A 110227-nucleotide genomic window follows, 5' to 3' on the forward strand; every position below is an offset into this window, starting at 1 on the left:
TAGTTGTCATGTCCCACACATGACTGGCACAATGTTACTGATTTCATTTCAAAACATAGGGATATAAATGACAATGAGTATAGAAATTATGACTATAATAAAATTGAAATAATAACAGCAATAAAAGTAACCATAATAATAACAATAGTAATAGTAGTCTGTCAGAGCCACACAGTGAATGATTTTACCATATTTAAATGGGGAGAAAATGAATCATCTCTACTATGTTAGTGAAACACCCGGTAACTGTGTGTACTTCCCTTTTCTTCTGCTGTTCCACTCTGAACACCCACTTTCTCTGAGCTATTGTCCAAGCATGTGCTACCTCTTTTCCCCCTTCTTCCAATGTTCCTGACTATCTCAGCCCAGTTGCTTCAGGTTGGTTGCTCAGCCCAGCACCACATTGCCCAAGCCCCCAGTAACCTGCCTGCTCCTGAGCAGCACCCGTGCTGCCAGTGAGAGTTCACTGGGGCTCTCAGGACGCTGGCTTCAGGGGCCTAAGAAAAATGAACACCAATCTGATTATTTAGGCAAGCTTATTTCTTGTGCAGAGGTAAGATATGGATGAGTTCTAAGAGGTAGCTAGCTCTACAATATCTTTGGAAATCCAGACTGCCTTAGCTCTGAATGTATGAGAGCCTTACCAGTGAGTGATGTTCAATCTTGTCTATAAATGATAATTGGGCCGTGCCAGGATTGTCCTAGTGCCTCCTGGTAAAGTTATCTCTGCAATATTTTGGCAGCAACTTCAAATTGCAGACAAATCACAGTGCAAAGGTCTCTACCTCCATAAAAGTTGATTCCTAAATTCCAAAGAACTCTTTATTTTGGGAGGTCTTTTCCAAATTACCATAAAGCTAATTTATCTCTCCTTGGAGGCTAAATGGCTGAATCAAACCTGCAGTGATTGGTACCCAGATGTGTTCAGTGCAGGAGTAAGTAAACAGAGTTTTATCAAGAAGTCTGTCTTGCAAATGATTTAATCAAGTAAATTCTACAATGAGTAATAACATTATATTCTACCAAAACCTCCTTCTGCCTTTATTCAAGTAAGTTAATTCCTTTGATCAATGCTGTGGATAAGTAAAAAGAAAATAAAATTGCAAAGGAAAGTCTTATATTTAGGAATGTGCAACTCCAAAAAGACTTATGATCTTAAACTGGATCAGGCTAATCTCTAGTTTAGAAATAATTATGTTTGCAAATAGTAACGTCATGTGCTGGTGATAAATCATCTAAATTTTAACCTCTCAACAGAAGGAATGTTGTTAACAGTTACTTAACTTAAGAGGAGAAACAATCTGCCCCCTCCACCTCCATTAGCTAAAATGAATTAGCCCTCAATATTTCAAAGTATTAACTAAGTATGTGCCTTTAGTTTCTCAGGAAGAACTCACTTTTCTAAGTGTCTGGGGAGAACAGTTTTGGCCTTGTCTTTCTTTTGCATCTAGAAATTTTGCATAACTGGTTATTTGGTGCTTTGAAGGTAGTTTATGGCTGCAAGCCAACCTAACAGCTTGCTGCTGCCACAGGAGAAGGTCTTACTCCCTTCTCTTCCCCACTCTGAGCCTTCCTTTCTTGCTCCATCTTCTCAGAGTCCTGTCCCCACTGCTTTGGCTCACCCTTTGCCTCTTTTCTTGAGTCAATTCAACCAGTTAACTCAGAGAATTATCCCCTTTCTGGTTATTTTCTTCCAAGTCAGGGAGGTGAATTGAGTGACAGTGGCATCTGAAGGCCACTGTGGTCAGCAAAGAGTAGAGAGGCAGTACCACATAGGCAGGAACATACATGGAACACAAATGTGGGAGGAGGTGTGATCTACACTTTCTTTGGCAATGATCTGTTAGATCCATCTACCACATCTTGTAGAAGTCAACCATGGATTGTTTGCTGCCAGTGAAATGTATGCGGTTGTACAAAACCGTGGAAAAGTGCCAAGAAGTTATGGCAACAATGTTTTACTCTCTTCCATTTGGATTCCCTCTATCTCCTTATACAAGCAATGGAAAGTCAGACCAGCTCTTCTGGACAGTTAACTCCGTTTGAGAATCTTAGGTGGTGCTTGAAGGGATAAGTAATTTCAGAAGAGGACTAAAAGTTATAAATATACCAGCAATTATTACTGTCCAAGGTCTGGGGTATTTTTAAGTTTGGAGACACACACACCCACCCCTAAAGTACAACAAATAACTGTAACCCATCATCAGTGGAAGGGATAAACACCTCAGACAGATGTGTCAAAGATGTTCACCATATATGAGTATATATAACTGAATCGTCTATATGTTTTACACCAGAAGTAGACAATCTTCTTTGTCCTTGATTATGTTACATGTCTCTGCTTTCTCAGAACAGTAAAATGGCTAGAAAGAATTACAAAGTGTAGGGCAAGACAAAGAAAGACTGAGTAAATACAACATTTGTGGATGATGAGTGATTAAAAAGAGCCAATGTATGATAATCACTGAATATTTTTCCACATGAAGGTTATCCAAAACATTTTCTATGTTATTTTTTTTACATCGTCTTGTTTTCCTGTTTCCCCGTTAAAGTTTTCTTCCTTATTTTTGTTCAGTTTTGAGTTCTTTTAAGTACATCCTCAAGTATAGAGAGAGCTGAGTATCTTTCTTGAGCTCTTTAATGTCATTATAGGAAAATTTTCCTCTGAGTATGGACCCCAATTTCCTGATAAATGTCCATGGGTCTGTAAAGGCCTTTGGAAAATAGTTTGTATTGTATTTGAAGGGTGTGGGGGGGGGGGGGGGGGGGAGGGGGATTGGGGAAGTAAGATCTCTGATTCTGAGCTACTCTCTTTGGTGCCCCTCAGTCTGAGATGGATTGAAACCACCAAGAATGCCTTTACTGTCCCAACGTTTGATGACAGAAATAAGCTTGAAAAGGAAAGACTAGATTTGGTGCTGAAGAATTAAAAATATATTCTATGTACAGTTTATTGTATAGTGCTTATTTTAAGGATGCTTTTGAACTCAATTCTGTTAACATAAAGTCTACAGAGTTAAGTCCATGCATAAAGTGTAACAGAAAAAAAAATCAAGGTTCTTAATATCTATCTTGCTCTGCAATTTTCAGATATTTTTGTAATATTGCCTGACCAGAGGACATCTGAGGAAATTAAATGATTATTCTCTCTGTTTTCCGTACTATAATTTATTTTCCCACTGTTAATTCATTGAGGAAAAAAAAATATGGCTTTTTATAGTGTCTTTTGGAAGAAATCAGAAAATGGTTTTTAAATATCATACAAAACTGAATTGTGTATCAGCCATTGTTAATTCCTAAAATAGACTGCAGCAGCTTCATGAAATGATTTAAAAACACTACTAACCAATTTAAATTTAGCAATCATAGCCATAATTCTTTGGAAGCTAAGTGAACATCTAATTAGGTATTTTATAATTACCTTATTTGGAACCTGGCCAGGACACCATGGCTGATATTACACCTCTTATGAAAAACTCCAAGACATCTGTTTTTGTCACAAGTGAAAAAGACTGCTTCTTCCTAAGATTAAAATTTCTGTTTGTCTATGTTTTTAAAGCCTGTTCAAACTGCTGCTTAACCATAAACCTGCTGCTTTGAACAAACATCAAAGGACACTTCCTTTCTCCCAGGACATATGTCCTGAAATGTTCTATCATAGGCCAGTGTCCAGGCAGCCCTTGTGAAATCCCTTTCAATTTGGAGGAAGGCTGGAAAACAGTACATAATGGGGAAAAATACAGCATGTGTCGTTATCTTTGAAACAATGACTTCAAAACCATCCTCCTTCAGTATTTTTCACTCTACCTAGTATGCACGTGTCCAAGTTCAAACTCAAGAGAGATTGAAGAGGCCTTTTTAAAAAAATTAAAGGCACTGTATATGACGGAAACCTGTTTCCACTCTTCTCCAGGACAGAATTCTGCCTTTTTTGCTTCATAGTCTTATGTTTGTTTTGCCAGTTCTGGAAACTCTGGTTGTAAAATGGAGCCCACTCTTGGCAGTACAACTGGATTAGCCACAAGGAAGAGTGCATAAAAGTCTTGGCTATATCACCAGCCCATGCAACTGGGAAGAGGGAAGATCTTCTTTCAACACAAAACACTGCTTTCTTTTTCTGAGGGAATATTTGCCAGCCTCATCAGTCTGGCAAAAAGTCATACCCTGCACAGAATCTCACATCCCCATAACAAAGAGATGGTTAATTCCAGCTTCTGTCTGGAGCCATAGTGTCATCATTGTTTTCAGGGGTGCCATAGCTGGCACAGGGATCTCTGTGGATGATGCTTTGGCTGAGTTGGCTGCTCTAACCTTTATTTTCCTGGAAGAAGCCTCAAGCCCTGATGAAAATGGAAAGAAAAGAAGGAAAAAGGAGACCCTGGACCTGTTTTTTTGTCTTTTATGTAATGGCCATACTAAGCTTGATGGAACAGAATGAACTGACTTCCTGATTCATGAAGCAGAATTACCCATGGGTAACGCTCTGCTTGTCCTACCACAGACTGTGTGATGCACAGCCCATACCATTTTAACCACTGCTGTTTCAAAGCTGTGCCAGGGTTTTAGAGAGATCTACTCACCTTCTCTGACAAAGCTGAAGTATTAGGTATATTCTTAGAAATGCATTAATGTATGCTTTTAATAATCTGCTTTTTGTCTTTGTTCAGTGGCTTTTCTCACAAGTAGAATAGAGTTGACCTTATTCTGTGCAGATGAAATATTGAAACCTACACTGTAAAAAAGCACAGAGGGTTTCACTGGAAACTGCAGAATTACCATTTGTAGTGTATGACAGCAGCAGAGATTTTGTCCAGTGCTACTTATTTTACCAGGGAAACAATGCAGGGAAAGGTCAAAATGCTTCTTGGCACTTTCACAAAAATGTCCTGTGAATTTCTCTTTTTTGAATTTTCCACCTCTTGCATTCTGTGCGTTCTTCTGGATAGTTAGGTCTGAAAGCCGATGGTCTTTGTCACCCTTACTATTTAGTATTCGGTCCTCTCACTAACGCTTTCATGCTCGGGCTATTAGATCAACTGGAGCTGGTTCTAAGAATTCTCTGTCCACCCTACAATGAACAGTTTGTTTCCATTCAAACTAGTAGAAATAAGTATCTGAGGACATGGGAAGATTTTTCACTGGACAAAGCTTTAATTAACTATTGCATACATATAGACAGGCTTTAGGAGAAAAATACACTTAGCCAAGAGGAGATGTATTTAAAAAGAAAAGTAACAGACTTTGGCTACATGATACTGCCTATCTGTAATACAAAGTTAAAGAGAGCTACATTTGAGTCGCGTTTGCTAAGAATTTTAGGTATCTCTTCTACTATTGACAGGCTTCTGTTCTCTTACTGATGGGAAACTGTCTGCCAGCTTTTTCTACTATTTTATTGTTGAAAACACACCAGGAACTTCTCTGATGAAATAAACTAAAATGAAAAATATGGTATTTCTGTAGGTTTCTTTTCCTGTAAAAAAGAGTGTTTAGCCACCTCTATGCTAGTCAACAAACCAGTTAGGCTCTGATCGATTTCAAAGTCAATTGGCTTGACACATTTCAAATCACCATAGATAGTCACTCCCCAATCCCCAAAACAGGGTGATTGAATTCCAACTGCCTGTTGGGAATGTCCTGGCCTGTGTTACCTCCTGCTTCTCTACAAAGAGTGACCTGAGAGTTTTGCAGTTGACTCTGATCAAAACTGTGGTCAGGCATTATACTAGTGATTTAAAAGCTCCTGTAGTAGTGGTTGGCCTGTGTCCTGGCGATGCTTGGTTAGCTAGTAGAGATGCAGCCCAGGGTTTTTGTTTCCTCAGTCATGTACTGTCAAATGTATCCTCAGACACAGAGCCAGAACTACTGTGACTTTCAGCAAAGACTGAAAGCAAGCAGACAAATTTTCTTTTTGTGGCCACTGTCTTGTAGAGTTTGTTTAATTGTAGATGCCCTGGCTGATAAGAAGCATGAGCATACATGTCATACACAGTCTGCCTGAACAACCCTCTATTTTCATGGTAAATATAACTAAAGACCATCCTATTCTCTTAAAAAATGTTCAAAACTTTTTCAAAGGATATGAAAATTTAGGTCATTTTTATGACTGCTCTAAGCATCCATATTGAATACTTTTTAAGGAAATAGAAAGAGATTCACTCCTGCAAGAAAGTGTTAATATTTGCAATTATTTTCATTTAAAAAAACAAACCAAAACTGAAGCAATGCTTCTGTGAAAACACTCCTCTACTTCCATTTTGGACTATGATTGTTGTTTTGATAGTGAGATGTGCCTTTTGATTGTCCATAAAAGAAATTTACACAAAAAAGCCCCATGTGTGAAAAGAAGTATTTTTGTAATGGGAGTCTTGTGAAATTCAGCTGCAAGTGTTAGTCGGTCAAAATACTTTCCAGAAGGGCTGGCTGCCGCAGTGGGCTGAGGTGTAGCAACAAGTGTGGGTCATAGGTGTTTCCCCCAACCCATTTGCAATCTGTCACCTTCTCCCAGGTGATAGGGAGAGGCAGTCTCCAGCTTCTGGGCCTAGACTGTACTTCAGAAGGGGTGTGCCAGCTGCTGATGCTCCTCAGCTGCCCAACTCCACATAGACGTGGCCACCATAAAACTAGAAAAATTCCTGCCTCTGTTATGGATCTTGCCTTGTTTTATTAGGGACTTTTAAAATGCAGACACATCTCTTTATATTAACTTCTTTGGTCACAGGAGTGTTAAACTCAGGTACATAAAATCTTTTTCTGCTCAGGCTGACATACCAAATCCACTTGATTTTCATAAAAGTCCACTATGGCTAAGTGTTGAAAGGTCTTTCTTTCGTTTGAACCCATTAATACCTAATACTAAAGTAAAATATCTCAGATAGCAGCAGAATTTGACAACAGTAATCACTTTCTCATTGTTTTCTTCTTATCTCTCACTACCATAAGACATTGATTTTTGCCCATGATGTAACCTTATTGACTGGTGATGAGATGATGAGAATGTGTGCCAAGTGAACTTTGTAACTAATCATGCCTTTTCTTTAGAAACATTCTTCTGGGGAAAAAAAAAAAATTGGTTTTGCTCACCATAGTCTGAATTTGCTTCACATTATCATTTCCAAAAGTTTGCTTTTCTTCATTAAAAAAGCGTGAAGAATTTCCTCTAATTAGTTTCTAACAGCAAACAACATCTTGACCTCATTTGTCAGAAAATGCAGAGCTGAACTGTATCATTTAACAAGGGAACACCACAAATTTATGATTAATGTATGGCACTTTCCATGACCCTATTTGACTCCCTTTGTGAATATTTAATGTATTTAGCATTGTATTTTCAATCTCAGATGACAAAAATTCAAGAGCTCATAGCATGCGGTGCTTTATCTTATCAAATGAGCAATAATAAATTAAAAGCAGAGCTTTGAGGTATTTTTATAATAATTACAAAACATAAAACACAATCAAGGGCTGCATAAAAGACGTTTTCCATTCCTTTCTGCTCTTCTTAAATGTAAACAGAAATACCCTGAGGCAAAGGGAAGGTGGGGATGCAGAGAGACATGCATGTAAAAAAGCTGACAGGCTATCCAGACTGGGAAGCTAAGGCATAGAACACATCAAAATCCCACCAGCTGGCAGACTGAGATGGCCTATTACACCAGCAGCAATAGAAAGGTTGGCTTGACTGGGCTCAGTGTAATTTATGTTCTCAAATCTATTACTAATTTTTCTGCAGATAGAGGATGGGAGCAGCCTCTCCAGAACACAAATCCTGCTGGTGGAAAAACATGGTTACCGTAAGATCTGAATATAAACCCTTCTGTCTTCCGCAGAATCCATCATTCTGCAGAAGGGTGATATCACTTCATAGTCTTCACCTTTGTGCTCCCCGTCCTTCTTGGAACAATGCTGTGCACTCCAGTCAGACAAAACTCCCATTGAAAGCCTGGGAATTTTGTTTGAGTCTAACATTAAGAAACAGCTCTTGTTTTGTCTCAAGGACAAAAGGACAAGGAGGATTCCCACTGGTTTTTATTTAACTTGGGGCCACATTATAATGTTCAGAACTATCCATGTCCTTCTCTATGAAGCAGGAGGACTATGCAGTCTGTGTATATTTTTTGGGGTTCACTCCTCCCTCACTGTGAGCCAGTGTTTTCCAAATGGCATACACACCTTTATAATAAAATAAATAATAATAAGGCTGGTGTAGATTTTGTATGAGCAAAGAGGGGTCCATGTTGTAACTTCAGATTTGCTTTGGAATTTTCTTATCTGCTCCCTTCATTTGCTTGGGTGGGTCACACCTTCACACAGTATGATTTTCTTCCATCTTAATTCATCATGGTTCAAATATGTGAGTTCACAATATTCAAACCCAGGTGTGGCTGAAGATTATACTGTGTCAGTGTAATTTGCTGCTAATCAGTAATCTGTGGCTGCATCAGTATAATTTGTCACTTTGTATTCATATAAATTGACCCAAAATTAGCAGTTAATGATATGTAGTAAGTACAGTGCTTTGTTTGTTTTGTTGTCTGGTTTTGGTGAATACCATGGCAGAAGCAAACACAATATTAGGAAGAGGATTTGTGGTTTTGTAGGTGTCAATGATGAAATTCTCAACAATAAGAAAAATTCTTTTCCTTAAATATAAATTTAATAAGAATATCTGTTTGTGACAATAATGTTACTTGTCTACAGATGTGTCTACTTTTTTTTTTTTATTATTATTTTTATCATTCCCATCCGATACTACTCATTTTCAGGATATGTATTACTCATTTTCAGGCTATCTTCCCAAAATGCAGGTTTATTTAAATTAAGTAGAATAGAAACACATGGATCAGAAACAAACCAATCAGCTAATGTAAGTCAAATGGTTTGAGAAGGCCACATAATAGCCATAGATTAAATTAATGGTCATTTTAACAATGTGGTGTGCTCCTGGCATAACATGTCCTTAATCACAGAGAAGAAAAACTAGCTGCATGCTGACATGGAGAAATGTGAAAGTGCTATTGCAGACTCATTTTCAGCAGCAGTTTGTTACATTTCCACACTTGATTTTGCATGACTCGTGTTCTGTATTCTGAGGTGTGAAATGTGGATTACAGATGCACTGAGAGACTGAATGATCCGTGAGCAAGCCCTGTGCAACTGGATCCTCACGGCCTTCAGCTGGATTCAGGGGACAGAGCCTCTGGAGGGTAGTGTGGAACACTGGGATCAGGTTACATGACAACTTTTACTATAAAGTATATTTTTGGGGGGGTCATGATGGTCCTATAGACTCTAGTTCTGGACAGATATAATACAATCCTTGTTAGAAAATGTGTGACACAAACATTTTATTTTTTTTAAAGACACAGACACAGTGAGCTTTCAAGGTGATATTGGCAGCTATGTTTTTTGAGCCAGCTGTTGAAAAGTGATGCCTTTTACTCTATCTGCACTTATCATGCAGAGCCATTCACAAAAGTTTTTCTTAGCCCTTCACAGTGACTTACAGCTGTTTATAGGTAGCAATACTGCTGCCTCAGAGTTTGTATTGTAATGTAGTTTGTGTAATATGCTGAATTGCACAATGTAAATTTACAGTAAAGAACTATTGCCATGTAGACTCAACATTTAACTGATATCAACATAACAGAAATGAGTTGGCCCAAAGAATTCCTATTTTTCAAGACTCCTTAGATTGAGTTTAAATGGTTATAAGTCATTTTTGTGTTATGCTGCAGGAGGAATAACTCCACAGACACTTTCCTCTGAAATAATCTTTTTTCATCTTAGGACAATGCTAGCTGACAATTTTTATGATAGACGTGAAGAGAAAAATACCAGATCAATCTTCAGTTTAGGCCAAGGCTTCCTGGGTGATGAATAGACTCTGCAATTATAGTTATACTGGAATGGTTACCCGTGAAGCCCCAGAGTGACAACAGTGTACTGCTGAAGACACGTTGCTCCAGAGTATTACATGACTAACACTTGACACAATATTTATTCACTTGTCCTTCACCATTCCTAAAATTTTTCAGGGAATATCTTGGCATTCAAGCATCTTGCAAGATTTTTAAGAGCTTTCTCACTGAAAGTGATTATTACCTGTTCATGTCTTTTTTTCCAGCTCTCTGAAGGTAATTACATGGGCTACACAAAAGTTCTTTGAGTATTTAAAGAGCTTCATGTTGCCTTTCTGCTCCTGGGATCCCATTAGCTCTCACAGGAGTGTTCTTATTCTGGATGCAGCTTCCATTGACAATAATTGTTGAGCTCAATGGCATGGTGTTACTCCACAATATCATTTAATATGACATGGTCTTCATAAACACTAGTACTAAAGCAACTGAGAATTTCTTGAGGCTAATAGAGTTTTGGATTATTGCTTTGAAGTAGTGCCAGAGGCACTAATAAAAAAGTTTCTCATGCTATTTCTCTGTCTATGTAATGTGGCCTTGGTCCTACTCCTGATTACAATTTTTCTGTACACAAATACCAGCAAGACAGTACAGCATTATTAACCCTCCTTGTCAGATTTTTTTTCCCCTTAGAGAAGCTGCTGAGAGTCTCAAGGGTCTCAGCTTTTTGTGTCTGAGGGCTGTTGTGTAAGGGTACAGTGAGTTTGGGGTTTTTACCTGTCTTATCTCCAAATAGCCTCTCTTAACCAGCAACCATTTGGGCTGGTACAATCACAGGACACAGTTGTCTGGCATTAGTTATAAAACCACCTATAAAGCTGATTTTCTGGTTTTCTTTTACTGTTTTATACTCTTCCTCATCTTCTTCATCTTCTTAACATAATTGAATTTCAATACTAACATATCTGTCTTATTTCAAATTATCAAGGCTTCTCTAAATACTGATGTAAAACCACAGTAGCATAGTACAGAAGTACTAACCACAGAAAGCTGGTTCTGGAATGGAGAAGAAGGTGTAGGAGTGCAAAATAGATAGCAAAATGCACACAGACTGATCTTCCTGAAAAGCAGCCCAGATATTCACAGCCCTTGGCTTTTTAGCATGCTGTGAGACTTGACTCAACTTTGGATTTTGTGTTCTGTGATAGTGTTATCATGAAACTGCACTGTTTGATACCAGTAGGACACCAAAAAAAGGTTTTGGAAGAACGCAAAATGAGGACTTGCTTCAACAGACATGTCTCACCATACAAATAGCCTCAAGAGAATAACAGCATCAGCTGTGCTGGGATTCCTTAGTGGGTTCCACTAGCATGACCATGATGGATTATAGCATTGGTATTGTAACACTGTGTATAATAACTTCTTAGCACAGGATTTAGGATACCTGCCATGAGTAAAATAACTTGATTGTTCTGAAGTTTAAGGACAACATGAAAGCAAAACTTTCTTATCAGAGTTGCGGTGTTTGTTAATATGTTAATCACTGCAGGATTTTCAAATTGAAGATGTGTTAAGATAGTTAACAGCCACTTCCATTTCACTAGAGCATTTTAATAGGGAGCAGTGAGCTAAAGAGATGCCCTAAGGATTGTCATGTGTCACTACTGGGTATCTGGAAGAAAATAATGAAGTCTGAACACAGACAGATATTTTTGTGAAGAATGTTAGATTTTGTCAACCCATATTTTCAGACAAATTTTGTTTGAATGTAATTGTGTGAGTTCTTACCCTTTCTTAATTGTACTTTCGGTTGCGGATAAAAGTGAGGTCAGAATCTCCAGGCCAAATGACATTTTTGTTTAATTTAATTTGCATAGAATTCATTAATCATTACTGTTCATGTTTTTGCTGAGGAGCTTCAGTGCGATTTTGGATTTAGAACTGAACTGGAAGTCAAGTGAGTTTCATTTGCGGATTTAATGAGAGTATGCTCAAGCCTCTTTAAAAATCCCTGTTCTGGTACAATGTCACATACATAATGTAACATCTTAACATGATGCAATACCAGCTGCATGTTGTCATCTTTTGGATCAAATGTAATGTAAACACTATTATGTAAATGTGATAGAAACACTGAATGCTAGCAATAAGGAAAATACCTCAGGGCACTTTTTTAATCAGAGCAGAATCATCCTGTTTTAACTCTAGTAGTTAAACACATGTTGCACTTTTTCAGGTTTTTTTCCTCAAAAGGTAAAATTGATGGTGGAACTAGACCCCACTGGTAGAGCTATATTTGCATTGAAAGCACATGTCTCTGCTTCTCCAGCTGCAGGGCATCACAGCATGCTGCTTATTGGCACACACTCCCACAGTCCTGTAAGACCACATTCAGGTGGTGCCTTCAGGACATTCCCACAGCCCAGCTCCACTCCATCTTCTGGGCTGGCATTTATACTCCTTTCTCCTTTATTTCACAGACAGTTGAACATACATAAAAGTAGTTACAGCAAAAGATCTGCTCTCATGTTGTCTTCCTTTTGGGCAGTGGCCCATTCCTGTTTCTTGGGGAATGTATGTGGGTATTTTAGCCATCTTTTTCCCCAAATGAATTTCAGTAGATTCTCACATTTATTCCTAAACAGGATGGCAGGTTTACCCACTGTTGTCAACATTTATTAAGTCAAAACATAGCAGTATTAAGCTTGCTTTCTTAAGGGACTGATCTAACAGTTCTTAGATGAGTAACTCTTCCAAAATATCTGTCTGACTCATGAGTTTCTTCCCACATAAACTCTCTTCTAGTTTCATTCGGCTTAGTGGCATTTTTCACTTCCTGTCCCAAACTATCAGACACTGTTTCTGTGAACTGTAAACAGTGGCAGGGTTTCCACCTAAGAAACTTCTGCAATGGGTGATATGTACAGACAGTTTAGGCAAAATGTGCTGGGAGGCTTTGCAGTGTCAGACAAAGAATCCAGGTAGGGGGTCAAGTTAACTTCAAAATCCTGCAAAGTCTTTTTTACAGGAAACATTAAAACAGGCTTGTCACCCATCACAGACAGATGGTCATCCTGATTAAGAAGCATATTTCCCTGTTATTTTTACAATACAGTCAAGGCAGATATTTCATCCCCTTCCGCATTTGATTGCAGCCACTCTTTCTCTCCCTTTGTGCTCTGTTGCCTAGAGAGAGCTCCTCTCCCCGCTCTGCTGTCACACGCTACTAGTCTGTGACAAAGCTCAGTCTCAATCTCCCACAAAGCTGAAAAAGTCACAAAAGAGCCCTTTTTTCTTCCTTTTGGGTTTTGCCTTTTTCCTCACCCTGGCTGCAACAGGGGCTGCACACAGCATGGAGATAGCTTGCAGGAGATGAGAGAGGGAGGCATGTCAGAGGCAGGAGCTGGCAGCAAAGCCCCTGCTCATGATGCACAGGTGGAAGGTCTCACACCAGAGATACTGCTGCTGTCTCTGCCTTTGTCATTTGTCACTTTTGCCTGCATTGCTGCCAGGTCATTTCCTCCTTCACACTTTGAGAATGGTTCTTTCACTAAACTGTCATGTAAGCAAGGCTCAAGTATTTTGGGACAATTCATTCAAATGGAAGTAGCATTCTTGTTCTATTTTTAGAAATATATAAATTAACTGAAATTATGTTTACAGGAATAATTAACAGAATATTACAGAATTTTATGCAGCTATTTGTAGTGGGCTGATAGTTCAAAGGTATGCTGATGTCACCATTAGAGATTAAAGGTGGCTAATGATAATTAATTGTTACTAATGACATAACCTGAATATCACAGAACAGTCTGATAGAGTAGAAAATCCACCTGAGAATCTGATGCTGGGGTTGTAGCTCACACTGATCTTCAAGTTCCTCAGAGAGTATTGCTTAGTGACTGATAGTTTCACTAAGCATACTTAGATTGCTTAACGTACATCTGTTGGTACAGAATTTCACTGCAGTGGGGATACAGTCTAGACAAAGTCAGTTCTATAACCCTAAGAATCAGAGGCTTCCAAGCATTCTCATCTCCTTTCATTTCTCCTATGAAATATCCACTGAGGTTCTTCAATGACAGGGAGGTGGGATTAAATATTAAAGGTTGAATCCAATTGTGAATGAGAATGCCTCAAAGTCTAAGCATCTTTATAACTTTTTTTCTGCAAGTGGATTTGCTGCACTTGCTCAGAACTGCCTCTCTCCCAGGGTGCCTGATTTGTGACACCAGTCTTCTCTTTGCATCTTACCACAGTCTCCTGCTGAGTTTTGCCTTGGAGCTTTTACTGGCAAACATTCACAGAAACCATCCTCAAAAAGGGCAGAGATGATCACGAGCTTCAAATGATGTTTTCACATTTGTACTCCTTTTCTTAATTCAGTAGTATATCGTAGTTAGAGCACACAATAAGGAAGTGGGAAACAGGTAAACTTCCTTCTCTGTTTGATGGTCAGAATAGTATTGACACAAATTCAAATTACAGGATACCTTCTTCAGTTTGGTACTGCTGTTTTTCTCTGCCTTCCATAATCTTCCTGCCAGTCATCTTGAGACTTCTAGGCTAGGAGACCTCAGTGCATTTAAAGGGCTCAGTGTTGAAAATATTCAAGCTGATTTCACCTTCCTGCATAGGCATTTCCTTGTAATCAGAAAGATAGAAATGCTTTATTGCTTCACTCAATGAAGAAGAGAGAAGGCAGAAGGAGAAAAAGACTATTTTTATTCCAAATGATGTATTTGGCTGTGGAAAACTGGAATCTTATTCCCATTGATTTATTTGGCTGGGGAAAGCTGGAGTCTCGAGTTCTATTCCACACACCAACAACCTTCTGCAATGATTGTTTCATTCAAACATCAAGGGCAGCTGGAGACAGACATAAAGTCCATCTGTCTTTATCAAGGATTGATTTTTATTTTACTAGTTTGATTATTACCAATCTAGTTTCCTTATAAGATAGCACTATGATCTAAATAAGATATTTATCTATATGATCCATGTTTAGGAGTTCGATATGCGCAGGAGCTTCATATGTGATTAGTTGTCTTGGTTTTTGTATGCATTCACTTCTGTACTGCAGTTGTGTATGGGAAAATATGATCTGGATACACTGCAGTCTTTACCTAACCAAACAATATGGTTTTTTGGTTAAGTTCCATTATCACTCTATTTCACATAGCAGACAATGAAGCTTCGCTAAGCTTTTTTTTCCTTCATAGTTTTACAGAGTGAGCTGAAGTCAGTCCTGGAGTAGCTCCATTAAATCTAATTACATTTTTCTAGTGGTAGATGTCCCTGCCTGCAGGACAGGAGCTAGGTGAACTTTAAGGCCCCTTTCAAACCAAATCATTATATGATTAAATTAACTCTAGCATTGGTTTGGCCCAGTGCATTTCTATTCCAAAGTGATAAATTGACCATGAAAAGCATAGTCTTTTACTTTGCATGTGGTTAATTTCACAAGAATGACAACTATCATTTCTGAGGCTAAACATCCTTGGAAGTATCTCTGTGAATCATGCTGAGAATGAAAAATATCATATATACATAGCATCAAAGGCACCAACATAAAGCTATAGTTTAAAAAGTCAGCATTCCTGTGGTATTGAAAGGAATTAATCTGAGGAAATGACAGAAATTATTCCTCTGAGAGGAGCAACACTGAGAAAATGCATGCATGTTAAAAATGTGTAAATGCTTTACTGTTTTCTAAAATTGAATTAGGTTCCAAGTGAATGAAGGGAAAATAAGACTGCTTGGAAAAGAGCAGTCAGTCATACCAATTAATGTAAGATCAAAAAGGGAATGAGACAAACTGTGGCCCTCGTTCACCCAAAAATAAGAGGACAAGTGATCATGTTCAAATAAAGTCATCAAAGAAATTTTCTTCAAAATAACATCCAAGACATTTTCACATGTACCAATCATAGAATCCTATGAATCAAAGAATATCTCAAGTTAGAAGGGTTCAGTATGGATCACTGAGTCCAACTCCTGATCCTCATGGGACTACCTACAACTAAACCACATGACCAAGAGCATTGTCCACACACTCCTTGAACTCAGACAGGCTTAGAGCTGTGACTACCTCCCTGGGGAGCCTGTTCCAGTGACTGACTGCCCTGATGCACACCCTGACCAGAGAGATGTGCAAATACATCTTTGACAGGGAATTCTCTTTGCTTTTGTGAGGAGAGTGACATGAATTACCTCACTTCACACTGATCCCTCATGAAGTTTTCTTAGCAGAACAGGAAATTCTGTTTTGAAATCAGGACATACAATGAGATTCCTAATGACTAGATTCAGTTCAGAATTAAAATGCTTTAGTGAGTGCTTCTATGTACTGAATGAGTCATGAATTACATCTCTGTTCTCAACACTATTTCAAATCAAGAAAAAAAGGCAGAGAGCTGTTAAGCCCCTATCTTTCCCATTGAAATAACACAATATAGGCCCTAGAACTTAGATACTGTGATAAACTCATCTTGTAATTACCCTGGTCCAGAGATAGCATTGTTCCACTTTGTAAAATTCTTCAAAATCCAAACAAAAAGTAGCAAATCTAAAAGTAATAAAGTAATACCTGGCTAGTTTATTTTCTGATGCAACACCTGGGTTTCTGTTGTCCAAAATGCACTTATTGAAAGTGGAAAATTAAGAGAAAAGACCGAAATATTCTACAACTTGATGGCCAAGAGTCTTTCCTAAGAGAAAAGTTAATGGATAAGACCCAGATGCCATAAACTGTCTTCTACAGTCTTTCTGACTTGAGACACTTTTTTTTTTCCTTTTTTTTCCCCTTTTTTCCTTTTTTTTTTTTTTAACTGAAATGTGGTGTATTAGCTTCCTTAGTTGGAAAGGTGAATAAAACATGTATTATAGAAACAAACTTTTTTTCTTTATTCTTTCCAAACTGTGTTATTTTCACCTTCAATTTTCTTAAGATCAATGAGTTTAAAATCTCTTCTTTGAAAGTTCCCATTGCTCACAAAATCATTTGATCACAAAATAATTTAGGTCATAATGGACCTCTGGGGGCCATGTAGATTAATATCCCGCATGAAGCAGGACTAACTTCAAAGTTATGTCAGGGAGGTGAGGCCTTATATCATGTCAATATATCTTCTCAAGTTTTTAAAATTTCCAAGAAGAGAATTCTAAGTTAATTGCTAGAAAAGACTATTAACTCATGTTTTCTTTATTCGCATATTTTTGGTTGACATGTAATGAAAAGCTGTAGTAAGAAGACAATCTGACTTAAATGTTAGTCATCAAGGATAATTATCTCTCGAAAAGGCTCACTTCTCTAGACAATGAAGGAATGAGATATGTTTTCTGTCTTGTATTTCAGGACAGCAAACTCCATCAGCTTCTCTGGGTCATCCTCTGAAGGAGGCTCCCTCTGAGGACCTAAAGAACTTTCTTAGGTTTGGGTTATCCTTTGATTTTCCATATTTGGAGACTGTTCTTCAAAAGAAGCTTGCAAGAAAAATCTTGTTTCGTTATTCTGAGATGTTTCAATTGCATTTATTCTTGTATAGGAGTGCTTGTATGAATTCACCACATGGGTTCATTTTATGCTTACTATGTAAATGAAGACTCGTTTTGATTTTGAGCCAGGCAAGTCGCTGTTTATTTGTGTGTCACCATATATTCCTGTGTGCTTCCAGAATTTACACTGTAATCAGTTCTACTGTTTATTTTGAAGTTCATTCTTCCTTCATTTGTTGTATCGCTAAGAAAAAATAAAACCAAAACTGAACAAATCTTACAGACTCCTGTGATCATTTGCAAGAGATAAGTAAGATAGTGGTTTGTCTCTGCCTCGCAACCAGAGCTGTATTCTCCAGTCTCTGTTCTTGGACAGATTGTAATTTTGATCTCTGTTATTTTTGCAGAAGATCATATGGACTCTGCGAGACATTTGCTTTCTTTACAAGACATGATACCCCACAGCCTGATGCCCTTGAGTTGTGACTGCCTCCACATTTATTGTGTTTGCTGTTGCTATCTCTACAGTTTATTTATCCTTGCATTCAGTCTTTCTGACCTTGCACATCCACTTTGTATCAATATATCTCAGTCCTTTGACTGTTTGCAAGCACTATCATTTCTAGTTCCATTTCACTGAAAACATGCACTCATCATGTTAAAAAAATCAGGTAAATTTCAGTTGGTGGCATTTCCTTTGACACTGCTGCTCTCACAAAACTTTTGCCTCTAATTAAGCTCTTTGTTAACCATTTTGTTAACACTGCTTAGTTCAATTGGTTATATTTGCAATTTAATGGCCAACAGTAACAGCTTCCTGCTTTTTGCTTTTAGCAAAGATGTGTCTTTCATTTTTGATCTTCTGTTTCTCCTCTTTCCTGGTACAGGGCACCCTAGATGTGAACTGTCTCTCAAAATTCGCTGTTATCTTTTCTGGCCAAGTGTATACTTAAATCTTCTTGTAGCGCCTGGTTAGAACAGCTGGGTTATGCTCCACATGATTTCTTCATGGTCTCTTGAATCAGTCAAGAAGACTAAATTGCAGGTATAATTTTTCTAGAGATTCCTATTTGGTGTCTGTCTTTTTAACTCAGAGCCCCACCCTAAAGACACTGAGACTTTCAGCTATGCCCTATGTATGATTTCTCATAGATTTCATTTAAATTCTTTTTAGGTTATCTCACATGTTATTTAAGTTCTTTGTGTTCCCACAATAATTTGCTTTTAAATGTATTAATTTTATTCCATGTTATTTTGTGCATTTGTCTTCTAATCTGTGACCAGTTCTCAAGTCTACATAGAATAATATACTTTTATTGTCTGAAATTTTCTATACCTTGGTCTTTCTCAGAGTATGGCTCCTGACAACAAAATCTAGAATTTCTCTTTACCTTCTCTGAATAGTCTGTGCCATCTGTTTCTAGTTTGTTACTTGATTAATGGATTCGACTTATTAAATAAGGTAAACCACCATATTTTTCCAGCTTAGTATTCTTTCATCTTAATGATTTGAATTGACTTGCTGAGTTACCAGATGAATACTGGATCCAGGGAAAAAGAGGAGGTAGAAAACGGCATCAAATTAATTAGTCTGCCTCTGTAATAGTAGGGAATTATTGAGATGGATCAAATGTGCTCATGAAACTGCAAATTTCATAGCTTTTTTAAGTTAGGCACTCTCTCTATGAAAATGTAACAAGCTTTCCTGCTCTTTCCTGCACCTTAATATCTTACTTCAAAAAAGTTATTATGTATTATCTAAGATTTCTTGATAGTCCCACTCATAATAGGTTGATATCTATGATGAGCATTTCATAGGTCTTCAAATTCCATATAAACCTGTGCATTTTATTTTATACACATTCTGCAAAATCTTTATTTCTTGACACAGTGCTAGTGAACTTATGTTAAGTCTACAGCAGATCATTTTTTGTAGGTTACAGTCATTTGATATTTGACAATCCTCTTCTCTCTGGAGTTTTTCCAGATCTCTTTTTCCTCCTGTAATTTAGTTTCTCAAGTCTTTGTGCTAGCTCATTCATTGTTTCCTTTCTTTGAATAAATATTCAAGAGCAGCATTAACAGTTCTTGGTATGTTGTTGTTCTTGACCATTTTGACTATATTCCAACTACTGTCATTTTCTGAGTCTTTCACAGATAAAACCTCTATCTGAAGATTGAATGTGCTTTCATTTGTTTGGTTTTTTCCCTGTCTTACTCATTATATCACTCCATAATTATAACCTAAGAAACAAAAAGCTTTATTTTTATCCTTTCTTGCTGTCAATCTGATGCCTTTTTTCCCCACATAGTTGTCTTTCAAAAAAGCATTTTCAACTATTATATCTTTTATCTCCTCTACCATGACACATGAATATTTTTTTTTTAAGAGTCTTTTGGCTCTTTTTTAAATTTTGGGTTGGTTTAGTTTAGTTTAGTTTAGTTTTGTTTTGTTTTGTTTTATCAAGTCTCTCAAGAGAAAATGGACTTAAATTCTGAAGGCATTTGGTCTTTGATGTATCTTCACTCTGGGTCATTTTCCCTATTGATCACATCACATTGTGAATGATATTTATAGTCTCTTCATCAGTTATCCTTATCTTATCTCTGAGAGTTGTCTCTCTGGTTTTAACACAATCTTCTAAAGTTCCAAACTTGTTAATCTGCTACCAGCCTTTATTTTTGCTATCTTTGATATCCCATGTTATAATTGACTCATGCCTCTTTTGTGTGGTTCTTTTATGTTGCAATTCTTGCTTTCTTGCACTTTCTTATTTGCTGTTATGAAAGAGTGGCTGAAGTCACTGTTGGCTTTTGGTAGTCAGATGTTAGCCCTGTCTCTTGAATCAATAAATACACAAGGCTGATTGTAGTACTTTCATTCATTTTCAGTGAATTTGTTTAGCACTTTCAGATCTTCAGTGAGCTTATTGACTCCAGCTTCTGATCAATAAAGTGTGCTTCCAGGAAATTCTGGAAGTGTTACAGACAACTCTATCACTCTCCACCACATTCCTCCCCCATAAAACTGTCAGATTTTTTTGCTATGATTGTTCTCTTTGGATGTTTAATTTTCTTAGGCACCACAGATATGGTGAAAAGGGCTATTGCTAGGAGACTGTTCTGTGTTTCTTGGCCGTGCTAACCTGACTTGTGCCAATAAGATTACCAAATGTCATATTCCCTCATCATATGACAGGACCTGGTATCCACTTGAAACAAATGCTTACTAGCTGAATGTAGCTCTTGGCAGCATTTTATTTTGTAAGTGGAAAACCATTCCTTTTTCTTTTTTTTTTAATTTATTGAAGTAGCATAGAAGATGAAGTGGTTGGTTGTTTTTTTTTTTTTCTTTTGGGATCCGCTGAAGTTTTATGGAAGCCATTGGAATTTAGAATTAATTAATATTCACATATAGCAAAGTGTTGACAATAACTTTCCAAAATTGTAAATTTGACATTTAGCAGCATCATTTAAGAGAGCAAGAGCTTTCCAAACTACAGTTGAAAGTAAATTAACTGTGATATAAATGTTTGTAACTTTAGTCACCTACTGAGCAGCTAAGGAAGTTTGTGTTACGGCTGGAGACTTCCACATGGATGTTATGAGATACTTCCTCCCCAGTTACCTTGCCAGACATTATGTTTTACCTCAGGTATTTCTATTTAAAATGCTCATTATTTTATCTTGCACAATTCAAAGTAAAATTCTGCATGCCAGGACCAGTTTGCTTTAATGATTTCTTATTTCAAATGCTTTAATAACAGGCTACTGCTTTAGTTGATACCCTGTGAAGGGTTCCAAAGCAAGATGTTTGAGGAGACTGGAAATCATACTCAAGCAACAGATACCTGCCTCCACCAGACCTTGTGTTCATTTACTACATCAAAATGACTCAGATGTCATACCCATAATTTACATATTTACCCAGTGAATTAATTAGTTTTTAATGTACTCAGAGAGAACCCTCTAGACTGTTTCCTGAAGAACCTCTTCAAATGTCATTTGCCTGAACTGTGAAGAGCTCTAAAGTTCCTCCAAAGCGTTCCTTTTTTAGAAAAGGGATTTAATCCTTTCTACTGACTGAGGGACAAATGCATTCCAGGGAGACAAGCGTGCATCAGATGTTTGGCTTTTTACACCCCCATTAGTATTTGAAGAGGTATGAGGGAATAGTTGCTCTGTTAAGGCATTCCCTGATGTCAGTAAACAAGAGTCCACAGTTATACTGAGTGATTAAGTGGGAAGCTGCCAACACTTGTTTGATGAAATTCATAAGGCCATTGTTGAGGCAGTATATGTTGTACAGATGAGCAGTCATGAACATCAGCCTGGAAAGTATTGATGCATGTGCTTGCATCCACCACAGAAGGAGTAATTAAAAAATTAACCTTTCTGTTATTTCATTCTGAGCAACAAGAGTGGAGGAATGTTTTATTTACTAAATGACCAGGACATGAACTCTTGAGTTTCCCTGTGCTTTACAAATGTTTGGAGTTTCTATTTTTCTTCCATTTAAGAAGACCACATATATGATATTGCTGTTCTGATGATGATGTTTTGGCATAAAAGGTGTGTTTTCATCAGTACCTGAGCACTGCTAAAAGTGTTATCAATAGACGTTTATGCAAGTCTAATTTGTATTTTAAATAAAGCCTGAAAAAACCCTTTGCATAGGTAGTTACTTAGCCAGTTAGATAATTTCCTTCCTTCCTTCCTTCCTTCCTTCCTTCCTTCCTTCCTTCCTTCCTTCCTTCCCTCATTTAAAAACATTTTCCAAAATATAAAGTAGGAAAAAAAGAACCAGTTAAAAAGAGTAATTTTTATCAGATAGCCTTTTCTGCAGCCCTCTGTCAGTCAACACCCACTCCACCCTGCCCAGAGAAGGGATCATGACAAAAGTGTGTCAGGTACTTCAGATCCTTCACTATGTGGCAGAGTTAATTAGCTGTCTTCTGTGAATTGCTTGTTTGTCCAGGTGTAGGAAAACGACCCCTTATCAACAACTCACAGCCCTTTAGCAGTGGAATGTGCAGGCAGACTCTGCAACAGGGGATTTATCTGGCAGAGCTACTTCCATGGAATGTTTCTTTTCTGCCTATGAAGCAGTCCCTCCCTCCCCACACCCTGCCATCCCTCCACTTGGTACATGTCTCTGTAGTCCCCTGAGTCTGTGATTTACTACCTTTTTTGTAAACAGGATGACTAAATCTATTTTCAAGTATAAAATTATATGCATGTCAGAGTTAGGAAATGAACTTTTTTTTTCCTAGATCCTTTTTTTTTGTTGTTTTGTTTTCCTCTGGTTTATGTGCAGTTTTTTGTAGACTTGCTGTTATAGGTAAGATACCTTCAGAACATATACAATCAAAGTCAAATGACAAAATTTATGCTGGGTTACACAATTCTGGTGTCAAAATCACAACCCTCTCGCTTCATGTCTGTCCAGGTAAGTCTCCAAGCCTCCCTGGTCTCCGTGCCTGTCATTCTGTATCTAACTATTAAGGTATCAGTGGCATGAAAAGAATTTTATCAGCACAATAGTAGATCTTTATATCGCTAGGGATATCTCTAAATGAGTCTGCTCTGGTGGTCATTACACATAAAGCTTATATGCAGAATGTCTCACCAATGATGAATTTGACTGTCCCCTTTGAATGGAGAGGTATTTGTTTGCTTTACAGAGACAATGCCTGATAGACAAATATTTCTGTCTCCTGTCTGTATCAGATGAATTATTAGAACTATTCAAGAATCATTGAATAATCAAGGATAAGAATGCTGAAGGATTAAAGATAAGTTGCTGTGGAAATCAGAGAAGAGATGAACTGTATATGATGGAATGAGTCAAGGCCTTTTTAATGTATACAGTCTTCATTACTGCTAAGAGAAGGGAATTTGTGAGAGACTATCGAGAGGACCATCCTTGAACCTCTCTAGACTTTTTTTTACTCTTTTTCTCTTGCTTTCTGCTACTCTTCTCTTCAAGGAATACGTCATATTGCTTGTGTATGATGTGCACCTCTACCTCCAGCATTTGCAAGCTATGTGTGCTAGCTGCTCAGCAGAATGGGCATTTGCCCAGTGCTCTTGCATCACATTAGCTGTTCCGTATGAGGAAATGAGAGATTTCACTTTGCTTACAAACTGACATTTGACATATGGTCCATTAATGCTTCATCATGGTTTTTCAGACATCTGTAGAGGTGTGCACAGAAGCCATGCTCATGGCATGTCTGAGAGCTTGCAAATGCACACTGTCTGTGCCACAGTCTGGGCTGATCAGTTCCTCTGCCCATGTCCTTTGGGGTGTTTCTCACATGGGGGGCAGGCAGCTCACTCTGGTTGCCAGCTTCTTGTCAGATGCAGTTCAAAACATTGACCATCAGCTGTACACCTTCCTCCTGTATAACAGCTGAAATGCCATTCCCAATAAAAATATGCATTGTTAATTTTTTCAAGAAAAACATAATTGATTTTAACTGTTTAGTTAATTGAATAAGCACTGGTGCCGCATCTGTCTTTGGATGCTGACCTTGTCATGGATTACTCCTGGCCTAAATTTTAAATTATTCCTAACACATTTCTAATCTCAGTCATCCATGTTAAAATGTCGGATTCGGAGAGCAGGAACTTCATTGTCATACATGATTTATGTAGGTGGACACTGATTCTGAGACTCCAAGTTATTGTTGTCCCTTGTCCTTCCTCTGCCCTCACACTCACTGGAAATGGGCAAAATGTCATGACAGAGTATGAGAGATGTGACCTGAATAAAACCAAATGGTACTGAGGGATATTTTGTCCAGTGTAGCTGTCTCAAGTGTGTCATACATGAAATCCCTAATTAGCTTGGTCCTTGCATGTTAAGTGCTTTAATTAGTTAATTCTGAGTTAAATAATTTTTTAATTGAATGTTAAAGTTAACCCATCAGCCCAGGTGCAAAAATCAAGTTCTATTACTAGTGCTTTCACTTGTTCAAAGTAGTTTATCTGCACCAGTCCCAGTTAAAATCCCCCAGTTAAAAGTTTCCCAGTTAAAAATCCCTTTTCAAACTTTAAACCACTTGTACACTATAAGAGTTGTTTCTCCCATGTTCATTGTCTACTTTTACAAATGTTTCAAGATGTATTAGATGTATTTTAATATTTTTTTTAAGGGTTTTACCTTGCACTTTAGACCCAGGACCAACTCTAAAACCCCAGTTTCTAACAGCCAACAGCTATTTTTAGCCCCATCCCAGTTATTCTGCAGGCAAGCTCCATGGCAATCTGAATCTTAATGAGGGCATGTTACCACCCTTGCTTCAGCTGTTACTACCCCCCTGACATCGATGAGCTATTGGTAGACAGAGATGTTCTGTCAAAGGCAAAGCACCAATCACTTTGGACCAAAGGGGTGTGCTGTGGGCGGGCTGTGGGCAGACTGGGGCGGAGCAAAGGCACTATAAAACAACAAGGCAAGCCTCAGAGCAGCGTGGACCTCTGCAAATTAGCTGTAGGGGATGCTGGTGGTGGGTGTTAAAGCCTTACTCCTATTAAGGAGCCTTCAATAATGATTTTTCTTGAGTTTTGGATTAGCTAAAAGTCAGCCCAGCACTGCAAGTTCTTCCACCAGAGGTCCAGTGCTGTCTAAGCCTGAAGATCTCAAATCCCTGCGCTCCTGGGGCATACCAACTCACGAGCCATAGGATCCCAAATTTTTATACTTTTCTAATTTTTGTAATTTTTCAATTTTTCTGTTTAAATAAATTATTTTAATTTTTGCTAAGAGTTTTCTCATTCCTCACAAGTGGAAGTGTCTAAATTCTTGTGGTTGGGAGAAGGAAGAATCATCTGTCCAATACTGTCCTGAATCCAAATAGAAAAGGTTCATATTTCATCATTTCATTAACATCTCTACCATGTGTTACTGTATGCTTATGCCAGATTTCTACACAAGACAGACAAAATGTGACACGAGAATGACATATTTGTCATTCAGCGTGCCAGACCTTTAGCGTATATAGGATAAGAACTATCCAGCACATATGCCTTGTGCCAGGGGGCTTCTGCGGAGCTTCAGACCCACTGTGTGCTTCTTACGGAGTCAATTACTACACACACAGTAGATCTGGTGTGGAGCTCTAAGCTTGTTCTGTGTGCGCTGAAAGCTGATGCATCAGTGTGCAGGGGATGTATCCAGAATCTTTTCTGTATAACCTAGAATTCTAGGCAAATACAGGAAATTCTGCTGGGCAGAATTACTAAACATAAGAAAAAAAAGACAGAAAAAACCAGTGACATAATAGGCCTCATACTCCAAAGGGCTGCCAACTTCATCTCGTAGAAGCATGCCTTTGCTATATTCCTATGAATCTCCATTATGGGTCATTGTTCATCCCTCTGTGGGCAAGGACCATGTCTGTATGTAGAACTAAACTCTGAGCCTGTGTAATTCCATCAGCATCAACATCAGCAGGGGGTATGCTGATTTTCTTCTGCTCCTGATTTGGCCCCGTTCTTTGGCTTTTTATTAACTGATTGTTGGGGTTTTTGGGGGGTTTTTTGCGTTTTTTTTTTGGGGGGGTGGAGGGGGGTTTGCTTGTTTTTTGTCACAGAATAGTAAATGATAATAATAGATTGCTGCAAGGATGGGTGTATCAACATATGTCTGTAGGGGGATGTGAGAGACTGAACCGTGGGACGACCTCCCTGACATTCTCCAAAGCCTTTTTTCTTTTCCCAGGCTTTTTGGGAGGGTGTTTGTCTGAGGGGGGGAATTCATTAGGTATGCTGGAGAAGAGATTTCTTATGTTTGCTTGCAGATCTTTATAGCCTTCATGGAGTGGGATGCACAGTTCCCATAAATACGTGATAATGATCATTTGGAGTGTGAATGTTAATTTGTGTAATGGGTTCCCAAAATATGGGCCATGTGCCTGCTGAGTATGTCTTATTTTAAAATAAATGTGCATACATAATACACACTCAGACACATGCTGCCTGCATATGCATCCATAATTTAAAATCTAAAATTATAATTTGTTTTTGAAGGAGACAAAGCAACAACAGCTCCCCCAGTACACCCGTAACCGTTGAGCAGGAGCCCAGCCGTCAGGACGGTTTTGTGAGCCCTGCCGGAGATCACAGTCCCACACGGACAGCTGCAGCTACAAAGCACCCCAGTGACCTAGATTCAGCTCTAGATTACTGTGTGCTTTGGCCTCTGCCTCCCATCACTGCACCAGGAGCCTGATTTTGTTGCACAAGCTAACTTGCTTACTGCTCTGACCCATTTTACCATGGCAACCTGGTTTGCTGTACCAGAGGCTAGAAAAAGCACACAGGCGACTTTTTCAGGATTCCAAGATTAAGTTCACTCTCTGCTCTTCTTTTTTTTTCTTCACTGCCCTCCTTCTCCCTCAAGAATGTGTTTACCAGACATGATGGAGAAGAACTAATGTTTTCCAACAGCACTGGAAGCCAGGAAAAGATTTAGGTGAGGTATTACTTATGTACTTCTAATACATTGCTTATCCTGATGAATGTTTTTGACTTAATTTTGCTTTCTTTGGCAAAAATACCCAGATGTTTCCCTTGCCCCAAATATCTCATTCCTGATTTTCCCTCATTCATCCCCAACTCCTTCTCCCAAAATCCTTCCCCTTTTGGTTTCATAAGTATATTTCATTTTGTCCTATTATTTTGATTTTTTGATAGCACAGGAGTAAGTGCAATCACATGTGCAGGACTAAAGCTGCTCTCACTACAGCATCCTAGCTGATGTCCATGTGTTTGTATGTTTACATGGGTCTATGTGTTAGAAACAGGAGGAGGTGGTTTAAAGGCAGCTCTTCTCAGACATTAACTTAGTCTTTTACAGATGTGATAATCTGGTGTGCATCAGGCACAGCATTGCCAGCCAGGCAAGGGAGGGCACTGTCCTGCTCTGCTCTGCACTGAAGTGGCTTCACCTCAAGTCCTGTGTGCAGTTTTGGGTGCCACAATATAAAAAAGATATAAATCTATTAGAGAGTATCCAAAGCAGGGCTACAAAGATGGTGAAGGGCCTTGAGGGGAAGCTGTACAAGGAGCAGCTGAGGCCACTTGGTCTGTTCAGCCTGGAGGAGAGGAGACTGAGGGGAGACATCATTGCAGTTACAACTTCCTCGTGAGGGGAAGAGGAGGAGCAGACACCAATCTTTGCGGTGACCAGTGACAGGACCTGAAGTTGTGCCAGGGGAGGTTTAGGTTGGATATTAGAAAAAGATTCTTCACCCAGACCAGTGGCTGGGCACTGGAACAGACTCCCCAGGGACATAGCCACAGCATCAGCCTGACAGAATTTACAAAGCATTTCAGGCACATGGTGTGACTCTTGGGGTGTCCTTCATTGGACTTGATGATCCTTGGGTCTCTTCCAACACAAAATACTCTGTGATTCTGATTATGGCTGACAAAAAAAAGAGAAAAAGATAACCTAGAACACTATGCATGATGGTGGTGAGATTTGAGAAAATCAGATGACTATGATTTTTAAAGATTTTGTCCTATTTTTTAATGCTGTTGATGAAACACTTATGTTTGCTAAGCTTGGACATGCACATAGATATAGGAATATGCAAGGAATAGGCAAATCTACAAGAAAGTCAAAAGGAGACAAGTGTTATGAAAGAAATTGGCTTTCCCCTCCATGTTTCACATGTTTCTGAGATGCTCTTGAAGCACCTGAGCATTTTTGCTAGCCAGCCAAAGAAGCTTTGATCAACACCTTCCAAGCCCATCTGTGATTGTTCCTGTCCTCATGGTGCCCTCATGGGTGCTGGGAATGGTTCAGCCAGGCATCCAGGCTGACAGCCATCAGAAATACATTTCATTTTCCAAAATAATTAGGGAATCTGTTTTGCAAATCTCACAGTGACTCCCAGATATTCACAAATCACAAAATTCTTGAGATTGCTTTTGGCAGTGCTGCTCTGGGTGAGGGTTTAATTTAGGTTTCTTTCTGCTGTAGACACATAACTCCTGGTTTTGTTGTCTCATTTATTTTTAGCTTCAAAAAACAGTTAAGTGTCTTCATCTTTTGCTAATCAGCGCCAGTATTGTAAAAGGCTCAAGTTCCATATCTCTCCCAGCTGGCTAGTAAAACAAGGCACCAAAGTGGTACTATGTAAGGCTCTCAAAAAACAGTGCAAGGTGCCAAAGTGGTTCTGATGAAATTGAAAAGTACGTCTCTCAACATTCCTCCTTCAGAAGAACTGTCCTTATCTCCAGGTACGTAGATATTTGAGCTGTTTGATCTGAGCACTCTTTCAAACATTTTGGCTTTCATACAACGGGAAAGTTTCTGAGACAGCTGATGGCCAATGGCTTGAACTGCATCTGGCAATAAGCTAGTAACCAGTGATCCTTCTAATCCCACATGTAAGAAGCATCTCTAAGGACATGGTCAGAAGAGCAAATCAGCACAAAGGGATATAGCATGTTCATGGGGTCTTGGATATGCCATGAATACTGCTTGTGTGCATGCCTCCACTCCACAGTGAGTGGGAAGATTTCTAGCAGTCCTGTCCATATAGTTCTCCTTGCCAGTGTGTTGTTACACCATATCTGGGCTTACCTCAGAGTTGTATGTTGTACCATATCCTCAGTAGGGGACAGAAATTGTATTCTGTGTAAATGTATTTCCTAAGAGGTTTCAAACTGTAATTGCAAGATTGTACATGGACAGACCACTCTGGAGAGGGGAGAGGGACAAAGAGGAATGCATCAAGGTCTGTTACATTCAGAAAGTTTCAGACTCCTTGTCAAAAGATTTTTAACAAATCACATCACTGGTGTCTTTTAACCCTGCAAAAACATCCAACCACGTCAGACCTTGTACCTTATTGTCAACACCTCCCCAAAGAAAATAAAAAATTAAGGTGAAAAAAACCCATAATAGCTACTAATTACTCACCTCAGCATCTGGTTATCTGACATGATTTCTGCTCACTAGGACTGAAAGTCCTTTACTAGTCCTTATGCAGAGGTTGTAGATCTGGCTTTTGGTGCAGACAGGTCTGACAGGTGCCCAGGCCAGGACACTGCTCTTGGTGGGCAGCTGTTGCAGTGGGGATCCTGCAACATGCATATACCAAACCAGGAGTCCCGTGGAAAGGAAATATATATGGACAGACAGATTCTTGATAGCTGTTTCAGAGATGTTTATTTCTCCAGCCGCATGGCCGGAGCTCTCCCGAGGAACTGTTCCAGTCACGGGACCAAGGGTCCTTCTGCCCGCGCAGGGAACACAAACCAACCAATGGGAACGAGGCTGAGCAGGGGCAGGGAAACCCCGTGTCTGTGCCCTCTCCCAGGGCTACACGGCGGGGGAGGGACCCCAACAGGCAGCACTCCCATCACTTATGCCTAGACTGGCTGTACACCTTCTTCCTCTCCCATGCCCTTTGACAGACCTAATTGTGACTAGCCCTGTCACAATAGTGTAGTGCTTAGCTTTGAGGCAAGTAAATGTCTCTCTTCCTTTATTAGTGGAAAAAACCTTGAAATTCTCCAAATATAGCCTTAACTAAGTCAAATTAATGAAGTCAAATTGCAGCAGGGCTTCAATATAAGTGGAAAAGATGCTGTGCTGACAGCCATTGCTGTGTTCACAGTACTGTAATTCTAAGTTTTCCCTTGTCCTCCAGGCTGGCCTAACCTGTATGGTGAACATGGAAGTCAACAAGGAAGTAATTATAATGCACAAGGCATGACAACTTCAAAGACAAAACTACCCTTTCTCAAAGGTTTCAGAGGCCAACAAACCCATAGTTTTCCTGATGAATTCTTTATTTTAAACATTGGTACTGAGCATCATTTTCTGGGCTTCCGGAAGAATTTAAAAACTGTTATCTGTAAAGGGAGAGAGAATCACTCTCACACATCCACTGCTATGTGCCCTTCAGTTATTTCATAGACTGCGTGGGATTCATTAATTTGTCTTGTGGATGGACTCACCTTAGTGAACTGATCATTTCTTACTGCTTCCTGAGGCTCTAATGTTCTTAATCATGGGGACTATTAGACTGCTTGCAAGATGAAGAACCATCAAAGGTGCAATTTGCCAAATGTGGGGTTTAAAGAAAGAAATGGTATGTAGCCTGGAGAAAAATTACAGTGGTCCTTAGCACTGTACAGAACCTTGAAAACCACCCAAAAATTAGATTTTTTCAGGCCTAAGTGTTATCTTTTCTGTCATTTCTCATCTAACACAGTTACCAACTGACTGAAGGGATATTCCAGACCATATGACCTCATGCTCTGTATACAAAGTAGGGGGAAGAAGGGAGGAATATTTGGAGTGACGGTGTTTGTCTTCCCAAGGCACTGTTATGCATGATGGGGCCCTGCTCTCCTGCACCGGCACATGGGAAGCAGTGAAGCAATTCCTTGGTTTGCTTTGCTTGTGTGTGCAGCTTTTGCTTTCCCTGTTAAACTGCCTTCATCTCAACCCATGACTTGAGATGAAAGTTTTACCCTTCTGATTCTGTCCCCAGTCCTGCTGGTGGGACAGTGAATGCCTCTGTGGGGCTTGGCTGTTGACTGGGGTGAAACCATGGTAATCATAAACTGCAGGTGCTGTTTTGCAGATCCGAATTTTAGTGTTCTCACACACCACAGACAACAACTGCAATCTGCATTCACGAGTAAACATCACCTTTGATCTGGCAGAGTCTTTTAAATAACCTGCTTTATTCCTACTCATCATTTGAACTTATCTTTAGAAACCATTGTGTTTAATTTACTATTTTGCATGCTGCCAAAGCACCTAGAGGTTCTAGCTAAGGTTCAAGATATACAAATGCAGTTTTCCATTTCTCTGTCATATATGTGAAACATAGGCAGTTCTTTTGTTTTTGTTTTTTTCCTAAATGCATAGCTACAGATAAGTTAAATGGTAGCTAGAAACTGAATGGAAACTGTTTAGTTAGAAAAATTCAGAAAGTACTAGAGGGCTGTGGAAAGAGATGGAAACATGTAAACAAGAATATAGCAACAGAAGTAATTAAACTGGCACTAGAGAACTTGCAAGAGAGGTGGGAGGGGATGGAAATACAGATCTCAAGAGCATGGGTCGGAAGTTCCTCAGCTGGGAATAGTGAAGCCAGATTTGGAAAACAGTGCTGGTGTCCAGTGTTTATGAAGACATGCAGCTGCTTCTGCTTTGGATGAACCTTTTATGCAGCTGCTGGCTCTGCTTAGGAATGTCCTCTGCCTCTGGGGCCATATGATACACATCAGTGTTGGGAAGAGATAGAGCACTAGCAAGCCTTTAATTCCATCCTAAACTGTGCTGTCACACAGGATGAAGAGAAACATTTTGTGTTTGAATAATAATTTAAACTACATATTTTTAATGTTTGTTTAGTTAATTAAAGATTCCTTGTTTTTTCTGTTCATCCCTACTCACTTTTCCAAAAATCTTTTAACAGTAGGTAGGACTGTAAACAGGTACAGTTAAAATCACATAGAAGCAATAGTTTCCTGGGTAAATATTAATCCAGCAGGAACTAAAAAAAAAAAAAAAAAAAAGATTATTAAGGTCATTCTTAAAGCCAGTGCTCTTGGACGGGTGATATAAAATCACTTCATTTTTATGCCAGATATTAGTATTTGGGACCTGGATGGTCCTACCAAAGACGAGAATGTGGTGGAAAAACAAGGGAGTCTGTAACACTGAAACTTAAAGCGCTGGGTTTGCTTTAGTTGCTGCTCCTGAGAGGATGTGAGAGATGGAGGTTGTGACATGCTCTGCTTTCCCCCCAGCTCTGAGTTGCTGATGGCAGTAAGATTGATGCAGCTTTGCTTAGAAGACAGAAGTTCACATCTCTTTTGAGCAGGTTTTGGTCTATGCAGACACCCCAGTAATGTTTGGATTAAATCTCAGTAGCGCTTTTCTGAGTCCCTCTGTTCTTCGTGCAGTAGGTGCAACAGCAACAGGGGTACTTTGAGTGATGCCTCACATTGAATAAAAGAAGGATGGACTGGACTTCGTAAAGGCAAGAGACAGAGGATACAGAAGGCAGGTGAAGTGAAAAGAAGAATGGCAGAAATGAACCAGGCTTTGTGCTCTACAAAGGCAGAAAGGACTTTTATTCGGTTGGAGTCAAGTTGGAGTTGATGAAGGAAATGCAGCTGAATTTAAGAGTTCAAGAATGTCTGCTCACTGATTAGCCCTTTGTGGTGTGCATACTTTTCCAGATTCAACACCACTGAGTGTACTACTAAATGCTGAATACCTGTAAAAAATAAGTCTTGACATCTGTTTAGGAAGAAGATTCCCATTTTCCCAGTGTTGTGTCATATTATTCATAGGGTTGTAAACTATCAGCATAATGGGCTTTACATTTTACCTTTTGTGTTGTAGGAAATTATCTATGGTCAAACAAATGCTTCTGATTTTACAGGTGAAGGATATGATACCATTTAAAGCTTTTCAGATATTGTGATATGAACCTTGTATGCAAATTCTTATAGAGACAAAGCAAAAATAAAGATATTTTTAACTTTTAATGGCTCTGTACATGTAGTGTAATAAACAGTGTAGTCAAACAAGACCAATATTGCAAGTATTAGACTCCTGTAAAGCAGATGGAGCTGTGATACCTGAAAAGTGAAAAAAATGTCAGTTTCATAGTTATAGTTCTGCCCAGTGCTTTCTAGTAGCAGAAATATTTCCAGGAAAAATAAAATATCAATATTTCACAGAAATACAAGAACATAAACATGCAAATTATATTCATATGCCTGCAGCCAAATATGCCAGCATTTTGTGACAATACTATTTAACCACTATGGATATTTTTCCTCATCACACCATCTTTAGAGTTTTCAAACTCAAGCATATACAATTGTGATGCTTAAAACTTCATGAAGTTGTTCACCAATAAGTAGACATTTAGTTTTTATTAAAACTTATGTCCCCATTAGCAAGTGTGCAGTCCTGGCAAAAAGGGTGTGTGGAATGAACAGAGAGCTGAACACCAGGTGTCTGTGCCACACATTTTTGTAGTGGGAGTTACTTAGAATTAGCTGTGTCTAACCCTGTGGATCAATTTGCATTGTAATTTAAAAAGAAGGAGAGGAAATCCTGAAGAAAACATTTTGTCCTGGCTTCATCCAACCCCAAATTTAGTTCAGCTACTCTGAGTCTGCTGTGATACAAAAAAAAATTATTCATTGTAGCTCAGGATGGACAAGCTATGCCTTAAAAAATGCACTAACATGCTAATGTAGATTCATCCTGTTTTACTGAGCATTTGAAAATTTGTTTCACATGACACAAGAGGCAAAGTTTAATTTCTGTCAGTTAAATCCTTAAAGCTCAGATAAGAAAATTCCATCCCACTGCAGGTATAACAAAGCTGTCATGCATACAGGGCATGTAAGACAAGTTCCAGATAATAGTATTGATGGCTGCAGTCCCAAGAAAGCTAGGCATGCCTTCTAAAGGTGAAGATGTGCCATGCTCTGAATAATCTGGTCTCATTTACAGTGTTCTGGTTTGTTCTTCATGGTAATTACTCTGAGGTTAGAGGTCTGGTCTCTAGAGATGACTGCAGTTTAATGATGTTTGGTTGCCAGTGAGTTATCTTCTAAAACTCAGCACAGAAAAGAATACAAAAATATGACTTTTTTTCCACTTCATGGGAAAGAAATCATAGAATAATTTATGTTTGAATGGATCTCAGAAGGTCATCTGGACTAAACTTTTTCGAAGCAGGGCTAACTTCAGCTGTCTTCAATGAGAACTAGCACATGTAATCACAGGGCTTCCTCCAGTAGTTTAAAGAAGTATTTTCCCATTTACTTGTCTTTACTGAGCACTCTATAGCAGATGCCTACCCTCATATCCACTTGTTGACCTTGCCTCTGATCCGAGGTCATAAGCTTGCCCTCTGTCTCTCAGCCATTCCATAGTTTTGCCTTTTCAAATTACTTCTCTGTTCGTGTTTCATGGTTTTCACTGTGTCATTTTACGTTTCTTATAAAACATTTTGTCTCCAGCTCTTTACTACTGCAGGCAAAAGCAATGAGAGTTGGAGCAAAGAGCTTCTGACTTTGTGTGCTGGAGATGCACAGAGGCCAAGTCATTACCCTCTTTTTCTGCCATGCTCAGAGAGCAATAAACAGGCAAGACATTGAAATTATCAGCAGAGAAGAAAAATAGTAATCAGAGACTACAAAATCTTGATGTGTATGTGATTGGAATGCAATGGAACTTTCCATTTTTAGCCAGAAAGTAAAGTTTGTTTGTTGCTCTATACTTGTGGAATTATTTGAAGTAGTGTGAAAGGAATGAAACAAAGACATAAAATATAGCTTCAAGAGAAGAAAAGGATATTTAATGAAGTTTAGGGAACAAGATTATGTATTTTGGGTGCTTCTCTAAAGATAATTCCAGGGAGATTTATATATATATATATATATATATATGGAATATCTACATTTGTGTATTATTAAATAGCTGTTCATCAGAGAAGTTCTGTCAGAAAAGTGTGAATTTTCTTAACAATTTTTCCTTATTCCCAATTTTCATCACCATTCCCTGGGTAGACAATAGGGAAGAGGGTGCAAAAGTATTCTTGCATCCATGCTGTATACACATGACAGTATCGTATATGCTCAAAACAAGTTGCAGGGATATGGGGAACCATTCCATTTTCCTTATGAAAAATCCTGATCTTCCTGAAGTTAGTAGAATTCAAGGAATTAGAAATTCACTCATTTACATGATGATGCAGTGAGGTGTTTATATTATGTTGCCTTATCAGTTTTTGGAGGTATTCTTATAAATATACATCATGTGTGGTCTTTCAAAACAAAGCTTCTCTTTTTTATCAAAACCCCAAGATTAAAAAATTTCTTCTCTTTACATCTTTTATGATGAAGTAAACAAGGAAACAGCAGAAATTATTTTGTAGCTCCATTAATTGGAGTGTGATTTCTCCAGCACATTGCCTTCATAAATGGGGTTGGGGTTCATTGTTTAAATGACTATATGGAAAAATACGTCTTTTTCCAGGGCATCTCATCCCCAATAACAAATACTTCCTCTATTTACAGCAAATTAACAGTTCTGTAATAAAAAAGAAGTTTGTATACCAAGGACTATGTGTTTATTTTTCAGTTTTCAGTAGTTCTTCATGTCTGTTTTGAAGCCAGACTCTGGGAATTGGACACTGAAATCTTCAAGTCAAATGCATGCTAAAACAGGACAGCCTGCATAACAAATTAGGCAAGAAAAATACATGGCTATCCCTTGGCTTAAGAGGCAATTAAAACCACTTTCGTGGATAAATAGCCTGTAATTGTTATGGCAGTCAGGAAGATCCAGTAAGGAGTTTATGTAGCTAAAAGTTAAACAGGAATCAAGTCATCTCTAAGGAGAAAGACAGGAGGAGAGCTGAAGAAAACTTCTGTCTCAGAGACCATTTCACTTCCAGACAATTTTTCCTTTTACGTGAAAATTAAAAAGTGTTCATGGCTTTAGCAACAGGCTTTTGGTTGTTTTGTGTGTGTGTGTGTGTCTGTGTGTGTGTCTTTTCATATGATAATGCAGAGATTCTATGGCAACCATTGAAAATGAAGGCCTGGAAACAAAAGCTGCAGCAGCAGAGGATCAGTACATATTCACTGTGCCTGCAGGAATAACAGCAGAGACTCCCTCTTCAGAAAGGTACCTGATGGCAGCCTGCAAAAGGGATGGCTTTGTTTTAACTCAGGCACAGTTAACTCGCTCTACAGTTAGTGCCAGGACTCCATTACTCCCAAGTTTCACTATAGGTTTCTGGGGTTTTTTTCCACACAAAACCATATCTACAGTAGATGTGCAGTTAATAAGGGGTTAATCTCATCATACTTTGGGTGTGAACAACAGAAATGGGAGACAGAAAAGAAGAGGCTTAGCAGCCAAATGCTGCTAAATTCCTCATGACTGGTTACAATCTCAAAAAGAATTCACATATAAATAATGTAAGGAGGATTAAGCCTATATAGGACTGTTGCCGTGTGAAATAAATGCTTAATTGCAGGTTATGAGTAATCACTCATCTGTTGGTCCAAAAAAGGGTTTGTCATCTGAGAAAATGGAGATATGAAATATCAAGCCTAGTTTTTTGCAGAACAGCAAATTACTGTTTTGGTGATTGTGCTTTCCAGCAAAGATGAAGCAGCAATCTATGTCGTGTCGCATAAAGTGATAATGCAGACATGAAAGAGCTTGTAGGACAAGCTACTATAAGTATTCCTGTTATTGACTGCAGGAAGAAATGTAAGTTCATTCAAGCCTGACTTTGGAATAAAGCAAACCAGAAGTTTTTAAAATGAGAACATAAAAAGTAAAAAATAAGTTTAAGAGCAAATGAAAAAAACAACCTTTCTATTTGCTCTGTAATGTCACCATTTTTGTACTACTTAGTTTAGAAACCATCAAAATGAAGTGATACACTGAACTGGTGATCACAGGTGGTCTTGTTATTCTTGTTTCAAACATTTTCTTTTTCCCTAACAATATTACAGTTTTTTAGTAAATTATTTTATTTAAGAAGTCTAGTAAATTTTTTTTTAAATTATGGCAAGGAAAAATTTTGCTAAAGAACATGATAATATATTCTCTGTTGGAAGTAATACTGTGACATCATTAGTATGAGTTTCCAACAGAATGCTGTATTACCAGATCTATGAGATTTAGAATTATATGCCAGTTGTTGAAAAGTATTGGTGTAGATAATTTTCCTGTCACTGTTTTGCAAAACTACTGTATTTACAAATAAGTGAATAAACTCCCAGTGGATGAGGCCCAGGCTTCCAAATCAAAGCCAGTGTAGGATTAGGTACAGATTCATGGATAAATTCTCTAGAAAACTTCAGGCCCACTTACATAGAATCCAGGTGAAAAGAGACAAGAAAGAGTTGAAGGCTGAAATTGTAAAGAACGGTTGTGTAAATAACAAGGTTCCATTATCAAGGAAGGATGGTTCACACATGCAGATTTATTCCTCAAATCTTACCAGTTTATCTAAATATTTATTTTGCTCATACTGATATGCTCTTAGACTTTCATGTGAGTCCTGTAAATGGGTACAACATACACTCTTTTGCTCTTGTTTGTGTGATTGTGTTTTTTGTTCTGGATGCAAGTTTGCTCCAGCCTGTTATCCCTTCACAGAAAGTTGATCACATAGCACTCTAAAAGCACAAGGGCTCCAACAACCCAGGTTTCTTTGCATGCCTCAATAACCTGAGCTCACCCTCTCCAAATACCTCCTTTCCACTCAAAATGTCTTTTGCTTTGCAAAGAATTGGAAACAAGCAAACAAACATGTATGTTTTATAAAGTTTCCAGAATAATTTCTAATTCTATTTTTAACAACAACAACAAAAAAATGTAGACTTAGTAAAACCATAAAACTTCCCATATTTCCCTGAGTAATTTTTCTGCTCACTCTCAATCTGTCTTTGAACTTAGGGAAAGTCTCTAGCTGTTTGATCTTCCTCTTCCCACAAACTGGCCTTCAGACCCTGAAGACACTCCCTTTTCCTGACCCTTCCTAATGACAGGGGATCAGAAGGTGTTGAAGAATTCAATATAAAAGAATTGCGCCAGACCGAAACTCAAGGTGCAAAAAACATTGAGACTGATGACTAGCTGTAAAATATTGTATGTTTTTCCTTCAAAGAAGTCAAGGTTTGAATAGCAGCTTGTGGAAATTCCACTTTTTCCCTCTTCCTTTTCTCATGTCAGATACTGGATTTCCCCAAATAACTTTCTGAAACACAAAAGCAGAAATGATGAGTGGGGATTTGTGAAGAATTCTGACACAAATATAAAAAAATATTGTTGCTCATTTATTAGCAAAGAGTATATTGTGTATTCCCCTGCCTGTGATTCCCCAACAGACTTGGACTTAAAACACTTAGTTAAACTGCTAAGTTAAAATAGAATGTCCAAAATATTTCACTGCAATTTAATAGAAGATTACTGCTCCTTTACCAGTAACAGCAGATATGAACACTGTCATGTCACAAAACATTTTAATTTCAGTCTTGCTCTTTATTCCATTGGAGTAGATTACATGTCTGCTGAGTTAAATGGACCTTATGAGGCAATGTGGACTTGATATAATTTTCATGTAAATGTGATGAATATGGTAAAACCAGTCATGCCATGTCTGGTCTGTGGTAACTGGATATGAGCATAAAAGCCTCAGCTCAAGTCCCTGGACAGAGAAAGGTACCTACTGTCACTGGGGCTGCTCAAGGATGCATGGAATTATATTCTTCTTAGGTGCTATTTCTTGGCCCAAAAGCATATGTTTTCTCTGGTCGTTGTGGGCAACTTGTGCCAGTCCACCTTTGAAATGGCATAGTGTGTCTCAGAGAGAACTAGATTACTTACTTTTCAGTACCTTATAATAAAACAGATCAAAGACCATCAGAGAACATTCCTGGGCACTGTAACTCAGTCCTCTACTGCTAAAATCTTGCCACAGCAAAAGACATAGTTTGGGCTCACAACCATTAATATACCCAAAATAAAACTTGGGCATAATTTGGCAATTATTAGCAGCTGAAAGCAATTCCAACAAGTGTTTGGACATCACCACTTTATTTTGGTGGGTAATAGGGTTTAATTTAATTTTAAAAGGCATTTTGCTGGGCTAAGGGGAAGAGACAATATATGAAGCAGCTTATTGAATCCTGTGTTTAGTTTTGGGCCCCTCATTACAAGGAAGATATTGAGGTACTGCAGTGTGTCCAGAGAAGGGCAATGGAACTGGGGAAGAGTTAGGAGCATGTCTTATGTGAAGCGCATTGTATGTCTGGAGAAAAAGCAGCTCTGGAGGAACTTCATTGCTCTCTCCCAGGTACCTGAGAAAAGGCTGTAGTGAGATGGGGATCAGTGTCTTTTCCCTCATAACAAGAGATATGACAAGAACAAACAGAGTCAAATTGTGCCAAAGAAGGTTTAGATTGGATATTAGGAAAAATTTCTTCATGGAAAGGGTTGCCAAGAATTGAAACAGGCTGCCCAGAGAAGTGATGGAGTCATCATCCCCGTAAGTATTTAAAAGATGCAAAGCTGTGGCACTTAGGGACTTGGGAATGATGGGCTTGTCAGTGCTGGGTTAATGCTTGGACTCAGTGTTCTTAAAGGTCTTTTCCAACCTCAGTGGTTCTATGATTCTACGAAGAGGAGAGAGAAGGGAAAATCCACTATACATGGAAACAACAAAGCTGAGAAGCACTTCTATTTAGCAAAAAGTGACGAAAGAATAATGAAGAGAAAGGGAGAAGTAAAACTACCCTATTCAAGTGTTACAATGGTTAGTCTCCACTTTATGTGAGATATCGCCATCAGGCATTCTGTCATATGAGGAAATTAAGACACTAACATTAAAGAAACAGGACCTGATACTCTTTAAGAGAGCAACATCCCTATTCAGAAGAGAAAATCCACTCTGTTCACATCAGAAGTTGAGAGGCCAACAGTTGATTCAAAGGGATGGTGTTCATGATGATAAAAATTATAAAAATATTTGATGATACATAAAAGTATTTTTTTCATGAAACAGTGCAAACAATACAAACCAACCACCATAAAAACAAGGAAAAAAATTGCTGAAAACCACACCCCTATTACACAAATGTGGCATAACATGCTTTATGCTTTGTTTTTAAAACAGCAAAACAATACCTCTTGGACCAGATGAAAGATAAGGAGTGAAAGAGGTACTCGTGGTGCTCTGGCATGACTGAGGAAGGTTGAAAACATTTTGGCTTTGACCCCGTCTGTATGAGTCATTTGAGACTCTCTGTATCACTGCACCTTGGATACCAGGGCAAAGAGGCAGAAGGTCATAAAAATGCATTGTGACCTTTTTTACAGGCAGTGTGGTTGGAGACACTATCCTGATCCATTACTGAATGAAAGCTTTCTAGCCAAAACTTGTCTATTGACCTAGAAATGTTAGTTTGAAAGACTTTAAAAAAACCCTTTTAGATAATTATATCTTCTGGCTAATAGAAATAAAAACATACTCACTTTTCCCCCTTAAGCTGTGTATTTTTGTTTAATGTATTAAATGTGCCATGGCTGTAGGCATCTTGGACTAGTATTCAAAATTCCCATCAGTTAAAGCAACATCTTTGGGAGGATTTATTGCTCAGGTAAATTAACCTGTTGTTTTGGGCTTTTCCCCCCCAATATTCAGAGGGATATACAGGCTGAAAACAATGTGCTGATGTCCATTTTGTGTGTATATCTAACTTTCATTGACACTGTATTCTGTGAAACTGTATTCTTTTATAAAAAGAAAAAAAAAAAAAAAAAGAGGGGTAAATGGCAAAAACCCTGTGCCCAAAGGTACAGGCTCAGATTTGTGTTTTCACAGGACTGGATGTTCTCTTCACATGATACTTCATTTGATAAAAATGTGTGCATGTGCTTAACTTTAGGAATGAACATATTTCTCTTCAGGTAGGAATTTTCAGCCACTCAATGTTAAGCATGTGTTTAAATGCTCTACTGCATGAGGTCCATCATGATGTTTTCTTGAAAGCACCTTTTGGCACAGATGTAATTCTAGATGTCTTATTCTAGAACCGGAATGGGGACATTTTCTCCTACAGTCAAATGGCACTGACTTTCTCATGATGAATCCCTGGCCTATTGAAAATTGCAGCTGATTCTACAAACTAAGTTGCTTCAGCTTTTCACTTCATATTTTAAGGACCAAAATGGGTGAAAAGGCAAAGTAGAGAAAATAGAAATCTCATGGCTCTGTTTTAGCCCAGTTCTCTGTGCCTGTGAATTTAAGTTAATTCTGTAATGGAAAGAAATAGAATTTGCATGGTAAATATTTGCAAGGTCTAAGTATGTTTCACTATTTCATTGGTTTTTCATTGGCTTCCCATCAGTAAGTAAAAACAATTGTCAAGTTACCTCGTGTACCTTCTTGACAAAAATCACATTACATTAATATCAGTATTAGGAGACGTTCACGAAAATGTGTAGGGAACACACCGGCAAGTGTGTCGCAGTTAGAGGTGATAACAGTAAGTATCAGAAAAAAAACAGGTTGAGTCTCACGTCCCTTCTTGAGTTTGCTGTTCTGGTGGATAAAAAGTTCTTTGCCAGCAAATGTGGTGTGGCTGTTGCTGAGAATAAAATACAAATCTATGAAAGTAGCTGTGACTCCTCACAGCAATATTGTAACTCTGACACTGTCCACAGAGCATATGAGAGAAAACTCGTTCCCTGTGAATGCTCATACAAGCAGAGTGTTTGGAAAAAGAGGCATGAGCATAAATGAGCCAATTAATTGTTTAAATTCAAATTAATACTTTGCAGACCCTTTTTCTTCCAGAGTTTTCACAGCTCTGAATAGCACTGTTCTAATGACAAGGTTTCCCATTTTTATGCTCTTGTAATTAATCTCTCCAGTACACATGTCATGACAGAAAAGATCCCTGTGGATTATTTTTTTATCTCTTATGTCTATTTCTGGAACCTGAAAAAAATGTACCAGCCATTACATATCTCTTTTAGAAATGGAAGCTTTGAATTTTGTCACTACCTTTTAATGATCAGCCCTTTGGTGAAAGAGGTTTTGGAAGAGAACCATTATAAAATATAGTACAAAATACAATTCTAGCTTGCTCTATAGATTGGAATGGGGGGTATTCTGTTAGAAGAAACATGTTGCCAGATTTTACTGATCATCTCTTTTAATGTATATTCACATCTTTTCATATTCCCTGGCACTGAAAATGTTATGCAGAGAATGCAGGAGAAATTTTAGATTTGACGTGATCCATTATTCTGATTGCCGGTAAGTGGGGAGACACTGTGGAGACTGAAAACTCCTTTCTAGCAGAAAGCTGGAGACTCATATAAAGTAAAACAAAAACAAATATGTGCTAGTTTTGTCTGGGGTAGAGTTAATTTTCTTTGTAGTAACTGGTATGAGTTTATGTTTTGGATTTGTGCTGAAAACACTGTTGATAATACAGAGATGTTTCTATTATTGCTGAGCAGGGCTTACACAGAGCCAAGGCCTTTTCAGACACCACCCCACCAGCGAGGGGGCTGGTGGTGTACAAGGAGTTGGGATAGACACAGCGGGGACAGGTGACCCCAACTGACCACAGGGACATTTCATTCCATATGGCATCATGCTGATCATTTAAAGCTGGGGGAAGAACAAGGAAGGGGGATGTGCAGAGTTATGGTGTTTGTCTTCCTAAGTCATGGTTACACATGATAGAGCCCTGCTTTCCTGGGGATGGCTGAACACCTGCCTGCCCATGGGAAGTGGTGAATGAATTCTTTGTTTTGTTTTGCGCGTGTGTGTGTGGCTTTTACTTCACCTGTTAAACTGCCTTTATCTCAACACACAAATATTTTTCACTTTTACTATTCCAGTTCTCTCCCTGATTCCACTGCTGAGGGTGTGAGTGAGCAGCTGTGTGGTGCTTAGTTGCCAGCTGGGGTTAAACCACAACAAAATACAGTAACCGAACGTGGAAAGAAAGAAAGAAACCCTAAAGAACATGAAGAGAACTGTGAGAATATGGCCTTAACTAACTCAGTCTCCACTAACATCAGCGGCTTTCGGTGTTTTTAAATTTATTTTAATGAGATTTGGACTGGATGGCAGAGGGTAAATACACTGAACTATGAATTAAGTTGATACACAGTTGTGTTAATAGGTAATTGTATGTAGAGGTTGACTCTGTGTCTAGAAGACAGAGAGGGACCAGTTACCAGACTAGCAGAAGTAGAAGCAAAACTTCAACTGCAAAGTATTTGCAGGGGTTTATTGAAAGTTTGCCTGGATAGAACAGGAGGTTTTTGAGAGGTTCCACTTTACCTGCACACCAACCAATTATAGAAAGCTGTTACTCAAAGTGGACAAATCCTGGTTTTGTACATCATGTTAATAAGCAGCATTTGATACTGAATATGTCCTTATGAGATTTACCCAGCTTATATCAAAGTGACTCCATTACCAGGCATTTCTAATATTCAGGAAAATTGTTCCTTGATAAGAAAGTATTGATTGCTGTGTCTTTTGTTACCTAGAGTCCTCCCTAAAATACAAAGTAATAGTGAGCAGAAAATGTAAATATAGTACTAGCTCTATTTTAACAAGGTGCATATTTGGCCTGTTTAGCTCTCATGAATTGGAAGGCAGGTCTTTAAGAAATACCTTTTAAATTATTCTTTGAAACTTTTCCAAAATATTTTGTCTTATCTTGCAGTGACTTAATTTCTTTGGTTTACCTGGACGTCAAGGATTGCTATAATCTGCTAGTTATAATCCACTGATTGCAACATAGAGTTTTGAGGTAAATTTTATGTTATTTTTCATTAGTCACTTCCCAGGTACTATTAAATCATTTTATACTGGTAGTGAGGATATACAGAAAAACAACTTCAATCTTCCAGAAGGATTTTTATTATGAATGTTTTTTAATGGAAGATGTCATATTAGGAAATTTTTATTGACAGAATTCAGTCAACTAGTATTAGCCTAATTAATGTCTGCTGGTGCATGTCTGAGTATGTATGTGTACTTCGACTAACCTTTGCATGTCCAGGGAAGTTCCCATGAAGTCTAGACATGCTCACATTTCTGCAAAAGAGAGAAGTCTGGCAAAGAAGCCCTCATATTTGTCTTTTCAGCACTCCCTGGTCCCAATGCTAACCTTCACGGGCAGCTTATAAGAAGCCCATCCTCTTCACTGGGGAACTGGGATGACCATTTGCCCCTATCCCTCACAGGTGTAGTAACTCATAGGTGCTCTTTCAGCGCTCTTCCTTTGCCCATGAGAGGCACTGGACCTGTCAGAAGCGTAAAATGTCTTGACATTTGTTCCTTAATATAGCTCAGCCTCATAGAAGCCTGGCATGTGGCTTGCTGTGCTAAACAGACCACATTTCCTTCAAACACTTTCATTTCTGTAATCCTGGGTGTGTGATGTGCTGCCCTGAAGGAAGCTTACCACTGCTGCCTTGCTTCCAGTCGATCTGCAGTGGCAAAACACCTTCCACAAGAGAGGCTTCAAGGGAGGGTTAGGTTAAAGGCGTGGGTTAGTGAAAGAGCCACTTTTTAAAGGATGTGCAGTCAGGCTGTTCAGACATTGCTTCAAAGCTGGGGAACTTTCTCAATAATGGGGAGATGGGAATACCATGCAGGAAAATTTGGGTGACCTGGATAGCAGGTGAGATGGAAATTTGCATTATGGTAGACAAAGTCACGCACTGAAGAATTACCAAGGCTCTGGTGTGTCAGCAGTGGTAAATTAGGGAAGAAGAGAAAATGGGTGCTTGAGTCAGCTGCAGGATGGCTATAAAACAGCCCTGGAAAGAGTCAATGGCAATCCTAGAAAGAAAGTTGGAGAAAGCTTTTCCAGTCAAGGTAAGAAAGTATGACTGTACTGTGCAGGACCCCAAGGAAGTAATAACCTAATATTCTACATGGTTTTAGTCAGCCAAGCTCCAGCAGGATAAGCTGAAATGGGAATGTGTGTAAAGAGGAGATAATTTATCTGGCAAGTGGAATACCCATGTTACAATCAAAGTCTAAAATAACATGGTCTCACCAAGTGAAAGCTTCCCATCAGTAGGTTCAAAGTGGGTAAAACACAGTGGGAAAAAAAGAACAATTTAAGGTAAATGACAGTGCTGGCACAATACCAAATAATTATAAATGTGCAAGAATTCCTTTCATTGTAGTAGAGAAGCAGCTGAACTGACTCCAGCAGTGCTGCACACCAAAATGAGCTCAAACCAAACAACTTGAGCATTTCTTCACAACACATCAACAGGGTCTGTGGGAATCCTTCCCATATTCTGCTCTGAAGAAACAGTTTTCATGAGCTCAAAAATCAGTTAAATTTATACATGGGAGAAAAAAATCCCAATGAGTTCTATAAAACAGCTTTTAATGGAGGAGATCACCAAGCTGGGAACAAACTAGGGAGTCCTTGATCTAAGAAGCTGTGAAAGTTTCAGGGGTTGTTGTTTCATGCTTATCCCATTGTCATTTTCTTCCATGGACATTCATTTCTGATTGCAGTTTTCAGTGTGTTTTCAGTAGTTTCTCATAAAGCAAAAACTAATCAAAGAAAGAAACAATGGACCCAACACAACCCCTCTGTCAATCTTCCAAAAAAAAAAAAAAAAACCCAAAAAGTCCATAACCCCCTGGGCTGTTTTCTTTGTACTAAATATAAATGCATGGGATTTTTGGCATGATCTTTCCTGCCTGTAGCCTCGAGAAAACAGAAATATCCATCAACATGGTAGACAGTGACTTCAGTGTGAAAGGACAGGCTGTTTTAAAACATGTGATAAGAAGAGCAGAAAGCAGTAGGCTTTGTCATCTGAGAAAGTGTAGTTCAGAGGGCATCTGAGATGCAGTGGAATAAGACAAGATGAAGCAGTATATCATGAAATTGCCAGCTTTCAAGGACTGAAAATTGAGAGCTGTAGCAGAAATTGTTTTGGTACCTTTGCTGCAGAAGTGACCACCACAACACCACAATTGAGTGTGCTCATGGATGGGATTTGTGCATGTGAAAGGGTAGCTGGAAGTCTGTTCGGTAACATGAGCAGGTGATAAGTCTCTGTAACAAATGTCCCTTGTCCCTAGGGGATACCTATCCATTTCTGTATAACCTGTAGTTCTTGTTCAAGAACAGAGTACAAAATTGAATCTTTCAGGAGTTTTTGGGGTGTTGGTTTTTTTTTTCCCTTCTCTATTTCCTTTTTTTTTTCCCTCTGGTAAGGGGGGCTAATTATTTCTGTACTACATCAAAGTGGGATACTCATATTTCTGTCTCCCAAGTACTCTGCCTCCAGCAGTGATTGGCTATTATTATCAGCACCCCAAAAAAATAAAGAGAAAAGAAATTTTACATGAACAATTGGAGAATAACTTGCTTCTGGAAAAATGTTCCTCTTTTCTCTCTGTAGTTGGAAAAATCTCTTGTGCAATTTATATATTTCTGTTCTCTACTGTAATTTTAGATATTCTAGTTATTTATGCAATAAATATTCTTTCTTATTGGAAACTATTTGCTTTAACATTAGACAAAAATGTAGCAAGAGTATCCATGCTTGGCTCACTACTTACTAGTTATGAATGTTTTTCACTGCTCGTTGCAAGGACATATTCCACTGTATGAGTTGAGAAGAAAATTCTGATTGCCTCTCTGGTCTCCACTGCCTCAGCCTCTGTCCACTCTCATGAGGCTTTATCTTTTTATTTCTTCTCAGAGAGTCCTGACCTTCATGTCTTTGTTAATTTTTTTATACCTAAGCACTGATCATGTCTTGTCTACAGCTGCAGTAATTTCTGGAGTGAGTTACAGAGTCAAGTCCAAGTGAAGTAGCACCACTTCCTTAATGCAGCAGCATCTGTTTTTCTCTTTGTTTTTGTCCTTTCTGTGCTTTGCAATACTTAAAGCTCTACATGTTAAGCTGACTTTCACTACTGATAGAGAAAAAAATCTTCACTGAACTGCCTATTGTCAAGCCCAAGTCCATTTTAATAGCTCGAGGCAGCAGATGTGAAATTTTTGCCCACAATTAAACTGTGAGAACAAGGAGCATGCTGGCTGCATCCTGACTTCATGCCAGGATCCCTGTCCTCCCTAAAAAGGGAACCTGGAAGCCATGAAGCCAGGTCTGAGGCTGGAAGGAAAGGGGGCCTCAGGGAGTACACAACTCTTCCCAGCCTATAAGGTGTTCAAGCAGCACGAATGGTTTCAGCACTGGCATCAGGTGCCCTCTTCCCTTATGCTGAAAACTAAAACTGCCTGGGCTCCAACTGCCTCTAGAATGTTTCTTGTCATAGGACTTTGCAAGACTGAGGGGGAGAATAAGAAAGGAAAATGGAAACAGGAGGATATAAGTGTTAGCAGCAGAGCTGGCTGAAGAGTGCTGCGGCTGTCAGAGGAGATTTTGATCCCAATGATTGCATAAGGCTTGCAGCAGAATTTCTTGTCTTTGCTGTGGATGCCATCACTTGTTCCTCATGTCATTATCACAGGAATCATAAGATACATTTGAAAATGTACATTAACATATGTTGTTACATGGCTTTGGTTTTGAAAATTAACTCCTTTTAACTTTGCTTGTTTCATTCTGTTTGGAGATTTTTTCATATGTAAACTTTAAGTAACATATGTTCTTCAGATAGCATACTTTTTTATCAAGCTACTATGGTTACTGACTATTCTGATAATGACAGCATCCTGAGTGGGTAAACCTATTATTATTCTAAAAATTTCAAGGTACCATATTTTTTCTTAATTATAATGCAGATATATTTATTTATGAGTAAGTGCTTAAAATTTTAAGTTTTTAAATTATGGTATTTGTTCTCTTAATAAATATTTTTAATAAAACTGCCCAGATTTCAGTAAATATTGGAGCTTTCATTTAAAGATATTCTCTGCTCCTGAGTTCTTTATTAAAAAGTAATGTCCTTTTTTACAATTACTTTTGAATAAAAATATACTGCATGCAGGTCCCATCCCATGTTTTCTGACCCATGTTTGTGTCTGCAAATCACAAAGTGGAAGGTCTTATGGATTTTTTTTCTTCTTTTTTGTTTTTCAACATTTACAGTGATTTCCACTCACAGAGTATTGTGTATTCTCTCTGGAGTGCAATACAGGATGTTGTCTTTTACATCATTTGCAATATCATTCATTATTAGACTCATATTCAATTAGCAGTTATTTTGCTTATGTAGGAATTATTTATATTAAGTAATTATGCACGGTGTTCATAAATAGCAAAATATTCTGAAAAGTCACACTATGTTTTTTTCTTCTACAAATTTATTTCACCTGTGAAAAGCTAATCTCAGATTCAAATGTTTCTTTTTCCTTTGTTTGTTTTATATCTATTAATGTCTTCTTCCTCCTTTTACTTTTTTATAACAACATTGGCTCAAGAATGACTACTGAAATTTAATATAAATATGAAAAACATGCCTATTAGATTTAAACATAAATTACCTCATTCTATCCCTGGCCTGTGGTCCCTTTTCCTTTAGCCTGCTGTGTTTCTCTGAATGTATTCATTTTTGGAACAGCTAATTACCATACCAGATTCTCATTTAAAATGTAAGAGCTTTCAAACAAAATGAGTTCCATATTCAGACATGAACAGCAAAGCGCATCTGGATGGCAGAGCCAAATGAGAGATGTGCAACAGCACAAGTCTAGACCACAGGTTTTTGAGAAAAACTAATTGATTCTTCTCTCCTGTCTCCAATCTGAGCATGGCAGCTGTATTGTGCCCTGCACTGCGGATGTGTGACACAGTGCAAAGGTTGACACAATGCTGGGAAAGCAGAAGAAAAGTGAATGGGACTGTAAAACTCCCTCTTTTGGCTCAGTGGGGAGTCTTCAGAGTTTACTTCAGCAGAGAGGAACTCATTTTGAGTTTTCCTTAAACAAAGCGACGCAGTAAGAGGAGCAAAACTGCCTCCTCTCTCTTTGTGTGCATCTGTTTTTACTTTAATCACTCTTAGCATGAATATTGTAAGGTTTCTCATCCCATGAATATAAACAAATCTGGTACTCTCCTTTCTTCCTACAGGATTTTGAGCAGTTCTCCAATATTTTTGTATTAATGTCTGCATGTGTCAATCCATTATTCAATTGCTCCCACAAACCACCCGTGTACACAGGCACACATACACTTTCAGCAGATAATCACAGAAGTAATTAAAAGCTACAGGAAACTCAGTTACTCTGTCCAAATAGCTGTAGGCACTTTCATAATTTTCACTTACAGCCTTTTATGCCAATGACATTTTATTTCACCATCACATCTCTAGTATCTATGGCCCTACATTGCCCTTCTACTAATCTGCAGTCCCCATTATCACAGATAAAAGATCTTTTGTGTCTTGAGAAACATATAGCAGTCAGTCTCAAAGGATACCTATTATTTCAGTAGGACTTTTTATTAGTGTGCCTTTTTGTTAGTTTTTTAAAGCATGATGAGCAATTATAAAACAAATCTCTCATCTCTGGAAAATGTAGGTTTATCTTGGAAAACTATACTGAAAACAGTATACGAACGGTCATGTGTGTACTTTTTCAATGCAAAGAGCTACACATTATTTTTAGAATCCCTAGTCCAGTTTGCTAAGTCTTGTTAGATTAGCCAGGTGAAAGAATCATGTTGTCACTACAGAAGGTGTTGATTTGTTGACCCATTCAGTATTACCCAGCATCCTAGCCCCAGAAGCACAGAAATTCAGGTGAGAAGTAGTGTAGGCCCCCCAAAGCTTTAAGTTGCTCCTCAGTAAGCAAGGAAGTCACTACGTGTCTGCCACAGATCATTATTAGCCCTCAAACATGATTTCATTATCTACCTACAGTGTAACTGCTAAGCTCACCACAAGTTGGAAGTCACCCAAAGAGCAATGATTCTAATAGGAATGAACTAAATTATAATCACCAGTTAATGTGACAGTGATCTACAGAGATTATTTTGCTGTTACAAAAATAAAAACCAAACCAAAACAAAAAAAGCCCAACCAACCAACCAAAAAAACCCCAAACAAATAAAACTCCCAAAGCAACAAAACAGACAAACAAAAAAAAATACCAGGCAAAAAAGCCCCACCACATTTGTGAGAAATCAAATGCATGCACCAGGTATCTCTCAGGACTCCTCTTGCCCACTGTTACCCACATGCTCAAGTGCTTGGGTGTCTCAGCGCAAATGGTGACAAATCTTGCTACTGAAGTATCACTGAAAGACTTAGGGTAAAGCAAGAACCTCTTTGACAATTTTTGACATCAAAGAAATGTTTTTTCTCACCAAAGTATTCCTCAGATTGTTTCTCTTTGTCTCTGAATAGCATCAGCTGTGGACTTTGTGGGGGCACAAATGATGTAAAGATACAGGGCTAAGGGCTTGATTGCCTGTGGTGTTTAATTGTTAGCACCCTCCCCTGCAGTTTTGATCTGCATCAAGCAGCACTCTCACAGGCAGTGGTCAGGCATGAACAGGAAATAAATCAAGGGATATTTCCAATGGACAGTGGGATGCAGAGGAGACCAGGGCAACCGTACCCTGGCACCAAACCTATGGGCCAGCAGACAGTACCCCAATCTCTTTTTTTGACAGTATAATTGCAGACAAAGCATACTCTGAGGGTGCAGATTTTAGTGTGAGCTAACCATCGGGTCATTTGAAGAGATTACCTTTTGTCCATCAAAGCAGCTGGGACATAGTGAAGCTGAAAGCCTTGGCATGGATCTGACTCTACTACTGCCCTTGGCGCCCTACTCCCCACCTGCCCGGGCTCCCTGTCACTCTCAGCTCCTCTTCTCCACTCTGCAACTGGGCAGGAGACTAATTTGGCTGAAACTGGAGAGGCACAGATGGTACCAGGGTACTGTCTCCAAACATACCAGCTGTTGTAAACCTTGGAGTTTTTGTCAGCATCTCCAAAATGGCTCTGTTAATCGTCTGTGCAGTGGGAAGGGAAAGAGAGGTGAGAGACTCTGATTTCTCAAGTTCTTAGTATTACATCAGTGAAACTTTTTTCCCCCTTAGTATTTAAAAAATAGGTATTCAGTAGACTCCCAAGTTCCCAGCAGTTTTCCACTGAGCTACAGCAGCATGTTAAAAGGAACTTACTGAAAGGTAACCTTAGAATAAAAAAAGAACTGGCATTTTCTTGGTGTTAAAATGGGTGGAATGATTCATCAAGAAAGAAAATATGTGGCAAAAAGTGAGGTCTTTCTAAGACATCTGGTGTTTGTAAACAATGAGATAGAGTAATCAGAAAGCAAAGACAAAGCTTTTCCCAGCTTTGAAAGCCCATTTATTCCACTGGGTATGGTTACTGCTCCCTCCCCTATTCCTTGTATCCTCTGTTTTTGAGGAACAATAGTTTATATAACATTCAGAGTTCAGTCTGAGTAATGAAAAAATTAATTTTGTCCAAAATTAATACTGATTTAAGAAGAAAACAAATTAAAAAGCATATACGTTTCGATTTTGACTCAATTAAGTAAAAATTTTTTAATATTTTTACAGTTACGCCTCACATTAAATATATAATAGAAGATCAGATTAAGGATTGTAGGTGTCTCAAGGCAAGGAAGTTTTATTTTTCATCTCATACTGTCCAAGACTTTGCTCTTGTCTACATTCCTGAGGTATATCATGGGTCATAGATCCAAAAGTTGTTTCTACTGTTATTATAAGTAGATTACAAAACCTCATCTAGAAAGTAAAGAATGTATGACATGCATTGTTAACTCCTACTACACATGCATCTAATCAGCTAAGCATATATTTCTATATATCCTGGTGTATACACAGTTAAAATGTAACTTTATTGTAACAGAAAAAACCAAACAAACAGTAAAATTAATTCTCCATCCTGGATGAGCATATTTTACTTTCTTTCTGTGAAAATAATAAGCAATAGGAAAAGGTAGCATTTTAATATCTCATTTTTGTCATACTTGAATAGCAGAAATATTACTTTCCTCTCCCCTACTAATGATGGATCAGTCACTCATCTCATAAGTATGCAAAATTCCAAGAAATTCAGTATGTTCTCTGTAATAATTGATTTGCCAGTCCTTTTAAATACAAACTACTTTATCTGTCTAACCATGCATGCATCCATCCATCTTTTTGTTATGTTTTATTCCTTAGTTGCTATATTTTGTGTAGCTTCTAAAAACATAGAAGATGCAAAAGAACAAATTTGTTTACAAATCATCTCCAGGAAAACCTTCTACTAGGATTTCATATCAAGTGCCAATAAGAATCTGTAAAAGTCAGAAGTTCACAGGCATTAGAATCTTTGTTATTGATGGGTGCTTGGGGTCAGGTTCAGCTAATGCTAAGGGATCCTTCTCCTGGGAATGAACTTCTTCAGTTGTTTGGCCTTCTTCCCCAGCTAACAGATAGTTTTACGAGCAAATATTGTTGCATTATCTATCTCTGAAATTACACCCTGACAATGTTAGAAGGATATGGTGATCTCAGGCCCTGTAAATCCCAGTGCTAACCTGCTACACTCACTGGTTGGCCTGGGACTGCTGTAGGATATAAAGAAAGCTGGCAGTTGGACTAAAAGGCAACTGGTAGGGCCTGAGCAGACTGAGAAATTTTGGCCTTGATTATCTGTTTTCTTGCCAATCTTCAATGAGCATAATGCTGTTGCTGTGTCCCAGAAACTTTTCTTTAGCCTTTTGTGAGAACAGTCAAGCAACTTTTTAGCCTCCTTTGAGGAAAACTGGAGGAGTGGATAAAGTGTATGGAAAAACAATGCTCAGACACTTTCAGAGAATATCAGGAGTGCTGTTAAAAATGCCTGTTTCCTGGAATCAGTATGTTTTATTTGGTAGATGCAGGAACACAGCAGTATAAATACTCACATTTTCCTCTGGGTAGATACCATCAGGAAAGCAAAATGTAAGTGGAAAAAAGTGAAAGTAAAATTTATTTCTGAAACAGGTATCCTTGTCTTTGGTGGTCTGCCTGCATGTTGCAACTCCTGGCACGGAAAATTGAAAATTAACTAAACCATTCTATATGCACAAATAAATTCCATGGATGTTCACTTAGGTTTAAAAACCCCAAATTTTATATGTACTCCTAATTCTGATGGGGATGTATGGTAGAAAATGATACCAAGTTACATAAACCCCAAACTGAATGGCCTCTACACTCCCCAGAGATAAATAACCAAAGACCAAAACACAAAACAGCAAAAGCCAAAAGAAAACACAGGACAGTAATCACAAAATGTTTTGTAGAGGTTTTTATTTATTACACAGAAGTTGGAAGCACAGGACATTCCACTAGAAACTCTTTCTAAGAGATTTCTAGTGTGATTTCCTAAATCCATGAAGTATGGCTAAAATTCTACATGCCATAGGGCTTTCCTGTCTTATGGTTTACATGAGTAGGTATTCTAACAGTCTGTGATAAGTACATGCTAACCACAGGGATGAGTCACACAGAGGAAATTAATTCGTCATTAATGAATATGAATTCACTCGAGAGGCATCTTAGCCATTGAGATGGATTAAAATGTGTCTGTGTTGCCAACGAGGAAATACACAAGAAGTAGGCATGGGAATATTGCCCATATTTTTCTGGCTCTAGAAACTTCTTCCAGAAGACCTACACTTACTTCTGTGTTAAACATTTCAGATGCAGCCAGTTGGGAATGACAACAACACTTCAAACCTTTCCTCACTGTTGAAAGGTAAAATCCAAACAGAATTAATATCTGTAAATCCCCGGGCTTTTTAATGGGGCTTTCTATCTTTGATTTGAAATGCATTTTGTGCAGTTGATATAGAATGAAGGGGCCAGGATAGCTAGGCTATAAAAGCATTCATTAGTATGCCATAAAGATGAAGTTCAGCATTAGTCTCTAGCATTAAGCTGCACCATCCGTTGGGTTTTTTTTTGCTCACAAGGCTGTGAAGTATACATTTCTGATTATGTCCTGAAACATTTTAAATAATTATATTCCTTGAAGCATTAAAGCATACAAATCTTATGTAAAGCAAGACCCTTCATAGCTCTACCCACAAGGAGAATTTAATTTTGGCAGAAAACATTGAAATATTTGTTGTAAGGAAAAAGAAAAAAAAAATTACATGAACTACTTTAAGCTAAGCAAAACACTGTACTGTTCCCAAATGAAAACATGACTTTAGATTAGTCTGTTAATTGCTGCTCAGTTTAGGTAAATGTGAATGGAGATGAGAGATCGTGGTGGAGAATGGAAAGTGAAGTTGGGGAGGATGTTATGATCACCAGTCAGGAAAGGGCCAACTGGGTCCACAATTCTGGTGACTCTAACAACTCTTTTCTTTTTCTTTAACTTAATTTTCAGTTTAGCTTTGTTCATAGCTAATGTAGATCCATTTGATCTTGGGTCAACTTCATCTCTTGGTTTAAAAAAATATTTGTTTCTAGGCCAGCTATTTGTCTAATCATAGATGTAACAGAAGAAAAATTTTCACTCAATAGGGCTTCCCATTTTATGACATGAGCTAAACCTTGCTACCTTCTTCACTTCTCATAACAAAGGTTTTTCCCTCACCTGATGGTATCCCAGGTCTACATCTGCTCCACTCTTGAACACAGATGGACAGAAACAGTAAGATTTTTTTCTTCCTTTATATCCCAATGTTTATCCCCTCCATACAAGGTTCTTGTGGTTCAACCAGCATAGCAGAGGAGAACATTTTGCACCATTAAATGGTATAATTTATTATTTTTTAATGCTCCTTAAAATTGGTATAGACCCTGAGCTGAACTCGCTGTATCACTGCAATTTCAAACTGATCTCAAAGACTGGGGCTTGGAGCCACAGCTGAGTTGTAAGTGCGCTGTTCTCCACAAGGCTAAGTTTGACCAACAGAAGTTATGCACTCAGCCTTACATCTTCTGGATACCACACACAAAGAATAACCCATTTGGTCTTTTCGTTGTCTAATAGCATTTTTTAACCAATTTTTTTGAGCCAACACTCAGACTGGAGTGACAACTAATTGTCAACGAGTTACTTTAAGCACTTTTTAAAAAATTACTTTCTTATTGCTTCATGGTGTGTGGGTTCACAATAGAGTGAATTTTATGTGTGCAAGTGTAGCCTGAATTTGGTGGTTAACCAGAGAGTGCTGGGCTTCGTGTTCCTGTTTAGATTTCCTATGATGCCCAAGCTGACCAGCTAACACAGCAGCCTCTGAATTATCCTGAAGTAATTTCTGTGATCGTGGTGGTGTCATGTCCAGCATTGTAAGGTCAAGGGCTTGGGACAACTTAAACAGAAAAGAGAGATCAGTACATTCCAGTTGCCTGCTTCCCAATAATTTTTTACCTACTAAACAGCATAGGGTGGTGCTCTAAACACCAAAAAGCACCTTAAACTGCCTTGTTTTGAGATATCAATGTTTCTAGATGTGTGAAAGTCAGACTTCACATCATGAATTTCGGTGCAGTGCTCTGTGCTTCTTTACTGTGTGAAGAATATAGGTAAGAAAGGAGCTGTCGCTCAAGATCGGAGCAAGTCTGAGACTTGGTTATCCTCTGCACAGAGAAATACAAAAAACCACTGCTGTGCAGGTGCCTGCAGGCAGTGGCTTTTCAGGTACTTGAATATCTCAGATTCACAGAAAGTATCTGGATTTGTCTGGGTGGTGACATTCAGTTTCCACAGAGAATTTTATAGAGAAAGACATTTTTCTTTTTTAATTCAAGAAAGGTACACTTAGACTTTTATGTAAACCTGGAGTGAAAGAACACACTGGCTCACGTGTTTAGAACTACAGCAAGGAGAAATCCACAGTCAGCCTGAAGAAGTCCAGGAACCCTCTGCTGCTCCCACACATAGGGGACAATAAGGTGAACCTGGTAGGAAATATAACAAGAGAGAAGTTGCACTACAGCAATTCTTCGCCTCTTCTTTACCTAGAGACTTCTACATTAAGGTCCAAAATATATCTGAGTTTTTGTATACAGTAGAGAGCTCCTCACAGAAAAAGCTATTCACAGTTGAGCTCTGATGAGGAGGGAATAGCAATTAGAGATGTCACTTATTTCAGAATACTCCAAAAGAATATTTCATATTTATTTGTAGCCAAACCAATGACATAGGACTTAATGGAATGTGGAAAAGAAACTTTATTATTTCCTTTTTAATTTCATTGTAGTCCATTGTGAGAATTTCTATGGCCAAATATACCCCCGTATGGAAGATTAGTCCAGAATGTTATCCAGACTTTAGTGGGGCACGTGTACTGTGCCTATAGTTGGGCACTTCCTACAGCACCTGCCTACAGCAGCTCTGTTGAGCAATGTTAAATGTTAAGAAGGCTGTACAACACATTGATGTCTCTCCTCTAACTGCCAATACCCAAACACAGGCAGAAAAGACAGCCGAATTACCTTCTTCATAAAAGGACGTGAAATAAATAATTCATAATTTTAGAAAGTCCCTTAATTAAAAAAGAAAGGGCTACCCAAAAGAAATTGTGCCTAATCTTCATGAAGAGAGATTCTTACATTTCTTCCCCTTCAATAAGATTGAGGAATGTGGGTGTATAAACAGAGATGGAAGAGAGACATTAATTCTATCAATATTTGTAGCAATATCTTTATTTGATCTTTCTGTGATGAGAAGACTGCCTTGAATACCTTCGACTATGTTGCCTATGAAAAGACATCTACTGAGATTTTTGTGGCCACGCAGAGTCTAAGCTCCCAGGGCAGACAGTTGTGCTGCTGCTCTGGGAGCATGCTGAGGGATGGCTTGTTACCACCTCTTGTCCCGAAGGACAACATGGAAGAGATGATTTGGGGAAAGTCTGGATTGATGTACAGCCTCTTTGCTGTGATTTGCAGAGCCAGCATACAAAGACAGATGGATGAGGGAAGAAGTGAAAATAAAAGCTCCATAAAAAAGGGAAAGTGGAGGGAAGGGATGTGTAGTACAGTCTTTATAATGGGCCAGCACAGCTTCATAACAAGCAGAGATGTAATGCTAAACAAACCACAAAGCACTTACTTTTTTTCCTTCTTCTTTTTACCCATTTTTAAAAGAGATGGAAAGAATTTCAGGCTTTAACAGTGATCTCTGAAAACACCTTGCTTCTCATGAGAGTCTGTCACAGCCCTCCCACACCCTTTGCTGTCCAAATAAACTTTGCAAGGGAATGTTCTTTACATTCCCCGTTGAGCATGTATAGAAAAGATTGCTCTGGCACAGCCTGCTCTCTGTTGACAACAGTGTTTCCTGTTATTGTGAAGGAGTCACAGGCCTGCCTCCAGTCCAGATCTGGGGAGCAGTGGTGTCACAGATGTTTTTTCAGGTGTAAAATTCCTGTTGGCCACACAGGCTGTTCACACAGGATAAAATGGGTGTCTTCAGCTTGGTTCAGTGTGCCTGTTTGCTCAATGCTGAGGTGAACCAGCTCCTCTTTTAGCAGCAGTGATGAAACGAGGGAATGTGGAAGGGAGTTTAAAACCCTTCCTGTTGCATATAGGAAATGTTCTGAAAACCTGAGATTTCACTTTTTGTGTTTATTGTGGGTCAACTAGGGCAGGGGGGAGAAGAACAGGGAATTGTGAGTTCAAGGACTGCATGATAGGAAAGACTTTCTTTTTGTTGGAAGAATGTGGTTGAACTTTCTCCCTGAAGAAGATTTATCCTGTTGTGATTTCAAGGACCCTTAAAAAAGCCAGCCTTAGAGAGCCACCCACACAAGACAGCAGCATAGCAGCTGCATAACAACGCTATCATGGTTAATGGCTGCAAATACAGTGCAGTATTATGAAAAGGTCACTGTGAGAGGGTATCCTGCTGTGCTAGAGCTTATGCAGGTGCTGTGGGTGTATCCATAATAGTATCATATCACTGGTGGCAGGGAATTGTTAGATACCAACCTTCTCTGTATTAACCTGGAGAGGACTCTGCATTCCATAAACTTATTTAACCCCAACATGAGTGGTTTTACAGTGCAGAAGTTACTTCACTGAGTAGAAAACTCATTTCACTGTCACTTTGATATGCTGTCAGATTGTGTTTTTCCTATTCTTTCCAGTACAAAATCATTCTTTGTAAACACTTTGTTTGTGCTAGATACGTAAGAATACTCCTCCTTAAAATGATTGTTTTGATGAAATGTAGACTTGCCTATTACTTTTCCAGTAAAATGTGGAAAGGAAAACTGTGGTCTTCTGTAAAAGTGAAAAACCATTGCTGAACTGTGTTTGTTTAAAAAGAAAGCTGCAAGGCCTGGGACCTGCTATTGCAATGAGGGCAGTCTGAGTTCAAATGATCCATTTCTTCATTCTTTCACTCAATTGTTTTTTCACAATGGTTCTTCAGTTTGTTGGAGAGATTCCTGAAGCTGACAGAACAGCCAATACTTTGTATTAAAAAGCAGTTTTTAAATATTGCACATGGGAAAATAAATGGTTATTTGGCATGTTTCTAAAATGTCATCAACTCTTCCTTGCTATTCAACATATTTGCATCATTCTTTGGTGAATTCATATGGGCAGAGGCCTAAAATCAGTGAGAAAACCAAGAAAAAATATGAAGCAGTGCTGAATAGAATTATAATATTTTCCAAATATTCCCCATGTTTATCTCTCATTTTGAATTTTCACCACATTCTAAGAAATACTATAGCTTTGGAAAAGAGGTAATGATAACAGTGCAGTGGCACTTTTACCTTCTTTTTATTTTTTTGTTTTCACCCCAGAGAAAAGACAACTTTCACCCCAGAGAAGGAATAAATCTTTATCTGATGCATCAGGAAAGCCACCAATAAGTTATTCAGATAAAATATTTCTCAGCTCACACCTATGCACACATAGATACACACAAATGTATGTGAGTGTGTGTATATTTATTTATGAACAACTGCCACTAGTAGGAGGCTTTTGTCTACTCCAGTGATAACAAGTGAAAATACTAGATCTGATTGAGTTGGTCAGACAATGAAACACTTTATTTTTATGCACCATCTTTCATGCAAGCATATAATGAAATTCTTCAAAGCCAGTTTATCTACACATTCCTGAATGGTGCAACTAAAGTCCTCAGCTTTACAGGAAGCATCTGTACATGTTGCAGGGCAAGGGTGAAGATGGAAACAATGGCCAAGTTTCAGGAGAATGATTGAGTGCTGGAAGACTGGGAAGTTCATGCAATGGGATGAACACTTTTTTTAGGCAGCTGGAGAGGCTCTGCCCACTGAGCAGATGACTCCTGGAAGGAATTTGAAGAGAATTAGTGGGAATGGCTATTTCAGATGGCAGAAAGAATCAAAATAGAAAGCCAGTTCCTTAGGCCTGGACTGTCTCCTTTCAAGTCTGAAACATATTTCCTTTCTGTCTTGGATCTTTTGTATCCAAGAGCTCTTTATCCTGCTCTGGTAATCACAGCCCAGAAGGAAGGCTCTAGGGGGAAGAAACTGGGGTGATCTCTGCTTGTGACCCCTTCATCACTCAGGCTGAGGTAGACAGGACTTGCAAACTTTCTGGCTATTGTGGATTCATATTGTTTGGATATTTCCTCAGCATACCCCAGCTTGGCCCCCAAACTCCCTGCCTGCTCTCTGGCAGCAGTATTCAACCTGGTAGAGGATCCTCCAGCTTGTAAACAGGCCCTGGCTGAGTACTGGCTATTAGCAACAAAAAAAACATGTGACAAACCTAAGATGATAGATTTTAGAGGTAGATCGGAGTGGACCTTGGACACTGACAAATTGATATTATGTCTATTTTTGGCACAAGAAGACACATTCACATAATAAATATCAGAAAAATTGGCTTGATTTGACAAGATCATGATGTGGAACAGAATAAATTTAAATTATAGAAGTTTGTACTTCAGTTCTTTTCCTTATAAGGTCTCTTGCTATTAATAGGCAAAACTACATACACAGTGTATGTTCATCAGATGTGATTTTAAGAAATTATAAAAATCTCTAGTTTCCGCTTGAAAATAATAGCTACAGCAAGAGTTTGAACTACAGATTTTAATAATGCTCTGAGAAGTTTAATCATTCCATATAAAACTCAACTGTGAATTATATGGTGGAAATCCCTTTGGTTTCACTCAGGCAAAATTCTTATAACAATCTTGCTCTTTCTTAATTTTTTTCTCTCTTTTAGCCTGTGATGCCCCTTGTTTTCTTGTCTCTTTTGTATAGTTTTTCTTCATCTTCAGCTTATTTTCTAATCCGTAGTAATGTGTTATTGTTAGTAATTCTTTTAGAGGATATGGGGCATAGCTGCTCCATTTGTAGTAAAAAACCACCCCAACACTTCGGTATACATGTAAAAAGAGGAATTTTCTGTTTTCACAAACAGAAGTTATGATACGAATCTTATAATAAGATATGAATCTTATAATAAGATTTCAGCACCAACAAAAATGAACATCTGTAATTAAGAACTTAAACACAGAAACATATCTCAGCTTGGATCACCAGTGGTCTTCACATCTTGCTGTGGGTCAAAAATTAAAGACAAGGGAAGTTGAGTGAAGTTGGTATAGGGGCCTTCGGTCTGCTGTGCTTCCTTCTTGCTGGGTTAGGTGTTTAGGAACCCAGGTGGTAGCTGGGACATTCTTTCACTCTCAGAAGTTGTGCTTAGCTGCAGGCAAAAAACAGGGGACCTGACTGTATATAGCTTTATGATCTTAGAACAGGCAAGTAATGACTTACTGGTGCTTAATAAGTCAAGGAACTTGGGGCATGATAGATTGAATTTCCAGTTATCTATTCAAAAACAGATGGTCACATTTCAAAACACTTTGTTGCCAGCATGCTAACTTGAAAGGTCACACAGTGCTCTCAGCTGAGTTTTTCTATTGTTTGAGGTTTCTGCTTGCAGGCTGAGAGCAATATCCTGCACATTGTTTTAGCCTGTGGTGATACTAGTCACTTTAATCTGACATAAGTATGGACCACCACCCCCAACTGGATGCTTTCCTTACTCCTTTGGGTAGGCCTGAGATTTGTGCAGCTGCTTGGTGATCTGACTCATCCTACAAATACTAGTTCTGGTACAGCTGATGATGGTGGGAATAGGCAAGCTGGGTGAACACGGGACCATCCTTTCTGTCAGCAGGCAACATATACATCAGATCACAATGTCTGATAGAGAGCATTAAAATAAAATCATCTTCAGCTTCATGGATAAATTTGAAAGATTCTGTAGCTTGGGTGCAACTCCTGTGCATTTTTTTGTATTACTGCCAAGTACAATTAAATCTGTAGAAGAAATTTCACAGCGTGAAATGCTAAGTCAGACAAATTAAGCTGTGACATCCCCAACAAAACTATACCTGGGTCTCATGGCAAAGGCTCTTTACACTAGCAAATAATCACATGCTAAATGGAAGAATTTGGAGAAGCTTCAAGTTTATTGTTTGCCTTGGTTTGTCTGCCAAGACAGCAATGCAAGTAATTAACTGTTCAGTCACATCTAAACCCAAGTAGTAGGGAAGAAAGGATAATAGAGGGTACTAAATCCGTTTCTATGTCCTGTCTGATTGCAGCCCACCACATTTCTAATATCTTAAAATATTTATATAGTAACACGTAAGTTAGAGATGCAGAGACTGTTTTGAAGTCATCTGTTTCAACCACCATTTCTCATAGCTCATTTACTTCACCACATCAGTTTTTACCTCTTAGATTCATCTAGTTTCGTTCTTCTTTCCTCTTTTTTTTTTTATTTTTATATAACTATGCTATCATTTTTTATCACCTGATTTTTCCAGTTCTCTCCGAAAGACCTAGGTTTGCACCACTGGCCAGCTTTTAAGGTTGCTTTTCAGTCTTTTCAGTTAATGAAGGCTGAGGCACACAAAAGGGAAGAAGAGTCTCCTGGTGACACCAAGCTACGATTTCTGAATCTGTCTTTTACCAGCCTTTCTCCACTTCCTCTCCAAGGGATATCCACACAGAGATTGTGAAGGAAAAGGTACTTAAGCTGTAACCTCCAAAGAATTAACTGTCAGACTGTGATCTAAAAGAATTAGCTCATTTCAGCCAAAGGGCATTTTTGTTGCATGATCAGTGACACCTCTTTTCCTCTTTCACACACAGGCTTGCTAGATCATTTTTAGTAGGTACTGCTACATACACCCAAGCGGTAGCAAATACCACAAAAGTATCTGCGGCAACACCAATCACTTCAATTTTCTCCTGGCTCCTAATACAGGGGGTTTTTTCTATTGTTTTTTTGTTTGGTTTGGTTTTGGTTTGTTGTTGTTGTTGCTGTTTTTTGCTGTTGTTATGGTTGGTTATTTTTCTTGTTGTTGTGGTCTTTTGTTTGTTTGTGTGTTTGTTTTTTGTTTGTTTTTTTTTAAATGACCTCTTCCTATAGCAAGCATAGTATTGATTTCTCCTACTTGAGAGAGCATTGCCTATAATCAGCAGTTCTAGGAGTAATTGTTTAGCCATGCTGAGCACTGTTGCAATGCTACTTGTCAACACATTCCTAGAGAGCAGGAGAGGCTTGCACCTCATGCCACCATGTACAAGCCTGCTCAGGCTCTGCAGCACTCTCCAGCACAGGGTTTCTGCTCCCCTCTGTGCTCTGTGACAGCACAGATGAAGCTGGTCTAGTTTTTTTGCAACTAATGGACCTTCTTCATGTGTCTGTCCAGAGCAGATTTGTGTCTGTGCACGCATGTATGATACAGCCTGAACCAGATGGTGTCTAAGAAGCTGCTGAAGAGAGTGACAAAAGCATCCATTTCCCCCCTTTTCTTCCTCACAGAAAACCTCAGAATCTTTGGAATGAACTCAGTGGGATGACATTTTTTCACAAAGAAGTAAGCTGGGTCTCAGAAATTAGTCATCTCTTTATTGTCCACAAGACCGGGGATGAACACAGTGAAACAATTATGTCCACCGAGATACTTCTAACATCTTCCTAATTACTTCAGGGAATATTTCTGTTGTCTGATGATCCCCATATTTTTCCTGGGAAACCTATGCCTCATAGGTTGCTTTTTCCTTTCCTATATATTTCATTGCAATTATTTTTTAAATGTCTTGAACAAATTACTGAAAGTATAGATATGTGTTTCAGATTCCTTTAGAAATCAAATCTTGTAATTATTTTCCTTGTAATATACCTGAATTCTTTTTATGACCAATATTTTTGAAACCATCTTGTCTGTAGGGATAAAAGATAGAAGGAAGTAGCTTAGCTCTCTTGAAGAGGTGTCTTTTTGCATAAATTCTATGGCAATATCTTGTTTTTCTACAACGACTTTTGTGCTGTTTAAGCAAACAAGTTACAATTTGGTAGTCTTTTTTTTCAGGTGTCTACTCATTAATCAGTGGTTAAAAAATACCTGTCAAGGCTGATGTCTGAAGACAGCTGTAGTAAGTAAGGATTTTGATTAACTTCCTTTGTTTTTTAGTTTGAACAATACATTCTCTTATCCCATTTGGGTTTTGCAATGCCTGGGGTTTAAAACTATTATTGAATGGGCTATTATTATCTTGGAAAACACCAGGAGCATGATTACCTCTTGTGAAGTTATTTACATTTGTGTATGGCACATGAAAAATGGAATTCTGATGTAAATGAATAGAGAATTATCATCTATAATGGTAGTATTTTCCATGCTGCCTAGTTTTCACAATTGTGATGTCCTGAGGTGCAAAGGAATGCAAAATCATGCTCTTGATTAGGAATTCTTTGCCTTTGCAAAAGAAATTTCAACTGGTAATTTATTTTTTGTTTCAATTATGGTATTCTCTAGTTGATGCAATTTAGTGTAGCCTGACCTGAGTCAAAAACATTAGAAAATCTTTGTCCTTGGAATTCCGGTTATCAGCTCTTAACACTTTGGCAGTTATTTCCTGGAAGTTTGCTTGCTTTGGTCTGCAGTAAGTAGAGATTACATACGACAAACTGATGGTTGTGGAAATGCATGGTCAAGCTGCATGTTTATTGCAGATTTTGGAAAGGGAATCCTTTTGTGTACTTTGATTTACAGATGTTGTCTCTGAGTAAAGCATTTCTGTCTTCATATTTATTTGTATCAGTATTTTCTACTTTCACCTAATGTGAAGATATTCAGTGGTAGGGAATATGTACTTGTTTAGAGCTAGCAGTATGCTCAGCTTTGTACAATACTCAACAGCAGACCATCACTGCCCTGGAGAGCTTAAAGTCTAAAAATACCTCAGCTAGTGCTTCAGCTTTTTTCAGCCTTCATTCTCAAGATACACTTATTGTTTTGTCTCATCCTAATAAAACTCAATTTTAAACAGCTTGGTTCATCTCTGAAAATAATCTAGTAAAAGGTAAACTACTCATTTTTAGATATGAAAATGTGCATGGGTTCAATCCAGGATTCACTGCAAAGCAGAATCCCATTGTTATGGACCCCTCTAGGTAACCTTAATCTTACCTGCCTGCTCCCAGCAGTGCCAGCAAAGCATTTGCAAGCCCTCTGGCTGTATAACCTGTCTTCTCTCTGGCTGTAGAGAGCAGTTTAGTTGTAGCAAACTGCTGGAGCTCTGATTGCAAATGAGGTCATCTGGGTAAGACATCATGATTCTTTCATGAATATTTGTGAGTATTTTGGAGCAATGAGAGGTATGTTTCTCTAGTGAGTCTCATTTCAAGGCTGTGCTGTGGGTTTTTTTGCCATCAGGACTGTCAGGAGCAAGGTGAAGATAAGTGTGATCTGCTAGTTTAATACTAGGCAAGGAAAGGCTGGTAAGAGATTACATCATGTGCTAATGGAAAAGGACTGAAGAAGAGTGAGAAAAAGAAAACTTTAGCAGAAAGGCTTTGCAGCCCATTGGATACTGCCTCTTTTTGCTGTGTATATTTTTATAAGTGTTTCTGCCTCTGTGGTTTCTCCTAAGAACAACATCAGTCAGCTCTGAACTGCGGTATCTCAGATTCTTTCTAGGGATTAAGCTGCAGGTTTAATTTTTGGGCTGGCATAAGGACCATCTGTTCAGTGTAGTTTGCAGGCAGAGTGGAGATATGTGTGTTGTGAACATACAGAACACACTGTAAGAAAAGAAGGCAGAGAATAGACTTTAACATCTTGTTATTTTCAGTTTTGTTGTTAATTCTGTTGTGCTTGAAAGAGAGTGCTTCAAAAGGATGAAGCCATCAGGTCCTGTTCTATATGTGGTGAGTTAAGGGAGGACAGTTTCAGGTTCTTCTTCAGAGTGGTTGAACTGTGTGATGGCTTACAGGTGAGAGATGGAGATATTATCTGTCTGAAAACTACTACTGTATTCTGGTGGCTACAGTAGCTTAATGCTTTTGAGAAAGGGAGCATTTTAATCTCTACTCACACATTTAAATTTCCCATCTCCTCAGCACATACCTTGTACTGAGTTCTTCCTCTTCAGCTTCATTCTCATCCCATTAAGTCACTGCATATAAATCATTGCTCTTTGCTGTTCAGTCTGGTATGAAAATTATGGCACAAACAACTGCAGGAGCCCTGCACACTTTTGTGTGTTTCAGATTAAGCCCTACACCCATATTACCCCACCTGACCTGGGCTACTTCTGTTTCATAAACCAAAGACAGTTCTCTGTCTTGACATGATCCTGGATTACCAAACTAGTTCTCATGCCTTCTCCTACAGCTCAGCCTCCATCTCCTCCATCATACATAGGGTTGGTCTTCACCTTAATTTATTATTCTTACTGTTTTCAAAGATCTCAAGTTGCTACTTTGAGTTAAAAAATGTATATCGTGTCTCTTTGCAGGAAGAAAGAAAGAACAGGAGAGCTCAAATCCGAGAGAGGATTGAAGAGGTAGAGACATAAGAAGGAGGTATAGAGTCACTAGTTACACAGAGGTAGCCTCTCTTCCCATTCCTGCTCCATCTGATGTTAACACCAAAGATAGGATATTGGAGATTCATAAGAGAGATTCTTCAGAGATTCATACCTTATGGTATACCTCATATTCCTTAGCTACTGACCTTAGTGATCTCCTAGCTGCAGTCCTTCACTCGTCATTTGGAGCCTTATTCTGTTATTTCTGTAAAAGGATTAGTAAATGTTAGGAACTAGCTGAATGAATGTTTATGGCTTGAAACACAGTGGAACTCACTGAGAAAGAAAAATATAGAAGTTTGTAAAAAATTGTCATCTGTTTTCGACATCAATTTGGTATGTTTAGGAGGAGGAGATGATGGAGATCCTTACCGGAAACAGCTATGCATTTGAATCACTAAGAGTCCTTATCCACAACCACAAGAAGGCTAAAATGAGACAACTATAAAACTGTGAAACTTTGCATATCTCTTTGTCACATACTACTTGCATGGCCCTTCCTCTGACTGCGGATTTAGCTTAGCTCATCTTGCTGTATCCCCTCACTCATGAATGATAAACTTTCTTCTGTGTGCCACTGCTGCTCATAAGGACCTGAGCCCTCCCTGTGAAGAGAAGCTGACAAGTGGGCATGGGAAGGCTTCACAGTGATCCCAAGCCATGACCGTGACTCATAAGTCAGAGCCTTGCCTCTAGTGAGCACATCAAAATACAAAGAAGCAGATGGATTTTAGAGCAGTTCAGGTAGAGAGAAATGAGAAAACATTTTGATACCATTTTCTCCCTGCTCCTGACAGCTCTCTGGCCCTGTTAGATCTGCTGTCTGAGCTTCCCCATGAGCAGGCTATAGTGTCTTTCAGTCAAATTAACTTGCTGAACAATCTGTGTTCCTTAATACATTTCACCACACTGTGCATTTTTAATCCAGATCAGGCACGGATGCATTATCCCAACTCTGCAAAGTTAACTGGAGAGTGTGATATACATGCTGGCTTTATTCTTTTAGGCTGGTTTGCACTGGCTTCAAGACAGCAGACCATTTCTAACCCAGTATGAAGACAGAACAGCACATACAGACAGTACCAAGGTAAGAACAGGTCTGCCTGGACAAAATTACCTACTTAGCATGCTTTGTCTGAACCAAGCTGAAGTTGCAGAGTGTTTGTTCTGGTGTAATGCTCTGTGCTATGCAGCCACACAGTCTTGAACTTGATGATAGTTTTCAGATGCTTTTAAAAACTGCTGTATACTTACACACTTGATTTACCATCTCATGGTGCTACAGCACTCAAAAGTACTGAAAGCAGGTATTTGCTAGCACTATCCTTTTTCACTGAAGCAGTGTGAAAGAATTTCTCCTTTGCAATCAGCATAACTGGATTTGCCTATTAAAAATCAGCCTGCAAAGTAAAGGGGTCCAATACTCCTGGATCTTTCTATTTTTTTTCCAGACAAATGTAACTGAGCCTAAGCAAATGCTAAAGAGGCATGAAATATGCTATTCCTTTGCATTTGTGTTAATAAAGTTTCAGATATGCTATGGATGTTTTCTTCTAGTAGTTGTAAGACACAAAGTGTAGGATTTGTTTTCAAATGTAACAATTTACATAAAGGATGACAGAATGAGAAACAAGGGACTGTAATCATGTTCCATTTCTACTTTTTTTGGGAAAATTTTATTTGAAACAGTCCTATTTTCCTCCAAACTCTCAATTTTTGAGGGGTGACAGTCAAGTTATATCCCAGACATAAGAATATTACTACTTTCCACACCTTCTCTGTACTGCTTTTACATGAAAGGAGGGAAATGCAATATCTCAGGATGACAAAAGCCCAATGAACTACATGTGAGAACTTTTTATTTAGAATAATTAATTATAAGCATATTGCAGCCTTTGCCTCTTAACTTTACCATTGCAATAAAAGCATTTGTTATCATGTGTTTTCATATTCATTCACCTTCTACTGTATTTCTCAGCTATACCACCATTTGTTCAATGTAAGAGGTCTCCAGGGTGAATATGGAATAACACATAGGCAAATAAATATCTTGTTCAGTAAAATTTAGGCACCTGAATAAAGGCAAACAATCCAGATTTTATGGAATAAGCCCCCTGGTCTGTAGAAAAAGCTTTTTATGTGCCTTGGGAAGTATTACTCTCTTTTACAAAAAGTAGAGTTGCATTGTCCGGACTAACCATTTAGGACCCTGTTCTTCTGTCCTTGGGGCACCTAGACCTGGACTTACATTTCTACTGCTGAACACAGATGAAATTTTATTTGTATAAGTTAGCACTCAGCCCTGTACCACACGTGGCCCCCATAAACCTGAGGTGTCACGTGTTTGAATTTATTGTATCTGAAATAAAATATGTGGTCTTGCATCCCAGGAAAATGATGTATTTATAGCAAGAAACTGCTGTGCGTCCACTCCCTGTCATGTGGGAGGATATGCTATGTGGGAGTACTGAGGAGAGCAAGCAGGTGAGACGTCCATTGGGTTGGGGTTGCAGCAGAGGAGGATGTCTGGCATGCATACTGGTCTTTCATTCTACAGGACTGGTGGCCCCTGCATTGTACTTGGGCACTATCTGGAAGACCTGTAGCTCACCCCTATGTCATACTACTCTCCCAGTTAGACAGTAACACAACATTTGGGGCTAGTGGTCAAGACTGTGTCAAAACCAGCAGTACTGGTCAAGCCCTGCTTAGTTTTCCAGAGTAGAGTTTATCTCTAGAGATTATGCCTAATCATAAATAGAGAAAGAACTTTATATCTCAACAAGTGAGATAGATATTAGACTAAGTAGGGTCTGGTGCCAGATTTAAGAAAAGCACTTAAGTGCTTCCTTAACGTTTACATCAAAGCTCATGTGTTTGAGAGACCTGGAGACTCACTTTCCCCAAATTTCTGTCTGGGTAGCTAATGCGTAACGCCACTCAGCATGCATTCTGCATAATAGAAATCACATTTTTAGTTATCATTTTGCATCTAAAAAATTCCTTGGTAGTATGACTTTGGTCCATGAAAGCACTTTAATATAGGATGTGAACACCAGCAAATTGTAGCCTATCTTAGAAAGCTTAGGTAGGTTGTCCTAGATTACTCTTCAACCTTATCTCTTTTGGTATTGCAAAGAATGCTTTTAGGAATGTTTTTCTTCTGATGTTTCCATTCACAGCAATTAAAGCATTTCATGCTCTTTAAAGTTGTCTTGCAACTGTCTGTCTCTTGTGGATGTGTGAATGGAAGAAGAGAGAGTCTCAGAAAACTGAAGCTAGCCCTACCGATTAAATTAATTGAATTTTTCAGATATATAGGCTGCAGACAATTTGAATAGCTTTTTATCCAATCTGCCCACCTTATCATATACAGATTTTATATTTCAGTGGCACTGGGGGGGGCATAACTCCCATTTTTTTCCTTAATCCTCTATCACAGTGCAGCAAGGAACAGCAGTGGGAGTAGAAATCTACAGCCACTCAATCCATTTGTACCCAGAGAGAGATGGAGTGATTCTGCTGTTTCATCCAGAGGGGCTTTGTAAAGTCTTCTTTCCCCTAACAAGCCTTTCCATTTGACAACTTCTCACCTATACACTAATGCTTTTGGGAGCTAGGTGTGAAACCAAGAGGAGAAATACACCTGTTTGCATAGTGATTTTTTCTAATGTTAATAGTGAGAAGTATTATGTAACATGACTTTTGCAAACAACTGGAAGTTTAGCTTGGCATATGGCAAGCAGCCCCTGCACAATATTGTTCCCTGCATGTGGAAATTCCCAGTATGACTGAATCAAAAGTTTAACATAGCTGACACCTTGCTGGAAAAAAAGTAGCTCAGACAAACTGAAATGAGTATTTCAAAAACTAGGTGCTCAGACGTGAGTCTAACCATGCTGAGAAATTTAAGTTGCTCATTCAAAAAGAGGAGAATAAAAGAGAAAAAATCTTTCCTTTTCATGTTCCTAGCATCTTCATTTCAGGAGAATGCTGCGGTGGTGGGTTTAACTCCTTTATAAATCAAAGGGTACATGTAGCTGGTTCTGGAAGTGGGTTAAGATGTGATAATTAAGTGATTTTAAATATTAATCATCCTATTTAAAAGTAATATTGGCAAAGAAAGGCATCTCTAATAAGCGATCAAATTACACTATAAACATTATTCCATAAAAAATGGGGCTTTTTCAAGTGTTTCTTTGAAGCCAAATGAGAACCGATCCAGTGTCTGAGTACATTCCCAAGGTGCCACGAGGAAGCCGAATTCTTTTCATAATTGTTTGGCAAACTTCTTCCAAAACACACTGCACACAGACTTAAAATGCATTTTTCCTGTTGTGTGTCTGTGTTTTTGGGTGAATACCATGTGGACTTTGGTCTGAGCTTTGCTCACCTGAAAAGCTCTGGGAGAGGACTCCATGTTTCAGTTACCCGTTTCCTGTTGAGCAGACAAAATATGTTCATCTTAAGGAAGCAAAAATGACAAAGTTATTTTAAGGTAAACAAGCCATTTTGTTTCCTCAGGGTGTGGAGTAATTTTGTTTTTGTTATTCACGTCTGGATAAAAAAGGACAGATTAGGTATCACTACTGTTAGCTTCAGCTTTTCTCAGGGAAATAAAGACAGGATTTGAATAGGAAGTATTTATATTATTTGCAGTCTAAGCTGACCCTGAAGGCAGTGATCAACTTAAAGATTTGTCCTATAGTAGCATGCTGATGTGGATATTGAAATGAGGCAGATGTGCCTGATTGACACAAGTTCAGGCAGAGCTGTGTCCTGAGATGAAATTCTCAAAACTGATAAAACTGATAGAAAGCTATTATAAAATTGCTCTCTTTTACAGTTTAATTTACCAGTGGCTAAGGAAAAAGATGGGAACACTTATGTAGATTGTATTGCATGGATGTGACTCTGTAGAGTGTTCTCTCTCATGCAGAGCAGTGACTGCAAACTTTCCCATAGGAAACTGACATCAGTAATACATTGTTTGGTTAGTGTAGGAAATAGTGAATTCTGTTATTGAGGTTTTTTCAGGTCTTTTTTTTTCTGAAAATGTTGCTTAAGGCCCAATTCTGCTGTTCTTCAGCCAAAAGACATTTAACCAAATGAATGTTGAATTTAGTTCTCTGTCCTTATTCAATTGTTTTTTGAGTTAAATATTCATTGACTTCAACAACAGATTTTCTCTAAGAGCTGAATTAAACTAAGTAGAAACATCGGGACCCAACTAAGATACTGACTTCTCCCACATCCTTAGAGCTGAGTATACTGGAATTCATTAACTCTCATGAAATGCAATGCTAAAAGTTGATGTGTTATTGAGTAATGATAAATGCAGTTACATACATGCATTATGTTACTTGTTTCCGTTTCTACAATGCATAATAGGAGGCTGTTTCCCTGCATGGCTTTTGGACATCACTTATGATTCAAAACTGTGATGGTTAAAAACTATTGGCAGGGAATTTGTAAAACTGTCAGTGCTCTGAGTGTCTTGGTCTGGGCAGGCAGTGAAAGAACACGAAACTGACTGATCAATATGATTCTCAGAGTTGTGCTTTTTGTCTTGATGCAACTTGTAATTCAATGACTAAGTATGAGGAAGGAAATCAGGAAAAGGTTAGAGAGGGTTGTGTTTTAAATTCAGTAGGGAGTGAGTGAAATGGAAGAGAAATTCCAGTGCTAAGATTATCGACCCATTTCTATACTGAGATGGACTTAGCATAAGACTAGCTGTGGTAAAAAACATGAGAAGCAAAATCTGAATGTCAGACTGCTTCAAAGTTTAAAGTAAGGCAATTTCAAGAATATTTTCCTCAGCTCCACATGCACATGTTCCCAGCTGATCAAATGGCCGCTGACAGCAATGAAGTCTGCTGTAGTACCTAACACTTGTAGAAGTGTTGGGGCAGCATTAAAAGCATGGAAAGCAAGTTTTTACATCAAGAAAAGTCTCCTCACATATAGAAATGCTTCACTGGCTTGCAGAATTAGTTCCCCACATTATGCCTCTGTTACATCTTAATTCTGATTGAGAGTAATGTGAAATCTGAGTTTCCTAAGGAGAAGAGTGTTAGAAGATATAGGGCCTCTTTGCCAAATTTTCTGCTGGTCTACATGCCATCTATTTGTTGATGCCTGAGTAGACACTATTTGCACCAACAGAAAAGCATTGTTTCTTCACAATGAAAAAGTCATTTGAATTGCTCTCCACTCCAGTTGAAAAACTCTCAGAGATTTGGTCTCTTTCTGAAAACAGATTGTTAAGGCTACATAATTTGTATGAATATTTGACTTTTTTCCAAGAATGAATTCTAATAATTAAATAAGATTTCTGTTCTTTGTACTTTTTTTCATATGTTTGCGTACCTTTTCTGCTTGTTTTGCTTGAGACTGTTAGCTCATAGAGACCAGAAAAATAAGATTGTATATTGACCTAAGCAGATTCACTCCTAAACAAACTGTTCCTCAAAGATTTCCAGAAGGCACCAGCTTACTACTTTAAGAAGTAACAGCCTACAAAAATGTTATTTTTCACAGTTAAGCAGACTTTGGTCTAAAGCTGTACAAACAAGCCTCTGAATCCTTGTCGCTTCCAGGGACTGTTTTTGGGTGTGTGCTGATCTATAAATCAAAAGGATTTGAAACAATGTAGGAGAAAATGTTTAAAGAAAACAAATACAAAAGGAAACATTTTTCTCTTCTCCCTCCTGCAGATCAGGGTACCTTCCAAAGAAGTCAAACGCATTACAGGGATCCAAAATTTGAGCATGAAAGAGGAAACTGAAGAGTGCCTGGTCCAAATCCCACTGAATTAGTGCCAAACTCATCCTTGACCACAGTGAGTTTTTGTTGAGATCCCATGCTCTGATTTTGGCAGTCAGGTTGGATACCACATCACAGTCCACTTCCTTTTGAAACAGGTAAGACCCAAACTGGAGCAAAAGAAAGTTAAAACTAAAAGAAGGCACCAGATCAATGTGGATCCTGCCAGGCTCTCTTATAAAGAGTATGTGACTCTTTGTGAAACCGTAAGTAACATTGGCATTGTATAAAGACCCCAAATGGCTTAAAGGCTTTGGAGTAGCATTGATGTGAAAGGCCCTGAAACAATGGGACACTTATTAATGCCCTGCCAGTACTGCAAGATCCACAGGTGTTCTAAACCAGGCAGCTTATATTGGGTCTTACTCTGCTGCTGATGTCAGTGGCAAAACCCCTGGAGACCTCAATGGTGAGAGAACCCAGGCAGTGGTGATGAAGGGAATTCATTTGCTCTGATGGGAGCAGAACTGACTCTGAACAGTCTCATTTCCTGATGTTGACTGTCGAAATCCACCCTCATGTTCCTGATGGCTGATATCAGAATGTAGTAGTAAAAGTACTGCTCACCCAAGCAACCTAAACACTAGAGTGCAGCTGGAGGTGAAATCTGTGTATATGAGAATACCTGTAACAAATAAAAGGGTTTTTTTTTTATGCCAGGAGCTACTTAGATAGAGAAATAAATAAGTGGCAAATTTGTTCTCACTGTTCTTTTTAAATAGAATGAAGGTGATCATTTTAGGGGAAAAAAAAAAGAAAACTAATAAAAAAAACCCCAATAGTAATTTAAACAGCTCTAATTTTATTTGGTTTAAACAATAAAAATATAAGAAGAGATAAAAGATTAGGCTGGATCAGGTGGTGTTAATTGCTGATTCTAGATGGGTTTTTTTGGTTTTTTTCCCCTCCATGCGTGTACTGATACTTATAGTATTATCTAAAAGGAATATAAGAAGCATCTTAGTCCATTAGCAGCAGTTAATCATTGAATAGCCTGTCCATGAGGAAACTTGCTTCTATGAAAAATTGGTGCAAGCTTATTCTTTGCATTCAAGTCAATGACAGTGCTGTTCACAGAGAAGCTGTCCCAATGCAGCCATCCAGTATCCCTGAGCTCTGTGACAGAGCAGATTTTGTCCCTAAGGTTTTCCTTTGTAACTTTTTGATTAGCCTGCAAGAGCATAAACAGTACATAGCTTTGATGAGTGTTAAAAATTTCAGCCAGTATCAGGGCTTCAACAAATGTGTGTTTGTGTGCATTACTGCCAGGTGGTTCTTGGGTCTGCAATTTGTTCTCTAGTCCTCATCACTGCCAGCCTGCACTGCACAAATCTTACTCACTCTCGAGCTCCCACTTAGGGTCAGTCAGCTGTATCTCTTCTGAAACAAACCCCAGGTGCATCTCTGGGGGAATCTCACTCCAGGGATGGCTACAAATATGCTCTGTGGCTAAGACTACACAGTCCTGCCTTTGTTGTCTTCTAGGAGACTTTGCACTCGGTCATCTCCAGCACATGCAGGGCATGCAGGGCTTAACAGTATAAAACAGTAATGCTGATATGCTCCATCACAGCCCTCATACTGTTTCAGACCCTTTGAAGTGAATAAAATACACAGAAAAAAATAACTGTCTAATGGCCTGAGGACCCAGGAGAGACCCAGGACCAAGTGCTGTGGAATGTGAATGTAGCCAATGGCCTTCACCTTTGGGTGAAAGAGCCTTTAGCAGGGTAAATATTTACCTACTCCAAGTGTATGTCAGGCGTGGCTAAAAGGAATTTGTGTATGAAAGACGATAATTGACATGATCAAGTCTTCAGTATATTTTTCAGGGCTACTGATTATAGCAACTGATTCAAGCAGTCAGAAGAGTAACAGGCTGTGAGGTTCAGCAGACCTCAATCTCCTGGAAATTCCATATGGTAATGTCCCATTTACTAAGAACAAGGTGCCAGGTCACTGCTAGTTTAGACTGGGGCATTAAGTATGACACACTATCACCATTTCAAAAACTGCATCTCTCTGACAGTTTCTATTTTCATCTCCAAACTACAAGTGTGACACTGTGAATACTGAAAACATAGGAAATACATTTAATTTGGTTTCCCTGTAAGAGAAAAAGAGGCCTTTTGGAATTATGTTTGGAGTGAAAGAGGCCATATGTTTTGTCCATCAGATCTCCTCAGAGGTTTCTTCCCCTGTAATATATTTATCCTGCTGGGTGGGTTATTTTTGGAGTCATATTTTGGTATGATATAATTTTTAAGGCAGGACAGGGAAAGACAGAAATGTCCTGGTTCATTGGAACATTTCCATAGCAAGATGTCTGTAGTCCTGTCAAAATAAGACACTCTCCTAAGTCCCATTCTGCAAGCAAGAGCATGTTCTTATCGTATCCTGAACAGTGAAGTTGATCAGCTCATTGGCTAGTGTTTGTAAATCTTACATCACTGCACTGCAATTCTAATAAATGTTCCCTCATCTTTCTCTCACATCTTATTGCTAAGATCCTGAGGTGCAGGAGAGTGTGTATTTTTTTCATTGGACTGCAGACATGCCCCTATGGAAATGCCTCTGCATAATGATTGGACTAGATGATCTTGAAGATCTTTTCCAACTGAAACAATTCTTTGATTCCAACACCTGCAGAGAAACTGTATATGAGATGTTTTGTCAAGTCATTGATAAACCAAAGGACTCTGATTTCCAGAAGTACTTCTGTGAGACATCTCTAGTCACTGAAAATGTGATTCCACAAAGCAAGGAAATCATCTCAGTCCTTTAATGTGATGGTGGATTTTCATAGGAAACTTTTAGGACCCCCTGAGGGTCTCTTCCACCACATTAATGATGCCATTTAGCTGCACCTGCAATCCATTAAGATTGCTCTTTCTAATCCGGATGGCAGGCCACCAAGGTTAAATCTGATCAAGGTTCCTCACCCCTGCAGAGCTCAATACATTTTAGAAACTGAACAGAACTCACTTTTTCATGGTATATAATGAAAAGGAAGGACAAAGCTAAAAAACTAGCTGTGGGGGATTTTCACCAGCCAGGCATATTCTTAAAAAAATTAAATGCTGATAAATTATTTTTCTGGATTTTAGTATGTCATTTCATGATACACTTTCCCTGTTGTTATATTTACCTTATGAAAAGCTGAAGCAATCAAGAAGTTTTAGGCTGAAATATGTAAGTCTTTTTCAGAGCAGAAAAGGAAACCCAGTGACTTCCTCAGCTGTTTAAACTAAATCTTGTATCTTCAAAAGTTATTTACGTGCTTCATATCTGCAAGCCAGAAAGCATAACCCACAAAGCCAGACTTGTCCCCATGACCCACTGACTTTTTGACATCTTGAGGTCATGCATCCAAAGCATGCACAAGCAGGAAACGCAAGGCTTCTTCCAACCACATCCTGGTGTGTCTGTAGTGTAAATTAGAGCTGTGAGAGCTCTGTGAAAATTCATCTGGCAAGCATGCAATGTTTCTTTTCCTTTTTCTTATAAATTTTGCTAAAGGGTTTGAGCTTAGTCTGAGTCTAATTAAAATTAATGAGAATTAAATGTAAGGGGAAAAAACAGAGATCACCCATAAATAATTGGTGGTAGGGATGGAGAACCTGTATATTGAGAAGTCAATTAGCAGGAACCTCCTGTACCTCAGGACTGATGCAAGTGATAAGATGCAAGAGAAAGATGAAGGAACATTTATTAGAATTACAATGCGGTGATGTAAGAAGGATGCATAGTAACAAATCAGCTGATCATCTTAATCATTCAGGATAAGATACACACACACTTCTGCTTGTGGAATGGAACTTATGAGAGTGTCGGGTGGTTTTTTTTGACAGAACTACAGACTTTTCAATTTCCAGTCCAAAAAGAGACCATGTTCTCTTCTTTTACTTTAGTGATTTACTTATCTAGCAACTGCATTAGTTCTCTGCCAGTCCTGCATATCCCTGTCATGTCAGCCAAAGCTGGAAGGAATTACTCAGATGTCACTGATCCCTGCTGAGAGCCTACTATTGAAGTGTCTCAGATCGCTCTTAAAAATAATCATTTTTTATGAGGCCTATGTGAAGAAGCAAACAAGAAAAATGAGACTTAGAGGAAAAAGCAGAAAATGCAAAGAGATTCTGTCAGCATTTGCCTTCAGCATAGTCAGCTCAGCTTTAAAGAAAGGAAATTATCTTATCCTATATGATTCTTATCCCTGGTTCAGCTTAAAAATTAATAATATTAAGTTTCAAGGTGCTCATGTAAAGATGAGGCTACTGAACATGATGCCACATGGCTGAATGTTGAATAAATAACATGGAAGGACAGGGGCAGTATAATATTTTAAAACAGGGAGATTGCTAGATCCATTCCCACTTAAATGAAACAAAATCAGATAGGACCATATTTCCTGCTCTGGCATCAATGATATGTGATAACATAAATATTTGATGGATATGTAAAAAGTTCTTCTCAAAGTGTACAGTATATCCAGCTGCCTCCCTCCACCAAACCACAAACACTGAGAAATAAATGGTTGCTCTTTTCTGAATGGCACAAAAGAGTTGTTGGTACAGTTGAGATATCAATGAAATGGATTGAAAAAAGAATTATCTTACTTGTACCAAACAGGAAAGGAATTAATACACGGAGGCTGGAAGTTCAAAAATTCCTGCAAGAAACAGCTTGGGAAGAAGGACTTTTGCAACAGCATTTTTAGATTTGTTTACAAAGCAAGAGCAGGTGCAAGTCCAGCTTGACAAAAACAACAAAAATTCTGCATGTTTGCAAGTTCTAAGTACTGCAGTACTGAAGCACCCAACTGCTCAGACCTTGAAGAATTCTGCTGGATAGAACATCACATTTATGATCTATCGATATGGAATGAAGGTTGTCAGCAATACACAAGACTCATACTTACATTCAATGGAGCATGAAATCTCCAACTGACAAGAGCAAGATGCCAAACTGGACAGAAAGAAGTCAGGTTCAGAGAACACAAGTTCAGTAATAATGGATAAGGCTGATGCATGGGGTCAGAAGAATAAAGACGATCTCAGCCTTGGTACATCCCATCACAGCCAGCCTATACTTTCGACCACACAGTAGCATAGCCAAACGTTGCTGGAATCTACTTACCTTTTTCTGACTATTTAGAATGAAGGACTTCCACACGTAACACAATGTTGCAAGCTCACATTCTGAGTTCATTGTCTGATTTGATGCAATACAGAAAAGTTCCATCAGCCGCACATCAGCAATGCCATAACTAGCCCAAGATGTTGCTTTATGGCTTAGTTTTGTTTCATTTTTCAAAAGATTAGTGAGAGTGGTCTGACTGATGTCATTCAATACATGCTGCAAATACTGAAATTTTAATATTAAAATTCTATGATGCAGCTCTGCCCAGATGTTATTTATTAGAAATAGACTGTTGTTTTCTTTATTTGTGTATTTTTATTTGGCAGCTCTTATAAGCATTCCTGTAAGTAAAAAGTAAAAATTCCATACCTTTAAATCATAAATGTCTGGGATTGCTGCACTCAGTGTTGTGCAGAGGGTTTACACAGTACATGAACGGGTGCCTGTAAATGTGAGCTGAGCAAGAAGCCCTCCATGCACCTCCCAGGAGCAAGGCAGCAAGTGTGTCAGTGACAGTATAGAAAAAACTTTTCCATGCCTGTGTCTGGAGCTCTCACAAATCTAACATAACAGTACCAGCAGATTACAGCACTCAAGAAACGTGAAGGCAATAAAGAGGTCATGCAAATGGAAAGATATTTAAAGACTTCTGAATAAGATTTTTGTTTCTCCTTAACAGATGAATTCAAGCAACTTTATAGCAAGGCAGAAAGGCTTTGCCTGCGAGAAAGTTTTGCTTGTGACAGATAAAATGAGGAAGGATTTGTTAGGTGATTTGTTTGATCTGTAGAGGTTATAAAGGGTATATCAAACTAATAATTCAAATTTCTAGTGATCACTGGTTTTATTTCTGTGTTTGTGTTAGAAAATAAGTCAGGAAGCTACTTCTCTAATAGCACATTTGAACTGGTATCAGTCACTGCTTGACTGGCCTGTGTATTTCACAAAAGGTGGCTCTCTGAGGTGCATATTTTTCCTACTCACTGTAAGCACCTGAATATGAGACTTTTTAAAGTGACATTGAAGAGACATAAACATCAAGCATGGTACTGAGGAATGCCAGGAAACAAGAGTTGAAGACTGACTGCCTATAAAACCTAAACAAATGTTTCCACCAGTAAAATGGGTAAAACAGTTTCAGAAACATAATGCAATTAACAGTTGCTTATGAATGTGAAATGGTTTACTACAGTTCTTCTCAAATCAGTGCCTTGAATTTTCTTGCAATTTTGGGAGTCAGGTCACATATCTTCTTGGCAGATAGTGTGTGGGTATCTTAGCAATGATTGCATTTCCTGGAGCATACCATACACTCACTGCAACATAGCACAAGTGTGAAAGAGGGTTATTATCAGGCTTAACTCAGTAACTCCTGTGGGTGGAACCATTATAAAAATGAATCATTTAACACTCTGCAGCATTACTGCACATCCAGCTTCGCTGTCCAGTCAGTTTCACTACTACAATCCACTATTATCGCTGCTTTGGGCAGAAACTCTACTTCCAGTTGTTGAACATCTATGATTATGTGTACATTTTTGTCTTCTATAGTATGTTGCAAAATGCCTAGCCCTTCAGCTGTTACAACTGTTTGCAGTGCTGTCTTATCAGCCAGGTAAGAAATCTTCCCTTCCAAATGATTATTGATTTCAGGACAAAGCAAAATATATTAAAACTCCCTACAATAGCTGCTTTACTGTTTTTTGTTGGATCAGCTGATTTTCTTTAATACTTTGTTTCCATTAGGGTCGAACTTTTATAGTTGGTGTCACTGTTTTCTGTCTCAAATATGATTTTAAAAAAATAAATAAAAGGATTTATATTTCTGTGTCTTCCCACAACTCATTTAGCTTGCATTTTTCTTCCCTGGCCTTTCCCTTTTCCTTTGAAAGTAGAGTTCTTTGTACTCCTGTATTGGCAGTTTTCTCCAGGACCCTCATTCTCAGATTCAATGCCAAAAGTGTGTGTGATGTGTTTAAGGACGTATATGCATCCTTTCGTTGGCTGCACATACTGTCAGAGAAGGCAATCCTTGTAGTTATGGCCACAGGAGTAGTGCTTACCAATTTGTACCCTTGGGCATGCCAGTCTTCCTCCAGCAGCTCAACCCAAATACTGGCATGAGAAGGCTCAGCAGAATTGTCTTACTGCTGGTAAACCTGCTCACCTTGCTGAAAAATCTGTTATTCTCCAAAGGGGATGTTGAGGTGCTTAATTTATTTTGGTCCTCCTTTGTCATGCAAAAGATAAGGTAACAAAGAAAAAGTCTGACAAAAGGGCCAGTTGAGACCTGTGTCAACTACCTACAAAGAAAATTAGGGTGTTTTCATCTTGGAAGTATCACTGTGAAAGGAGTATCTCTATGGAAGAATAGCAGAGATATTTTTCTCCACTTCATTAAGGACATGAAAGAAAGGGATGGGAGACTCTACTTCACAGCAGGACAACTAGTACAGCTGAGGATCTGCATCGGGCCTTGAAGAGGCATCAGGATCAAGAAGAACTAATACTCTTTTATTTTATCAAGTTAAAGCAATTTTTTAAAATCCTTGCTCCTGGATCCATGTGATTACAGATGCCTCAGGAAAGGCTGGGGGAGCTGGCCATGTTTAGCCTTGAGGAGACTGAGAGAGGACATCATCAATGTCTGTCAGTATCTGAATGGAGAGTGTCAACAGGATGGAGCCAGACTTTGCTTGGTGGTATCAAGCATTAGGACATGAGGCAATGGGCAGAAACTGATGCACAGGAAGTTCCACCTGAACATGAGTCAGAACTTCTTTACTGTACAGGTGACCAAGCACTGGAACACATTGACCAAAGTGGTTGTGGAATCTCCCTCACTGGAGATATCCAAGAACTACCTGGACACAGTCCTGTGCCGTGTGCTGTAGGATGACCCTGCTTGACCAGGGGGGTTGGATCAGATGACCCCCTGTTGTTCCTTCCAGACTGACCCATCCTGAGCTCTGTGATTCTCTTGCCAGTGAAATTTCTCTGTTAGTGAGCCACAAGAGCAAGTTTATCTCTCCCACTTCATACCCCCTCAGACACACTTCTGGTCACACAGATCTTAAGGATTAATGTCCTCCTTCACAATGGGGGAAAGGTGTCTGCAGCCACAGCACACCACACCTCTTCAAGATTTGCACTTGAACGGGAAAAGATAATGGTCCAGCAGGATCCTACCTGAGAGGTGTGAGGAACAGTGAAGTGTCCTAGTGGGAGAAGATTCCTGGACTGTGTACCTGCACTCAGCTCTGTGCCAGAGTCACAGTGGGGCTATTCCTGAGTTCAGAATTTCAACCTACATTAGAAACAAAGCATTTCAATTTTACTTTCAGTAAACCCTACCCTTAAATGAGTATGAATGTGACCCTTTTATGGAGAAAAAAGCTTTGACAACAACAGTATGTTGAGCTGACGTTTCAGAGTGATCCAGCTGAACTATTTTTCTAAAAGTAAAAAAGCAAAAACAAAACCAAAGAAAAGCCAAAATTTTGAAAGCAGAAAAGATTCTGCCTTCAGAAATTAAAATGTCTCATAAATATATTTACAGACATTGATAAAGAATGCTCAATAGATGGAAGAGTCTTCTTCAACCTAAAGCTTTTTTTTTTTTTTTTTTAAACTTGATTAATATTTTCTTTAAGTGAATATTCTTTGGGGCCAAAAAAAAAGTTACAAAATTCAGACCCAAAATCAAAAATAAGTTATTTATACTTTTTCATGGTTCCTTTCTTAAGTCTGACTGGCATGATATTTTTCACTCATAACATTACCAGGTGGGACAATATTGCAGTAGTATATATTATCTCTCAGATCATTCCTTCATTTTCTAGTATCCCCTCTTCCCCCACGACCCTTTTGCTCTTTCTTGGCCACCTCCCAAAATAATTCTCTTCTGTTTTCTTTTTTGCTGACAGTTTCCATTTAAAAGACCTTGGTTTCTGCCCCTTTGTATTCATTACAGAATATAAATCAGAAGATCTCTGATTAGCCTACTTCCTTGTTTTTTTCAGCCAGGATGATGTCAGTATAGCTTAGGGAATGAAGTTTACTAGTTACATTGTGGTCTCTCTGCTAGCCAAGTCAAGAGAAGCTCAGAGTTCAGAACAGTGGAAGCTTGATGTAAACAACTATAATTTATATTGCTTGGAATCGTGGTGAGAAAGAAAATTTGCATGCTAGATGTGAATGTGTTTTGTAATCAGGCATGGGTCTAGCCCAAAGGAAGAAGTAAAACTTAGTTAAAATGTCACAGGTCCCCTTTTGTTCTGCAGGAACCAACCTCTGGTGTACATAGTGACTCATTTGTTGAAAGGTGTGTTTGGCAATACTCTCAGAACTATTACTTAAAACATTGACGTGGAAAAGGTTCCGTCTCTTTCCTAATAAAAAAACTTATTTAAGATTCACAAGACTCACAAATCCTCACGAGGGTTCAGTGTTGCCACAAAGACTGGCTCTTTAGTGGAGTGCTTGGTGGCATTCAGGCTCCTACAAAAGATAGCTTGAGAGTATTCTTAATGCTTTTTCTTATCCATCTTGTACAGTTTGTTTTATGCAGCAGATATATTTAACATTAGCCAAAAGAGTGATAGTATTTAAGAGCAAGGCTAACCTTTATCATCTGACAAGTCCGATTTGCTGTTTAGAGTCAAAATCGCATTCCATTAGGAAAAGTCACATCAAGTCATATCCCCACTGCTCTGTTTATTTATTGAGAAAGCATGTTCTCACCTTATTTCTCAAACCATTCTGATCTGTTTATTTTAAAATTAAGTACTCTCGCAATGAAGAAACATAGATTGCATTTCCCCAAATACGAAATAAAATTTCTTTCCTCTCAGAGCAGCGCCAACTATTGGCACTACAAATCAGATTTAAATCAGCGAATCTTAGGCTTGCTTGTATCATTTCAGGCTCTCACCCAAGGTTCTGAGAAAGACAGTTTCTTTTCATGAGTATTTTCCCCAAATCTTGGTGCCAGCACCTCACGCTCAGGGAGGGGTGGTTTTTGCAGGGCTGGGGGCCAGATGGTCATGGTGCCTGAGAAGTGCCTCTGTCTAACCCACCAGATGGGGACCTCTGTGCAGCAGTGGGGTCTCCTCTTTATACTGTCCAGCCACAATGGACTGGTGGAACATCTGTGAACGGCCTTCTCTCTCCAAAAATGTTACTGTGGGCCCCACACCCATTTCCTGGTGAAAAACTAGCAAACTGCACAGACAGGCAAGTAAACCAAAACAAACGTGTGACAGTGAGTTACAGTAAACCTTCTGACACAAAGCAGTTTACTTAACTCACCTTGAAATGATGAGGTGTTGCAGTGAGCTTTCACACCTGCATTCAGAAAGGATCTCAAGCCCCCTTGTCAGGGCTGTGCTCTGTGCAGAGGTTTTATACTAAATGTGTTGGGGTCTGAAGGTGGCTTGCTCATAGCTGAAGGTCTTCAAAGCTGCATTTCATCTCTAAATGGCTGAGATTCTGTGAACATTATGGTAAAGAGCCAACAATAAAATAATATTCAGTAGCCTTTCTCTCTGCTGGTAGATATTAGAACTCTTGTTATTTGGAATCACAATGAAAAGCGATATTATACTATTTTTTCCCCTGTTTGAATAAGGACAAATTGAAAACTGACATTTTTTTTTCCCCCTGAAAACAATCATTCCACTTTGAGACCTAAATCTGAAGATTTGTGAAAATGGCTTATTCTTCTGGGCCATGACAACACTATAAATGGAGTTTAATGTACCTGATGTCTGACTGAGGTTCTTGAAAGTCTGGAAAAAACTTTGGGGCTACAGGAATCTCTGCATGATTCACCTCAGAGAGCCATCAAGTATTTTCTTTTAGTTTAAGAGTACAAGAAATTAGAAGACTACTTTTACCAGAACTAATTACATAATCTGCACTGACTAGCTTCTCATTTTTGAGTCTCAAGTGGGCAGAATATGGCTTGTAGAATGCCACAGTTTTTGTCTGGCTTTTATTTTGTAAAAGCACATTTAGAGTAATTGATCACTTTAATAAAGTTAGATTCTTTTTTCATTGGCCATAGACAAAATTAATGTTGAGGACCCTATTATATGATTAATAAATAGCAAAAGATTAAATTTAGAGAGACATGCATGGTTATTCATGGACATGCATTGTTTGAAAATAGTCATTGTTTTTTGTTCTCTAGTCTTACACACATTTCCAAAACGCCACAAGTCTTTAATTCTTAGCACACAGAAGATAGGACATAGGACATGAACTAAATCCCAACTTACAGTGAGGATTTTGTAATCATTTCCTATCAGGCAACCAAGAATGTTAGCACCGAAGCAGTCAGGCCAAAAGAAAGAGAAACCACCTCTTACTCAAGCTCTGAATTTTAAAGCACATCTGTATAAGTATTCAAGGCCAGATTGCATGAGGCTTTGAGCAAGCTGGTCTAGTGCCCATGGCAGGGGGTTGGAACTAAATGGTCTTTAAGGTCCTTTCCAACTCAAACCATTCTATGGTGTTATAATAATCACTCAAAAAAAAAAAAAAAAAAAAAAAGTCATAAAATCCGTGGAAAATCTCTTAGATCATTGGGTCCAACCATTAGTTTAGCAGCTGACACATTCTGTGTGGTTATTCCTGCCTACAATTCATTTAAGGGCAGGAAAATGGCACTTTTTTTTGTACGAGCTTTCATACAAACTCCTCAAATGATGAATGCAACTGAGAATTTGGGGTGTGAAGGGCTGACGGGTTTCCCAGTTGGAGGATACCAGCTTCTCTAGGCTACTGTTTTGAAATGGCCTTACCTTGGTATGGAAATGGAAATCGCTCACATACAGCTCAAAACCAATCACCTGCGGGAATACGTACATGACTCTGGCAGGGTCATGCTCCTTGCAGGTAAGGAACTGACCAGTCCCTGAAGGGCAAGGACAAGGCGTGCAGGCAGGCCAGAGGAAGGCAAACGTGCTCTGCCTCTGCCTCTGGCAGAAACCTACCCTGAAACCTTTGCTTTCCTCTGCCACCAGGCTGACATCTCCCCTGGGCACATGGACTTGCATGGCGGGAACTGTGTGGTTCTGGACATATAAACAGATACAAGGGCTCTTAAACCCCACCGTTTATAGGTTAGTCTGTTGAAAACATGCTTGTTGGAGGTTAAAGGCTTAAATTACCTATGTTGCCAAAAAAGCTATCATGAGTCTGCCAAATTAAACATAAACATTCACCTTGCTGTAAATACTGTGATCAATTGTGCTAAATCCTTCAAATAGCTTTTCTGTAAACAAATATTTTGTTAGCAAGGTTAGAGGTCGTCACTGCTGATACACGGGGATAGATCATTAGTTCTGATAAACTCAGAACTTAGCCAGAAGTTTCATTCTATCTTATTAAATTTTAAAATTAGAACTTGTGCAAACTGAAGCAACTCTTCTTTAGTAATATCTGGGTTTTCTCAGTCACTAAGATTTCTCCAAATTTTGATGTACCAAGACAAATCACTTAACTTAAGGGATGAGAAGACAATTAATCAAAGGAGAACATGATGCCCCATCAATAAATTAAAAACACATTATGAAAATGCATGATCACAAACTGGAGTGCAACTTTTCTTTCTTTTTCCATCTATATTTCCTTTCATAAAGGAAGTAGAAAAATGGTGGCTGAAAAATGTAATTACAATATTTATTATATATCATCATACCAGCTGCAAAGTCTTACCAACACTGTGGTTTTCTGCCCCAGAGAGCTCAAATATACAGTGAAACACACACAGTAGAAATTACTATCTAGCACAGCGTTGGTCAAAACACTAAATTAAGCTTTGATTTTCAGTTAAATGTTGGAAATTTTTTTAAAATGTTAAACAGGAGGGTTAATTTCTATGGTAACTGTGCAGTTTAGAGAAATTATGAAGCCACTGGTTCTTAAATGAAAGGCTCAAATTTCTGCATTAGGTTTCTCAGACTGGCACTCACTTAAGGATACAACTTTCTTAGTTATCTAACCATCTACTCATCAAATCCACCTCTCTCCAATGTGTAGAGAAGGATGCTGTGGGTGACCATGTCAAAGGCTTTATAGGAGTCCAGATACATAACATCTATAACTCTTATCCGCTGATGGAGTCCCTCCAGCATAGAAAGCCACTAGACTGACCAGGCAGGCCTTGCCTTGGTGAAGCCGTGATGGCTGTCCCAAATCCCTGTCCTTCACATGCCTTAATACAGTTTTTGGGAGAATCTGTTCCATGATCTTTCCAAGCAGAGAGGAGAGGCTGACAAGCTGGTAGTTCCCACGACTTTCCTTTCTGTCCTTTTCAGCAATGGGTGCAATGTTTCCCCTTTTCCAGTCACCTGGGGTTTCCCCTGACTGCCATGACTTTTCAAATATCATGGAGAGTGACTTGGTAACTACATCAGCCAATTCTTTCAGGACTGTGGGATGCATCTCATCAGGCCTCATAGACTTACGCACTGGACAATTTGAATATTGCAGTTGATTCTAAGTGATTTAGGAGTTCCCCAAAAATACCATTGTGTCAGTAGGTCTTTTTGCTAATTGGTGCCAAAAACAGTCTGGAGCCTAAACTGTGCACACCTCAGTCCATCCTCTCAAATGAAATTCTGAAGTAAAACCTTTCTGCCACTTTCTTTCTGGTGGTCCTGGTTTTATTTTTGTTAGGTCCTTGTGCTGTTGTCGTTTGCTACGCTCCATGTTTCCACCTTTGCTGAATCTCTTCCATGTGCAGTATCTGCTGAGGAAAGGATAAGCATTCCAATCTAGTCCAAAGAGCTGGAGCAAATAAAAAAATAGTTAGCATTGTCACTAGCTTCTTGATGATCTTTTGACATGCTTGGAATAGTTTACTTAGGCCATGTAGATAAGCAAATAACCTACCAGGTAGTGCATGGAGTTTGAGTGTGTAACAAACAGAAACAACTGATTGTACTTCTGATTAAAGGCAATGAGACAATATCATTGTGAAACAAGAGTGAGATTCAAAAAGGTAATTTCATGTGAAAAAAAGACCGTGTGTGCATTCCAGCAGAATTTTATATTTTGGATGTGAAAATATTAAATTTGTTTTGTATACTTACTAGATGTTGTCTATGGCTTGTTGTCATTGCTAAACCAAACAGCATAGCAATACGACATCTTTTCCATGCTGGGAGAGGAAGTAGATTAATTTATAAGAAATAAATTGCATGAAACTATAAGAGAAATTTTAAGGATTTCCAGCATGTAACACACTGGAGAGAGCTTGTTTTGTGTAGCTTCTAGGGTACATATGAGTGTACATAATGTGTTTTCTTAAGGATGCACATAATGCATTTTATTTGGTTTTCTCATAAATTGAAAAACAGGTCTCTAGTGCTATATATTGTAATCTTTCAGTTTGGAGTTTATTTGGTTGGGTTTGGTTTTTGTTTTTTTTTTTTAATAATCTTTCAACAGAAATATCTCTGCTCTTATAAAATATTCTAGCCTGTGCCTTCACAGTGCTAATTGTTAATTATGTCTTTATGGGTTGTGTGCAGTTTTCTTCGTAAAGCTTTCTTGTATGGTCCCAGTGAGCCACTTTACATACATTAAAAGAGACATATTAGGGGTGGATATGATATGATTCCAGTTTGCATTTGAAAACCTGTATGTGTGGTAAAATTTGTGTTGGGCTTTGAATGGAAGAGTCTGCTCTTATGAATCTGAGAAACATGGCAGGAGTTAAAAGGAGACTGACAGACATGTAGACTAAGCAATGACCTGAACTACAGTTTAATGACTTTTTTTCATTTAATGTAAGCTGCATAGCCCAAGAGCTATCTGTAATCTGAGCTCAGTGAAAGTTTCTTTCACTTTTTTTTCTTTTTTTTTTTAATTTTGGGTAAAGAGGCAGATTTAGTGAAATCAAAACATTTAAAGAATGTGTTTTGCCAAATCTTTCCTTAACAAATGTAAACATTCCAAAAATTCCCTGTGACTTACTTTGACACATTTTTAAAATTATATGTTGCCAGTTGAGAACTGGAATGATTTCACATTTCAGAAAAACATTTAATTTTATTTATTGTCATTATAGAAAAAATATAGCCTCAAACTCAGACCGAGATGCTCTGATTTTCTGGACTTCAAGGGATTTCACAAGAACTTTTCTTATTTGTTTAATGGAAAAAAAAGGATCCAAACAACAACACTTAAGCTTTTTTATGTGGGAACATCTAGTAAGCCAAAGGAATAATGTTTTCATCCTTCTTGACAACCAATTAACAGTTTCACTTCCCTTTCCTCCACGGGTAGGCATGAAATGTAGGTGTCAGACCAGAAGAGCTCCATCAGAGCTCTCTGCAACATGACCATGGGATAATTGACCTTGAAAGCAAGAGCCTTTGACTAAATGATGACATAGCTGTGGAAATCTCAAGCTGCTGAGACAGTTGCAGGCAAGGACGTGCAGATGTAGCAGCAGCTCCTTTTTTTTTCTGGGAAGCCCTTTACTAATGTGAAAATTGGTGACTGAAGATTGAAATGCTGTATTTTTTTAATTTTTTCTTCCTGTTGTGTTCAGTAACTGCTGCCTCTCCCCTCCACCACCTCCCCTGCCCCCCTCCCCAACCAAAAAAAAAGAGGGTTAAAGTTATGCTAGGATTCTGTGCCATGGATAAAATCCAGGCCCCTCCTCTGCAACTTCAAAGGGGCTATTTGCAGTGGAATGAGTGTCATTTGGTGGTGGAAGCAGGAAGCTATTTGAGCAAGAGGCACGGCATAAATGAGACGAGACGGGGGGAGCAGGACCTGAGGACTTGGCGCAGAAGGATTTCCACCTATGAGAGCACGCAGGTTGTTTCAGCTGCTGGGATACAGGAGGCAACTGCAGGGCACTTGCTGCCATCCTGGGAGGAGAGTTCGCTTCTCTTGGCTCTGTGCCCTCTTGCCCTGCAACCCGCACAAGTGCTGAGCCTGGGCACAAGGGCTGATGTTCCAGTTCAATAGCACACAGAGGACCAGCACACTGAAACTAGGAGTATCCCAAAGTTCCCTTTCTCTTGGGAAAATCTGACTTCACCTCCTGCCCTAGCTCATACAATTCTGAAATAAACCACAAAGCCTCACTTGTGCCCTATATAGTTTAATGAGCTGGAAAGAAAAATGCCTTTCCTTCCCCCTGTGAAGTGGAACTTTACTTTCAAAAAGACAAAGGGACCTAATCCTACCACATTCGTTGCTGTGTACAAAAAACCTCACTATATAACTTTTCTTCATCCTCACTCTTGTGTTCATGTGCAGTTTTTTTGGGTGTAACTTATCAAAGTTTTGTTTGCCTTATATTCCTGCAGGCCTCGTTTGGATACAATGCATACTTGCCTTACTTCAGTTCCTGTAGACACTGATGTATTTGATCTGCTGGCCTGAGATACGCATTTCTTTCAGAAACCCCAATGTAAACACTGGAAGTAGTTTATAGCTGTGAATCAGCATCCAATCACCATGATGATTTAAGGCTATGAAGAAGTGACATAAAAAAAACCCCTTGCTCTCCACTCAAGAGTCTTAAGGTGGTTCTCTGTTCCATTCTTGAAGCTACGTTCGGAAATACTATAAAAAAATAACTTCTGGATTTCTTCTTTTATTTTTCTTCTCTTCTGCTTTCCTTTTTTTTTTCAGTTTCAAGCACAGGGAAGTATTTTTTCTTCTGTGTTTTTTGTCTGCCTAGCATATTTGGAGCTGAAAAAGTGTCTTGCTGACAGGATTTAATATGAGGAAGTTTTGCAATATGCTTTACAGCTGTTGTAAAACTTCTTGGTGAATGTCAGAAGGTAACTGCTGTGATAAACTAGTTAGGTATTTTTGGGCATATTATGTGAACAAGATGCTTTCCCCTCAAACAAACCCTTTATTTGGTACAGGGTTCTCTCAAGACATCCACCCTAATTGTTAAAATCTACCATTTAACTAGCAAAGTTGGTTTACACGCACTTTAAAGAAGTGGCAAAGATAATCCTTGAGAATAACATTCTGTTTCCAGTGGTCACCTGCAAATAAAAGGTAATTAATTGTTTCTTTTTATTTTTCAAATGAATTTGTCCTAAAAGTCTGAAATAGTTAAGAGTGACACTGGGCAATTAGAGAAAAGGGTGTTGTGTTTTGCTTTGTTTTCAAAGGATTTGAAGAGCGCAACCTGCTTTTGAACATCTTGTTAGCACATTTCACTGTAGTTGGCAGTTTGTCAAAGATTAAAAAATATGTTTGTTTTAGCTGGCAAAGCTGCTTAGTGTATTGGCCTGAGCAGAGTTCTGAGCATCTGGATACCTGGAGTTTATTACCAGCTGTGTCACTGCTTTGTTGAGTGACTCTGAGCAAGCACCTCTTTGCCTCTTTGCTGCCTGCTTCTCTCCCATGTAGTTTCTTATGTCTAGTCAGCTGGTGAACACTTGGAGCAGACACTTTCAAGAGATTTTTATCTGTACAGCACCTAGCACAGCTGACTCCTATCTCATTTGGGATCTGCAGGTGCTTCAGTCATGCAAGCAGTAGCAGCAAAATTAATAATGTCTAATAAAGTCTTGTTTCACTGTGTTTATGAGAAGAGAATGAATAAAAGATAAATGGAAATGTTCCTTTTTTCCCTCCTTTTTTTTTTTTTTTTTTTTTTTTTTTTTTTTGGTGTGTGTTCTCAGAGTCTTTCCAAGACTGGAAAAGACAAATCTCTGGTTATCCAGGATGTAGTCAGGGAACATCTTTTCTGTGACTCTCACTGTGTGTCCTTGTAGTCACCAGAGTCAAAACAGAAGAAAGTGTTGTTTTTTCACCCTCTTAGACAGGAGTCGAGCAAAACCAGGGGCAGAACTGCAGAATAATTAGTAATAAGCAGTAAATAGCTAGTGATTGTTTTAGTTTCTCTGTAGCTCTTGGAACTCCTATAGCTGCTCCTGGATGTACATGACTAAGCAGTTCCTTGTGCACTTCTCAGCAGCAAACTGCTACTAGTATGGAAAAGTTAGACAAACCCCCAAACTCATGAGTCACTGCTAATATTATGCACATAATCAATAAGGTCCTTGCATGTTATAGCCAGCACATTATTTTCTTTACTTGCCTATCCTCAAATGGGTTTTGATTTCTTCACATATGCTGTTTTGACAACAGTTTCGCTGCATTGACCGAAGCCAATTTGCTCCTTCACATGGGTATGAAGGAAAGTCAAACCAGGCCAGGAGCTGAGCTTGTGGATGCAATTATAAGTGATCAGCAATGTTTTCCTAATCTGCTTTTTTTTGTTGCTCTTTTGAGTACTACAAGCATTTGAGTCTCACTGCATGGTCAGTGCTGTCAGATGAATGTGTTCAACTCCAGTGTGATGTCCTTGTGGCAGTGCTAAACCCAGGTTAGCACTTCCTACGACACGCTGACTTTGCTGGCCAGCAATTTTATACTTCTGCAGCTCAGAGTGAGGGTGAATGTGAAAAATGGATGGCCCTTCACAAAAATGAAAACTGTTTTATGACCTGAACTAAATCTTGAAAACTTGGAAGATTATTTCCTCAGTTCATTCTGAGCATGTGTTTTTCTGAGCTACAGACTTAATTCAGATACCGAAATAAGCAATTAGTGCTTCAAAAGTGTTATGCTGTTAATGATTCCAACAGGATTTTCTGGTTCACTATTTCAAATTAAACGATAAGGGCTTGGAAAGCTAACTCTAGGCAATTATTCCAGAAAATTTTGGACAACATCCTGTAACAATATGAATTATTCAGAATTAACAATCAACTATTCAGTGCAAATTTGGACTATGTCTAGTAAGTAAGATATGAGATCACACATGGAAAGAGTACCAAAGGATAGTATTTGTAAAAATATTCTTAAATGTTCTTAAATTTATATTAACAGAAGTAAATGTAATCTGGACAGCTAATGTTTTCTTATGTTCGCTCCACTTTATTCTGCAGTTTTAGTATTTTTTCAGTTTCGGCTTTTTACAATAAAATGTACACTGGTCCTTTGTTATACTGCATTATAAATTAAATATTAAATTACAAAGTAGATTTAGAAAAAAAAAGTTAAAATGCAGCAGTCAACCAACTGTAGTCCTCTGTGACATGTTAGCCTTGCTTTTACATGCTTGGTCACTTGCAGCCTATTTTACTAATTCAAAGAATTTACAACATGTTTCTCAGCCATTTCCAGGAATTTGAAAGAGCTTGTTTGTTTATTCTCACTTCCAACAGGCCTCTTCACAAAATTCTTCAAAATATACCAAAGACTTTTTCTCCCCTGAAACAAAACTTTAGGCACCTAAAAATAACAATCTTTTTTAATGGGCTAATTAGTGCATCAAATTATTGCTCAGGCCCTTTATCTGAGAGTTTGGGTAAAATCCAAATGGAAATGAGCTTGGCCAGTGCATTTTAACCTACATTTGTCCGCCTCACAAAGTCACCACGCGATTTAGCCCAGTTGGCAGCTCTGGTGCAGAGACAAGCAGGGCTGGCATAGCTGAGATGCTTCAAGAGGGGAGGACTGCAGCACTCTGACAGGACTGTGAACACACACTCTCTCTGCATTTCCTGCTCTGTGCATGCCTCTAGTCCCTGCTCCCACTTCCACCCTGGCAGCAGCATCTGCTGGGATTTGGTTATTTGAGACTTGCAATAAAGCTGATTTTTAGGAAAACAATAAAAGCATCCTAAACATGGACTTGCTGCAAAATGAGTAACAGCCCACTTCCAAAGCAGAAGAGGGATTCCCGCCTTGGTCCCATTATTTACAGCTTGTGGTGTGCCAAGCCAAGCAGTGCTCAAGCACCTCTCTTGCCAGTGTGGCCACTCCAGGAGGCCATTCCCAGGATGTGCACTCACAGTGTGGCAGTGGTGTGAGCACAGTGACAGATGTGTCCTGTTTGGACTCCTGGTCGTGGCCGTGGGCTCTACTTTGGGCACTGGAGTAAGGGTAGCGATGGTTTGACTGCTTTCGCTGCTTCCCAGGACACCCTGATGAGGAGATACAGTATCTCAAGGAACCATCCTGTTACAAAACCATAAAATAAATAAAACAGGATATTTTAGGTTCTGTAGCTATTGCATCACAAAAATGGCTGGAGAAAAGGTTGTGTCTAGAGCCAGCCGTGAAAGAGGGGACTTACATGAACAAAACAGCCTTTTAAAATTCTGCCCTAAGCCACAATTGCATAAACTCTGTGAAATATCAGAGACATTGTAGAAATTCCTCCTTCAGTTACAAATCACTGTGTTTTGTTCACTTTTTTCTGACACCTGATCTCAAGTTCCCTGGGATGTTGTGTCTCTCGCTGACAGCACAGTCCTTGATAAGCTTGATAACTTGTAACACAATAAAATCAGCGAGAAAAAAATAACTGTCAATCTCTCAAGGCCAGGATAAACATCCCTAAAGAATGAGGGGGTGAGGAGGGTAGACACAGCTTTGCAAAGCAGCAAATAAACTTTTGCAGAGCTTTGAAAACAGCTTTTTTTTTTTTTTTTTGAGGGATGGAGGTGAATAAAATCAAAGCCTAAAGGCATTAATAAATTATGTCTCATTACTCAAGGGAGGAAAACTGGTCTTGTGCAACTATATTTTCTCAGAAAAAAACTGTAGATAAGTATTAGCTCTTTTATGACTTGTAAAATATTTGGTAGAAAAAAATTTTGCCTCATGTTTTTATTTGTCACTGAAGACCCATAAATATATTAGAATACCTTTTTTTTAGTCAAACCCTGCAGAATTTTGTCATGCTCCTAAAAATGTCTTGCAAAACACCCATGGAATATGCAGAAACATTTTCATTGACAAAAATCTAGTCAATCCTTCCTATTTATTTTTAATGGATCCATTTTTCTTCTCACTCTGAAAATGTGCTTCGGGAGGGATATTTAGTCTCATACAAGACAGTGAGAAGACATTCCCAAAAGCAGAATAAGGAGGGAAATATTTTAATTTACTATAATATAAAACCATTAGTGAGAAATTTTCCAAAGTTTCTTCTGTTTTCCATTAAAATCCTTCAAAAGAATTAAGTGTTCTATCTTTATATGATAGAATTTGTCACTTCATACTTAGGGCAAGAATATTTGAATAAAAAGTTTATGCTGAAGTAAAAAAATAATACTGACTGATGTATTTCTTTTAATAGCTACCAAGATCATGTAGGTTTAGCAGATTTGGCATACACATTGGAGATGAAAGAAAATTTTTAAAATTATGATTTTAAAAGAACAAAAGTATTTATACCTTTATTTCAATTCAATGAAGGCATAGGAAAACTAACTTTTGAAGAAAGTATTTTCATTATTGTTTAAATTTTTTATTAAATTATATTTCAAAAAGCACCTGGAAAATGACATTTCTTGTTCATCAAATTACATCTTCTGGTCAGAAGTCTTGAATTTGGAATAAAACATATTTATCTCTCACTTATACCCAGCCCTTATTTTTCCCTCATGCAACACAGCCAAGACAGCTTGAATTGATATCCTTGTTCATTTTTCAGCTTCATTAAAAATGTCAGTGTAGGCATTGCAGGGTTTACTTAGTTAACACCTCCCACCCAGGGAGGTACCTGTCAGCTACCTACCTTGTCAGTAGGGTGCTTGAAAAAGCTGGATTAAGACAAGGTAGATGTCACAGCTGAGGTGCTCAGGGAGCTGTTACATAAAACCAGGTATATTTTTCCAGATCCTTGACTTTTTACAGTATTCCTCATTCCACACTCCTTACATTTTCTTTGCAGTCAGGATTGTGCAGCAGTGCAGGAGTTATCCCGAGGAAGTGGGGGATGCTTTGCTAGGGGCACAACGGGCTCCTTAGGACAACAGCTCTCAGTAAAAAAGGTGCCAGGAAGCTCTCTTTTGGCACCCCTTGCAGCCTTATTTTCTGACATTCTGGGACTGTCTCATTAGTATTGTGAATACCTACAAGCAATCACATGTATCCAACACAATTTTGCCTTGAGTGAGAGAATCGTTTTCAAAGCTGAGTCAAGTTATAGCGTAGGTGCATGCGAGAAGGTTACACATCCAGAGCTGAGAAAGTAGGCAAAGGTCTGCACCAGATTCAAGAAATGCAAATCTCATTAAACTGTGAGATACCTCTGTCTTTTAATAGCTAGGTGGCTGACTAGTGTATGAGCTAAAAGAAGACTTCTTGGTACATCTAGCCAAAAAATGACAGGACTATTCATACAGCCTGCTGTGCTCTATGGAAATCCAGTATTTCCAGGGCTGTGAAAGTACTGAGAAATAGTTTGTGTAATCTGATGAATTATGGACGATGGCAGTTACCTGGATATTGGGAAGAGGTTCAAAAGTAGGTTGCAGAAATCCCATTAAGATAAAACCTGGAAGAAAGGAAGAGAAAGAAGTAAGACAAATTTCACTGTTTTCATGATGTCAGTCTCTAGGAATGTTAAGCTTCAAGCAAAAGTTAATTGTTTAAAAGGCAAACATTTAGAGGAGACAACATAAGAACTGAACAAATAAGAAATTACTGATCTCCTCGTAGTAGCAGCAAGTTTTGTAAGCAGGTTTAATAAGGTTTGAGCAGTTATTTTCTATTTCAAGAATCAGACTTAAGGTAAAATGTACTTGAAGCATTTGCATTTTAGAAATTATAGGACCATTCACAATATTGCAAAGAACAAAACATTCCTGCTATGACTGTAACTATGATTGTGCAAAACTTGCTACATTTTTATTGTCCTTGTTATAATCCACAGAACTTTACTAAGAGTTCTGCCCTATTATACATGTTGTCTGTCAGCAGGGACAGTAAATAACATCTAAGTAGTTGATTAAATACTGCTTTGTTTCCCTTAATAGATGCTTTCTGAAGTGACAGCTGTAATCAAGGAGAAGATTTCTGTCTGGACCTTCACTCTGATAAAATGAGTACTAATAAGGGTGTGGAAATAAGGATGTGATGCCCTTTCACTGGAGCAACAAGGACCAGTTAATGTCACTGCATATCACACAGAATCATAGAATTAGTTAGGTTGGAGAAGACTTCAGACATCTTCAAGTCCACCCTACCACCAAACCTTGTCAGCTAGACATGTCACTAAGTGCCACGTTGAGTGTTTCCATAAACACCACCTGGGATGGTCACTCCATCACCTCCCTGGTCAGCCCATTCCAATATCTAATCACCCTTTCTGTGAAGAAATTCCTCCTGATGTCCAAACTAAACCTTTCTTGATGCAGGTTGTAACAGGCCCTTTCAGTCTGTCACTTGTTGCCTGGGAGAAGAGGCTGAACCCCACTGGCATACAACTTCCTTTTGGGCACTTGCAGAGACTAATAAGGACAACCCATAGCCTCTTTTTCTCCAAGATCCCTCAGACTGGAGAACTCATAGCCCCAATTCCCTCAGTAGCTTCTCATAGGACTTAGCCTCCAGGCCCTTCACCAGATTTGTTGTATATGGTGCTTCATGGTATATGGTACCACTCTCTGCAAAGGCGTCAGCCAATGCAGAAAAGTTGTTAATTGCAGGAGGTACACACAGTGTCAATAGTAGTACCAGAGATTGAAGGGTCAATGGCCATGGTCAAGTATCTAGCAAATACTCGTAGAGAAAATTTCAAAGTTACGGTAAACCTCCACTTTTCATGTCAGACCCACAGTATCTTGTCTATGAGAATATTCCTTGTCTGGTGAGCAAAAAGACTGCAATGTAACCAGCAAATCCTATTTCATAGGATGCATTGGCAACAAATGAATTCTATTTGTGACATCTCTTCTCTGCAAAATTTACATATCATCATTTGTCATTTGTGCTTTAAAAAAAATCAAAACTGATGCCAAACCAGAAAGTTATGGCTCCTTATCACCAGCTCAGTTTTCTCAGTGCTGAGAAAAGTCATTTATGTTTTATCCACTTTAAATAGTGTTCCGTAATCATATTCTTTTAATAAGCCAGTGTTCTTTGTTGTCGTATTGCAAATCCTAATAAAATGGTTTAGCTGGGTTTATTCAAAAATGAATTTGCAATGATGCAAACAAATCTAGTTCACATGCTTCCTTATTATCCTCCTAAGTTCTGTACCTTATGATTTGTACTCCCTAGGGGGCAGATTCTCAGGTGATATACACGGGCAAACTGTTTACTTGAATATGATTTCAGTGACTGATATCAACAGAGGATCCTGCCTATATATCAAGTTGCATTGTCCTTTATTGGTTGCTTACCTGACTCATACTTCCAAGGCAAGGAAGTGATAGCATGTGGCTGAGTTAATTATGCAGCCAGAACAAATGAACTAAAAGTAAATTGATTTAGATTTGATATAAGGTAGAAGTTCTTCACTGTGAGGGTGGTGAGACAGTGTTCAAGGCCAGGTTGGATGGGGGTTTGAGCAGCCTGGTCTGGGGGAAGGTGTCTCTGCCCAAGGCAAGGAGGTTGAACTAGATGAGGCCCTTTTCAATTTAAAACATTCTCTGTTTATATACAATTTAAGCTGTAAAATCTGCACTTTGGAAAAGAGCTGATCACAAAGAGTGCAGCAATGAAGAATGTGTCTGTTGGCAAAGTTCCTTTAGTAAACCAGAAGGGCTGGATTCAAGTCAAGAATTGCTTTTTGGGGGAGGTCCTGTGGTGTCTATTAAGCAGGATACATGACCAAAATGGTCCCTTGTGCCCTCCAAGCCTATTCAACTGTAGTCTGTGAATTAATGATAATTGTGAATAATTTATGTAGAAGTATTCTTGCAAGAAGGAGAAAGCAGTAAGGAATAACTTCTGCAAAACAGACTGTACACTGGGCTTGCCTGCTCTTCGTCAAAATTGATGGGAGTGGTGAAAATTTCCACCTTTTTGCAGGTGACTGTATGAGGCAGTGCCCTGTTAGGATCAGCACTGCAATTAAAAGACCCTGCCATATCCACCTTCAAGATTATTTTCAGTTTTGGTTTCCAGTAGCAATCTAAGCTACTGAGTTAAACTCACTTGAAGAAATCAGAATTCATAGTAGACGTTATGACTTTCTCAGTATATTCGAGTATTATCTTTGACTTTTTGAGTGGCATGGATTTGGGAGGGGTTTTTTTTTCTTTTCCTTCCCCCCCCCCTCCCCGAGTATTTGCTACTTGGCTTTGTTAGGAGATGTGGGAGGTTTAGAGGAAAAAGAGAATATTCCAATGTTTGCTTCCCCTGAAGTGTTAATGAATGCTAGAAAATTTGCTATATTCTGTAAGCTTTATATGTTCTCACCCTACTGAAATATAGCACAGAGGCCTTGATAATATCACTAATGATGAATTTGGTCTCAGATCATTATCTAAATGTGTTATTCTGCTGCTTTCCAGTCTTACTTGAATAGTAAGTAAGCTGGTTTCCCAACCCACCCAACCCTTCCTAAGTGACTTAGGAGAAAACAATCTTGCTGAGTTTGCTGCATTGCTTCAGGGAGGGTAAATTTTATAGAGCAAATTATTTTCTATTGGCCTAGAAAAATCCAGTCTGCAGTATCCAAAAGAGAAAAAACCCAAGCAAACAAGGACATCTAAAAGCCTGTGCAGGCATCTTTAACAATTTATTAAACCCATTCTAACTATATATGAATCTGATTTTAAGTCAAGCTCTACTAATTTGAAAATACAATTTTTTACTTTTAAAAATGATCTGACTCCCATCAATTTGGCATTTGATCTCATTAGCAAGCAATAAGAAGGAAAACTGAAGCTTGTGGGCTATCGTACAATTAAGTTATTTCATTTTATTAAGAATGAAGTTACTTGCATATCACATGTCAGTGTTTTTGTGATGGAAAGCATGGATTTTGGGGGACTGCAACATACAGATCAAGTCAGTTCCCTAAAAGTAGGAACTGAAACTTTTAAGAAAAATGGAAGAAAATCAGAAATTCCTGTGCTATTCAGTGTCATGAAGGCCATATTCTGATTCCTCAAAGTTGCTGGCACCCTTTGGAAGGTTGGGATCCCCTCAGCCTCAACTTACAGTGAATCCAAACAGTGGGGATTGAAAAGAAAGGTGTTTGCAGCACTGTGAGGAGGCCCAGCCTTCTTCCTCTACTGTGGGAAGGAAGATCACTGGGGAGATAGTGCAGAGGATGAAGCAGTTTGTGGGGGAAGATGTGGATTCAGTGCATACCTCAGCAACCTCTTTCAACAGGAAATGAAAGCTACCCAGATAAGGTGTTGATTGCCTCACTGACACTGCCCTGGGCTGCAGTTATTGCAGCTCAGGCTATGTGCAGACTTGAAGAGGACTTAAAACAAATTAACTGGGAAAAAAATCCTACCGCACATGAAAATCAATCCCTCTTGTACCATTCCTGCCACAACTTGAATCTAGAGTTCACTGATTAATCTTAAAATGTTGATAGCATCACAAACAATCCCAACAACTTCAGGAATTCAGCAGCTTCATACTTTTAACTAGAGAACAGTTGTGGCAAAGACATGCAGAAAACCAGCACCAACTAGGTCCACACAGGGGAAAAAAATAAAGCTTAATTGGTCTGTTTTGAAGATGGAGTGTAGGGTTTTTTTACTTTTTATATATACCCCTTGTAATGCAGTACTACACTGACTTCACAAGCAATGCTTGAATACTTCAGTACTTTTGGAATTATGGCCCTAAGGAAAAATAAGGAAAAGAAAATCTGAATTTTACCAGCCCCATAACATGATACAGAGAGAAGAAAACCCCAAATAAGAATCAAAATTATGAAAAATATTCCCAGACAGAGCTGTGGTGGCAAAATATAAGTAAAATATTACAAAGTAAAATAGTGATGGAAAGACAGCTGAGTTCACACAGGCATATTAAACAGTGTTGAGTGATAGCTGATAAAAGATCAAGTTCATGTCTTTTTTATTGCTGCAAGCAGAGAACTTAAGATGATGAATCTGACCAAAAGCATCAAAGAGGGCAAAAAGTCACAGGATAGTGTGAGTCATTTGGAGAGTGAGCTTCAAATGCCTCTCCCTCATCCCCCTTGAGAAAGCCAATTAATAAAACCAAATGAGTTTGTGGAGGTATATACAATATGGAAGATTCTATGCAGGTTGAACAAAATAAAGACAAAATATTTTATGTTGGAAGGAGATAAATTTATTTGTAATAAACTCATCATGAGTATGAGCCCAAGCTGGGAAAAGAATTTTTGTAGGATCACTATGATTATTAGTTTCTGTTATTGCAATGTTATGAAACAGCTCTGAGTCTTCAGTCTATATTCTGGGTATAGTTAGAAAGTAAGAGCAATGGGCACATGTCTACTAATATTTTAGTTCAGAGAACATATGGACCTTGGAAGAGCATATTTTCTTTTTCCTCACCTATTGCACTTTGTCTCTCACCATGGAACTGCCTTGGAGACTGTGAAATGGATTCCTTTGGGGTGAAGTGAAACTAAAAGATGTGCTTCTCTAATTACTTTTATTTCTCATCTGAATTAAAATCCCTGAAGCACCTTTAGCATGGATGTTGGACTCTCAGCAACAAGTGGTACTCTTTCTGGCCCATACCACTTATTGCTATAGGACCCAACGGAGTGTAGCTCTTTTCACCTAGCTTTAAATGTCTTGATGCAGGCAGCTGCAACCATTAGAAGGAAATAATGATTCCAAAGGTGTGATTTATCAATTGGAAAGATACGGTCTCTGCTCAGATGAATCATACTCTAACAGCTACCATTTTCTCTGCACACACAATGAGAAGAGTCTAAATAATGAAGTTCTGGGTAGAGGTTCACTCAGTGAACCCTGGTTAGTTTGAAATGATGGTATTAGCAGAGAATAGGGGACAGATTCACAAAGAAATGGCTTCACATTTCTGAGACCACCTTAACTGACCTGTGCTGGAGATGGTACTTGGCCTCGTTATTTTTAAAAACCTAATCAAATAACCTCTCTTTATCCACAGTAATTATTAGAATTATTTAGTTGGCTGCTGTATTATGGTAGCTTAGTCTTTATTTATGTTATACAAAAAGTTTTTTTCCTTTGAATTGCAGGCCAGAACTATCACTGACACGTCTCTTTATTTTCCATTAAGAGGAATGTCTCAATTTTTCCCAGCATTGTACAATTTTGAAAATACTTGCTCTTTTGCATTCTTTTCATCACTGAACTTATTATGAACATATGTTATTCATTGAATTGCACTATCTGTACTCTATGATATCAATTTTTATTTGTCAAGCAGTATTTAGTGAGGTCTTTTATGAACAAAAAACAATCTAGTGACCTGGATGCAGTATCCTTGTAAATATAAATACAGACCTGAACTAGGAAAATAAAATTACACCTACAGTTTCTGAAATTGTTGATTTTAAGTTAATTAGAAAAAATATGAATGATGCAATTAATGACTTCTTTCTGTTTCCATGTGTCAGAAATACTGTTAAAAAGTACAGAAATATTCATCGTGTGTCACATTAAGTGTGTTTTTTCAAACTATATGGAAACAATAACAGTAACACTTTTAGAGTAGATATCTATTTGTTTGTTTTTTATTTGCAATGAGTCACTGACTGAGGAGTCTCATTTGCATTATATTAGTCATTCATATTTGTATTTTAAATACAAATTTCTGCAAAAGGTATCAAGAATTTTGGCACTTGTTTTGATCAATATTCTGAAGAGGAAATTGAGGCACAGATAAAAGTAAGCAAATCTCATGGACTCTACCTTAAGTCCTTTCTGTCCACATAACTTGATTTTATAGAAAGGAATTGCAATTTACAGTGTGGCAGTAGGTACAATGACTAAATAAAACTGATAAAACAACATTTTCATGCAGAGAGTTTCAAAAAACTGCACTGGGAAATCCAGCTGCCTATGATTTAACCTCTTCAAAGTTAAAGACCTATTTTAGTAAATCCATTTTATTAATATGCATCCCAATGCCTAGGCAACCTTTCTGTGGCACTGCAGAGGCAGAACAAAATTTTAAGAAGTGCAGTCAATGTTTTTTGGAGGAGAATACCTGTAAAGAAACAAGGCATAGCTGGAAGGACATTTTTCAGATTCTGGGCTGAAGAAAGCTAAGAAAACTCACAGCAGATGGCTAAAGAAGATTGTAATCATACTTAGCATTTCTCACTTCACAACTTCAATAGCCGTTTTGTGCCAGGGAACCCGGATGTCCTTTTAATCCTGCTCATCTTTCTCTTTCTCTTTCTCTTTCTCTTTCTCTTTCTCTTTCTCTTTCTCTTTCTCTTTCTTACTCTTCCAGAGATTGCCAGCCTGATTCAGACAGTGTTGCAAAACTACAGTCCCAAACAGACTGTTGCTCTTTCTGGCTATCCCACCACAAAGAAATTGGAGAGACCTGTTTCTTCTGCCACGTCTGTTTCTATGCCACCTGATGTACTTTCCAAGATCTGTTTTAAATTTAGAGCTTTGTAAAGGAACCACGAGTCTTAAAAGCTTCCTTAATGCATGAAAATTTTAGAAAAGAACTTATATTCACTGATGAGTCTTTAAAAAAATGTCTCTTCAGGGATCCAGGTTTTATTTTGAACTAGATCTCAAGCTAACACTTTTATGTCACCTAAAGAAACAAGTCCAGCTTAACATATTTTCCACTTCAACAGTAATTTAATGATGAACAGCACAGTTTGTGTGGACTTTGCAAAGGTGTAGGATCTAGCAATGAGGAAGTAAATTCTTACGGTTAGGACTATGAAACTTAAACCATTATGAATATAACTCCTTGGGGCAGGCAACCAAGGAGGGGAGGGGAAACAGCTGAGAAGAACAATTTTTATGACTGATTCAAAGTCTGTTTTAAAGGGCATTTATTTTGAAAGAGGCATCTTTGAAAAGGTGTGCAAGGAATTCACACATTCCTGGTGCAATGTATTCTGAAAGTATGAGGTGCCAAATGCAAATCCAGATGGTGAAAGCGGTACTATAAATGGAGATTCAATGGGGACACTTGAGCAGTACACAGACAGCATACACAGAAAATAAAGAAATTTATGTTCTAAGAAAAAGGAAGAAAAAGTCTTTCTTCCCCTCTCTCCACCAAAGCAGGAGGTGGCATCCCTAGAACACCAAAATGTGGTCAACATGGGACATGACCCATGGTGTATGGTTCTGTAATGCAAGGTGAAATTCTCTGGCTCTGTCTCCTGTTTACTCCATTCCATGCAGAAAATAAAAAATAAAATAAAATAGATAATAAATAAAATGCATAATATAAACACTAAACTAATATTTGTCTGCCACCAGCTGAGGTACTCAATCTCCAATGTTTCACCTGAAGCCAACTGTGTTTGATTCTGGTTTATTTGCTCCCCAGTCAGAAGTGCTTAATACTGCAGCTTTCTACCTGTGTCAGACCTGTGTAAGAGTGTTCTAAGACTCAGAGTCTTTTCTTCCTGATGTCCTTCAGCACTGCAGCTGCATATTAGTATCTAAAGCAATCTCCACCTGTGCAGTAACAGAGCTCATTCTACAAGCTTTTTAAGTACTTTAATCTAGCACCTTGGTGCTTGGATTTAGAGATACACTTCAGAAGATTGCTAAATTTCCTCAAAACACTCAATCTGAATGAAAGAAATGTCTTGGTCTTGAAGTGGGCTTTATCCTGAGAGTGATGACATTTGCTTTAATGCAAAGCCTACCTTTGGGACTGTGGGTTGCTGCTTAGATGTCACCTAATGCTTTCTTCACTGCACATATTAGAGGACTTGAGGTCTTCTCTTTTGCCTTAAATGTGTCTTTACTGCTGTGCCCATGTGCAATGTCCCAGAAGTACACCAGAAACAGAGAAAGGTGAAAAACATCTTGCAATATTAATTATAGCAACTAACTTTGGTCTGGTCTGTGAATAATTTTCCCTTGGCTTGTGTGGCCCTTTTGCTCATGGGATGTCTGAGAATGTCATTGTTGTCAATGCATAAGGTGTAATAAAAATTAAACATTTAAGATGTCATTTTATTGTAGGTATCCAGAGAAACTGTATTATTTGAAGACTTCACCGTTGCATAAAATTTTGATCTTTATATAAACACTATAAAAAAGAAGCACTTTTAAAAAATGCTTTGTAAAAGATTGACTTTTTTTAGTGATAATCTTGTTCAATAGAGAAGAAGAAAGCTATATAAGCTCTGAATTGCTGGGTAAAATGCTCTGGAAACAAAACGCATTTATCATAGGCAGTAAAATAATTTTGATTTAAATACTGCAGTTATATATAGCAAAATGTGATGTTTGTGTGTCAGATTTCCTCAGCAAAGTAAGAGGATTTCCTCACAAAATTTTAGAAAATTGTTTACTAACCCAGACATCTTTCTTTTATTTCTATTTCTTTTATATCAAATTAAATTTACTTCCTTTATTTTGAGCAAGACAACCTACAAATGAATTAAGAATAAAAGCAAAAATTTATTTTGGTTTTTGGATAATAGATACCAGTTTCTTTGTTAATTTAATGTGTTTACAGGACATATTGTTAAATATGGTTCAACAGAATCAAAACAAATTACCTCAAGAGTATATTTTTTCATATTTTAAAGTACATCTCTTTTGCACAAGCCTTGACACAAATTCTGATACATAAACCACACATTTTGTATCTGCTGAGTTGCATTTATTGTTTAGATTTAAGGGCTTAAGGTCTTCAGTTGTACTACATCCTGATACTCCTCCTACTTTACGGAGCTAATACGGCATGGAGGACTTTAAGTACAAAAATCTCCTGGGTTATGCATGTCAAGACCCACAAATATATACCTCTAATTGACCATAAGTTTACAATCTGTAAGAGAAAAATTACTTAGTTGCATCTGGACATTCTTTTCATAGTTATAAAACCTGACCAATATTGACAAGTTGAAACACATAGAAACGAAGATATTAGATTTATGTATACTGATTTTGTGAAGTTGAAAATTTCTCCTCTCCTCTCCTCTCCTCTCCTCTCCTCTCCTCTCCTCTCCTCTCCTCTCCTCTCCTCTCCTCTCCTCTCCTCTCCTCTCCTCTCCTCTCCTCTCCTCTCCTCTCCTCTCCTCTCCTTTCCTCTCCTCTCCCTCTCACAACAAATAGACCCAGCTCTTCCAAAGATTCCCTTCCCCTTCTCCTGGATCCCAATATCCAAATTCTACTACTTCTTTCCTGCTTGAACTTTTTTCCAGGTCCTGCAATGTTGTCATAGGTCTCTGTGAAGTAGCTTACAATAAAAAAATTAACCCAAAAAATCCTTTCCATACTTCCAGAAACAAGCTTCAGGATATGAATCCCAGTGAGAATTGAATAAAACTGAATTCCCCTTGAGGCTTCTCATTGAGAAAATGGATCGCAGACATCTCAAACCTGCTCACAGCAGAAGGAAGTGGACGGTGAAAGAACCTCTCATTTGTCATTTAAATGATAAAGAACTGGTTTCAAGTGATATTTGGGAAACTGGGAGCCTTATTCATGTTTGTTGAATGCTTGTGAAAGCAGTACTGAGCTCAACAAGTCTGCTTGCTCTGGTGACCCCCCTTTCCCAGCTCTGGTCAGGCAGGACATGCTGAACGCCCACACTGAGATGCCCCCTGCCTGGGTAACCCAGGGCCCAGCCCAGTCAGCATCTGAATTCCTATTTGAGGGGCCTCTGCTTCTCACTCTGAATAAAAAATCTGGCACATCTGTAAAGTTTTTGTCAACACAGATCTTTGTGCTGTTTCCAGGAACCCAAAATACCCAAGACTGGCACTGGCATATCTCATGTGTTGTGTCAGCCAGTTTTGACTATCAAGGGATTGCAAAACAGACATGAAAATTAAACCCGAAACTGCTTCAGTAGGCAACTTGGAGAGAAATTCCTCTGCTGTTCCCTTTTTCATTTCTTTGCTTTGAACAGTTGTTCCAGTTAATGGTAAATTCCCAACCCCCAGCCTCTCCACCAGATATCTAATATTGGGTCTTTTTTCTTACGACAAAAAAGCCTTTATGCTTGTAAAGTTCTGTGTTCAGAGTGCTAAACACAAGACTGATCACTCAAATACATTCTCATATTTAACAACATGACTTTTGTCTTTTAACAATTTCTTTCTGAAACATATGTCTTATGTACCATTTCCCTGTCTTCTCTTATTTATTTCACTTTTTTTTCTTTATTTTCAATTTCTCCTTTCTGATGAGAGTAAAGGGAAGGCAGGAGAGTCTGATCCACCATTTCAGATTCCACTGTGGGACAGAACCTGTCTGTAAACTGAGTCTCCACTATCCTCTTTCCCTTGCAGAGAAAAAGTTGTTGTCTAGTGCTTAAGTCTAGTCCTGTCTGTGGGAAGACCATTGCATTCTTTTCTATGAACCAGAGTCCATTGTGAAAGAGTTCAGGGAATGAAAAAAAAAGGCAGAGAAATATTTTTATTTTGTTATTTGAAATAACTCTAAAAAAACATATCCTAAATCACCAAAAGCATACCCTAGATTTAGAAAGAAAAAAAAAAAGATTCCAAAATAACAATTTATTGAAAATAAAATTTTAGAAACCTTAAGAATTAAAATACAGTGCCTTTTAATTTTTTTCAGCATTCCATTTGATTAAAAAGTGAAACATTATATTGAAAGGGAAATAAATATTTGGTGAAAAAATGGCTGATACAGAAGTTTGTGATGAAAATAAGTGAACATTAGACCCTCTGGTGTGCAAACTGAAACTAGGATTTTAGCAGAATTCATTCATTAATTATCCTCATTTCTGAGAAAACAGCAACCTTCAGCAGTCAGGTTACCTCTGTGAATGATGAGCATGTAGCCTATCCAGAAGTTATCTGAGTTAATTGAGATTAATTTCTCGTGAGCAGAGCATAAGTCTCCTGGGGTCTCATCAGAATGATGGTGCTTCTGATTTATACTCTTGTAGCAGTGTTATTTATAGAAGGAAGTTCCTCAAAACAAAATCAGAATATTCCTTACTTCCCCTGCCTGACAGATGTTCTACTCGGGAATATATGTGTAGTTTCTCTCTTTCTCAGAGCCTTAAAATACTTTACTTTATATGAATTCAGAATTATTAAATGTAATGAATCATCACAGGACAGCTATCAGCAGATGATCTCCAAAAATGGAGTTGAATGCCCCATTTTAAATATGAGATGTGAGTTATTGTTTTGGGGTTTTTTTTAAATTATTTTCCATTTGTTACGGAGTCACACAGAATCCATTAGGTTGGAAAAGACCTCTGAGATGATTGAGTGCAACCTATGACCAAACATCACCATGTCAACCTGACCATGGCACTAAGTGCCACATCCACGCTTAAACACCTCCAAGGATGGTGACTTCACCACCTCCATGAGCAGTTCATTCCAATATTTAATCACCCTTTCTGTGAAGAAATTCTTCCTAATGTCCAACATAAACCTCCTATGGTGCAGGTTAAGACTGTGTCCTCTTGTCCTGTACTTGTCTGGGAGAAGAGGCTGACTCCCACTTGGCTATAGTCTCCTTTTGGGTAGTTGAAGGGAGAGATAAGGGTCACTGCTGAACCTCCTCTTCCCCAGGCTAAACACCCTTCAGCTGCTCCTTATAAGGCATGTGTTCCAGACCCTTCACCAGCGTCACTGCCCTTTACTGAACTTGCTCCAGAACCTTTTCATGTCCTTCTTGAAGTGAGGGGGCCACAACTGGACACAGACCTCGATGAAGATGGCAAAGGAAAGACTGTGTTATACAGTTTGACTTAAATGAGAAAATCTGGCCAAAAAGGCATGGAGCAGAGCAAAGGTGATTCCTAGAGCAGCCATCATCACATGTTCTGTGCATCTCCCAAATGTTGTAGACCTTTGCATCTCCTTTCCTCCACCTTTATATCCAGACAGCTCCCTCTTTTATCTTGGCAGTTTCTCAGACAGTTTGTGGAAGGTCACTGGCCTAGTACAGTCCTCCTTCCTGTAAAGACAACTGTTCAGAAGTGCTACTGCACTCCTGAATGTTTCAAGACATGACCTCAACTAGCTTTAAGTTGGGTATCTTGCAGCTTTTAGGTTTAGGAGAAGAAAGTGCTGTGGGAAGGCTATCAAACTTCTTTTGCAACAGGATGCATCTTCTGTCTCTGCCTCTTCTAGCTACTGGGAATTTAAAACATAATGTAGAGACTTTTAGAAGTGTGAAGGTTTGTCTCGAATTGGGAGACACTAGGCATTTATAGAAAAGGTAATAAACAGAAAAGAATCTGGATCTGGAGAAAAACAACAGCATCTGGTAAATGCCTCTTCTCAGAGATGTGAAATTCTGGCACTCAGTCTGAGGGAAATCTCTGGGACAATAGATGAAAAGAGGGCCTGTCATTAAAACATACCATGCTAATAAGTGGGTAATGCCTCCACTGTGACTCACTGAGACTGTGTTTGTGTGTGTGTACACCCACAACTCCTTGCCCCTGTATTTTTTAATCTCCCAAAGGAGTAGAAATACCTTGAAAACTTGAAAATTTTTTATGGCATGACATATCTTATAAAGAGGAAGAAGAAACCTTGAACAAATTAGTTATTTTCATAGACACATTGAATGATATATGGATGAATCTTTATTTTTAGCTGATCTAACCTCATGAGAGAGGAAATTCAGAAGAGAGCTAAATCCTCTATATTTAAAGTACTTTAAGGATTGGTTTTGGCACCACTATAAAGGACTAATCTCTGGTGTGCAAGTGTATGCTGGAGTTTTTTACTGGTATTTAAATCTGGAATAGGAATCTTAAAGGAGTTTCAATCTTCCTTCTGTTGAAGTTAAACCTTTCCCCCAGGGCTGTTCATCCATTCCAAGGTCTTCTGCAGCATGGACATGGTGAAGTTTCCAGTTTTCTCAACCCTTTTCTAAAGCAATCTGTAGCACTGCCTACAAAAGAAGCACATGGAAATCACATGCAGACAGAGGAGAAGTTCTGCTAAATGTCAGGGACCTGGTGCCTGCACCAGACTAAATACCATTATTTGCTGTCCTTCCTCTAAAAGGGACGAGTTCCCCATTGCTGGCAGCTTGCAGTATTCTTGCTTTTTTATTAAAATGTCTTTATGCAAGAGACCCTAGACCTCAATACCTGTGCACAATCTGAGCAGCAAGGTTTTGAATGGGATGGCAGCAGACATAGAGCAAAAAAAAATATGAATGATGCAATTAACGACTTGTTTTCTGTTTCCATGTGTCAGAAATACTGTTAAAAAGTACAGAAATATTCATCGTGTGTCACGTTAAGTGTGTTTTTTCAAACTATATGGAAACAATAACAGTAATACTTTTAGAGGTAGATATCTATTTATTTGTTTTTTATTTGCAATGAGTCACTGACTGAGGAGTCTCATTTGCATTATATTAGTCATTCATATTTGTATTTTAAATACAAATTTCTGCAAAAGGTATCAAGACTTTGGCACTTGTTTTGATCAATATTCTGAAGAGGAAATTTAGGCACAGATAAAAGTAAGCAAATCTCATGGACTCTACCTTAAATCCTTTCTGTCCACATATTTTTTTGTGGTTGCTGTGATCTTCCTCCCTACCACTTGTTTTTGGAAAGAGCATTCACTCCTTTCCAGGACTATAAGTTAGCATCCCAGGCATCATTCTGACACCAGAAAAATCTGTATACTCTGTATAAGGTTCCAAAAGGTGAGGTTTTGGCCTCTAATATTGAAAGTCTTAAATATGGAAAGGAAATTACAATTTCAACCATATTGGATGAAGAATTGCTGCAACTTGAGCAGGTATTTTCTAGATCCATGTGACCAGAAATAAGGCCAGTTCTCAGGCAGAATTTACACAGATTGATTCTATTCAAATGTTTGGTTTGTTGGTAATTTTTCAGGAATGGCACAAGGCTCATGTGAATGCAATGTATCAGCCTCTTTCAGGCCTAAAAGGAACTCCTTTGATGCTCAAAGATTTTACTTTCATTTTGTGTATATAATATTTACTTATATTTTCCAAATATTTCTTTCATTTTCACTTTACTCTACACTCTTGGAGCTACCAGTGTGAGCTTTTGCAGTTGCCATAATTTTAAAATTCAGAGGGCTACTCATCTGGTGGCGACATAAGTGACCAGAGCTTCAAAGGAAATCAGCAGTTGAAAACCCAATACGTAGAAGTCTTTTTCCAGGAAGAAGCAAAAGACACTGGAAAGGTCTCACACACATCTCTACTGTTTGGATTTGGAAATGTCTGAAACTGGACATTTCACCTATATCTAAGATTTCAAGTGCTGCTCTACACTAAATTAAAAGTTTGATATTTCTCAGTCCATCACAACTATCTTTCTATCCTTAATTTTTATTCATGGAAATGAGATATATTTATCCAAATAAATGAATAGCATTCTTTGTCACCATAATGATAAAGCTGGCTAGATATTTATTCATATGAGTGAGGATGAGACATAATTTTCCCACAGTGGTAAGATAATGTTTCTCTTTTTGAGTATGGTGAGGTACCCACTGACATGCACCACAAAATTCCCCAGCTGCTTTTATAAATGTGAAAAAAAATTGCCAGACCTCCAAGTAC

General features: G+C 38.5%; 1 long non-coding RNA gene across 6 annotated transcripts; it reads left to right on the forward strand.

The window, feature by feature from the left end:
• Nucleotides 1–26446: 26446 nt before the first annotated feature.
• Nucleotides 26447–104656, forward strand: LOC104691267. 6 transcript variants are annotated; one of them, XR_005604287.1, is made up of 6 exons: nucleotides 26447–26838; nucleotides 63272–63339; nucleotides 66781–66861; nucleotides 72494–72618; nucleotides 72701–72808; nucleotides 89081–90360. It is a non-coding gene; the product is annotated as an uncharacterized LOC104691267 (long non-coding RNA). The 6 variants fall into 6 exon arrangements; XR_005604286.1 differs by lacking the exon at nucleotides 26447–26838 and adding an exon at nucleotides 61724–61920; XR_005604288.1 differs by lacking the exon at nucleotides 26447–26838 and adding an exon at nucleotides 61724–61920 and having other exon boundaries at nucleotides 63272–63335.
• The last annotated feature ends 5571 nt before the right edge of the window (nucleotides 104657–110227 follow it).

Source organism: Corvus cornix, chromosome 3 (assembly GCF_000738735.6).
Source record: "Corvus cornix cornix isolate S_Up_H32 chromosome 3, ASM73873v5, whole genome shotgun sequence".
In the NCBI taxonomy this organism is placed as follows: domain Eukaryota; kingdom Metazoa; phylum Chordata; class Aves; order Passeriformes; family Corvidae; genus Corvus; species Corvus cornix.